The sequence below is a fragment of the Lynx rufus genome, unplaced genomic scaffold, assembly GCF_022079265.1.
Source record: "Lynx rufus isolate CCGP_SWC_20201006 ecotype Redwood Valley unplaced genomic scaffold, mLynRuf1.p SCAF_11, whole genome shotgun sequence".
NCBI lineage: Eukaryota > Metazoa > Chordata > Mammalia > Carnivora > Felidae > Lynx > Lynx rufus.
In genome coordinates this window covers 33,062,905-33,207,083 of record NW_025814825.1, presented here as the reverse complement: position 1 = coordinate 33,207,083, position 144,179 = coordinate 33,062,905, and the positions used below count along the sequence as shown (strand labels likewise).

General features: G+C 40.3%; 1 protein-coding gene across 1 annotated transcript; it reads right to left on the bottom strand.

Annotated features, from left to right (window-relative positions):
* Positions 1-52,795: 52,795 nt before the first annotated feature.
* Positions 52,796-130,725, bottom strand: HECTD2 (HECT domain E3 ubiquitin protein ligase 2). The gene is made up of 21 exons (XM_047072646.1): positions 130,588-130,725; positions 111,045-111,174; positions 94,637-94,775; positions 93,857-93,959; positions 92,402-92,491; positions 90,303-90,367; positions 86,536-86,581; positions 84,729-84,838; positions 82,940-83,088; positions 82,250-82,373; positions 79,874-79,970; positions 75,699-75,806; positions 74,707-74,839; positions 73,691-73,779; positions 69,828-69,986; positions 66,408-66,482; positions 65,227-65,314; positions 65,034-65,140; positions 63,642-63,757; positions 55,677-55,820; positions 52,796-53,911 (listed from the first exon to the last, which is right to left on the bottom strand). The coding sequence occupies exons 1-21, from the start codon at positions 130,723-130,725 to the stop codon at positions 53,791-53,793; spliced, it is 2,331 nt and encodes a 776-aa protein (XP_046928602.1). The 3' UTR covers positions 52,796-53,790.
* Between the last annotated feature and the right edge of the window lie 13,454 nt (positions 130,726-144,179).

Below are 144,179 nucleotides of genomic sequence, written 5' to 3'. Positions count from 1 at the left end.
GAATAGCTCATCTGTGTTTACAAAGCACCTTCTCACCTCCTTTGAGTCACCCAACAAGTACACGAGGAGAGTAGGACACACATAATTACTATCCCCATGTAATTGATGAATTGCTAACAGAAAGGACTGGGCAATTTAAAATTAGCCTGACTCAAGTTAGAATCCCACCTCTGCCATGGAGCGACCTCAGGCAGGTTGCAAAAACTCTTGCAGCCTCATCTATTAGGGATAATGTTAGCACTTTACCCCAAGGGCTTGTGCTGCGGGTTAAATGAGATCCCATACGTGAGGAGCCCTCTCCATGCCTGGTCCCTAGCAGATGCTCCCTTGTTCCCATATTAATGGCCGAAGAGGTTTCCCAACTCCTGTGGGCACTGCTGGGCCTGGGCCCAAGTGTTCTCCCAGCACAGCCCCTTCTGTTGCCGCAGTCAGCCGGGTGCCCACCGGGCCAGTCCGTCCCCACGCAGAGGCTGCACGCTCTGTGAAGCTGCCTGTTCATCCCTGGCTCTGAGATCTTGGCAGATAGCTGAGCGGTCCTTAAATCCAAATGCCTGCCATGCTCTGTGGGAGCAAGCAGCTCTAGAAACTGCATAGCTGGTGAAACTTAAGCTTTGGAACATGAACCCTAGCCCACAATCCGCCTGTTTCCTCTTATAGTCAAGGGCGAGCATCCAAATCCCCTGTCATTTATCATTGTCACTACTGCTCAGAAAGGTCAGTGTGCATTCTCGGTTGCCTCCAGCCCCTGGGCTCGGAGCAGTGATTCCGACTTGGAGGCGCTGAGCCTCACATGCAGGAGGCACTTGTGAATGTTTGCAGAGGAGTCGTCAGGTCATGCCCGTATGCAGACATGCCATCGCAACCTGTGTGAAAGCAGCATTTCCTCATCGGGGCCTGCTCAGTGGCTCCTGTGTTACACACCCGGAGTGTCTCCTCAGCGAATACTCTACAACTTTTGTTAACTATTCCCTCTTCTCAGCACCCTCTTCCCCCATGGCTGGTTCTTCTCATTCAGATCTTTGCCTAAGTGTGGCTTCCTCAGGGGCCTTGTCTGACTATCCCAAAGAAAGGGACTCTCCCCTACCCCACCCAAGGCACTGTCTTTCTCATCACTGTTCATTATTTTTTTCATGGCACTCTTCACTGTCTGAAGTTATTTATTCATTGTCTTTGTGACTAGAATAGAAGGTCCATGAGAGCAGGACATAGTCTGGCTTGGTCTTGTGGTATCCCCAGTGATTGGCAGATAGCAAGAGCCCAGTAGTTATTGAATGGGTAAATGAAGCAAGCTTGAGATTATGGGCTCTAATGTCTTCATTTTGCAGAAGAGAAAACCAAGGCCCAGAAGGGTTAAGATGCTCAATGTCAATTTGCTTGTGTAAGACACCCCTGCTTTTTCTCCAGTAGCTTCTTCCTCAATTCTCAAGGGTCTCTGGAACGAACATATGGTAATGGTCTGCCTTTCTATTTGGGACTCTTTCTTGTCTCTCAAGAGTGACAGAACCAAAAATATCTGATGTGTGCCCTTATGAGCCAAAGGATAGTTTGCTCACTTGGGCTGAAAACGGAAAACACACAGATGTACATACAAATACCCTGAAAAGAAATTAAAATGGGCTAACACGTGGGTAAGGAATGTTCATATAAAATGATGCCATCCTGTTGGGTGTCAGCTAGCCAGGGAAACACCATAACTGGGTCATATTTATTGATGTCAGAGGAGAAATACCCCCTCCAGATTCTGAAGGAAGAATCAGGGGGCACAGGAGGAGTCAGTGTGGAGTAGTGGGATGGATATCCTCCTCATTGAGTAATTTGAAGATTAAGTCTGAAGAGGCATGTAAAGAGTCCAGCATAATACCTGCTCAGTCAGGGGTAGTTCTGACACCATCCCCAAAGATGGATTATTCTAGCTGAGGACTCACTTACTTCCATGTTTCCCGGTCTCCCACTGATTTTCTCATATTTATCCCTCTGGAGATGACGGGAGATGACTCACACCAAGGAGCAAAATGAACCAGTGTTCTATCTCTGGTAAAAGGTTATGCAGAGCGGTAAGGAGCTAATAATAATTATTATAACAGCCACTACCTCACTTATTTTACATGTTCCATGTCCCAGGCCATGTGCTAAGGGCTTATGTGTATTACCTCATTCAATTGTATAAGGTTGGAACTATTTTTGTCCTGCTTAACACATAAGGAAGCAACCACTCAATCCTATGAGAAAGGGACTATTTTTATTCCTATTTTACAAATGAAGAAATGAAATTCGGAGAGGTCGAGTGGCTTGCCCAAGGTTGCTCGCCTGATAAATAAACACAGCCAGAATTCCAGCTGTGGTACATGGTCTGAATGCTAACATGGTATAAAGTAAAGCTCCAAAAGTGATATCGTGATCCAGGAGGCTGGAACTGACGGCTAGAGTAAATTAGAGTTGGTAGGGTTTTGGTGACCGGCAGTTACCCACATTGTCCCTAGCTCTTTGCTTTTGATAACTGCATATACCAAAGACGTACTAATAATTAACAGGGTGCATTGTTATAAATTAAAGGGAGTGGGTTTTAAGAGAAGATACTTGGGACAGTACAAATTACTGTCACAGCTATGATCCAGTGAAGTAAAGTTCCAAGCACGGGGCATTCTGTGCTCTTGGCACACTGCCTTGCATCTAAGAGACGTGCACTGCATTGTTTATCTTTCATCAAATGAAAAAGAATATATAAAAGATCCCAGCTCAGACTATGCCCAATGCCTGGCACAAAGTAGGTACTTAATTACAAAATACTCCCTTCTGTACCTTTACTTCCTGATACCTACCACAGTGCTTGGCATGCAGTAGATGCTAAACACTATTAGCTGTTTGCTATTTTTTGACTAGTAAGCACTTATTACTTAATATAAAGCTAATATTTATTGGGGTTCCATGCTAAGCATTTCCATGCAATATCACTTCTGCCCGTTATACTTATCTAGTGAAGTACACTTAGCATCTCCATTTAACAACAGGATTCCTTTAACTGAAGAGAAAACAGACTTCCAGAGGTTAAATACTTTTCCTAAGGACACTAAGCTATCAAGCAGTTAAGGCGTTTGAATAAATGGGTTCTCAGAATTTCTTCCCCAGGTTCCCATCTAACCAAAGAGGATGGTGTCTGTCATTCTCTAAGTGATTTGTGGGCCATAGCATGAAGCTTGACATTTCCTAGAAATCTTATTTCTTTGGGGAGCTTGGGTGGTTCAGTCAGTTGAGCGTCTGACTTTGGCTCAGGTCATGATCTCATGGTTTGTGAGTTCAAACCCTACACAGGGCTCTCTGCTGTCAGCATAGAGCCCGTTTCAGATCCTCTGTCCCACTCTCTCTCTGCCCTTCCCTTGCTTGCGTGCGCTCCCTCTCTCTCAAAAATAAACATTAAAAAACATCTTTAAAAACCAAAAGTAATATTTCTTTAAAAAAATTCATTCCATCTTTGCTTTCTAATAATTCAATCTAAGAGAATGTTTTAAACCACTGACAAGTTTCATTACCTAACTCACCCTTTTCCCCAATCTCCACGTTATCTGATGCTTCAGAAAGATGCATCATAATTTGTTTTGTGACTTCTCATTCTCCTGGCAGACCACAGACTGAGCAGGAAGCTAGAGGAATCTGGTAAACTCCCTGGGAGAAGTGAGTTGTGAACTAGAATTTAACTGACTGAAAGAGGAAAAACTGGGACCAGGATTTTACAGCTCTTCTTTTATCTGTCCCCAACCGCCTACCCCTAAATCCATTCTTGTTCATCCCCTAATAGGGCAGAGTGGAAATCAGACAGAGTTCAGAATGTAGTAGATCCTCAATGGCAAATAAATGAATGGATGACTAGGTGGTTTGGGTGAGGTCTGGGTAGTGATGGGCATCAACATCTCTTTGTAAAGGCCAATGGCTTGAGAGAGACTAAGGAGGGCTTTTATATTATAAAGGGGCTCCCTAGGGGAGGAGGCTACAGCTAAGGACACTACAGCCTTAACACTCCAATGAGTCCTTTCTAGACCTCCTTACGCTATTATTGACGCTGCTGTGATCCCCACATGCCAGTCAGTTTAGGAGCACCTTCTGCCACTAGCAATCAATACTCATAATCAACTGGGAAATAACTTGGAGGCCCTAGATATATTCTAGTCATTCTTTCCATTTTGCAGATAAGGAAACCGAGACGCAGAGAGGGAAAATCAATGACTCAACGTCACATGATTTGATGGAACTGTTTATTGCATATCCGACATATCCATTTCCTGCTCCTTGTTCCTTCATAGCAAAACTCCAGTTTTGTTTGGTATTGGGCAGCCATGGTTCAGGGAAGACATTATATACCCCTTTCCGTCCTCAGAGAATGAATCTTAATTCGTTTGAACCAATCACAACAATTCTACCCTCTCTGCCAGTGACTGGTTTGGAAATGAACATTGATACAACTCTAACCAAAGAAACATGAAGGGAAACCTGTTGCTAGGAGCTTTTAGGAAAGTTTTCCTTCATCTTAAAGAGCTATGAGAGTGAAGGCTACAATCTTAGTCTCCATGGCTTTGGAGTTTGTTGGATAAGGACAGGATGCTTGGAGTAATTGCAGCCAAGAGTCATGTTGAGGACAAATACCAATACACTGTAGATGGCAAAATGGAATGATGTAAAAAGCCCAAGCCAAAGATGGCATTGCTGAGTCAATGGATTATCCAGCCCTGAAACTCCTCTACCTCTGGACTCCTTGTCAACTGAGGTAACAAGATGTCCTTATTGTTTAAAATAGTTGACTTGGGTTTTCTGTTATCTGTCTCCCAAAGCATCCACATGGCCAGGTAAGATCAGATTCCTAATGCTGTGATTAGGTGGCTTCTTGGAATGGCTGGAGTGATCTTTGTGGTTACCAGGAGGTAATGGGGGGGTGAAGAAGTGTTCAAGATTGTCAACTGAGTAGCAGGTGGACTGAGCTCCTGCAGAAAACTGGGGGCTCCCAGGAAGCTCTCATAGGCAGGCCTGAGAGTTGGACTTGAACCTTTTAATCAGTAGGATTCGGGTTGGCTTCATGTGACAGAAAACACAAAATAATGGTTTCCACTCCCAAGGTGTTATTCTCTCACATAATACTTGTGGCTGTTCCATGAAGTCATCAGAGACTCAAAATTCTTCCACATCTCTGATCCACCATTCCTTATGTCAAAGATGGATGCTAGAGATCCACTATTTCATCTAAACCCAAGACAGCCAAATAGAAAGAGCAGGAAGAAGTGCTGTTCTCATCCCTTTTAAGGACGAAACAGGATTTTATTGTTCTTCGCATTGTTCTTCCTCATCTCTTCTTCCTTCTTTTCTCTCTCTTTCCAAATATCAACACAGAGGCTCAAGTAGATTTTAGGCCTACAATATTTCAAATTTAGTCTTCTGATATATAAATGCTTTAAAAATGTTTGTTTCTGATGATAAATGGAACATATGACCCCCCCTTGCATCTTAGCTTTTAGGGCAAGGGTCACAACCCCCAATGCCCTACAGGGTCAGTGAGGAAATAATGGAAATGGATAAAACAGTTTGGTGTAAAGAAAATGAATGGTGGGGCGCCTGGGTGGCTCAGTCGGTTAAGTGTCCGACTTCAGCTCAGGTCATGATCTCATAGTCCCTGAGTTCGAGCCCCGCGTCGGGCTCTGTGCTGACAGCTCAGAGCCTGGAGCCTGCTTCGGATTCTGTGTCTTCCCCTCTCTCTGACCCTCCCCCATTCATGCTCTGTCTCTCTCTGTCTCAAAAATAAATAAACATTAAAAAATAAATAAAAAAAAAAGAAAATGAATGGTAACAATTGTCATAAAATGGAGAACAAAATCCCCTTGAAAGGAGGCATTGTTACTCAGTTCCAGCAAATTGTTGTCAGGTAGGAATATAAGTTCCATGTTGCCAACTCTTCTATTATTCAATAAAAGCTGAAAAAAATCTGTATTTTAATGTTAAATATGATTTTGTTTAATTTTTATTAAAAATTTTTTTTGGTAATGTTTTATTTATTTTTGAGACAGAGTATGGGCAGGGGAGGGGCAGAGAGCGAGGGAGACACAGAATCTGAAGCAGGCTCCAGGCTCTGAGCTGTCAGCACAGAGCCCAATGTGGGGTTCAAACCCATGAATTGTAAGATCATGACCTGAGCCGAAGTTGGATGATTAACCAACTGAGCTACCCAGGTGTCCCTGGTTAAATATGATTTGAAAATATTAGGTCAATATTGTGTCTTTCTTGGGTTTGAGAGCACCCTGAGGTCAAATTTTATAGATGATTAATTCAGCAGAATATAGAATATATATATGGGAACTCAATATTTGTTGTTGAATGGATAAGTTAAAATTTTTCCAGTTACTTCCTCCTGGAAGGCTGAATGGAACAGCCGGTCAACTGGTTGAAGACAAAGGCATGTATGCTTTTGTAGTGTATATGTTAATTTTTCCAGTGTTTTATTTCTCTCTACCAAAACAGTCTAAGCAACTCTAAGGCAGAGACTATACCCATCACATCATCCTCTTCCTTTTCTTAAATATTTATTTTTTTTTAAGTTTGTTTATTTTTGAGAGACAGAGTGTGAGCACAGGAGGGGCAGAGAGACAGGGAGACATAGAATCCGAAGTAGGCTCCAAGCTGTCGGTACAGAGCCAGATGCGGGGCTGTAACTCATGAGCCATGAGATCATGACCTAAGCTGAAGTCGGACTGAGCCACCCAGGTGCCCCCAGCCTCTTCCTTTTTAAGGAGAATTCCCCAAAGTTCCACATAACACTTTAATTTATATCTCATTGGATAGAACATAGTTAACTTGCTGGGAATGTGGGAGATTAAGTCTTTCAGCTAAGTGAAATTGCTTGCTTAAAAACTGTAATTCTTTTACTAATGAAAAAAGGGGAAAGGATATTGGGAAGTTACTAGAAGTCCCCTCCACTCAACCCTGAAGAGAAAACTAAGGGGTACTGTGGTTAATAGTCACCAAATGCCATGCTATACTATAATAAACATTATTTATTATAGGATTATAGGATGTGTTACTTGTATTACAGGATGTCAGAGCTAGAAGTGGTGATAAAGGCTTCTTGTCCAACTCACTCATTTTACAGGTAGGAAGTTTGAGGACCTGAGTAGGGAAGGAATTTACCCAGGGTCACATGATAAAAGAAGCAGTCCTAATACTGCCTTGTACCCTAAGTCTCTACCAACTCTTATTAATGTCTAAATCCCAATATTCAGCCCTCATTGCTTCTTCCTCACCATGGTGATACACCCAGGCTCTTTCACCTTAACACCACCTTCGAACTGGGTACAACTTCATCCTCTTTCCTAGTCAAGTTTCCACTACTGTTTTTCTCAGTACCTCCAGCCCAGGATGGCTCCTAGTTTTCATCACAGGGAGGGATAATATTGGTTGGTAGAGGCTTCCAGAGGTGGTCTTCCATGGCTAATTTTGAAGGCTCAGTTGAGAAAAATTACTGGGATTGATTAATGAGGTCACTGTGGTTGTTGCTCGATAAATGGAGGCTCTGGGGGCAAAAGTTTGTTATGAGACCTGGCTTCTTTTCCTTTAGGGGTAAGGACAAAAGCCTTCTATCTGGGCATATTAATAAGGTGTCTGGCATTCACATGTGATAGCCCTGTTCCTACAAGCTGGGCGAACCTCCTACCACACTGCAGTCATCTGGGAGGATAGTGGGCAGTGGTGTGACTTCTCACATATCAGAAGCTCAAGGCCATGCATTACCCCATGCCTACTGCAACAGGCTGCCAGGGCAGGCCCATCTGATCCTGTCTTGCATCAGAAAGATAACTCTTATCACCACTCCACAAAGTGAGCTTGTAAAAATAGACAGGATCAGGTTGTGACCAGTGCCCTGGAGTTACCAAGGCAGCGAGGTTCTAGTTACAGTTCTGTCACAGGCCAGACACTAAGTATATCTTCCCCACAGTGACAAGGAGTGTCAGGGAGCACGCCAGCCACATGATCCTTCCCAATCACAAGGGAGAAACCCTGCTCTCAGAGTCTATTCCTGAATCACTCTGCTCCCAGAGTCTATTCCTGAACCAGGCCTTGGCCCAGACTACAAATAGATTGCCTGTGTCCTGGCCAACTGTTCTACTTGTGGTCTCCAGATAGGATGCCACGTGTCAAGCATGGGGGGCAGCCATGGAGCAAGTTGCAGGACTTCTGGGCATGTCTTGGAAGACACATCAGAGAGGGCACAGATCTTCTACCTGCCTCATGGATGGTGGGAAAGGGAGGAAGTCTGGAGCTGGAGGGGAAGGGGGCTGGGAGTGCTCCCTCTACCCCTGCAAATCCACCAAAGGATTCACTGATTCTGATTCACTCCTAAGCAAATCCACGGCTGATATCTTGCATTTGGTCAGATGTGCCCATTCTTTTCCTGACACTTCATTTCTTTGAATAGTATACATCTATTAGCCAAATTAGTAATTTTACTTACACAAATAGTACATTAATACATGTTTTATGAAAAAAAAAACCTCAAACAATACAGAAATTGGTAGGAAAAAAATGAAAATTTCCCTTTTCATTTATCTCTCACCAACTCAACCTCTGTCCCCAGAAGTAACTGTGATCAACGGTTTGATATTTATCTTCCATACTTTTTCTTTCTTTCAAAAAAAGTGTTTATTTCTTTGAGACAGAGAGAGAGAAAAAAAAAAAAAACATGAGTGGGGAGGGGCAGAAAGACAGGGAGAGAGAGAATCCCAAGCAGGCTCCATGCCACCAGCACAGAGCCCGAGGTGGGGCTCAAATCCACAAATGGTGAGATCATGGCCTGAGCCAAAACCAAGAGTCAGAGCTCAGTCGACTGAGCCACTCAGGAGCCCCAATCCCATACTTCTTCCATGCACACAGCACATCACACCAAAACACCTGCAACACATACACACACACACACACACACACACACACACACACACAGAGTATATAGTGTAAGAGGTTACAAGTAATCATTCTAATATTATCTGGGTTCAAATAGCTTTGTGGCCTTGGGACAAATTAATTTGCTTCTTTGTGCCTTGCTTTCTTCCTCTGTAAAATAAGGATAATATTGGACTCTACTTCATAGGGTTTTTGTAAAGATTAAATGTATGTACTTTCAAAACAGTGACTAACACAGTGTAAGGGCTTGAGTCTTATTACATATGTACATAAGGAGGTCATATTAGTTGTCCACTATCGTATAACAACTCACAATTTAGTGAGTATGCCAATTCGTGGCATACAACAGCAAACATGTATTATCTGCGGGTCAGGAATTCAGAAGCAGTTTAGCTGAGTGGTTCTAATTTAGGGTCTCTGATCTGGGTGGATGCTGGCAGGGGCTGCAACCATGTGAAGACTTGACTGGATGTGTAGAACTTTATTCCAAGATGGCTCACTCATACGGCTGTTGGCAGGAGGCTTGATCTCTTGCCCCATGGGTACTGCCACAGGCTGCTTAAGTGTCCTTGCGACATCAGCAACTAACTTTCCCCCCAGGAGTGGCAATCTAAGAGAGAAGGAGGAGGAAGCCCATAGCATTTTTATGACATTTTTTTTGAAATTGCCTACCACTACTTCTGCTTCATTCTTTTCTAGAAGTGAATCACTACAAAAAGCCCACACTCCGGGGGGGAGGGGATTGAAAGCAGTTGTAACAGAATTTATAGACATATTTTACAACTACCACAAAGCTTATCCTAGAGGTACATGGTATCATGCTCTATGTGTTGTCTTGCAATTTGCTTTTTATCGTTTAATAAACACCTTAGAGATCTTTCCATATCAGCACATACAGAATTACATCAATCTCTCTAACTGCCAAATCATATTTCATTGTAAAGATAAACCATACTTTCTTTAACCATTCTCAGTTTAGTGGGCATTTAGGTGTATTTTTCTTTCTTTGCAGGAAGCAAGAGCCTAAGGCAAGGGGCACTTCTTACAGATCCATAGTCTAAGGAAAAGTTTACAAGTATCTAAGAAGTTGGCAGTGGTAGAGGGAGCAGAGACCTGTAGATTCCAAGTGACCAGACAGGTTATAATCTCAGGACACATATCAACAGTTGCTCACGAAAGAACACTAACATACAACATTGTCACCACTGATTCCCGAGCAGCTGTTGCTGCCGCTGGCCCTGGTTCTATGTTCCCTCCTAAGTGAGGCATGACTGGAATCCCGAGGTATGTCTTCAGCTTGATGTGTAGCTCAGATGGCCAAGAGTTCACAGCATTAGACACTAAACTGTGACAGAGTCTCCTCATACTAGTTGGAATCTTATTCTTCATGACAATTTTAGTCAGCTATCTGCCATCCCTCCTTTTTCCCCACATACCATGATTTTGTTTAGCGCTTCTGGTTACCCTGGTTTTGTTTAGGATGGTAATGGCCTAGTTGCAGAGATTGAATCTGATTAGTCAAAGTCATTCACTATAATTTCACTCACCAGATACTTCTATTTCTAGCCTCTCTCACAGTGAGGGCTGGCTCATGTAGCCATTTTGGCCAATGGAATCTAAGTAAAAATCAGTTGGGAAACTTCTTGGAAAGCCTTTGCATTCCAAATGAAATCATCAGATATGACTAGCAACACCCTACCCTTTCTTCACACCTTAAACATAGAAATAATATCTGGAGCTGTGGCTGGCATCTTGAGACACGTTATAGACAAAATTGAAAAGCCATCATGCTTAAGATTTGGGATAGAAAGCCAGAAACAGAGAATTTGATGATATTGTTGAGCTGCTAAAACAACTATGGACCGACTACCCACAGACTTTTTGTTACAGAGAAAAATAATTCTATCTTTTAAAAAGGTACTCCTCGCTGGTTTACCATTACTTGCAGCTGAGAACATTCCCGAGCTATTTCCTGCTTCTCTCTAATCTCTCTAAGTTCAGGGCCTCTGTGTAGTGTACTTTCATTGAATGACCAGTGCTTTTGGGAGACACCTGTTTCCTGATATCCAGACAGTCCCCACATTTCTGGCTTAGCAGAGATGGGGGTCCCCTGAACAGGCAGGTGGGTTCATGATACCTAGGCCACTGCAGAAATGTCTCTGCTGTATAATGTCCTTCAACTCAGTTTCATCACTAGGAAAAATAACACATCTGACCACTCTATAAAAGCTGAGAAATAAAATTTCTTTTAATCTTTTTCTAACTAAATACTCTTGGGTAGGGTCAGAGTGCACCAATCTTGAATTCTGCTCATTAGCAAACAGTTTTCTAGCAGGGGAGAGACCAGGGAAAGTCTCCTACTAGTGATAGCCAAATCAGGGAATGTTGGCTGGCACATTATCCAGACGGAAGAGTAATATCTACTGGAAAGTGAAGTGGTTCTTTAGTAAAGTGGGGAGGAAAATATTTTAAGAGTCTCGTAACTACTGATGTAAGAAAAAAACTGAATTTCAAAAAAAGGCATCTTGAGTTTGTTGAATGTAATTTGACTCTTGTAGACAATTTTAGAACCAACTTCAGGCCATGTACAGGGGTAAAACGAGGACTGAATTAGCTTATCTTCATCAGGCTTTTGATACGTATAACTGGGACCGGTAGCATCTTAATTTTCTGGTGTGTTCCAGGAGAAAGGAAGATTTTTGGACTTCACAAAGCTTATCAGAATCCAGCTTCCAGTTCCTACTATACGACTCTGGGGCAGTTACTTTCTTTGAGCCTTGGGTTCCTCAAAAATCTTTGGTTTCATAAATACTCCCAGTCTCAAAGGGTTTTTTATGAAGATATAAATAAAACCATATAGGCAAATAGCTGGCATGTATTATTGCTACTGCTACTTCCTCTACTATCACTACCAGAATCACCGCTAACTGACATCACCATCACCACCACCATCACTATTATTTACGATAGAAAAGACAACGGGCTTTGTATCACTGCTAGTTCTGTTCTAGAGAGATTTTAAATGAAGAAAACAAATGTTTCAATGAATAAGGAGTGAGGTGGGTCAGAATCAAATGCCTCCACTTGGTTCAAACAAATCACCTTCCTTTGGGTTTTACAAGGACCATGTGGCAGGTGAATTGTCCTCACTGTTTTTGGTCAGAGACGGGAGAAATGCTGTCTGCACACCCCCAGCCAGGCCTCCAAGTAGCACTTTGACACTCTTGCAGGAGGCATGCCGTCTACTTCTGCTGCCTTTTTGTTTGCAGGGCTGTGAGTTTCCATTTCTGTCCTCCAGGAAGAATTTATGATTTCCTCTCTACTCCCCCCTCTCCTCTCGGTCTCTGAAGGCAAAAGACAGCTCCCCTCCCTCTCTGCAGAGCTATTTCTTAAAGTCTGCTCTCCCCCAGCCAGAGGCAGCTTTCTCTACTGATGAATACAACGATGATAAAAATAGTGTTTCTATTTTCTTAGGAATGCTATGCCTTTCTTTCAAAAACCAAACCAAAACAAAAACTTTCTCCCTTAGAAAATTATAATGCTCTTGCACTATGGAAAAGACAGATAAGCAAAACGAAGAACATAAAACTGCCCATAATCAGAGTGTACCAGGACTCACAAGCAACGAACATCTTGCTTTCAGTCTTTTTTCGTGTGCATATTTATACACTTTTATTCAAATTGGAATGTAATCACACTCCATACCATAGTCTTCAGTATATTTTTATTAATCGGTGAGAAGTCACTAACAACTGTCCATATCTTTCGAGACATGTTTTCAACATTGTTTCCATGGAATTCGATTCTGCGGGTGCCATCATTTATTATGTATTATTACTGGTGTATTATTTAACCAGTTCCCTGTTGCCGGGCATTTAGGTTGTTAATAACTTTTCACTGTTCTTCACAATGCTATAGTTACTAACAGCCTTCACACTCATTCATAGTTTTCTCCCTAGGGTCTATGCCTGGCAGATGTGATCACACGTATTTTGGAAGCTGGGAGAACCGAAGAGCAAAGAGGTTACAAAAAGGTAAATGAATGGAGTGAGTTGCCCTAGAGAGCCTCATGTTTGACAAAACAATTAAATGCTGAAGGACAGTTAACAAAACAAAATGACTATGGTAGCTGCTCTGAAGCTCTTTTTTTCGGAATTAGATCTTGGGGACACTTGTCTATTGAGTGCCTGGCAATAAAACCATGTCATCAGCATATAGAAGGGAGCTTACCTTTCTCTTTTCTGTCCTCAGAGCAGGCACTTGGAGAGTCAGGAGTTCAGCTCATCCAAGATTCCAGAATGGTTAAATCACTTGGCAAAGGCCACTGAGCAGGTTAGTGGCTAAGTCAGGACTGGAAGCCAGGTCTCCCCAGTCCTGGATGACTGCTTTTTGTGAAAATGTCCTTCTCCGAGACAGCTGGGCTATCACCATTGACAATGTCACTCAATCTTTTACAGTTTTGTAGACTAGAGCAATGACCTGGGGATCTTGTTGAAAAGGCAGATTTTGAGCCCAGTTGGTCTGGGATAGGGCCCATTTTCTGCATTTGCAGGAAATTTCCAGGTGATATCTAGGGTCCAGACCACTCTGAGTAGCAAGCAGCTAGAGAATGACTCAAATGAAGACAAAGCAAATGACCTAGATAAAGACAGGCTTATTGACAAATAGTACAGCATTTCAATGTCAATGACTGGAAAGGGAGTTCCTGATAGTTATGAGTCTTAAAGTAAAGGTATGTCCTTTTCCCATCAGTAACACTCTGACAGGAGACCAACTCAACAAGTCAAAGGAAGGACTGGGGCTGTGGTGGCCAAGTGATGATCAGACACACCCAACAACAGCACAGTAAGTCCCTTTGTTGTGAGGAAGCAGCAGCAGCAGCAAGAGAGCTAGAATAAAAGCCACTTTATTTAATATTCCAAAGGCGTTCCCAGTGTCTCCCAGAGTCCTCATTAATTACCTGGAGAATTACCAAGGAATTCTCAGACGGGATGAGAGCCTCCTTCCACTGCCTCTCACCACACCTCATGACACCTAGAAGACAGAAGAGCTGCACTTGATGAGAAGAGGAAACGGAGCCTGGGCACAGAAACAGAAGAGCTTTGGCCTGTGAGATTTCTAAATCACAGGCATGGCTTGCCCTCTTGCAAGTAGAGGCAAAAGACGTCAGCCTTATTGGCAGTCCCGGGCACGCAGCTTTGGGATCGGAATAATAACGGTTTTCAAGGCATGGGGAGTAGCCGAGGGTGGCCTTTTGGTGCATGGAGGGGTGAGAGGCCAGGTCCAGGCTGGGCCAAGCACGGTGCCAGGGAAGGAGGGCTGTGAATGCTGGTTGTTTATTTTTTCTTCCATGCAAACTGCTCACTTGTTAGCATCGGTACTGCGACATAACAGTTTCCAGTAAATACACTGAGCTGCACGGAGGTGGCAGAACAAGGGAGGCTCAGATGTACAAGCAGATGGTTCTTATTACTTCCAGTCGTTCTTGTCGTAGTCCCACTGGGCTGGGAAGCCCTGAATCGGGCTGACCTTCACGTCGAGCATCCTCTGAGTCTGCTTGGGCACGCTCTCCCCTTAAAAGGTGTGCAGGAGGGACGCTACAGGCAGCGCTTCTCCTCGAGAAGCGGGACGCCCCTCAAGAACATGGCGGCGCCCACAGCCGCCTCGCGCGCCTGCGCACTCCCGTTCGCGTCCGCAAAGCTCGGGCTGAAATTCATGGGGCCCAGTTCCACATTCTCATCAATGGAGAGGCTGCTCGAGGGGGTCTCCTTTTATTTCAAGGCCTTCTGGCTGGCGGAGAGATCTTGACGTGGGCCGCGTTAGGCAAGGGATAGTGGCCCCGGTGGACATAACCGGGGAGAGCATAGTCTTCACGCTTCACGCTTCCAGGTGCTCGCACACGCACGGAGGTGGGAACAGCTCGCTTGCAGATTAGAATAATTACTCTGGTCGCCAACATTCTTGCCGCTGCCCACTCCCCACCTCCCAACCCCCCAGCCTCCAGCAAAGCCCACCTCCCTTACCCCCTGCGCAGCCCGAAGAGCGTGGTTACTTTAGACCTGGAACCAGGAAGTGCTGGCCTTAAAGCTAGAGTAACAGGATCACAGGGAAGCATCTTAGAGGTACAGAATCCTAGCGTTTAAGTCATGTTCCCTGGAGTTCTCAAGATTCTATGTGAACATGTTTCAAGGACTGCTGTTTTCTGTGATGTATAATGGGATGTGAGGCTTGGTCCTTCATCCCCCCATTTTAGCATCACGTTGTATCTATTTTATACACTGGGATTCTGAATACTATTTCTGTAAAGGATTGTGTACTTAAAAGCCGTTCTTTTTTAGGGGCGCCTGGGTGGTTCAGTCAGTTGAGTATCCGACTCTTGATTTCCGCGGAGGTCATGATCCCAGGGTGGTGGGATCCAGACCTGCATTCAGCTTGGCACTGAGCGTGGAGCCTGCTTAAGATTCCTGCCTCCCCCCACCCTCCGCTCCCGCCCCGTCCCTCTCCAGTGCTCATGCTCTCTCTCTAAAATAAAATGAATGAATGAATGAATGAATGAATGAATACATAAATAAATAAATAAATAAAAATTGCTCTTTTTCAATTTCTTCACTTGACAGGAAAGGAAGGTGAGTTTCTGAGATTTAAAGCCAGCTCATGACATAACACTATGGTGTTCACCACCACCCCCACTCCCTCACATGTGGTTGTACCATGGTTCTGTAAGTCCAACAGGACCCAGAATATCTGGCTGCATTCTTTTCTCTCAGAGAGTTCCCAAAACCCAGACTAGTGCCCAGATTTATAATATTTCATGTACACCGAAGTCTGGAAATAGAACTGACCTAAGTTATGGTGGACAGCATTGTCTATGTGGTATGATACCTGCCCACCTAACTGGAATTCCCACTACGGGGCGCGCCAGCAGTTTTCAAATGAACTCGGGTGTCAGCGCACCTGTGAAACACCATGAATTATTGACTTACTTAATTCCATCATACAAATGAGAAGGCCACTTTGCCAGCAGAAAAGCCAGCTGGTAATACACATAGAATAACACTGTGATCACACACACTGCGTTAGTCATTAAGACCAGTCTCACATATTTTGGTTCTCTTCTGGGCACATGGTGAGCTTGCACTTCTCTACTTTCTTTCGTAGGCATGGCCATATAACATGTTTTGGCCAAATAAATGTGAATGGAAGCTTTTAAAGTCAGTGCATGATGTTCCTCATCCCTTTCCCTGTAGTGTAGTCTTTGTGGAAGTCTACGTTGAGATGAGCGTTTGTTCACCAGAGTCCCAGGGTGACTATGATGAGTAGAGGTCCTTTGCCAACCTACATCAAATGTGGTATGAGCAAAAAATACATCTTTGTCTGTTTAAGCCATTAATAGTTGGGAGTTTTGTTACCCTGGCAAAACCTAGCCAATTCTAACTGATATATTTACCAAAAATAAACCAATAAGCTGTTAAATGGAGCACTGCTGATTTCCTCCTAACTTGTCTGTTAATTCAATAGTTCATCTCCAACTTTGGAGGTCCACGACCTACTAGCCATGTGACTGGAGTATTCATGTTAGAAAGATTTAGAATTGAATGGGAAAGAATTATACTAAATGGACAATAGCTAGATGAGCTGATGAAAGCTTATGAATTATTTTACATTCATTAAAATAGACCACAAAGACAGCACAACAAATAATGAAAATCATGATATATACTTAATGATGTCAAATACCAGAATCAATGATATTTAATGCACCTTAAATTAGTATCAATGGCATCTGAACCATTAATTTCCATTTATCATCCCTTATTTGAGAAGACTTCAGGATTACTCTTCTTAACATGCTAAGAGATTTTTTTTCTGAGTCTGGATCTCTGTTTCAGGCTCCATGTCTTTCTGATTTAATGACAAAAAGTAGCTGACATTCATCTCCCCTTGTCCTGCCATAGTACTAGATAACTGAAATAATTCGGATTTTTGAGACTGAAATCATTTTGTGCAACCCATACTTAATTTTGCTCTCAAACCCTCTTGTAGGTATGTATTCCTAAGCTCTGCTCATGCCAACATCACATCAGCTTTCACGTGGCTTTTGTGTAACTTCGTGTCAATTTCGGTTCCAATTTCATATAACTATATGGCTCTAAATCACTGACTCAGCCTTTCAGTCCTAATTCCTAACTGCTGCAAGAGAGAGGATCTGATTGGCTCACCTTGAGCCAGGTGTGTTTATTCTTGATGAAATCAGTTGTGGGCAGAAGAGGATCGTATGGTATATAGGGCTTCCTTTTCCCAGCTATGAGGAAGATAGAATCTCAAAGAAGAGAATGATGGACATTAAGGGCCTCTTTAGCACAGAGGAACCTGTATACTTAGCAGGAAATGCTTATGGTTACAAAAAAAATTATAGAAGCAAATTGCATATTCTATAATTCCATGTGATGGATTGGAAGAGGTTATTGTTTCATTTATTATTTGTTTATTTTGTTGGCCACCAGCATTTGCTAGTGGGAAGCAACAATGGGTGACAAAAATATAAGAAAAATTTGCTGGAGAACTTTAAGTAAAATTTTTATCCACTTTTTTTTTTGGTATAAATTAGGAAACACTTTTTTTTTTTTAAACGTTTATTTATTTTTGGGACAGAGAGAGACAGAGCATGAACGGGGGAGGGGCAGAGAGAGAGAGGGAGACACAGAATCGGAAGCAGGCTCCAGGCTCTGAGCGGTCAGCACAGAGCCCGACGCGGGGCTCGAACCCACGGACCGCGAGATCGTGACCTGAGCCGAAGTCGGACGCTTAACCGACTGAGCCACCCAGGCGCCCCATGGAAACACTTTTTTTTAAAAAAAGTTATTCTTTTGGCCTAACGCTTTGAGTTGGCTTGTAGGATATTGTAGAAGCATTGCTTTAGACAATAAAAGCAAGAACATTATTTTCATAACCTCAAGTGGTCATACGGGTAGGAATAAAGGAGAGGTTCCTTTTCTGTCCATAGAGTATTAGGGCACCTTAAAAACAATGTAACATCCTCACACACCCACCAGAAAATTGATGATACCAAGTTTGGGTGAAGATGTGGAATAACTGAAACTCTCACGCAGTTCAGGTACGAGGTATAAATTGGTACAGTCACTTTAAGTAATTGTTTCACAGTGTCTACTAAAGCAGAACATAGTGATACCCAAATGACCCAGCAATTCTGCTCCTCAGTAGACACTCAAAAGAAATGCTTACATATGTTCACTAATAGGTATGTGCTGGTATATACACTATTTATAATATCCTTAAACTGGAAACTGCCCAAATGTCCATCAACAGTAGAACGGATCACAACTTGTAGCGTAGTCCTTGCGTGGCAGTTTTAAGTCTGTTCTAAACATCTCTATAATCTTTGAAGTGGAAGGTGGGGACTAGCTGATGGCTGGGGCAGCCATAGACATAGAGTGTGTCTTCCCTGGCATCAGCCTGCTTTCCCACCCCTTACTGCTCTCCTGCCACTGTTCCTCGTCCTGGGCTCTCAGGCTCCGCCCTCTTCCTGCCATATTGTGACTCACCAGTCACTTGCGTTATTGCTGAAGGGCGTTGCTGGGAGATGTCTTTGCTTATTTCTAGAAAATTATAACCACGTCATTAGGTTGAAGTAAAAATATGGTCACATTTCAATCTCTTTTTTTTTCTCTAGTTGGTTCCTCTAGCTCCTCTTCTCTTAGTAGCAGAAAGGCTGATATCCTGCTTTTGAAGCTCATCTCCTTCAGAATTAGCCAAACATCACAAGTGGCTATCAATACTGTTTCTATATCTAGGCAGAGAGCACTAGAATGTTCTATCATTCCAACTGTGTCACTATTTTGGTTGTGGCATTCCATTCCTCCCTGTCTACAGACATGTGTTCAATGATGCAGCGAGCTCTGAGCAATCACAGCAGGGCTATGACCCAGGGTCATGGTTTCCAGTTCTCTCATGTGCCCAGTGGATGCTTCCAAAGCATGATACTGGTCCGTGGCTGGGGTCTGAGGGACCCTGTGTTCTGTGTCATCACCCTGTGCCACACCAATTGCCTTAAATTTGTGTTAAACTCAGGGCACCAGCCCAGGGCTCTTACCTTGGGGCAAGTTCCTTCTGGGCCATTGATGCCCTTTCCTGTGAACTGAGCCATAATCAGGGCTAATTGCTTCCACCCTTCCACTCTGGGAAGCAAGTGTGGTTGTGGTCACTTCCCTTCCAGAAGGGCTCCTTTGCAAATTGCTTCTCATCCTCTCCTGGCTCCACTGCTCCGGGGCTCTACATACAGAGGGGTGAGGAGGGGGCAGCCTTGGCCAGACCACAGGAAAAATTCCCCATTTCCCCCCTTCCCCGGATAAGGAATCACTCAAGTGATTTTTCCCATCAATACAAAAGTCTGCTCCAAGGTGACTAACCATCTCCACCTCTGGACACAGAAAAGGCTGGCATTGCATAATTTCCCTCAGCAGCCACCCCTTTACAAATAATGCATTAGCTCCAGCAGCGACTCAACAGGTCACACCCCAGGGCATTCATATCCTAGTCAGACAATTTGCTTTTTCTTAAACATGCTCAGAGCTTTCCTGTCCTCCGGCCCGTGCTCTACTCCTTCCTCCTTTCTCTTCCAGAAATGCCTTCTCCTCAATTTGTCCACGAATGCTGCCCATCCTTCAGACCCACTCAGAAACCCCCTCTTCTAACTCAGCTTTTCCTGGGTACCTAAACTGAAGGCCACAAAACGACCAACTCTCCTTCTTCCTGCCCGTTGTGTCTGCCTCATTCGCTGCATTTCCACGGCCTCTGCTGGCTTGTGAGCCAGGTGGTGTTTCAGGGTGGAGCTACTTGGTCTGAGTCCTGGCTCGCCATGTTTTGGCCGTGTGGTCTTAGGAAACGTATTTAGCCTTTCTGAATCTCATCTGTAAAATGGGGATGATGATGGTTCTTGCCTCGTGGAGTTATTATGAAGCTTTAGTTGGGTAACCCATGCCTGCCACGTAGAAAGTTATTCATTCAATAAATAATTATTGTGGGGCTCCCCTGTGCTGGGCGCTGAGGACGTCCTGGTGAACAGACCACATCCCTGCTTCGTGGCGCTTACATTTTAGTGGGGAAGAAACACAAGAAACAAACAAATTAATAATAATAGCAATAGTTGTCCTATGTGAAGCAGCTGCTCTATGCCAGTCATCGCTCTAGGTATTTTCATTAATTATTCTCGACTGCCCTCACTGAAATACTCTGTACCACATACAATTGTTGTCGACCAACAGGCAGGAAACTGAAGCTCAGAGAGTTACTAATTTGCCTAAAATCACACAGAAGGTGGTGAAGCCAGGACTGGATCCCAGAGAATAAGGCTTCAAAGCCTGTCCTCAGTGTTAGGAAGAAAATAAAGCCAGGAGGGAGGAAAGGGGGTGAGGGTGTACATAGGGGGCAAGGGAGCTGGGGAAGGTCAGGAGAGGCAGGGGAGAGGGCAAATACAGAAACTCTGAGGCAGGAATGAGCTAGAAGAGTGGGCAAGAAGTCCAGTCTAGCCAGATCCAGTGACTGAGGGTGGAGTGTGCAAGGTGAGGTTGAAGAGCTGTTGATATTGACTGTTTTATCTACTATTAGTTTCCGGACTTTATAATTACAGTTCTCGCGTCTCCTGGTAGACCGTGAGGCAGGGACAGTGTGTCTTGCTCGTATTTGTATCTGCCCACAGGGCCCAGCTCTATGCCTTATTAAATAATAGACATTTAATATTTTGTTGTCGTTGTTGAATTAGATTTCCAGTCTAACTGGGAAAACACAGGCTCTGCTAAAAATGAGAGCTGGCTTTGCACCCTGACCCAGCCACTTCTTAGCATCCCTGGGCAGCTCACTCTCTCTCTCTCTGAATCTGTTTTCTCATTTGTCACATGCAGAAAGGTCACATTTCCTTTATGGAATTTTTTGCAGGATTAAGAGAGAGAATGCAAATAAAGCAGCTGGCGCATGGTAGATATTCAATAATTCTTACTTCTTAACCCTTCCCCTTCTGCTAATACTCTGATCTCTTGCCCTTAGAAGCATCTCCCGATTATCCCCCAAGAATTTTTTTTTTTTTTAGTCCTTGAATGCCTTGGAAAGCTGACCTGTCCTATATCCCAGATGATGTCCATGGGCAAAAATTGCCCCTTCCTATTGTCTGGGCTCCGTGGAAACTTGCGGCATAACCCTGGATCAACATGTCCTGGCCAATCTTTGCTCCAGATGCTCTTTGTGGGGATCACCTTGACAACGAGCTAAGATTTCAGAACCGTGCATTGCCACAAAGCCCACCCAGGTGGGGTCTCTCAGTGCACTGATGTCAGCCAACTGGGGATCACAAGGGCATCTGTGGAACCAATGACTTAGTGGAGAGCCAGGCTGCAGCTGGGACCCTGGCCACATGTGCAGGGTCCTTCTCCTTGCCAATTAGGCCTTTTAAGAGACCTTGTGGTCCCTCCTGTATACAAATGATTCTTAGCTTGTGGTCAGTTCCTGAATGACACCCTCAAATGGGAGGCTAGCTCCCCTTTTCATTGTCGCTTTCAGTGCCTCCAAAGAACTAAAGCCTTTTCCTTCTCTTGCCTGTGACCTAAGACCTAAATCTGGACTCCTTGTTCCTCCTTCCCCCTTAGACTTGTTTGGTGGTGAATCATCCGAAGCATATGACCCTTCCAGAGCTAAATTTGACTCCTCTACAAGGAATTTCAGGGCATATGTGACATGCAGGAAAGCAATTTACAGGTGTGCTCCAAAATCTTGGAGTCCAGGGTGGCCTGGCTATAGGCATTCCAGGGATTGCCTAGTCTGTTCAGTGAGTTTTCTCAGCCCCAGTTCTTAGTGAAATTTACTCTTTTCTGGCTGGACCTCAAGTCCAGCTCTTCTGCAGCCACTGAGTGCTATTGGTTCCTTCCCTTGGATTCCATACTCACTCAGAAACCTGTAATGTTTCCTCCACCTGGGCCCCCGAGCCTGGGGAAAGTTTTATCAATGTCCAGCATCTCAACTTCAAATGGTTATTTTTTTTTTGTAGGCGGGTGGGCACTCAGTCTCAGGTGTTCCTTTTTCTTTTACTTCCCCTTAGCTCAAATAATTTATGTTTACAAAACAACTCTATGTACATTGTTAATCTCAGCAAAGACAGAGACAGTCCAAACTGTTGATTGAAACAGACTACACAGCAGACCATATGGCAGTTGCTGTATAAATATTTGCATATTTGTTTTTGAATATATTCAATTTATTTGAATTGAATTAGTTTTTGTTTTTTTTAAAATTTTTTTTTCAACATTTATTTATTTTTGGGACAGAGAGAGACAGAGCATGAACGGGGGAGGGGCAGAGAGAGAGGGAGACACAGAATCGGAAACAGGCTCCAGGCTCCGAGCCATCAGCCCAGAGCCCGACGCGGGGCTCGAACTCACGGACCGCGAGATCGTGACCTGGCTGAAGTCGGACGCTTAACCGACTGCGCCACCCAGGCGCCCCAGCTTTTGTGTTTTTTTTAATGTTCATTTGTTTATTTTGGGGAAGAGAAAGAGAGAGAGTTGGAGCAGGGCAGACAGAGAGGGAGAGAGACAGAATCTCAAGAAGGCTCCTCACTGCCAGCCCGGAGCCCTACGTGGGGCTCGAACTCATAAACCATGAGATCGTGACCTGAACGGAAATCAAGAGTCATACACTTAACTGACTGAGCCACCCAGGCACCCTTGAATGGAATTAGTTTTTGATGAACGTGCCAGGTTATATGCTTTTCAGAACCCAACCCAGTGCTTACTGTGTATGTCTCAGCTAAGATGCTTTCAGCATTACGACTTACAAATACTTCTGTAGGAGGGTGGGGGATCCTTTTTCACAGTCCTTTCAGATACAGCAGGTGCTGAGGTAACAGTAATGATCATGGGAAGGCAGAAGCCGGGTTGCAATTTGATCAAGGTTGCAACCTTATCTACCATCCACCAGATTAACTGTAACAGAGCGAGTGGGCCTTCTGGCATTACAGCTGTGGGCATACGGCTTTGGCAATTGTCACAGTGACCAACACAGCTCAATATAGAAGCCACTGGCTTAGTAGGCTCTAGAGGAAGAGGCTGTGGTGGCCTGGGAGAAAGGTGTAATGGGGACTTGTTGGCTTCTCCCTCTGGTTTGCAGCACTCCGAAGAAGGTTGGGTCAGTTTGCATACAAAGCCCTTCTGGGGAGGGAAAGGACGGAGCAGAGTGTGGAAGTGAGGGGGATTTGATGGGGGTGGACTGGTGGGTCAGACTTTGACCTGACTGACAGAATATCTCCTCAAAGTCTCCAGCGAGGGACTTGGCATGGGGGAAGGCGGAGTCTGGCTTTGTGGCTTGGGATCCGCAGAGAGCCTAATGATGGCCGTGGAAGTCACTGGAGTAAAGCTCTGAGGGCACAGCTCCGCCGGTAGGTGTGATTATAAGAGCTGTAACTTGAAGCCTGGGTTAGGACCTGGAACAGGGCATAACCACATGGCAGACGAGTATTCTAAGAGGTGCAGGGCAACCCTTCACCAAGAAGTGAATAGATTTTCTTTTCTTTTTTTTTATTTTTGATTAAAAATTTTTTTAATGTTTATTTTTGAGAGAGAGAGACAGAGCGCAAGTGGGGGAGGGGCAGAGAGAGAGGGAGACACAGAACCTGAAGCAGGCTCCAGGCTCTGAGCTGTCAGCACAGAGCCCGATGCGGGGCTCGAACTCAGGAAGCGTGAGATCATGACCTGATCCGAAGTCTGACGCCCAACTGACCGAGCCACCCGGGGGGCCCCAGATTAGATTTTCCAGTTGGTGTTTTATTTGTACTTAAAAAGCCCCTGGTGTGCTTGTACAATAAGTGGGAAATATAATGTGATGCCTGGAATGGCCATCTCAGGATGAGTCTGCCGAACGGAAACTGTAACTGAGACTACCAGAATAGAATCACGTGAGGAAAAATCTCCCACACCTGTTTACCCGGCCGAACGTCTGATTTGTGAAGTATCAACTTCCTTGTCGTCCTAGTTTTGCGTCAGAATTTCTGTCACTTGCAGCTGTGTCCTACCTGTTACCATCATGAAATAAGACTGGGTATTCGTCTTAAACAAAGTTAATGAGGTTTCCCTTATTCTGGGACTTCTCAATGCAACAGCCTTTATTATGTGGATTGGTATTGTAAATATCCAAGGGCAGCATTTCCCAACCAAGCGTGACCATGCAAACGAGCAAAGAGGATCCCGTGAGGCTGATATTGTACCGAAACACAAGTATAGGCGATCAGGAGGCTTGTGAGATTTTAATGCAGGCAGATAGCCATATGTGCTCGGTAAACCCCACCTTTCACTCTCCAGCCGCACCAAAGATTATGTCTCCTATAATCTTAAAACTTAAGGAAACTCAGAAGTAGCTTTTCAGAAAAAGGTCATAAGCCTTAACTTACTTTACTAACTCATTTCTTGGTCTCCTTCGGGTTCTCGAATTCTGTGGGGCTTGTATAATTTGGTACATTTGTCTGTGAGCATTGAACAAAATTTTCCTTCCTTTTTTAGCCGCTCGCCAACATCTGTAAATGAAGTTGAAGTTGTACACACACACACACACATCCACATCCACATCTGCACACTTGTGTCTTCAACACATCTTTTTCTGGAATGAATTATTTTAAAAAATTTTTTAATGTTTATTTATTTTAGCGACAGAACACAAGTGGGGGAGGGGCAGAGAGAGCTGGAGACAGAATCTGAAGCGGGCTCCAGGCTCTGAGCTGTCAGCGCACAGCCCGACGCGGGGCTCGAACCCATGAACCATGAGATCATGACCTGAGCCAAAGTTGGACACTTAACCAGGTGAGCCACCCAGGTGCTCTGGGAGTGAATTCTTTAAACAGGCTAGCTGAATGAATCCTTGCTCAGTGGGTCTCTAATTTTCTCTTCAAATTTTACTCAGGTTCTGACTACATTTTTTATCTCTCTAGGTTTTTTGTTTGTTTGTTTGTTTTTGGTTCAACAACCTCAGGGAAATGTTAGAATGTTTTCTCTGCAGTTAGTGACAGGGTAGACATCATGGCATGAAAAAGAAAAATCTACTCCATCCCAGATGGGAAAACTTACTTCTGTGTCTTTTCCTGACCTATGTGAAATTCATCATGGTATTCAAACTGAAACCACTTTGGCCCCCAAAAGCAAAAGGAAAACAGGAAGAGGAAAAATATATGGCTGATCTCTACATGAAATGATTGGACCTTATAAGATATTGAAAAACCGTGTAGCTTTTGGCAAGCCAATAATCCTCAGTTTCCTTCTCCATGCCATGGAGTGCAGTCAGCGACCTGCGAGGAAAGACATGATGTCAATGTGAACCAAGGCATGTGGCAAATGGCAGAGCTCCTGTGAAGATGAGGTGAACATCGCTGGTGTTTTCTACCTTCATGTTGTGCTGCAGGGTGTCTGTGGTAGGTGGTGAATTATGAACTGGGGGCCGTGGAAAGAGATACTTGCCCTGTCAGTCTCTCCTTTGTTAGAAGAAAGGCTCTGTCCCCACCCAAAAGCCCAAACCTCAAAGACCTCCCTGGGAATTCCTCTTTAATTCTAGGACGACCATGCTGCTCAACTTGGGTCTCTCATTGATCCAGGGTTGCCCAACTCAGAATAAGTCCCTTATTTCTCTGTTGACAGAGACCGAATCAATATGGGAGTTGCTTTAAAAATCCCAGCTAGGGTCAGGAAGGCCAGACGAGTGGACTTTCATTACAGGGAAAGGATTGCGTGTGTCTTCTGACCAGGTAATTATTGGTTATAGGACAAAGAGGAAGCCTGATCACCAACCAACAAAGCGAAATTAAAAATTAACATGCTCCTGTTTGCTCAACCATAATCTTTGAATCAGTCAATACCCAGAGGCTGTGCCAGTTGCCTGATTTGAGGGTGGACACAGACTCTGCTCAGGGACCATCCAAGATACACAGTTAAGGCTGAGACCAGTTGGGCAGGACAGGGATTTATATACATCTGGGAGATGGGTACTCGCTAAGTGCTTAGAGATTTGTTGCAGAGAGATGGCATTTGTGGTGCTGGTGGGCTGGAGAGGACCCAGAGCTCCAGTCTTTCCAGACAGCATTTATTCCAGCTGTCCATTCCAAGGAAGTCCAAGGGCACCAAGCAACACCCTTCCTCTTTTCTCTTTCTTCTGTCCCTTTCTCTCTTCTCAGCCCAATATGGCAGCCAGCCAGATGGAGGTATGTGGGCAGAAGCAGGGAGGGAGCTGGTCAGTACTGGTTGGAGGTTGAGGTGTAACCGTCTGAATCTGGGAATGACTTGCTCCCACTCTCCTTTCATTTGGGGGGTTGAAAATGCCTATGAAGAAGGGGGCAATGGTAGGAAATAGGGCTGTCATTTTGCATTTTAAATATATCTGTGAGCAGAGTTTCCAGCCCATAGCAAGTAAGCACTCAGGAAATATTTGGTGAATGAAGAGGAAAAAAAAAAAAATGAGTGAATAGACTAGGACCACAGAAGACTGGGAATCAGGAATAGGAATTTTAATTTACATTCAACCAGTTGTATGAATTTGTCTACACCTATGCCTACCGACCACTCTCCCTGCTCTCTTGCTCCTGCTTACTTGTCTTCTCTCTCTCCTTTTGTATCTGTACAGAATGGTAGTTCTCATCCAGGGTGATTTGACCCCCTGGGGGTATGTGGCAATGTCTAGAGATATTTTTGGTCATCTCAACTGAGGAGATGTTACTGATCTTCTGGGTAGAGGACAGATAGGCTGCTAATCATCTAAGACAAAGAATTATCTGGCCCTAGCATGAAAGAATGTTCGTTGCCAAGCTGTTAATAATGGGTATTGGTGGGAAGGAAGCTGGAACAGAAGTTTGGAAAAGTTTTCACTTACTAAGTTTAATCATTTACATGTTGCTGGGATTTTTTTTTTTTTTTTTTTAGCAATGTAAGTGATTACATTTGTAATCAGAATCAACTAGACGTAGAAATATTTACTCTACACTTAATATATCTCAGGAATCATCTAGACCCTGGGGATATAGCAATGGGCAAGCAGTAGACGGTGCACTTAAGGAGCCCACAGTTCACCAGGGAAGATCACACGAGAACTTGCTCAGCAAGGTAGAAAGTGCTCAGTGCTTGCTGAAATATTACCTTGTTCTTTGGGCAGATTGAGAAGAAAGTGCTTGGTGTCACCAGGTGTAATCACGGTGCAACGTGGTTTCAAAGCACAGCAAGACCTTCTCCGGCCTGAGGAGGAGGTGGTGAGGCTTTGCCCAGGCCTAGGCCATTCCTGTCTCCACTGGCGTCCAGGACAGCCTCTCTGCCGGGCTCTCTCAGCAGGCACAGCCTCTGCCCTGGCCTCCCCAGCTCCCTCCCGGGAGTCCTTAGCCCTGAGGGTGCGGGAAGCAGAGTCCAAGGGGAGGAAGATGTAAGAGGGAGCTGCCAGCACAGAGGGAGAAGCAAGGCTCACCGACCAAACCCAGTACTTGTGCCGGAAGGGCCTTAGGAACATCAGTGCTAACACCTCATTTCGTGGAAGAGGAAACAGAAGCCCAGAGAGGGTAAAGGCTTGCCTGAGGTCACACGGTGAGTTAATGTCAGGGCTGGGGCTAGAACCCAGTTTCTGATTCCTAGCCAAAGGGGATCTTTTGCTGCTCCGGGACACCCCATAGCTTCTTGCTGGGCCTGCCAGTTTGCTCTCTTCCCTCCCGTCACCATGGCAGCCTCCGAATGTGTTTGCCTGGCCCTGAGCATGGTCCATGTTCCCAGGCTAAAGTTTTTACCTCTAGAAGGTCCTGGCAGGGACTGGGGAGGTGCATGAGCAGCCTGTTCAGAAGCTCAGGCTGGCCAGGTGGCGCGCCTTTAACCACCTTCTAGCGTCAAACCGGTGAGGTCTCGAAAGTGGTTGTGAGGGTGAAACCACGCAGCAGTGACCTCGTGTTTGGCAGACTGGGGGCAGCGCCAGCACGAATAGTCTTGGGGATGGATGTGTGTGGGTGTGCGTAATTATACACACATGTCTATGCAAACATAAGTAGGTGCAGATTGTGTGCGCGCGCAGCTATTATAAAGGGTTAGATCCATACTGAGTTGGAATACCTAAAATACAGTGATAACGATGTAAGTTGCTGAAAAAGAAGTTTAATAATGATCCTGTTTTCAGACCTAGAAATCCCTGATGAATGTGTTTACGTGTTTGTGTCAGTTCCAAGAAAGATACAGGAGCACATATCCCAAACTGCTAACACTGATAACATAGAAGCATTGAGATTATTAAAGTATTATCTTTGCAATACCTTGCCTACTGTAAGTATAAAAATCTTGTAATTATAAAATCTTGAATGAAGCAAAAAAGAGAGTTGTGATCGTGTGTGCGCGGGAATACGTTAATGTGTGTGTATAGCCACATGTGTCTAAGTGTCTACGTGAGTGTGAGTGCACATGTGTCCTTATGGGGGAGGAAGTCTCCAGTGACAGCAGTACTAATGGTACAAATTCCAGACAGTGGTCACATCCCCCGCACTTGGGAAAGAACCCTCGAGGATATGCACCTGACTTGAAACTTGCGGCATAAACATGACCTGCATTGCAGGTATGGGCCGTTCCAGGGATCCCTGCTTACCTGAATGGCCCTGGATAAACTACAAATGGGAGAGGCTGCAGCCTTGCAGCCAAGATACTGGTGGTTTAAAGGCTTCTCTGGGAAATCCACATCCCCTTGCCCAGTGCCTGTGGGGCGCCTCCAGTGTGCAGAGTGCTGTGTGCAGTAGGAAATGGTTTTCTTGGGAGGATGGCTGCACAAAGGAGAGGGGGGCTTAGGAGGCTCAGCCTGCGTAGGTCAGCACGACTTTCCTGGCACCAGGATTTATTAGTTGAGTCGACTATGGCTCCGTGAAGCAGTTGAAGCTGGTTTTCTGCTGGTCTGGGCTTTCAAATTCCCATCTAGAGCTGCAAGAGTCCATTTCTACCAACAAGGGGTTAGAATGACCTTTTCCTAACGTTGGGTGGGTTGTTGTGCCTAAGTGTATGTGTGCACACGTACACGTGTGCTTGTGTGTGCACACATACACTTAAGAAGAGGCAGCCCTGCCCCCTTGAGGACACACACCAAGACTGACATCAGGGTGTGCTAGCCGTACCTGACCACAGACCTCTGAGCACACGTGGTCCCTTGGCAATAGAAGCCAGCCTTTCTAGTGAGCTGAGGTCCTTCCTGCCCCTAAATGCCACTAGTACCCTCTCCCCACAAGCTGGGTGGCAGCAGCTTGGAGAGTTTTGAGAAAAAAGGAGTCTTCCTGTGTCATTGGATCTTATCCTTTGGGCAGGTTTTTGGGGATGAGGCAGCTGGAGTCAGGCCGGTGGGAGTAGTAGGCAGAGGTATTCTGGCATCTTCCCGATCTTCTGGGTCCAGTGAGTGAGGATGTCTGTCCTCCAAGAATGGGGGGCATAGCTGGGAGGAGCTTTTCCCCTAGAAGCCAGAAAGTTTTATGGTCGTGTTTGTTATGGTCAAGCCAGGTCATGTTTATGCCACAAGAGCCAGAAGAGGAGGAGGGAAAGAGGGGGAGGAGTGGAGAAAGGGAAGGAAGAGCAGGGAGGGGAAATGAACAGTTCCTCAGAGGGGATTTCCAAAAAGCCAGGAGGGACCTTGCCAAGCCATTTCCTAACCAACTCAGGGTGTCAGTGTGAGGCTTAATGCAGATGGGGAGCAGCTGTGTGTGTCCTCAACCCCGGACAAGGGGAAATTTTGGTCTCCCTGTCTCTGCATTTATTCTCTGTGCTTCATCCGGGAGCTCTGCCATTTCTGTCTTCATTTGTGCTTCTCCGATCCACCCACCTTCTTAGTTCTGGATGCCTCTCCCCTCTTTAGCTTCCAAAACGTGAGCCTCTGTTTCTGGGGGCCGGGGGTCTCCTAGTGATTCTCCTTGTCTCAAGTTCCCCCTGCATACCTCAGCTGGACCTCCGCCACACCACTGCCCAACAGCCTGTGCCATATAATGAGATAGTAATGAGGCATAAATGGTCAATGAAGATAGGACATCTGGTGACTACAAGTTGAAGGACAAAGGAGAGGACAACTGAGGCCCCCATGGGGAGGTCCTGGAAAAGGAGAAGAGGCAGAGAGAAGAGAAAGACCACGTATATCCCTGCACTAAAGATAAGCCAGATTCCTTTCTGTATCATTAGGTCTTAGACCATAGCAGGTTATGGGCTTTCTCCAGGGTCAAGGGCTCTCAGGGGGCAAACAAGTGGAAGTAGTTATTGCCTTATGGCCTCTGACTTGTTACTAGGGAAGATGGTCAGTTTTGTGTGGGATGTCTAGGACGTGTCCTTCTGGTCAGACTTCATTTGGTCCTACCCGTCTGAGGCCTTTTGAGGATACTGCGTAGCCCAAGATTATTGGCTAAGAGACGAGTGAGTCAGAGTAGCCAGAAACCCACTCAGATTAATTTAAGAAAGAAAAAAAAAAGAGGAATTTATTGCCTTATGTAACTGGAAGGTCCAGAGCTGCAAATAACTTTAGGTACACTGGACTAAAGGGGTCATCAGGGTTGGTTCTTTTTCTCTACCTCTTTGTTCATCTCGTCTCTATAAGGCTTCATTCCTCTGATAGGCTCTCCCTATCAGGAAAGTTGCTGGTACTCCTGCCAAAAGTGAATCCAATTGTGAGGAAACAGTCAGACAAGCCCAAATTCAGGAACATTCTACAAAAACAACTGGCCTACATATTGCTTAAAATGCCAATGTCATGAAAAACAAAGAAAGGCTAAGGAGTTCCTCAAACTAAACAACACTAGAGAGTCTCATTTTCATTCATGAAAACTAAATGCAATGTGCCATCCTAGGTCCTGGATTAGGTCTTGGATGGGGAAAAAAGTTGTTATAAAGGAATTTACTGTATATTAGGTAATAGTAGTGATTCGATGTTAAATTTCCTGGATTTGATCGTTGTATTATGGTTATATAAACGAATATTCTTGTTCTTAAGAGATAAATGTAAAGTATTTAGGGATAAAGGATCATGAGGTTTGTGACTTTCTCTCAGATGGTTCAGCAACAATTACAACCACAATAGTACTATAATATCACAGAAGAAAGTACAATACAATAGAACAAAACAGAATAGAATAGAACAGAAAAGAATATGCAGAGAAGGGAAAAGGAAAGAGAATCATAAAGCAAATACAGCAAAGTGTTAATCTTGGTGAAGGACATACTAGGTTCATTGTACTATTCTTGCTATTTTTGTGTAAGTTTGGATTTTGAAAACAACATATAAATTAAAACAATTCTTTAAAACGCATTGATGGCAGACTTCTATCTCTCAAAGTCTGTGTATAGATCTCATGGAAGAATCTGGTTAGCCTGGATCACATGCTCATTTCATTGAGATGGGAGTAAGACACTGTGATAGATAGCCTCACTGGGGACCTTATGAAATGGGGAGGGATTCCGCAAAGGTTCAAAGGAAAGAACATGGGAGAGAGGGTTGGACACCAAAATAAACCAACACATCCATCCCAACCCTCTCTCAGTCTTCTCTTTTCTCACAGCTCCTGGTCCCGCAGATCTGCTGCTGGTCTCCCAATGTCCACATGCTGCCTCGTTTATCTTCCCAGACCATTCTTCCCTCCGGAATCGCACCAGAGACAGGTTCCTCTCAATAAATAGCTCCACACATGGGACTTCTGGAGATTCGTCTCTCCTTTCATGATACCCCTTTGGATCCCATTCCTCTTGGTCCCACTATTTCCTAGTTTGTGGATGAAGGAATTGGTGTTTCTGTGAACATGTGACCAAAGTTCATCTGTGTGCTCTTACCCTCAGCTTATAGATTCACATTTTGATTGGGCCTTAATCTAGGCAAGAGATGCCAATGGCAGGAATTTCAAGCACAGAAGTAGTCCAAGGAAGTAAGTACTTTTGGGCAGATGGGCCTCTGGTTTCTTTTGCACCCCACCGTGTTGATGGCTTTTTCCTTCATCTTAGGCCAGGGTTTCTGACAGGGGGCAGACAGCTCTTCCTCTTAGTTGGAGGAAGACAGGGCAGCCAAAAGGAGCCAGGCCAACATCACTTCATTTCCGAAAGGCAATTTTGACAATTGATTTGTTCCCAAGCAGGAAAGCAGAGTTAGCAAAGAAGCTGCTGGAATTCAGTCAGTGCAGCCTTGGCATGGATACCTCTGCATTCAGCCTTCTTGAGAACAAGGAAAGATTTAGGGAACCCATCTGCTGAGGGGGAAACTAGTAAGAAGTGAAGAGAATTCCTTCATTTATCATTTATTTATTCTTTCATTTACTCATTTATGAAACACTGAATTGCATAGTAATAAGGGTAGGCCCACATGAGAGGCCCACTCTAGAGGTCATGCTGTGTTCTGCTCAATTCCAGGGGGTGCCATCCACAGGGACCATATGTGGTAGCCCTAGGTTAGGGGCACTTACACTAGGATTTCATCGTCTGGTTTTGACTTTGTCTCCATGACCTCCTAGATTCTTCACATCTCTGTGACTTAGTGACCTTACATGTAAAGTGAGGACACTCTTTGCCCCGTAGGGTCATTAAATGAGAGAATGGGGATCAAATGAGTGAATTCATCTTCAGTTCTCTGAACAGTTTAAATAGCACTGCAATGATATATTCCTAAAGGGTTGGTGGAAGACACTTGGGAAGTTGTCTGGTCTGGGGTGTGTGTTCCTGGACATTTAAAAGGCAAATCTCAGACAGCATATTATTTCACTCATAAATACTCTATGTGCCTGTAACAGAAAAGGACTGAAACAAAATCCAAAACTACAACAACCCACCCATATACAGTGCCACTATCATATAAACATAGTTAATAATTCCTAATACCCAGTTCGCATTAACATTTCTCTATCTCAATCACTTCTTTCTCCTTGTGTCCAAAATGTGTTTATCAGGATGGGTTCCCACTCATCCTGATGCAGGTGCTTTTAGCGCTGCTTCCATCTGAGGGAGCGCCCTTCCTTGCTTCTCTTCTTGCCGCTGGGCAGAGAGGGTAACTCTCTTGTTCATTATTCCCTCTTCAGCTCCTGATGGTTTCTGGCCCAAATACTCAATGAATAGTTACAAATTCAATTGAACATTTAAGAGGATGTTCCTGGTGCCGTGGACATTGATGATAGTGGAAAATTCCCAATAACTCAGAAGTGGAATCATCATTCTTTTAAGAAAATCAATAATGCTGCATTACGCTTATACGCAGATGCCAGAATTTTGCCACTTCAAAGGAGAAAAGGGGGAAAAAAAGTGCATCCAAAGCTACCCAGCTGGTGCTTACAGAAACACTGCTCTGTGATGTTTCTTTCTTCACCCAGGAGAGAATATTTTTAAGCCTCGTTTCTAGAATTGTACAGTTGCATGCGAAATGCCTCGGCTCCTGCTGATGAAGTGATTTCTGTAGAGGACTGGCTGCCTTCCAGGAGGAAGGAAGGGCTCCTGAGATGCTTCTGAAAAAGATGAAAGAATTTCCAAAATAGCAGCTTAATGTTGTACCACATATGGGATTTTCAAATTCACAGCTGGTTGGAAAACCATTTCCGGCTTCAAGCCATTTGACTTACTGTCTCTGTGGCTTCGAGCACCCAGAGCTTTATTTATCTCCTGGTTACCAGGGGGTTTCTTTTTCCTTTTTCCTCCCCCAGTCCCTCCTTCCTGTTGAGTGTTTCCAACTGTGTGAAACCAGCATTTGACCAAGTGTCCACATAAAGTATAAGCCCCGTGGAGATGGTACCACATCTGTGCATTGTCCCTTTGATCCTGCAAATAGCTGTATTTGAATATGTATTGTAGAATAAAGGAGCCCCCAATCAAAAGATTGAATGTCAATCAAAAAGCATACAAGACAGTATCATTTATCAATATAAAAGAGAATATTGATACAAGCTGAATCCTCAATGAAATGTGCTCACCTGTGCCCAAATATCACACACTCCCTGTTCCAGTTACTATTGCTGCATAACAAGCCATCCCAAAACTTGGTGGCTTTAAAACAACAACCATTTTTATTATGTTCGCAGAGTCTTTGGGTCAGGAATTCAGAGAGGGCACAAAGGGGCTGGCTTGTCTTTGCTCCATGACATCTGGGACCTCAGCTGGGGGCCACAGTCACCTGCACGTTCCTCTACTCCCATGTCTGGTGCCTTGGTTGCTATGACTTGAAGACCAGGACTGCTGACCAGAGCACCTACATATGGCTTCTCCATGTGGCCTGGGCTCCCTGATATCATGGCAGCCTTGGGGCAGATGGAATTCTTACATGGCTGGAAGTATTCCAGTGAGCCAAGGTAGAAGCTGCATCAGTTTTTATGACTCAGCCCCCAAAATCAAAGTGTTACTTCCTGCCCTACTCTGGTCAAAGCAGTTCCAAGCCCACTGAGATTTCAGGGGAGGGAAATCTGTTCTGCCTCCTAATGGCAGCTTGGCAAAGTTGCATTGTGGAAGAGAAAGCGGGACAAGAATATTTGTGCAGCCATCTTTGGAAAATACAATCTGGAACACTCCCACCAGCTTCCCCTGCTAGTAGGTAGATAACCAACTTTCAGACACTGGGTGTTGGAGGAATGACAGGCAGTCCACGTAATCTCATGTTCACACTGAACCTTTGTTGGGATTTATTTTTTCATTTCAAGAAGAGGCCCCTGTCTTTATCTTCTTTTTCTAATGTTTATTTTTGAGAGAGAGAGAGAGAGAGAGAGAGAGAGAAAGAGAGAGAGAGACAGAGCATAAGTGGGGAAAGGGCAGAGAGAGAGGGAGACAGAGAATCCAAAGCAGGCTCCAGGCTCTGAGCTGTCAGCACAGAGCCCAACGTGGGACTCCAGCTCACAGACCGTGAGATCATGACCTGAGCTGAAGTCCGACACTCAACCGACTGAGTCACCCAGGCACCCCAAGTCTTTATCTTCTTAATCATGATTGAGTTTTGGATTAGGGAATGATTATTTTTAGATGCAAATAGATAGACAAGATAAGACCTACATTTCCCACCTGTTTTATTTATGAAGATATCAGTAAGTGTTTGTTGGGAAAAAGCACTTAAAGTTTGGAAAAAGTTTTATGAATGACATTTTCTCTTAGAAATTAATCCACATTATTATAATAAAGACTGAGGAGTCCTGCAACAAAAAGAAAACTTTTAAATCACATTCTATTGTATTCAGCCCCAACTAGGGGGCTTAGGCTTTCCCAGGAAATGAAAACATGTCCATTCCCAAATCCACGTAAGGTTCAGTTTTGTGCTTGAACAACCAGGGGGACAGCCAACTGTGTACAGAATCCAGTGTGGTGAGAGGAAGGTCAGTCAGACACAGTAGGAGCTGAGCCCAGAGCCCCAGGCTGGGACATGCACATTCATGTTTAAGGGGTTGGACCAGTGGGGCAGGGGAAGGAGCAAGGATACCCATCCCACTTTGCCACTTCCTGGCTGTGTGACCTGGGGCAAGTCACTTGCCCTTCAGGGGCCCAAGTTTTCCTCAACTTAAAACAGAGCCGGGGCAGAACTCTGATACACAGATGGTATATTAACTCAGTATGAACTGAAGACTCGAACTTAAGACCTGAAACCATAAAACTCATAGAAGAAAACATAGACAGCAAGCTCTGTGACATAGGTTTTAGTGATGATTTTTTTTTTTAATCTGGCACCAAAAAGCAAAAGGAGCAAAAGCAAAAATAAACAAGAGGGTCTACATCAACTAAAAAGTTTCTGCACAACAAAGGAAGCCGTCAATAAAATGAAAAGGCAACCTACTGAATGGGAGAAGATATTTGCAAATCATATATCTGATAAGGGGCCAATATCCAAAATATATAAAGAACTCATACAACTAAAAAAAAAAAAAACCAAAAAACCTAACCTCATAATACAACTCAATAGCAAAAAAACCAATCCAAATAAAAAATGGTCAGAAGATCTGACTAGACATACAATGAAGACATACAAATGCTCAACATTGCTAATCATCAGGGAAATGCAAATCAAAACCACAATGAGATATCACCTCACACTGTCAGAACGGCAAGTATCAAAAAGACAATAGATAATAAGTGCTGATGAGGATGTGGAGAAAAGGGAAACTTGCTGCATTGTTGGTGGGAATGTAAATTGGTGCAGCCACTATAGACAACAGTATGGAGATTCCTCAAAAAGTTGAAACAGTATGCAGATTCCTCAAAAAGTTAAAAATCTACCAATATAGCAACTCCACGTCTGGGTATTTATGTGAAGAAAACAAAAACACTAATTTGAAAAGGTAGCTGTACCATGTTTGTTGCAGCAATATTTATAATGGCCAAGATATGGAAACAACCTAAGTGCCCATGAGGGATGACTGGATAAAGAAACTGTGGTATGTATACACACAATGGAATATTATCCCGCCATGAGAAAGAAGGAAATCCTGTCATTTGTGACAACCTGGATGGACCTTGAGGGCATCATGCTAAGTGAGATAAGTCACACAAATACCGTATGATTCTACTTATATGTGGAATCAAATTAAAAAGCAAAAATAAGCTCAGGTACAGAAAATAGATTGATGGTTTGTAATAGGGTGAAGGGGTTAGAGAAAAGGGTAAACTGTGTTGTTTTTGTGTTTTTAGTTTAAGTAAATTGAATTAAAAGAATTAATTAAATAATTAAATTAATTATTTAAAAATTAAATAAAATTTAAAAGATGGTTTCCCCACTACAATACGTCAAAAATAAAAATTTTTTTTTCTAACAAAAAAGAAATTTACCAAACGAAAATGTGTTGGGCAGTGTGGTGGTATAGTAGAAAAATCACAAAAGTGGGAATTCAGAGCCCAGAATTCTGTTCTTGTATCATGACCTTGAGTAAGTTGCTTCCCTTGTTTGGGCCTCGATTTCCTCCATTTGTAAAATAAGCCCATAACCTAAACTATTATAGCCCTTGGCCTCAGATAGTTTCCTCCTACTTGGAAATAATGTGTAGTGAGCATCCACAGTGGGGCAAGCACCAAGTACAGTCTTCAATAGCCTTCAATAGTCTGGTGGGATGAGTATTACTATCCCCATTGGGCTCAGAGATGTTAACAGGCACAGAGTCACACAGCAGGAAGTGGAAGATTTACATCTGGTCTGCCCAGCCCGAGGCCTTGGTCTTCATCTTTCTACTCTCCTCATCCTTTCTGAGCCGGCCCAGATCTACTCACTTCAAACTGATCACTCCTTGGGATTCCCTGGCTCTTCGAGGATTCTCTCCTACAGCACATGCCACCATGAAATCTATGGGACTAGAATACATAGGTCCTATCTCTCTACCAGGTGGAGAGCTTAGCAAGGGTGGGGCTGGGCTCTTCTATCATTTCTGTGTTTTCCGTGCTCCCCACGCCAACAGAGCAGAGAAGGCAGTCCAGAGCTGCATTATAAAAAAGCTTAGTGTAGAGTCCTTGGGCAGAATTTTGGGGGCTGACACAAGCAGGAAGGATCCTGGGATCTTATGGGCAGAGCCTGGTAAATTGAGACAAAGGTCCTTTGTCAGGAGTTAGGGGGTGGTGTGGAGATCCTAAGGCTTTGAAGATTAAATGCCTGGACAGGATTTAGGGAGGAATTTAGAGACACTCATCATTCCCACATTCTTGTGCGGACTGCTCTTTCAGGGATGCCAGTAAGGTCAACCCATCATCCCTGCGGGCCTCCCCCCCCCCCCCCTCCGTCTGTCCACACAGTGTTTCATCAGTGTCCTGCAGTGGCTTGGTTACAGGCATCAGGCAGTGTGACTGGGAGACAGGAAGGGCAGCCTTCATCCTCACCATGTGCTTCAGTGTTAGGCCACATGGCATGGAGAAGCCTAGATGTAAACACTTAGGGCCAGTAATGATGTGCCCATAGGCCTTGCTGCAAGAGGATATGGCTGTCAGAGCTCCAAGAAACCCTGAAAAGAGGAAGAGTGGCCCAAGGGAGCCAAGGTGGAGCCCAGAGGGCCTGGCCCGGAATGTGTTTGGTGTGGGGCAAGTGGTCCCTTCCTGCCTCCCCCCCCCCACTCCTCTTGAAGTCACTCCCCAAGACACTGGATTGGATGGATGACATTTTCTACCCCGGGCTTTGGAGGGCCTGAGGTTCTTGCAGAGGCCTTGGGGGAATTGCATGACAGAAGCCAAGTAGCCAGAGCCCTGAGTCCCTTGTAGCTCATTTCAAAGGAAGTAGCTCTTCTCTTAGCTAATTTCTGTGCTTGGATCTCTGGGTGCTGTCTTCTCCTCACCACCTTTCTCTGCTCCTACCCTGGGCCCTGGCTTATTTCAGCTCCTTCCACAGTTCCTAGACAGGAAATCATCAGGCCTTGGGAAGGGAAGGAAGGTGTTGTGATGAGTCATTTCACTCCTCAGAGTGGAGGAAGGAGGGAAGACTGCCAAGATGGTCAGGGCATCTCGGGACCATCTGCCTTTTCTTGCTTTCTGGAACACCCTGGATATTGAAACTGAAATCTGATGTGGAAAAGTGGTCGCTCTCTTTTGCAGACTCCTGGAGCTCTGGGGCCTTATGTGCCATAAGATCATCCATTTCCTTTGCAATCGTGTGTATAAAGCCCTTGATGGTATGGCTGCGTTCCTCACTAGGTGGCCTCTGAGTTCTGACCCAGCTTACGAGATTTCTGCTTCTACGGCCACTTGTTCCCTTATAGCCAGGCTATGATACTGTCCACAATGAGGAGGAAAGAAAGAAGCTGGCCTTCAACAAATCAACCTTTAGTAGTACACAATGGCTTCCTCATAATCCCCAGGCATTTGAACATAGGAACCCAGAAGGAACAGAATGCTTCCATTGGAAGGTAGAGCTTCCTGGTGTCTGAGGTCTGGTCTCACATGTGCCCTACACTCCAAAACCTGCCATCCTAGATAGAATTCTAGGTGGAAGACCTGGGGGTAGGACGATCTCCACTTACCAAACACAGGCTTATAAGCAATGGGGGGAAGGATGAGGGGCTCTTTTCCTAAGGACCTTTCTGTGCTCTTGGTTGCATAGAAGGACCAGCCCTCTGGCACACAGATTAGCTGGTTGGCTTTCCACACTGATGAATCCTTGAAAATTGGGACTGATGAGAACAACTCTGGAAGGCTCTGGAGGAGATGCTTCTGAATTCTGAGTTGGAGTAGATGCTTCAGTCCTTGTTCACCCCACACCCATAGAACAAAGCACATGTTTCCAGCTTTCAAGGGAATGTAGCAGTGTAGTAGCTGGATCTATATGGTGTGGCACTGGGATCTCACTTCGTTTGAGAGAAAGCTTGGTGACTTTCTGTAGTCAGGCTTTGCTCATAGGTAGTGACACCCTGGAGGTGTCACACAGAAGCAGCTCGGCCCCATTCACCAATGCTATGTGTCCTCAGCATCTTCCACTGTATGCCTTGTCCTGATAGGAGGAGAGTATGGTGACCACACCAACACTAGCAAAGAGTCTGGTGAGAAAATAGCAAGCAGCATTTCCAGGCTGGCTACCAGCTGGGCCACCATTCTTCATAGATTTCTGCCAAGTGGTGAGCCTTGGAGCAAATGCTACTATATCCTGGGACCTCCTGTCTTGACTCTCTGGGTGAATCTCAGGATTTTCTGCATGTGAATTTTCCAACTCACCTGGTGCTTGGTGGGTGGTGTAAACACCCCCAGTGATTTTCTAAAGCTACTCCAATTTGTCTGCACTGATATTCTCACTGGCCAGAACCATTCTGGGGTCTACGAGCCATAACATATTCAGTTCACTCAAGAGAATGGCTTTGTTGTAAAAGTCTACATTTAAGGGGCCAACGGTTACTTAGGAAATCATCAAGACAGTAGCATTAACACAGATGGTGCTGCTTTGCAGCAGGAGCAGTCCAACCACCCTCCAGCCTCACCCACCCCCCAACCAGCCTTTGACCCATTTGCAACATGTGTATTTCTGGGCTAACTGTTTGGGTGACCAATGCACCCAATTACTCCCCATGGTCACTAGCGTCCCAGCCTAAGGTGAAACAGGGCATGAAAGGAGACATTCCTGCACATCTGGACCCTGCCAGTTCTCTGGAGCCCTAGTTGGAATCCCAGGAAGGGCCGTGTTCAGTATTTGACCAGGGGGCAGTCAAGTGGCAAGAACAAGGCTTCCAGAGTCCCATAGAGCTCACTTGAATCCCGCACTGCTGCTTCCTACCCGGTGACCTAGCTCTGTGTCTCAGGGTACAATGAGGGGCCTGCTTTCAGTGACTTTAGGGTCCCTCTTCTGTCAAAAGCCCTAGGATACTGTCCTGAGGAATGGGAACTGACCTATTTTTCCTGAGTGTACTGAGTGTTTTCCAAAGTATACAAACCCTGGTTACTAATTACCTGACCTACATTCCCTGTGATTGCAATGGTAGGGAACAGATCTCAAATTTCTAATGAGGAATTGGAAAGGAGGTAATAGGAAGTACCTAGAGGTGAGGCCTAAGGTTCTCATTGATTGGGCAGAATCCTGAAGTTTTGGTTCATGCTATTCTCTAGCAAAAACTATATTTTAGGAGAGCCCCTTAGTCTTTAAACATAAGCAAGTACTACCTTATTTTCCCCTGGTTATAAAAAATAATGTTTATTACATATATATTATATTATTGTATTACAGACAATATTTTACACACACACACACACATATACACACTATATATACACATGTATGTATATATATATATACATGTACAATCAAACATTATTGAAGTTGTATATATATGTATATACACATATATATATACGTATATATGTATATATATATATATATATATATATATATATATATATACACATACACACACACACACACACACACAATCAAACCTTATTGAAATTGTAACTCAGAAAGTGAAAATCTGGAATCCTATTGCCTCTTCTTCCCTGGATAACACAGTTAATAGTTTGGTTTATATTCTTGTAGGTATTTGCTCTGTAGAAACAAACACAAATCTGTTATTTTGTGGAACGGGGATCATACCAAACACGCTGCTCTGAAGGTTGCTTTTCATACTTAACCACGAATTTTCGACATCGGTCTATGTTAGCACAAGAAGAGGTCTTCTTAATGCATTGGGGACTTTAGGAAAGGGAGGAAACCATGAAGTATATAAAGCTTACTTTCTTTCATTTTCAATATTATTTGTGCTGTATTTAGGCACAGGATAATATCTAAAATTAGTTTTCAAATACTTCAGATATAGTCAAATAAAAAAAGTCACAAGAATGACACTTGGATCACTGAAGAAAAACAGTGAATGAGAAAGACCTGCTTTACCATTCTGACCATTCTTTATTCTTGTGTCCATTTGGTCTTCAACTGGACTGGTTGAGCAATGGAAAGCTTTCTGTGGTAGGCAGAACAATGACTGCCAAAGATCCATGTCTGAATCCCAGGAATTTGTTAACATGTTGCCTTAGCTGGCCTTTAGGACATTGCCCATATGATTAAGTGAAGGATCTTGAGGTGGGCAGATTATCCTGGATAATTTGGGTGGGCCTGATATAAGCACAGGGGCCTTTATAAATGAAAGACGGAGGCTGGAGGGTCAGAGTGAGAAATTAGAAGATGCTACATTGCTGGCTTTGAAGATGAAGGACGGGGTCACAAGCCAAGGAATGTGGGCAGCCTCCAGAAGCTTGAAAAGGCCAGGAAACCAATTCTCCCCTAGAGCCTCCGGAAGAAATGTAGCCCTTCTGACACCTTGATTTTAGCTTGGAAGACCCATTTCACACTTCTGATCTTGAGAACTAGAAGAAAATAAAGTTGTTGTTTTAAGCCTCTAAGTTTGTGGTAATTTGTCATAGCAGCAATAAGAAACTAATACACCTTCATTCATTTGTCTTACATGTTGAGACGTTGTTTGGTCTCCCCTGGATTCAAACATAAACACTGCCTGAAATCATGACACCTCCAGTACTCAGTACGACATGGCCCTCAGGTAAGCCAGAGTCATCTTGCAGAAATTATTTTAGGTTATCAAAATCAAAAAGAAAAGTGACAAAGGAGAGCTGATTGGCCTCAAGAAGAATGCACAGAGTCTGGAGGTCTACAAACCCAAGGTTTAAAAAGTCACCAGAAAAGATAAATAAAAATAAAAAGCCACCACAGAGGTCGGTGGACTTGATATTCTTCCTCCCCCCCCCCCACCCCCCATTTGATGGCTACAACATGGAGGCTCTGCAAGATCACTTGCCCAAGGTCACAGAGCAGGTGAGGGCCTGAGCAGGGCTGAGATGGTCTTTTCCTCTCAGTTCTGTGATGGTTTCTCATCTTTTTTAAAAAAAATGTTTATTTATTTTTGAGAGTACTAGCAGGATAGTGGCAGAGAGAGAGGGAGACACAGAATCCTAAGCAGGCTCCAGGCTCTGAGCTGTCCGCACAGAGCCCGATGTGGGGCTCAAACTCATGAACCTCAAGATCATGACCTGAGCCGAAGTCAGATGCTTAACCAACTGAGCCACCCAGGTGCCCCTCTCTTTTCTTCAAAGGGAGCACCAGACTTAAGATGCCACTGAGGAGTGGCACTGAGGAGAAAGAATGGTGGGCCCAGATTTGCCCATCCCACCACGCCCTCCTCTGCAACACTCCTGCTCCTCACCCACCTGGACTGGCAGCCTGTCAGATTCCCTGCTCAGGGAGGAGGTAGCTACCCAGAGCTAGTTGCCTGTGGTTCTGGATGACCAGACCTGGGTTAACCCAGGCAGCCTCCCTGGCTAGGACTTGTGTTTGGCTTGAATTTCCCAATGTTCTCATGTGAGGGATCAAAGAGGAGGGCTTGGCAGCGGTGCTCTCAGCTGTGACCTACACAGAAAACTTCCCAACTCTTCCTTTGACCATTGGAACTTCAAAAATGACAGTCAAAAGAGAAAAGTAGTTCACTTGGTATAAAGTGGGGGATTTATTTCTAGGTTTCCAGATTTCTCTCTTGGACCTAGAAAGTGATCATAGGCCCTCAGCAGCTTGGAGGTCAAGGCCGATGGGCCCACACATAAACAAGAGCAGTTGTGTAATTCAGAGGCCATTTTCATCTCCCCCTTTCACTTAATAAATCACTCCCAATGCTGATAAGCAAGGCTCCAGATGGGGCTGTTCATACTCTCAAAGAAGTCCAATGCAGCAGGCAAACCTGGAGACGGAAGCCACATTGATCAGGCACCTTCTGTTCAGGTACTTTCTGGACATTATTGCCAGGGTTAGGTTCCTGTGCCCATCACCCACCCTCCTAAGGGCTGAAGCAGATGGAGTAAACACACGAGGTTAAATGGAAATCAGACTACCTGCTGTGTCGTTTAGCTTCCAAGTACAGGCCCCTCCTGGGTTTGGAGAACATGCTGAGATCTTGCCTGACTGTTGGGTGTCACAGCATTCTGCTTTCCCCTTTTTTTGGGCCTGGAGCTGGATCACATTTTTCAGACTCCCTGGAAGTTAGGTGTGGTCATGTATGGCAGACACGCAGGTGTGCCTCCAGACACCGCTTCCAGGAAGTGTAGTCAGTAGACAGACTTCAGCTGTCAGCTCCTTCAGGTTCAGCTTGAAGTACATGGAGCCACCTCACCCAATGTCACACCCTTCCCAGGGCTGTCCTGACTGCCCAAGGCATGGAAGAAAGGCCTGGCCATTTTGAACGAAAAAGGACAAGTCTGACATGCAATATTCGCTCCAGAGCTCCCCATGGGTTTGGCCATTGCACGGTCAGATTGTGCTATCATGGCCTGGTTTCTCCCTCTGCCTAGTTCTGCTTCCCCCATTTTCCTTCCATAGGCACTGCTTTCTAAAGACTTTCGTGCACCCCTGAACTTCACGTCAGCATCTGCTTCTTGAGAATCCAGCCTGTGGCTCTGTGACTGAGTTCTCTCCCGTGTAGTGTGTGCTATTTTTTGGCCTGGCCCGTGAAAATCTTCTGGGTGGATCTGCCACACTTTCTCCTTCAGCCCACTGGATACGGACATCAGTGATGCACTAGGGGATGGTGGAGCCACAAAATGGAAGTGGCCTGGGCATCATGATGGTGACAGCTGCCTGATGACCTGATTATCCTCCCAGAACTGTTAAGTGAGTTAGAAATTAACTTCTACTGGGCAAAGCCACTGAGTTTAGGGCATCTGTTTTGTTACTCTAGCTTGATCTTCACTGACCTATCTCTCCTCTGCACTTACTTCCCCACAAATGGAGGAGCTTGAGAATGGTGGGTCTCCATGGGCGTGGCCATTGACTGAGGAGTCTGAAAGCTCACATGCCCATGGTGGCTAGGGCACCCAGAGCACTAGAGAGAAGAACAAGGCCTGGGGAAGCTTTTCCGTGCATAGATCCATACTCCAGTGAACCATGGCCCAATGTGCCCAGGCACTCATCAATCAAAAAGCAGCTGCCCCAGTCCCCTGCCCCTAGTCAGAGATTGGAGAGAAGTTCTCATTCTAACACTCCCTGAATGAAGAGGAGAATCAAAGGCCTTTTGTGTGTGTGGGTGTGTGTGGGGGGGTGAGGTGGGTGGGAGGGAGGGGTCAGTGTGGGTATATAGGAAAAGAAGCAGGATTTCCCCAACAATGGAATAATTCAGTTGTTTTATAATTCATGGATAGCTAGGTGACAGGTGACAGACAGAAGTGAGGTGGAGAGGTAGATGATAGATGGTATATAGATAGATTTTAGACAATGAATAGATGCAGTAGATAGATGAAGATAGGTAAGTAAGTAAGTAGACAGGTAGGAAATCGAGGCCCAGAGACGTTGAGGTATGTTTCCATAGTCCCATAACTAGTATAGAGTAGAGGAGGATTTAAATCCAGGTCTAGTTTGACTCAGAGCTGGGACTTAAAACCTGGCTCTATATCCTTCTGTCTGCTGAGGATTGCAATGAACATGTCTTGTTTGCCCCATACACAGGGTTTCACTTGCCCCATCAGACATTATGTTTGCTTTTGTTTTCTTACGTTTAGGATTCATCTACTTGTAGCTTGGATTTGCCATCTAGTAGTTTTTGTTCATCTGGTTAAGACAGGCATTTGAAGGGATGCATTCCCTAAATTCTTGCATACCCAAATATGTTTATTGCTCTTTTGTTTGAGGAACAACTTGGGTGCCTACACAATTTCTTAGTAATACTCTCAGAACTCTTGCCATAGCTTTCCAGCAAGACTGTTTGGGAGGATTATGGCACATTTGAAGGAGAAGTGTAGGCGTTAAGGTTGAGAAAATTGGGTTGAACAATGGAAAGCCTCCAATCTCCTGCCATGTTTTGACCTTGTGTTGTGGGCAACAGAGAGCTGTTGAGGGTTTTTGAGCAAAGTGGTGATGGTAGCTTGTGTGTACACAGATTTGGGAAGAAAGAGGCCACAGAGAGACCAGGTTGGAGTTCCCAACGTGATTAGGTGGTCGAGGCCTGGACCAGTAAACACATACACTGTACAGACAAAATTTTCAGGGCTCAGCAACTGCTTGGACAAGTACAAGGACAAAGGGGAAAGCTGGAGTGACCAAGTAGGTGGTGTCATTTCTAGAACCAGAGAAAAAAGGTGGAGGAGAAGAGAGATGAAGGACGGAGGGGGGATGAGAGGAGGAAGGGAGGATCTGAGATCTGAGAACCAAGTGGCTGCATTTTGAAGGAGCTGTTAGGACCCTGAGGGGAGCACTTGGGCTACTGCTGAAATCTGGGAGTGGAGTTCAGAGAAGAGGTTAGGGCAAAGGACAGAACATAACCGGAAGGAGTCCCCGGGTGTGGTGATTAGGTCCAATGTGGTTTCTTTCTCCTTAGCCATGTTTCTGGAGGGTGTTGTGAGAACAGTCTCTGACATCTGTCCTGTCCAACCTGTTTTTGTCCAGTGACGAAACTGCAGCCTCTGCTGAGCAGGATAAACGTGGGCTCTATGACACACCTCACCACTTGCAACTGCTTCTCCTGTCTAAGCTGGTGTGGTTTTCTGTTTTCCCTTAACGTTGCTAGAAGTTTATTGATTGTATCAGCCTCTTCAAGGGACCTGCTATTGGGTTAATGTCTCACTCATACTGTTTCTATCTTTTCTGATTTAGTTCTTTATTGATGCTTTTCTCCTTTTCTCTTTATTTTTCTTTGTGCCACCCCCCCAACTGAAATTTTAATTTCTTTGTCAAATCAACTAATTTTAATCTTTCGGCAATAAAGATATTTAGAACTATAAATTTCCCCACAAATACTCTTTGCCTATATTCCAGATGATCGGATATATAATGTTTCACTATTGAGGTTTTCCTAGACATTATTACAGACTAAATTTCTTCCTTCACCCAAAGAAAATTATTTTTCAGTACTATATTTTAAAATTCCAAGAATATTTGTAATTTTTTTGAAGACAAAAAAAAAAAAAAAAAGCAAATAAAGGAATCATCTAAGGTTATCCAGCCATTAAGTGTCAGATTTAGGATGAGAACAGAGACTGACTGACTCCTGGGCCAATCAATGAGGAAATATTTTGTCCACATCTAGCAGCATGGTTTGAGCTTAGGCGTTTCTGGAAAGTCTCACTAATTGGGGAAGCATTTGAAATGGAAAATCATAATGTTTTGAGTCAGACAGACATGAGTTCAAATTCTGCCTTGGTTCCTGTGTGACCTCGGGCAAACTTCCAGACTTCTCTGAGTTTCAATTTTTGTCTCAATTTTTATGTCGTTGTTGTAAAGATTGAATGTGAAATGTGTATGTCTCATACATCATAAGTGTCCATAAATATTTATCTTTGTTCCTTCATTTAATATTCTGTAGGCGCTTAGAGTACTGGATAGCTGGTTTAGAAAATTAAAAAAGTTTTTTTCCCCTTATTAGGAAGTATTCATGCAGAGAAATTAAAAACACATGAGCAAAAAGACAAAAGTAAAATTATACATAATCCCAGAGATAACTACTATTAAAAACGTGCAATATAATCTTTCAGAACATAACACACACATACACAGGCACATACATATTCAGACACATACATACACTCATAACCAAAATTTGGATTATACCACAGAACTAATTCGCAGTCATTTTTTTCTTCCCTTTCACAGTGAATGTATGATGACCACCACTGCTCCTTGGTTTTGTTTCATTTGGTAAATGAACCACTTAGTAATTGCAGGCAGGCAGGCTAAGGCTCTGTGTAGTTTGGTGTGGAAAGGTGGGCCTAGGCGGATGGGAACATGGTGGTAGGTGGGGGTTCAAAAGCTGTTTCTCCAAGGCCTACACACGGGAGTCTTGCCAGCCAGAGTGTGAAAGGGTTTGCGTGAATCAGGACAAGAGGCCACGATTAACGATGAAACTACCCAAGCAGGGTAAGTAGTTTTCTGGTTCACTCCACTGATTTGATGACTGTTTCACCTGTCCAGTCAAGTCAACAAGTCAGGTAGGATTTTATCTGAGTTTACTGACCCAGCACTGTGCTAGGTGCTAGGTGGGGATATGAGAAATATCTTCCGTTCTCAAGCTGCTGATATGCACATACTGACCCACACAACAGTTTGAAAACATGAAGCGCCACCTGAGGAATGAAGATAGGTGGGGTGGTGTGAAAAAGAGTGAGATGTGCCTTCAAGCTAGCTTTTTTGTTTGGTGGGGGGAATGATGGTTCAGGGAAAGGTTCAGCCGGGGACAGAAAATTCGAGTCTGGGAGGTTGTGGAGGACAGGAGACTGTGGAGTTGATTTGGGGTAGAGCTGAGGGAGGACTTGGCTGGATAGGATCAGGAAGTGCACTTCAGAAGCACTAGGCTGAGCAGGGATGGGACTGAGTAGGGTGTTCAGTAAAGGAGGATCCTCTTGGAAGCTGGTTTTGGGGAATATGCAAAATAGAAGTGGAATGCATGTTAGACTCTGGAGTTGGAAGGTGGTCAGATAAGCACCAGATATATCTTCGACATTTGATGGCGAGGCACGTTAAAAACAGAATTTTATAAAGATTAACTGTAGGAGCCTTAGGATAAATGGGGAAAGAGTAAGCCTACAGTCAGGGAGGCCGGTTAGATGTCAAGGTTGAGTGTCTAAACCAAGGAGGAGGCTGTAGGACTGGAGTAGAAAGAAGGGTGAAATTGGGAGATAAAACATAAAGGTGAAGCTTGCTGATAGGAGGTTGAAGAGAAAGAAAAGTCAAAATGAGACCAATGTTTACCAGTCAAGTCAATCAGCAGAGTAAGAGAGAAAGAGACGAATAGGGAAGGCAAATTGAGAGGTGGGCTATATACAAGTGGAAACACAGTACAAGACTGTGCTTCTGGAGAAATTCTACTGAAATAATTCTTTTTTTTCTCTTTTGTGATGTGTGTGTGTGTGTGTGTGTGTGTGTGTGTGTGTGTGTTCATACACATAGAAAAAAACAAGTTTTGTTGCTGGAAAACCCAGCAGCTAAACTTGACGGGGACTAATGCTCCTATTGTATGTATACCCATGGGTGCAGTCATAATATCTAAATGGCATGAAAACACTGAGTTGTATAATTGTTATGAAAATCCTGGAGAAGTTTTTTTTTTTTTTGCTATAATACATATTTTAATGCTTCATAAATATTTAAAATTACATCTGCTTTGTATGTTTGTAAAGAATAACCAAGAGATGTATGGAGTGGAAGATCAGCCTCCAGCTGAATATAATAGTAACTCAATAAACAAGTGTTAAATCAACAAATTAATAAGGCTTGTTGCAAATAAGCTACAGAAAACAATGTTTTTAAAAGTTTCATGCATTGGATGGGGTAAAAGAACCAAGGGGCACGCTTATATAGGCTGAGCTGAAATGGAAGAGGCCACTGACTACTGTAAAATTTTATAAATTTTAGAAACATATCTATAAAAATCTTAAAATATAAATGTCCAAGATTGAAAGGAAGGGAAATCATTAGTTATAGGAAATGAGGATGAAATGAAAAGCTGAAAGCAGTAAGCAGGATTAGGTGACTCATGGGGTGATGAGACCTCTCATGGATTTCCATGTGCATGAGTTCAGTAGACATGCCTCAGGCCTATTCAAGGAGAGGAGCCAAAAACTAACCCCACTTTATAAAGCCTAGAATTTAAAAGGGTTGTTATGTGTATGAAAAGGGGATAGAAAAATTCTACTCATAAACCCACCACAGTTGAGGGTATCCACATTTACATGGAAAGAGAACCCTAATCTAAGAAGTTAACATAAATTGGTGTGGGAAATACGTGCGGCCTTGGTTGAGAATAACATGAAACTACTGTGCTAGGGCACTTGCACGATTCAAGACCCAAAATTAAATAGAAAATGCAAAAATACAAAATTACAAATTAGATGAGGAAGCAAATCACTACGAGAGCCAGCAGATGAAGAAATACAAGAATTAAGGGCACCTGGCTGGCTCAGTCGGTGGAGCATGTGACTCTTGATCTCGAGGCTGTGGGCTTTACCCATGTTGATGTAGAGAATCCTTAAAAAGAAAATCCTAAAAAGAAAAAAACAAATATGAGAATTAGTACTTCAAGAACTGAAGAGTAGAACCATCTACAGGAATATCAAACAGGTACGCTGAAAATTGTTAAAGAAATAAAACCATATGAAGGAAAGAACAGTATGAAAAAAGAGTAGGTGAACTTGAAAAGGAACTAAAAAAATTTCTAGAAATAAAAAGTATAGCCATTGAAAAAAAAAAACCAAAATCAAAAACTCAGTGAGTTGGTTAAACAACAGATTAGGCACACAGAGAGATGGAATGGTTGAATGAGATGTTCCATTATACGCTTAATAGGAGATATTAGAGAGAAAAGGGAAGAAATAATATTCAAAGAGGAAATGGCTGAAGAATTTTCTAGAATTGAAAGTTACAAATCCATAGATATAAGAACCATAATGAATTCTAAGTGGGATAAAAAATACACTGCATATATATGTATATATATATATATATATATATATATATATATATAAACATCTCAACATCATTTTAATGCCTCAGAAGCTCTGTGTTTTTATATGTGTGTGTATATATATCTATATATGTCATTGATGTTCAGCAGTGTCATGAGAAAATATTAAAAGTAGAGAAAAAGAGATTATCTACCAAGGAATGGCAATTACACCGACAGCTAACTTCATATCAACAATGAAACCCAAAGATAGTAGATTAATATATTAAAAGTCCTAAGAGAAAAAAACCACAAAAAGCATCAACATAAAAATGCATGCTTAATGAATCTTTCATGAATAAAAGTGATAGAAAGTCGTTTTCAGACAAATGAAAAAAGAATTTACTGCCAACAAACATTAAAGGAGCTTTTAATAATTGTAACTTAGGAGGAAGAAAATTGATCCCGGAGGTAAGTGTGAGGAACAACAGACAAGGGAATGGTGTGCAAGGAGACTGTAAACACGTGGTTAAATCTTAACAAACTATATAATGTTTTATTTTATGGACTACAGTAACAGTTAAAAATTTGCATCATGAAAGTCAGGCCTCATACTAGAAGATCTCTGCGATGCATAATCTATACTAATAATAGTCATCATACAAACACATAAATGATTATGGGATAAATTCTGAAGCTGTTTCTAGAATAAGAAATATTCTCTTAACATCATTTTAATGCCTCAGAAGCTCTTTGTGTTCTTTAATCTGTGGTTGGCCCTCATGTCTGATAGACCAAAACCTCCAGAAGGCTTCAGAAGCAGGGGATTTAAGATGTTACCACATTACCACCATGGTTCCTCTTGCACCACATCATACGGTTTACTATATGCCAGGCACTGTGAGTGCTTTACACACATTAATCCATTTAATCTTCCTACAACTCTATCTACGAGGTAGGTAGGTTTGTTAGCTCCATTTACAAATTATTTTCAAGCAGCAATCGAGGCGTGAGGAGTAAGTAACTGGCCCAAGGAAACAAAAGTAGTACATAGTAAACCCCAACCCAGGCAGTCTGGCTCCAAAGCACGACTGGTAAACCTAAAGGATTAATGGCTGTGTGGCCATCTGGGTGAACTGATCTTGTATTTGCTCCTGTGAAAGACCACCCTGGTCTTTCTCCCACCCAGCTACCTATCTTCTGTTAATCAGTTATCTACCTTCTTCCATTAATCACCCATAATATTCTCCCCTACATTCTCACAATCTCCTCTCTCTTTTCCTTAAGCATAGGAGATGTGGGCAAGGGGGAAATGGCCAAACTAATGGTTTTGGGGAGGAACACATAAGATCTGAAGTTAGCCAATGAAATGCCATACTTAGTTTGTTTCCAGTGGTCTCCATGGCATTTTAACATTCATTTGGCAGAATATCTGTGACCATCCAGACACTGGATATACATTGTTTCATACTGAAAATAATGTGAAAGAAGTTGGTTTTATTTGGTGTCAATATTAACACATAGCTTTTGAAGCTGTATGTGTTGGCAGTTTTCCTAAGCACTAGTTTAAGAGTGTAGTGAAAAGAATAGTTTGCTTTTATAATGTATTTTAAACTAATGGTTTTAAGTAATTGCCAAATGTTAAAAAATTGAGCTGAAGCCTGACTGATTGTATAACTTTAATATTTGAAAAATTTTCTTCCAGAAATGAACAACTTAATACAATACAGATTTGTACAAAAAAGACAGACCATTAAAAACTTTTGATCATACAGACAAAAATATGATTAAGCAAAGATTTAAAAAGGACAGGACATTTTGTAAATACTGATAAATACTGTGCAATGCTTTAATTTACTGTGGCGGATATAAAAATCAAGAATTCCTTAACAGATTATATTTAAAAAAGCAACTACATGAATTTTCTAGCTATTTAAATTAATGAAATAGAACAGTAGTGATTTTTTTTAAAAAAAATGAGGTATTATTACACTGTAAACCAAAAACAGAACATAAATAAATAAAGGCAATGTGTAAGTAAGTGATAAATGGTTACAAATTTCAACTTATTAACAACAGACAACAATAGTTTTCCAGTTATTTATGGACTTTGTCATTTAAAAATTTGGCTTGCTTGTGTACTTATTTAAAAGTGACATAGCTATCGATATACAAGCACATCATTAAACATGCAGACCAAGCCAGCACAATTTTCCCGTCTCTACCAAATAAAAACTGTTTACATTTTATTTAAAACACTTAAGTCTGATTTCTTATACATGATTCTTTTGTGCTTACTAGTAAGCAGTAACCTACATTAAACATCTTACGTTCTATTTCAAGCAGAGTAACCGAGAAGCAGTTTTATTTGCATATGGATAAAAAACAGAGCAAACGAAACAAAACCAACATGCCTTGAACTTTCTTAGGATTTTCCAAGATTTTTAAGAAGAAAAATCCTTGACATAGTATACCCTATGGAAAAGCAGAGTCACTTCCATCTTAAAGAGAATAGTAAACAAAGTAATTAACTCCTTTTCCTTGAAGATTGGCGAATTGGCTTTCGAACTACAGGAGAATGAGTTAATTCGTTCCTCCACCCTAAAAGAATTCTGCTGGTTGGGTGCAGGAAGCAGAGCAATAAGAAAACAGTGTAACTGAGAAAAAATTGGGGGACAGTATTATTTGCCTGTGAACCATATGCTGGTACTAAATGCTGGCTTCATTATTATTGCAAATACATCTTCAGAGTTTTCTGAAGGAAAGCTATCAAAGTATAATAGAGAAGTCTTGATTCGAAAATATTTGTAACATGCTAATAAAACTGCTTCATTTGCTGTAAATAAAAAGAAAACCATTTACTGTCTCACTTAAAATGTAGTTTCTTTTTACATGCTGCTTTTTTAAGAAACTCCAAAAAGGGAACTTTTGAATTTACTACATTCGGAATCCAGTGAAATACAAACATTTTGGCCAAAATGTTGAACTTTATTTTTACACCAAGCTATATCATTTTGACACAGATGTTATTATTGTATTCACTTTTGTCAAATATCTTATCCTAGCCTTTAGCAAAAATTAGTGTTTCAGTACAACTGGTGATCAAAAATACTAGAAATAAGCCTTGTATGTCAAAGTATGTATAAAAACAGTTCTTTTCTTTTGTGCTTGTAATTGACTTAATTTATCAACAATTAGTTAGATCTGATTTCCTTTCTGATATTCTGACCCTTAAGAAGAAATGATCATTATACAAATATTACAGAATACTCTAACTAGTTTACTGCCAACGTGCATGCAGACTAACGTTACTTAAAAGAACATAACCTCGAACCCAATGGTCTGAAAATAGTTAACACTCCTGTACAGTCATCTTTATTGATTTGTAAAAGCTGTATACACATCTAAAACCCTGAATTTACTTTGTAAAAATAAATCTTTTAGCAATAAATGGCACTATCAAAATCCCATTATTCTCAGGCTAGTATGTAGTTATTTACATGCTTTTCAGCAACAGTTGAAAAGAATCTTATAGGACCAAAGCCAGTATATCAAAAAACCCTGTAAACTGCATTTATACTGCTGTTTGTTGTTGCCCTCAGGTGTATGAAAATATGGCTACATGCCTTACATGAATGAGAATGTAGCTATGTGCATTGCTACGTGTGCTGGCAGCACGCAATCTGCCACTGGGCTCCGCGACGGGGTCAACGCGTGCTTCACTGTGCTTTGCTTTCCCAGTGGAACACCTGTGAGAAGCTACTTACAGAGAATCATAAAGTGCTATAAAAAAGAGGGGCCGGACCCACACCTGTCTCTGCCGTCTGGTCTCTTCCTTACTCGAGCGATTTCTGTGTTTTTAGAAAATCGTGCCTCCCCCATTGAACATACTTCATACTCGATTTAAAAAAAAAAAATCAGTATTTTAAAGTTGGTGAGCTTTGTCAAGGTGTTGTGAGACAGAGACATGAAAAGGTTAAAGGCACAATAAGAGGGAAGTGAATGCTACATATAAAATATATTTCAAGTCTTCTAGGTTACTCAAGTCCAAAACCTTCTGAATTTGAAATTCCAATGATCAATTTCTGCTTCAGGTCCTTTTTGCTCTTGTAGGGGGGAAGGCAAAGTTGATTGAAGCAGGTGTGGGCCACAGGCAACCTAGGGGAAAAAATGTATTTTAAAGATACTAAGTCTCAAAATACATACAGGATAGCTGCTAAACTACTTTCAAACAGGGCAATTCAAATCTATTTCACTATGGTAGGAGGCGGCTCATCAATCCCTTCGCTGAACAGATACTTACGGAGTACTACTACCTATCGGCACCAGTCTAGACACTGAGGCAGCCTCTGAAGACAAGGCAGTCAATGTCCCCGTGCTCCTGGGAAACTTTCATCCTAGAGGCATTATGTTTGGAGTCAGACTGAATTTGAATGCTGTCTCCCCGACTACTGGCCGTAGGACCTTGTTCCAGTAGCTTCATGTCTCCAAATCTTAGCGTCCTTGCCACCATGACAGGGTAAGCCATCCAAGTGGGTTGTTTAAAAGATTTAAACAGGCAGGATGGTAGACAATATAACTGTTACTATAATTTCAGTCTTGACCATCAAAAAGTAAAAAAAGATCACTCCTGGATACTTGATATCTGCACTCTCCATGCCGCTGCCCTCAGCGCAGCACCCCCCCCTCCAACCCCCCCCATCCTCTCCTCCATGACACTGTGTATCTATCTTCACCCTAGAGGCTACGGATTTCTTAGGCCCTTCCTTCAGTCTTTATGAACATCACAGCATCACAAAGGTTGTCAGAGAAGTCCGTGAATAAAAATAGGGAATGTACCAGGGAAAAGGAGAACATTTTAAAAGAAGTTTATATTATTAGAAACTAAACTTTGACAGCCCTCTGTACTGAAAGACTTAAAATTGTTATAGTCAGTTTGCATTTACTGAGTGCTTGGTCTATGATAAGCATTGTGCCAAGTGCTTTTATATGCAGTGTTTAAGACTCAAAGCAATCTAAAAAACAGATTTTTGTTATCCTCAATTTACCGATGAGGAAAACTAAACATGGGAATATACGAGTTAAGTAATCTGTTCCAGGTTGTAGAGCCGGTGAAGTCACACACCCGAAAAGCAAATTCAGATCAGTCTGACTTTACACCAATATTGTTACCATGTAAAAATTTAACATTCTTATTTACCAAAAACCTAGTGGGTCTATGACAGTGATGTATACATCTTTGACGGTCACTTATATTTAATCTTTGTGAATGTCTTACTGCAAATCCTAAAGTTGTGGAAGATTCATGCCTAAGCCATGGGAACTCATAAAATAATCCCTGAAATAATAATAGGAAAAATTTAGATGTAATGTCACCTTTGTATTAAATTACATAACTCAGATTACCTTTTTTTTTTTTTTTTAACTTTGAGAGAGAGAGAGAAAGCGAGCTGGGGAGGACAGAGAAAGGGGGAGAAAGAATCCCAAGCAGTCAGCACAGAGCCCAATGCAGGGCTTGAACTCATGAAACATGAGATCATGATCTGAGCTGAAATCAAGAGTTGGACGCTTAACTGACTGAGCCACCCAGGCACCCCTCACCTTAATATTTTTTAATAAAAAAAAACCTTTAAATAAAAATGAACATTACACAATATTCTACTAAAAGCCAGCTAGATTTTAAAAGGGACTACAAAGCAGTTGACTTAGCATTGTAAAAAAGGCAATAGGTTATCAGTCAACATTGGCAAGTCTCAAAAATTAACAGAGAACTTTAAAGCACACTCTCTCATTTCAGGCTTGTTTTTACTCCCAAGATTTTTCTATGAAAATGACTTCAGATTGAAAGACTCCTCTAAGTCCAAGCATATTATTATTAGCAAAACTTACAGATTAAAAATAAAATTACAATCTGGAAAGTTACCAGTTAGTAGAAGTTTCATTCTTTGAGATTTTAAAGTTCAAGTCAGCCATTCCTCCTACAGGCACTCTGTCACTTCCTGTAGTAAAATGTAGCAACTTCTTTTGAAGATCAAGAGGAAATCCAAGCACAACATCCCAAAAATATCTAAAGAACACCAAAGGAAATTTATATAAAATGTCTTGTCAGAAATCCTGCAGGTCAGAGTAAAGTAACATAAAGTAAGCTCTGAGGATAAAAATTCTCTTAAACATACATAATACTCCTTAATGTGAGATTGACAAATGACAAGCCTCTATGTATGACTTATTTCTAACATTATTATAAAAGTAACATTTTTATAAAATTATAAAAGTAGTCCAACAGGGTATAGTACAAAAGCCATTTCTCTATTATATAACTTACAATTCTTACTTCTTCAGTACAGTGCTATTAAAATTCTACTTATAAGTATAGCATCCCTAAAATTCTAGAACCAAAGTCATTTTTTAAAATTTAAAATCTATCCTTTTATTTACTTTTTAATTTTTTTAAATTTTATTTTTTTAATTTACATCCAAATTAGTTAGCATGTAGTGCAACAATGATTTCAGGAGTACATTCCTTAATGCCCTTTACCCATTTAGCCCATCCCCCCTCCCACAACCCCTCCAGTAACCCTCTGTTTGTTCTCCATATTTAAGAGTCTCTTATATTTTGTCCCCCTTCCTGCCTTTATATTATTTTTGCTTCCATTCCCTTAAGTTCATCTTTTTTATATCTTAAATTCCACATATCAATGAAGTCATATGATATTTGTCTTTCTCTAATTTCGCTTAGCGTAATACCCTCCAGTTTCATCCACATAGTTGCAAATGGCAAGATTTCATTCCTTCTGATTGCCGAGTAATACTCCATTGTGTGTGTGTGCGTGTGCGTGTGTGTGTGTGTGTATACTACTTCTTCTTTATCCATTCATCCATGAATGGACATTTGGGCTCTTTCCATACTTTGGATACTGTTGATAGTGCTGCTATAAACATTGGCGTGCAGGTGTCCCTTCGCAACAGCATACCTGTATCCCTTGGATAAATACCTGGTAGTGCAATTGCTGGGTTGTAGGGTAGTTCTGTTTTTAATTTTTTGAGGAACCTCCATACTGTTTTCCAGAGTGGCTGCACCCACTTGCATTCCCACCCACAATGCAAGAGATCCTCTTTCTCCGCATCCTTGCCAACATCTGTTGCTACCTGAGTTGTGAATGTTAGCCATTCTGACAGGTGTAAGGTGGTATCTCCTTGTGGTTTTGATTTATATTTCGCTGATGATGAGTGAGTGATGTTGAGCATTTTTCATGTGTTGGTTGGCCATCTGGATATCTTCTTTGGAGAAGTGTCTATTCATGTCTTTTGCCCATTTCTTCACTGGATTATTTGTTTTTTAGGTGTTGAGTTTGATAAGTTCTTTATAGATTTTGGATACTAACCCTTTGTCTGATATGTCGTTTGCAAATATCTTCTCCCATTCTGTCAGTTGCCTTTTAGTTTTGCTGTTTCCTTCGCTGTGCAGAAGCTTTTTATTTTGATGAGGTCCCAATAGTTCATTTTTACTTTGGTTTCCCTTATCTCCAGAGACATGTTGAGTAAGAAGTTGCTGCAGGCAAGATCAAAGAGGTTTTTGCCTGCTTTCTCCTCGAGGATTTTGATGGCTTCCTGTCTTACATTGAGGTCTTTCATCCATTTTGAGTTTATTTTTCTGAATGGTGTAAGAAAGTGGTCCAAGGTTCATTTTTCTGCATGTCGCTGTCCAGTTTTCCCAGCACCACTTGCTGAAGAGACTCTTTATTCCAGTGGATATTCTTTCCTGCTTTGTCAAAAATTAGTTGGCCGTACGTGTATGGTCCATTTCTGGGTTCTCTATTCTGTTCCATTGATCTGAATGTCTGTTTTTGTGCCAGAACCATACTGTCTTGATGATTACAACTTTGTAATACAGCTTGAAGCCCAGGATTGTGATGCCTCCAGCTTTGGTTTTCTTTCTCAAGATTGGTTTGGCTATTCGGGGTCTTTTCTGGTTCCATACAAATTTTAGGATTGTTTGTTCTAGCTCTGTGAAGAATGCTGCTGGTGTTATTTTGATAGGGATTGCATTGAATATGTAGATTGCTTTGGGTAGCATTGACATTTTAACAATATTTGTTCTTCCTATCCAGGAGCATGGAATATTTTTCCCTTTTTTTTGTGTCTTCTTCAATTTCTTTCATAAGTTTTCTATAGTTTTCACCTCTTTGGTTAGATTTATTCCTAGGTATTTTATGTTTTGTGGTGCAATTGTAAATAGGATCGATTCCTTGATTTCTCTTTCTGTCGCTTCATTGTTGGTGTATAGGAATGCAACCGATTTCTGTGCATTGATTTTATATCCTGCAACTTTGCTGAATTCATGAATCAGTTCTAGCAGTTTTTTGGTAGAATCTTTTGATTGGTAGAGTATCATGTCATCTGTGTAGAGTGAAAGTTTGACCTCCTCCTGGCTGATTTGGATGCCTTTTATTTCTTTGTGTTATCTGATTGCTGAGGCTAAGACTTCCAATACTATGTTGAATAACAGTGGCAAGAATGGACATCCCTGTCTTGTTCCTGACCTTAGGGAGAAAGCTCTCAGTTTTTCCCCATTGAGGATGATATTACTGTTGGGTCTTTCACACATGGCTTTTATGATCTTGAAGTATGATCCTTCTGTCCCTACTTTCTTGAGGGTTTTTAGCAAGAAAGGATGTTGTATTTTGTCAAATGCTTTCTCTGCATCTATTGAGAGGATCAGATGGTTCTTGTCCTTTCTTTTATTGATGTGATGAATCACGTTGATTGTTTTGCAGATATTGAACCAGCCTTGCATCCCAGGTATAAATCCTAGTTGGTCATGGTGAATAATTTTTTAAAATGTATTGTTGGATCCAGTTGGCTAGTATCTTGTTGAGGATTTTTGCATCCATGTTCATCAGGGAAATTGGTCTATAGTTCTCCTTTTTAGTGGGTCTCTGTCTGGTTTTGGAATCAAGGTAATGCTGGCTTTGTAGAAAGAATTTGGAAGTTTTCCTCCCATTTCTATTTTTTAGAACAGCTTCAAGAGAATTGGTGTTAACTCTCTCTTAAATGTTTGGTAGAATTCCCCTGGAAAGCCATCTGGCCCCAGACTCTTATTTTTTGGGAGATTTTGATTACTAATTCGATTTCTTTACTGGTTATGGGTCTGTTCAAATTTTCTATATCTTCCTACTTCAGTTTTGGTAGTGTATATGTTTCTAGGAATTTGTCCATTTCTTCCAGATTGCCAATTTTATTGGTGTATAATTGCTCATAATATTCTCTTATTATTGTTTTTATTTCTGCTGTGTTGGTTGTGATCTCTCTTCTTTCATTCTTGATTTTATTTATTTGGGTCCTTTCCTTTTTCTTTTTGATCAAACTGGCTAGTGGTTTATCAATTTTGTTAATTCTTTCAAAGAACCAGCTTCTGGTTTCATTGATCTGTTCTACTATTTTTTTGGTTTTGATAGCATTAATTTCTGCTCTAATTTTTATTATTTCTTGTTTCCTACTGGTTTTGGGGTTTATTTGCTGTTCTCAGTTCTTTAAGGCATAAGGTTAGGTTCTGTATCTGAGATATTTTTTCCTTCTTTAGGAAGGTCTGGATTGCTATATACTTCCCTCTTATGGTGGCCTTTCCTGCATCCCAGAGGTTTTGGTTTGTGGCGTTACCATTTTCATTGGCGTCCATGAACTTTTTAATTTCCTCTTTAACTTCTTGGTTAGCCCTTTCATTCTTTAGGGGGATGTTCTTTAGTCTCCAAGTATTTGTTACCTTTCCAAATTTTTTCTTGTGGTTGATTTAGAGTTTCATAGCGTTGTGATCTGAAAATATGCATGGCATGATCTCGATCTTTTTGTACTTGTTGACGGCTGTTTTGTGTCCCAGGATGTGGTCTATTCTGGAGAAATTTCCACGTGCACTGGAGAAGAATGTATATTCTGCTGCTTTAGGATAAAATGCTCTGAATATATCTGTTAAGTCCATCTGGTCCAGTGTGTCATTCAAAGCCATTGTTACCTTGTTGATTTTTGATTAGATGATCTGTCTATTGCTGTGAGTGGAGGGTTGAAGTCCCCTACTATTATGGTATTACTACAATGAGTTTCTTTATGTTTGTGATTAATTGATTTATATATTTGGGTGCTTCCACATTTGGCACATAAATATTTACATTGTTAGGTCTTCTTGGTGGATAGACCCCCTTAATTATGATATAATGCCCTTCTTTATCTCTTGATACAGTCTTCACTTTAAAGTCTAGATTGTTGGGGCACCTGGGTGGCTCAGTCGGTTGGGCGTCCGACTTCGGCTCAGGTCATGATCTCACGGTCTGTGGGTTCAAGCCCCGCGTCGGGTTCTGTGCTGACAGCTCAGAGCCTGGAGCCTGTTTCAGATTCTGTGTCTCCCTCTTTCTCTGACCCTCCCCTGTTCATGCTCTGTCTCAAAAATAAATAAATGTTAAAAAAAAAAAGTCTAGATTGTTGGATATAAGTATGGCTTTTCCAGCTTTCTTTTGCTGATCATTAGCATGATAGATGGTTCTCCATCCCCTTACTTTCAATCTGAAGGTGTCTTTAGGTCCAAAGTGGGTCTCTTGTAAACAGCTTATAGATTGATCTTGTTTTCTTATCCATTCTATTACCCTGTGTCTTTTGATTGGAGCATTTAGTCCATTGATGTTTAGAGTTAGTACTGAAAGATATGAATTTATCGCCATTATGTCGCTTGTAGAGCTGGAGTTTCTGGTGGTGTTCTCTGGTCCTTTCCAGTCTTTGTTGCTTTTGGTCTTTATTTATTGTTTTTTATTTTTATTTTTTCATCTTTTCTCCCCTCAGAGAGTCCCCCTTAAAATTTCTTGCAGGGCTGGTTTAGTGGTCACGAACTCCTTTAATTTTTGTTTGTCTGGGAAACCTTTTATCTCTCCTTCTATTTTGAATGACAGCCTTGCTGGATAAAGAATTCTTGGCTGCATATTTTTCTGATTCAGCACATTGAATATATCCTGCCACTCCTTTCTGGCCTGCACATAACCCTTCTACCCCTATTTCTCTCTCTTCCTCTTCTAGGACCCTTATGATTCTGATGTTGTTCCTTTTTAATGAGTCACTGATTTCTCTAATTCTTAAATCGTGCTATTTTGCCTTAATCTCCCTCTTTTTTTCTGCTTCATTATTCTCCATAAGTTTGTCCTCTGTATCACTGATTCTCTGTTCTGCCTCATCCGTCCTTGCCACTGTGGCCTCCATTCGAGATTGCAGCTCAGTTATACCATTTTTTATTTCATCCTGACTAGCTTTTACTTCTTTTATCTCTGCATAAAGGGATTCTAATCTATTTTCGACTCCAGCTAGTATTCTTATTATTGTGATTCTAAATTCTGGTTCAGACACCTTTCTCGTATCTGTGTTGTTTAAGTCCCTGGCTGTTGTTTCTTCCTGCTCTTTCTTTTGGGGTGAATTCCTTCATTTCATCATTTTTAAGGGAGAAAAGGAATTAATGAGGTAGAAAAATTAAAATAAAAAATTGAAATTAAAACAATATTAAAATTAAAAAATTAAAAACAAGCACACACACACACACACACAATCAAATAAATGATGCTAGATCCTAGGTGTGTTTTGGTCTGGGTGTTCAAAGTGGCTTGACAGACTAGAGAAAAAAGGGGGGGAAAAAAGAAAAATTGTTTGAATATTTGAAAAAAATGAATACACTGAAGTAGACTAAAATGAAATGATTGCAGTAAAATAGAATTTGAAAAAATTTACACAAAAGTAAAAAATACAGTAGAAAAAAATTAAAGAAAAATATATTTTTTTTCTTTTCAACGTTTTTATTTATTTTTGGGAGAGAGACAGAGCATGAACGGGGGAGGGGCAGAGAGAGAGGGAGACACAGAATTGGAAACAGGCTCCAGGCTCTGAGCCATCAGCCCAGAGCCCGACGCGGGGCTCGAACTCACGGACCGCGAGATCGTGACCTGGCTGAAGCCGGACGCTTAACCGACTGCGCCACCCAGGCGCCCCTAAAGAAAAATATTTTTAATAAAAATTGAAAATAGAAATGAATTTTCTTTTTCTGTATTCAAGAAAAAGAAGAAAAACAAAAAAGAGAAAAAAAAAACAACAAAGAAAATTGGACAGACTGGCTAACAGACTGAAATACGACTTAAATTACTTCATTTTCCACTAGAAATCAAACTATGAAGTGCTTTATAGTCCATAAACTAAGCAGCAGTGAGACTTGAGTTCTTGAAGAGCGAGGTTGGCCCAGTTGGGTGTGGCTTAGTGTAATGGTTCCGTTCTCCACTAGATGGCGCTGCTTAGCTTACTGGGGTGGATTGTTATGGCGCTTGTAGGTGCGTATAAACCGGAGTGGTGAAAATTGCGTCACCCAGCTACCCAGTCTCTACTATTGGAACTCTGTTCTCCTCAATCAGCAACTGTGCACCTGTCCTTTGTCCTCGGCTTCCGTCCACTCCCTGCTTTTACACAGTCCATGACCAAGCCCCAGGCAGCACCTCCCTCCCGAGTTTTGTCTCAGATGTGGCTGTTTTTCCTGGCCCCTTTCATCTGAGGGACTGTAGCTTTGACCCGTCCAGCACCTATGTGGAGGGTCTCACCGAGCAATGGCCGGGTGCTGGCCGCACCCAGGAGCGCTTGCAGGACCGTGCTGCTGCAGATGCCCAGAGACTGTGACCAGGTGCCAGCCCGCCCGAGAAAAAGTTTGCAAAATAGTGTAGCAGCAGCATTTCAAGGATTATGAGAAATCACAACACACATCTGGCACCAGGCTTCACCCTTAATGACCTTGTTCCAGCACCAGTGAATGTGGCTGTTCTCTGGGGTCTGCTGGGACCAGATGGCCTCACATCCTCTACCAAATGTCCTTCCAGCAGTGGAACTGGTTATCCCCGTGTGGCCTGAGAACCTCCCAGACCCCACTCTGCTCCTGGGGATTCGCCCTTCCCAACAGAGCACCTCCAGGTATCAGCTGTGGAGTTTCAGACTCTGTGCTCCCTGTTTATAGTCTTAATGGAATTTAAACTTTCTCCTTTCTCCCTTTTTAGTTCAGTCCCTGTGGCTGTTTCCAATTTTCCACTTTCTCTCCAGCTGCTTTCAGCGGGGGGTACTTTTCCCATATTCTCTCCCATGGTCTCCGCCCTCTCTCTGCATGCAAAAGCAGCTCCCTGTCCTCTGCGGCTTCTCTTTCCCCAAGTTCATCTCTCCGTGCCATGTACCTGCTGAATTCTGTGGTTCAGGCTGTGCAGATTGTTGTGTTAATCCTCAGATCAGTTTTCTAGGTGTGAAGGATCGTTTAGTGTTGGTCTGGCTGTATTTCATGGATGTGAGACACACAAAAAACCTCCATGCTGTTCTGCCATCTTGGCTCCTCCCCAAAGTCATTTTTTTTTAAAGTAAAGTCTCTAGGGGGTGCCTGGGTGGCTCAGTAGGCTAAGCATCCTACTCTTGATTTCAGCTTAGGTCATGGTCTCATTGTTCGTGAGTTCGAGCCCCAAGTTGGGCTCTGTGCTGACAGCTTGGAGCTTGCTTAGGATTCTTGCTCTCTCTCTCTCTCTCTCTCTCTCTGCCCCTCCCCTGTGCTCATTCATGCTCTCTCTCTCCCTCTCTCTCAAAATAAATAAATAAACTTAAAAAAAGAGTAAATTTTCTATAGTTTTATAGAAACTTCCTTAGATCACTTTCTCCCAAGTGGATTGCTAAGTGATTTCATATTTAATAGTCTCACCTTACTTTCTAAAGATAAAATAAGGTAGGGTGGGACTCTACAATATTTGAGCTAACTTAACTTGATTCAAAGACTGTGAATTTGACAAATAAGTCACATTCTCTTTCATTCCCTCTCTGCAATCTCACTTTCAGAAGGAAATGAGCTCACCGTATAGTTAAGTCTGTTTTCGCGTAGCCATCATACTGAGTGCTTCTCTGCAGAGCGTGCATATCCAGCTCAGGACTTCCACAGACCAGAATTTCAACCTCTTCTGGACGAAGCAGCTGCCGACAGTCATTTCCCCAAGATAATAATAAAAAGTGATGATTAAAAAAGTGAAATTGGAACTATCTTCCCTGAATCAAATTACAAAACATGTCTTCTAGTAAATCAAGCCATTTTTGTTAAGGAAAAATCTCCATTTTTATTTTTCTACCGAGGTTAAGATATTTTTGCTTCTGAAAGTTTATAAATCTTGTCAAACTATTAGGCTCTCCCTTTTGCAAATAGTAATTAGCTGTTTGCCAGAAAAACAAGCAGATGACTAAGCATGAATCCAAATTACAATTCTCCCCCCACAGCCTGCTTGAAACTCTGAGTTACTCCAGCCTCCTCCCGATACCCCACGCACCTTCTAGGTGCATGCAGAATTTGGGTACTTGGGTTACAGTCTGTCTCATGTCGCCTACTTGTTTTTTCACCCATATAAGTTGTCTCCCACCTAAAGAGATTAAAACTTAAGAATAGAGACCATGCTACACCATTTCATTCTTATTTTCCCTCCTTCCACCCCCACAACTACCAGTGCGTCACAGCCAAAATCCACTTAGAACTCAATAAAGTGCTCCATTTTCAAAGGTGTTTTTAACAACAAGTATGTGACAAAGGTTACTCTAAAACAAGCTCTCTTCTATAAAAATAACTCAAATGGAAGACCTTACTCCAAACCCTCATAATAAAACCGAGGGGAGATACAAGTGGCATGATGCAGTGCACCCTACGTAGCTTGGGTGGAGAGCAGTGCTTCTTTAGAAAGCTATGCTTTTATCTTAGGATATTTCCGACACAGTGTTCTATATAGCAGCTGACCCATATTCACATAGCTAAGGCAAGCCAAACCAACGAGAGTTCATCATGATTCTGAAGACAAACTATTTCCTATGGGTAAATGATAACTCCAAGCTGCAGCCAGAAGCAGTTTCAATATGTTCCTTAATCAGAAGAAGTTGTGGCTTTCGCCCGGGAGCTTATGTGTTGACTCCGTTAAGACCTTGAGCCTATGGGATCTCTTCATCTACTCTTGAGGAGAATTCTTAAAGCCCCAAAAGAGACAGTATAAGACACAGCACAAGGAAAGAAAAATAGAGTTGACTGGCCTTTTTTCCTATTAGAGAATTAAGGCTGAAATGAGAAAACTCTTTTTATTTCTAGCTCTACCTTTAAAAAGTAGAAATTATTTTCTATTTTAGAAGCTTATCTATTAAAATACTTAAGGACTTATTTCTCAGTATTATAGTATTACAAAACCTAATTAAAAGCCTAAGTTAGTTTTAAACTCACCATCAGGGCATTTGAAGCACACACACTATGAAATCCATAATAAAATGCAGCAAACTGCTTATAGATGGATTTGTTGAGAAGAAAGTCAACATAAAGCTGTACATATTCTGGAAAGCAATTTTACATCTGTTAAACAGTAAAAGTAAATGGTAAACATTAATGCATTTTAATTAAGAAATGGTGTCTAACTTACCTTTCCTATTTTGATTGGTAACTGGAATTTTATCACCACCTGGCTTTAAATTATAGGACTTAATTATTCCAAATTCTTCTTGAAAAACCTGATGGGAGATTCCAACACACGATATTTATTGCTATGGTTAATTTAACAGTAGGATTCAGTGAACTGGTCTGTGACATTTAAGACCAGTTTTCTTCCTGGTTTTAAATATAGCAACTACAGGGACAAATCCTCTCTGTTGAATACAGTTAAACACCTAACAGCTGTTCATAAACTTGTGTGGCCGTTTAGATAATACACAGGTCTTTGGAGCTTTTGGAGCTATGTGGATTACTCTGATTTCCATCTCCCAATTATTGTTAGGGGAATGGAAATGAGACCATTTTGGTCTGAACCATTAGTTCCTGCTTCTAACTTTTTTCTTGTAAATATTCAGTCATTTTTGAGAGGTGGTGGCGGGGGGGGGAGGAGGGGGAAGGGATGAGAGGGGAAGGGGCAGAGAGAGAGGGACAGAGGATCTCAAGCGGGCTCTGTGCTAACAGCAACAACAGCAAGACTAATGTGGGGCCTGAACTCACAAACCGTGACATCATGACCCAAGACGAAGTTAGATGCTCAACTAACTGAGCCACCCAAGTGCCCCATGCTCCTATCTTCTTGTATGAAGCTAAAATAGAGGCTTATTTTTATTTTTGTTTGAGAGAAAGAGAGAGCATGCGTGCACAAGACAGGGAGGGGCAAAGAGAGAGGGAGAGAGAGAATCCCAAGCAGGCTCTGCACCACCAGCCCAGAGCCCGACCTCATGAACCATGAGGTCATGACCTGACCCGAAACCAAGAGCTGGACGCTTAACTAACAGGGTCACCCAGGCTTCCCGTTTGTTTGTTTTAGTTTTTATTAGGAGAGGCTTATTTTTAGAAGCTGAAAACTGTGAAAAAGTAACTGAGTCAAGGAAATATGACAGTTGCCTAGCAGAGTCATAGGAATTTCTTTAGGTACTCTCTTGACTGCTCATCTACAGGTGTCTACTTCACTGTCTCTGCTTTATCGAGTTAAGATCCTTTATGACAAGGAATGGTGTGTACTGATTAATCCTTGTTCATCTTTTCTAATGATAGGTGTTAAATAACAAATGGCATTTTTTCATATATGAAATACATGGTTAACAGAAAGCTATTTGCCTTTAATAGTACCTGGAATGTTGAATAGAAATCTTCTTCAACATTGCCTTCATATGATAGGAGTTCACTTAACCCATGGGCCAACTCCTGTAAAAAGAAATCTGTTACCTGTGTTTTTAAATGAAATAACATTACCTAAAATAATTAAGCACGTCTACTTCAGTTAACTTACATGTGAGATAGAGTCGATACACTCCAATTTTGAACTAAAGGTAATATTTGGGATATATTCTCCAGGGAATGAAATGTTTGTTAGTGATTTCTACGACATAAAAGGCTTGGAAAAACTCACTAGAAAAAGTCATATAAGAGGAAAACATCCAGTTGAGATGATGGAGGCATGACTCTGGGATCTGTTCTTAGGTAGCAAGAGTGCAGTTTCCATAGTAAATCACTGCTTTCTGCAACATTACTACTTACGAATTTGTAGTATTTAAAAAATCTGCTGTATTAGGATTCATCTTTTAAGCATAAATACACACAGTTCATATATGTTAAGTGGTTCCTACATTTGTTACAGTGCTCTCCTCTCCCCCCCCAAAAGTGAGAACAGTGGAAGAAATAGTTTCCTGTAACTCATGTTATCCATGAACAAATATTTACAAACAGAAAAATTAATGCATTATTAAAAAATGTTTCACGTTTTATGAAAAACATTATAGTTTAATTTATTTTAAATTATTAGAAGAAAAGGTAAACAACAGAATAGTTAGATTTTACATACATAATACATTTTCCATTCCATTAAAGTCAGAAAATTTTATACAAATCTAGGCTGGCACAGATTTGGTATGCTTGTCATCCTTCAATTATTAATAAAAATTATGGATGCTGAAAATTATAATTGGGAGTTTGAAATTTTTAAGAACTCCAGGGACTAGTAGGTGAACCCAAGGGAAAGGACTTCTCATCTTTCAAAGGTGAAACTTTTAATGACAAAGTTAATAGGTCATGAAGTTATATATTCAGATCTGTTTTATTTAGGACTACAGGCCCTTTATTTCCAGACTTTGTAGTTTCAAACCCCTATTTTTGTGGAGAATTTTTTTTTTTACCTGTACTGTCAGTCTTAGACTCTTAACTATAATATACTATTTCTAAAATATTAGTTACCCACATAAACTTTTTATGATTTTGTAAACGTGTAATTAAAGAAAGAGTATGTGAAGATACTGAATACTATTTTTATACACCATTTGAATACCCTGGTCTTGTTTAATACAACATATTTGGGAGTGACTTAAGCAGAAGAGATATTACAGTTGCTGATTCAAGGTTATTCTGGAGTCTCTTCTATTCTCATCTAACCAAGTGTAATTTTCACAAGACTGTGTTGGGAAGATTTCTTATTGTTGCCACTGGACAATTCTAGTGCTTTGTCTAAGGAAACAGTTGAGTATTACTGCACTTATTACTGTATTTATTAACAGCACACACTAGGCTCCATCGTTGAATATTTCACTTACTTTCTGTACTTTTCATCCTGTGTTCACATATACTGTCCTTAAATTAAGAAACCTGTCTACTTCTACATGTTTTTCTTTGCTTGCCTGTTACTCTTCTTAGAAACATACAGTGTACAAATGGGTAAACAAAGATTTGAATAAAAAAGCATTAAAAATTTTTATGGATATATTTACCCCATGTGAAATGGAAATTAGGTAGCAACTTTTAATAGGTGCTATTAATAAATAATCCATTCATAAAAATTAAAAAAAAAATTACCCACATTCCACTACTCTAACACAGCAGTTTTTCTACATCCTTTTAATCTTGATTAATGCATGTATAGAAACTTAATTTCTTCTACAGCTGATCTCCTGGTATACGCAGAATCTTGATTCATTAAAGAGCCAACATAAGAATATGAAATTAGTGCAGTGAAATCTTCAGCTCCATAATATAAAACAATGCTTTGGTACAGTTATTCATAAAATATCCATTATTATTGACAACAACAACAATAAAATTGGACCTAAATGAGCCAAATTTGAATAACTTTAATCATAAAATTAGGCAATTTATTGGCCAAAACCAGTAATAAAATGAGAAGACTGGTAACAAATTTGACAAAAACTGGATATGTGCGACAAAAAAAAAATCACAAAAATCTAAAATGAGACAGTAACTCAGATATCAGTCTACTCCCAACATTTTACAGATAAAAAATTAAGTGAATCATCCAGAGTCATAGCTAGTGTGCTGCAGATACAAGACCGTAAAAGGGAGACCTTCCAGTTTCTTAATCAGATCCTACTCTATTAACTTGGGTAAACTCTCATATCATACTTTTTTTTCTAACTACTAAGTCTAATAAAAATGTGGTTTTATGCTCTTAATTGAAAATATCCCAAACTAATTCCAAAAATGTGCCTGGTATCAACCCACTGAGGAGTATGAAGAGTAGTTTTCTAACCAAACACGTGTTCTGGACGTGTTTCTCAACTTTCACAGGAAGGCGCCAACCCTGCACCAAACTCATCGGGCCATTAAAACACCGGGGTATTTAGATAGGAATACTTAGCAACAGAGATTCTCCACATCTAGGCTATTTGCCAAAGACTTTACTGAGAATTTTCTGCTGACCAATAGTTATGAAAACTCAGCTGTAAAAAACATGATCATAGGGGTTTGTCAGAAGGATATGGATAGTATCCACTCCTCTACTAAATTTTAATCTTGGATTAAATCTGATGATCAGAAATCTAATTTCTGAATTGAGGAATGTTATAAGAGTACCATGAAATTCATTTGTTGTCTTCATTTTAGAGACATTTTTGCAGATACTATTAACGATACTGCACAGTATCATCTTTTTTTTTTTTTTTTTTTTTTCAACGTTTATTTATTTTTGGGACAGAGAGAGACAGAGCATGAACGGGGGAGGGGCAGAGAGAGAGGGAGACACAGAATCGGAAACAGGCTCCAGGCTCTGAGCCATCAGCCCAGAGCCCGACGCGGGGCTCGAACTCACGGACCGCGAGATCGTGACCTGGCTGAAGTCGGACGCTTAACCGACTGCGCCACCCAGGCGCCCCTGCACAGTATCATCTTAATAAGAATCCACAGAAGTAATCAAGTACCAAGAACTTTATTATCCCATGTAATCCTTCATATATAAGTTTTGCTATCCCATTATTCACATAAGGAAACTAGAGTTCAGAAAGATTAAACAACCTATCCAAGTTCACAGGACTATAAGTGGCAGAGCTCACTTCAAAGCCTGTTCCACTATGCTGCAAGAGCTTAGGGGTGCTGCAAAGTGGGTGATGTGTCTCTATGAGGAAGGACAAAGACGAAAAAGGAGATGGGTTCCAAAGGTAGAGAGAAACCACATTTAAAAATAAGAATAGTATTAGAAGGAGAAAGGCTTCAGGTAGAAGAGAGATGATTTAGCATTAAGGAATAAGATGCTAATGACTTTATACTTACAGGCATAATTTGACATAAGTCGTCAGTGGTCACACTGCAGATGCCTACTGGTGTATTCTGATCACTAGGAATGATGGGAGGGCTCAACAGTTTCTTGTAACAGCAGGGGGGGAAACGAATATCCAAGGTAATGCTGTTATAAACAGCTAGTCCCATAAGCTATGCATACTGAATGTTAAGCATTAACATAAAATCCATGACAACAAATGAGTTTTGAATTATGCATCAGTATATTTCTTGCACAGTTTTTTCAGATCTAACACCAACTTTAATTAATCCCACATACTTCCTTTCCTTTATTTTCCATAATATAATTCCTTGATTACCAAAAGTCATGTGAAAAGAGGGAAGGGTTCAGGTGACAGTATTTGATGATTTCCCTAGAAAAATTCATCTAAGATCACAGTAGATAACAACTTCAGACATTTCATAAATTGTTTAACATACAAGGAAACATTTTCTAAATTTAAACAATTTTGGTGATAAGTAGCAGCAATTTATTCAGAACTCGATGCAGAACACACTACTAATTCTGGTGATCATTTTGCTATTTTAAAACTAACTACAGACTATGTAAAGACAGCTGAACTGAATAAACCATATGGATACAAGCACACATATGCTACTGGTAAGCTAATAAGACGATCAGTCTCCTACAGAAATAGTTGAAAGGGCTTTATTACCTGGAGTTTACTCAAAGTGCTGAAGTTAAAAAGCTATAGATGTTATATATCTAAACCCTGCCCCACTATATATTATTTATTACTTATATGGCAGAATTTAACTTATCCATTTGCTGAAAGAGGGTTTAAAAATTTTTTTTGAATGTTTATTCATTTTTGAGAGAAAGAGAGAGAGAGAGAGCGAGCGAGCATGCACACAAGCAGGGGAAGGGCAGAGATAGAGACACAGGATCCGAAGCAGGCTCCAGGCTCTGGACGGTCAGCACAGGGCCCGACTTGGGGTTTGAGCCCACAAAAAGAGGGGTTTTAAATGTCATATTTCAACCGTCAAATAAAGACTACTATATCAAGTTATTAAGGAAATCATTAATTTTATAGGCTCAAAAGGAAATCTAAACATATGGGCTGGCTAAATTACTGAAAATAATTTTTAGAAATTGGAAGGGGCGCCTGGGTGGGTCAGTCGGTTAAGCATCTGACTCTTGATTTCAGCTCAGGTCATGATCTCACAGTTGTGAGATCGAGCCCCAAGTTGGGCTCTGCACTGAGCACGGAGCCTGCTTAAGATTCTCTTCCTCTTGTGCACGTGTGTGTTGTCTCTCTCAAAAAAAAATTTTTTAATCGGAAGACAAGCAGTATTTCAATTTACTAAGGCAGAACAAAAGTTAATAATAATTTAAGGAATTGATAAGTTATTTTATAGGTAGTCATATCGACAGAGACTGAGCAGTGTATTCAAGGGACAGATACTGAAAATGAGCTATAACATACTTCTATAATTGCGATAATAACAATGATAATGACCATAATATAATTATAGTTACCATTTATGATCATCTACCAGAGTGACAAGTTCCAAGCATTTTTGATTAAAAATTAAAAAAAAATCTTAACTCTGAAGGCAGGTTTTTAAGAGTAGGCTCATAAGATTTGCTACAGGGCACTTTCATATGCAGAGTACAGTGTTTCATTGCACAGTAAGACAGCTGCGCTGGTTGAAGCAGGGGCGAGACAAGGATAGGGAGGTTCTGCTGGGCCACTGAGGGAGGCATCATGTAGTGCAAACAGGGTAGGGTTTGAATACCATGCGTCAATGCCCTTTTTGGTAAAAGCCATTCTAATTTTTAAAAACTGGTATACTATGGCTCTTCATGCAATCTTCGAAACATTTCATAATTATTGTTATAGGTTTCCCTATAACATTTCTTGTAAACTCCAAAGCCTTACTGTATATGAAAATGAACTATTTGGAATGCAATGCTGTCAGAACTACTAGCACAACAAATCTTTGGAACTGAAATTTATAAAGTGAAAATACGTTATGGAACCAACTACATCTTCTCAATTGTCATGTGTGTTCTCAATTTTTACTTCTCCTCACCTTTGGTAGATCTCTCACCTATGTACATGATCACAATCCATGTGATCTCACAACCATCTCACATTTTTCCTATATATTATCGTGCTTTTTGGGCATCAATCTCACTTTCCATAGTTTTGTCATGTGTGTGCATGTGAGATAAAGACACATAATAATGAGATAGTAGTGGCTATAATAATCTAATTTAGATTTAATAAATTAACTTGAAATATGCAGCATATGTAAATATGCTTACTGTGCTTGCTCTTTTGGGTAATGATTGGATAGAAACTAATGCCTATTTGCCAAAGAAGCTAATTAGTAAGCTCATGACTTAATGTATAATACCATTCTAAAAATGTGATGGCTAAGTAAGCTCTAATACTTCATTATAAATATTAGAAAGTCAAAATTATCACCCAAATCTAAGCTGTGATAAGAATGTAAAGTATAATAAACATATATATCAGGGAATTCAAATAGCTCATACTCATAGTATAGTGAGAAGCATCTGTGACTCAGGCCTTCAATGAAACTGGAACATGCAACAAATGATTACTGTAGATAATACAAAATAAAACCATAGGTCTAATAACTGGTAAGCGTTCTATTTTGTGGAACTTGGCACTTCAGACCTTTGGACATAACAACATATACAAAATTTCAAACTAAGTTTATTCTCTTAATGTGTGGTTTTCTCCCTACTACCTTTTCTTCCATCTACTCTCTCAGTTTTAATATACAATCCTCAGGATTTATTACAAGTATAAGAGACATTCCAAGCCCTCTCTAAGGTCATTCCTGACTGCTGAAGGTGTCCTCCCTAACTCCCGGGGTGCCCTCTGCTTCAATCAAGGCCCCCAACACTGCTCTGTAACAAGCCCAGCACAACGCAGCCTGTTTTCTAGCCATTATCCCAGTCACTCCAGCCCTGTGCTAATCAGATAGAATGGTTCCATTTTTAAATCTCTATCTTCTCTGGGAAGAATACACTGACCCTTCCTTCTCCAAACTCCTTACCACTTCGTGTCAAATAATCATGTGACTCTGAGAATTGATGACCTTGAATTGGCGGTCATCTGCCCATCTAGAGGGTAACCTTCTTAAAGGTGGATATTCTTCTCTCTTTTAAGCTAGTTATCTCCAGTGCTAGCTCACTTATTTACTCTTCCCTCCTTTCTTCCACCGATGATTATATTTCTTAGAATTAAAAGAGCTAATGCGGTAGGTATCTTTTCCAATCTCCTACCTAATGCAGGAATGCCATCTTCAATACACCGGAGAAGCATCAGAGGATGGCACAGAGGATGTAAATTAATTTACATAATTAAAAAAACACTTTAAATAACAACATATACTTTAAATATTCCCACTCTATTCAATTTAAAATTTTTATGGATGTCTCAGGATTTGGGGGAATATTAAAGACGTAGATTTAATTTCCACAATTTCAATTTATTAAACTCAGTGAAATAAGCACAAGGTAAAAGAACAGAAAAATAGTTCATTATGAATGGGAAAGATACTTTTGTTTTAAAAATATCTTAATTTTCTAATAATTTAAATAATATATGAAACAAGAACTATTTTTATTTTGAGATCATGTTTTCTGAGAAAAACATAAAAAATTCATAATTCGTTTCAATTAAGTCTGACATATAACTGTGATATACTGTGATACTGCAAATGATTAAAAGTCTATTAGCAAATTTGACAAGAATATTTAATCTGCAAGACTTAATCAGAAGTTTTCCAAAATTCTGATAAAATTTAAAATTTCTAGTCTACTAGCACCTCCTAGTGGAAAGTTTAAAGGATACAATTCCAACCAATCGGAATTCAGAATAGTTATCACATTTAAAACTGCTAAACCAATGGCAGTGTGAATCCTTGTGATATGTAAACATGCCTGAAAAAAAAAAAAAGAAACATTTCATTAACATGACTGATTAAAAAAAAATCAAAGTACTAAAAATGTACATGATATCTCAACTATTAGAAGCAAAACATTTCAGCAAGTTATTGTTATAAACCATCTTTCATGGTAAAATATATAAAATATATACACAAAGAGTATGTAAGAATCTTTTACTGTTTATTGGTATCCTGAACCAAGGGTATATATGCATTAAAAAGACAGAAACTAAATTAATCAGTTGATTTTCTTTTATAAAAACAACAATGTATAATTTATAAGTTATGATCAAAATTAATTATGAGGATTATCTGGAGATTTTAATTTATCCATGTCATCTCTATTTTCCATTGCCAGAAAGAGGTTATATCTACATATATACAAAATAAAAAGTAAGAAAAACACTTAAAACTGTTTGAAGAAAAATATTTTATAGATACTAAGGACTGTATAGGTGTTTTCTCTAAATAAAAAATAAAATTTAAATTTCAAGTTTACTTTTGTCTTAAAAATTAATGAATTCTTATTTATGAAAATGGCTCACAATCTAACGAAAAAGCCTTCAGCTATTAGTGTAAAGCAAGCTGCCATCTTGTTTCTAATTCTGAATGTTCTTTATTTCAATGACAAATTTTCATGAGTTTGATTTATTCAGGAAAGAGGTGGATGTTGCCTTGCAAATATATACTTACAGTCTTTATACATTTTGTGTATGATTCTCAGTAAGGTAACAAACATTTTGATCATCAATTTGGTCACTTTTAAAAATGTAAACAAAAATCCTTAAATTATTCAACATTTTTGGTTGACAAAAAAAAAAAACAAACAAACCTATAAAGTCATAGGGTAGGTGAAAAATAAGTCACTACTTGAATCTAACAATTATGAAGAAACACCAGTTCATAAAAATTAAATGCTCACCATAATCTGGATGAAAAATTTGGCGAATTAGAAGAAGGAACCATTCTTTGGTCAAGCCACCCATATCCAAACCAGCTTCCCCTACAAACGTAACTTTCAACTTCTTTTTTAAGTCTGCTCTTTTCCGGGTTAACTATTTGAAGAAATTATATTATAGAGAAGAACAAAGAGCAGTAAAAAGGAAATTAACTTTTTCAATTCTGGAAAATGTGGTAAGCAATCTTTATCTTTCTTTACAATGTCATAAAACTCACTCCATTCATCCATTCATCCAGTAATTTGTCAGATACTACGTGAATTAAGCATTATTATGTCTGTCATATAGATGAAGAGAAAGATTAAGAGAGATCAAGTACTTTGCCCAAAGTTACTGTCTCCTGGGTTCCTACACTGCCTCCAAGATTTTAATTTAACAGGTTATATCATAAAATAATTAATTTCCTTTTCTTTAACTTTCCTTCCTGATTTTAAAAATCACATAATGACATCAGCCATTATCTTATAACAGCCACATGAAGATCTGGCTGAAGCACTGTAAACACATGAAGCTCTGTAATATACACACATACATACAATCAAAGTACCTCTGAGCCTGAGTATACTTAATATACCCTGTAGGTTAGACCTCTATAGATGAGTAATCTCAGGCCTGGAGAAGTTAAAATGACTTGTTACCCACCCAACCAGTAACAAAGGTGGGTCTAGAATCTAAGTTACATATTCAGAAACACGAATTACTCATTTTCAGTGTTCAACACAAAATTCTTTTCTGGGGAGTTAACAACAAACCATTAAGAAACATAAATAATGAACATAAGGCTTAATTGTGAATACACGACTGATTTTAACTATGGTATCAAAATATAAGGATGCACACCTACTGGCATACAGAAATGAAAAACAGATTACTAAGATTTCAGTAATACACCATGTTGTAGAATTTATGTAAAGTTTTAATCAATTAGTTCCATGTTGGAATAAATGATCTATACCTCATCAAGCGAATCACTAACCAGATGTGTCCGTCTTACTTTCATATTTAGAAATAGCATGTTCATATCAGGTCTCTGTCTTCGAGATACTTTATCCACCAGACTTTGCTGATTAAAAAAGAAAAGCAAACATTTTACTTTTTAGTTTTTACTTAGACTATAATTTCATTTAAAACATTTAAGCACTTGACTAAAAATCAGTTGTATCCTTCTCTATGCCCTCTCTCATATAAATATTTTCATAAACTCAATCATACAAATTATTATTATTATATATTTATATATTTTTTTCATTTTGAAATAATGATAACCAAACGGGGTCCAAAAGGGAGGACCAAAAATAATTCACCTTCTATAGTAAAGTATGTTGCATATCAGTTTCCATATGTCTCATCTTTTAAATGGTAAGTCTTTCTGTCCAATAGATACAAAGTGGGAACATTTGAAATGAGGTACATACTACTGATGACAAGCTTGGCTTAAGCTTTTTAAATAGTACTGAATTTACTCTAAAAGCACCATTAGTCTACTTTTAGAAAATAATATGTCAACATTTATCAGAAACATTAATAAGGTCCATACCCTTTGTCCCAATAATTCCAATTCTGGGAATTCTAAACACAAAAACTATTTTATACAGTGAGATGTTCATCACAGCATCACCTATAAAAGTGGAACTTTAGAAATATTTTATATATGTATTTATATAATGGCATCTAATACTATTAAAATGGATGGTTATAATTATATAAATACCATGAAAATATTCAAGAAAGGTACAAGTGAGAAAATAAGGGAACAAAAGTGTGTATACAAAATGGTTTCAACTCTATTGCCTTTTAAAAATAATACAGAGAAGGAATAGCAGAAGAAAATTTACCAAAATATTAACAATTGTTATGTTTGGCTAATGGAAATGTAATTTAAAAAAATCTTTTTTTCATGGTTTTTCAAAATATAAGTAATGAGTATGTAAAAAACATTAAAGATATCTATTAGAAATACATATTTATCATATAGCATCTACAAGCTTGAATAATTTATTTAATTAATTTTATATAATTTATCTAAATAATTTTTATCAGACTACTTCATCTTCTTTGGTAGCAAAGGAAAATTACTCTACAGACTAGAGATGAACATTTCAGACATTTTAAATACATGCAGCAAAGTGCTTTAGTAGATAAAAATTTTTTTTTTTTTTTTCAACGTTTATTTATTTTGGGACAGAGAGAGACAGAGCATGAATGGGGGAGGGGCAGAGAGAGAGGGAGACACAGAATCGGAAACAGGCTCCAGGCTCTGAGCCATCAGCCCAGAGCCTGACGCGGGGCTCGACCTCCCGGACCGCGAGATCGTGACCTGGCTGAAGTCGGACGCTTAACCGGCTGCGCCACCCAGGCGCCCCAGTAGATAAAATTTTAATACCAAAAATCTACATAACACTATACTCACGATTTTATAGATTACTATAATAAAACACTCTAATTTAGAGCACTTCATCTCTGTATTTCCAATTCTAAAGACTTTTACTTTTTATTTTTGTTTCCTATTTTAGAAATTTTATTATTTTTAAAAATTTATTTGTCTAAGTGATATAACATACAGCATAGGGAATATAGTCATGACACTGTAAAAACTTCATATGGTGACAGATGGCAACTAGACTTATCATGGCGATCATTTCATAATGGGTAAAAATATCGAATTACTATGATATACATCTAAAACGAATAGGATACTGTTTGTCAGTTACACTCCAATTAAAAAAATTATTTTTTTTTTTAGTTTCACATTTACAGGGTAAATATTAGTTAACATACAGGGTAATATTAGTTTCAGGTGTAGAATTTAGTGACTCATCACTTATATACAAACCCAGTGCTCATCACAAGTGTCCTCCTTAATGCCCATCATTCATTTAACCCATCTCCTCCAACCTCCCCTCCAGCAACCCTCAGTTTGTTCTCTATTGTTAAGAGTCTGTTTTATGGTTAACAATAAACCATAAAACCACGTTTTATGAACCACGTTCATTTGTTTTGTTTCTTAAATTCCAAGTAGGAGTGAAATCACATGGTATTTGTCTTTCTCTAAAGGTTTTTAATAGTGTTTTTCTTCCTTCTCTGGGTCTTCCCTTTGATACTCAAAAAGATCTATACTCCTGGGGTAGTATCCTACTGTCCTCTTTCCTATGTTCTGTTCCCAGTCTAGCTCCTGGAAAGCCATAGCTCTGGAAATAATCAGCAAACAAATTTATACTAAGATGCTAATGGTAGACAAGGTTTAGTGGCTACTCCTCCCATCAGGAACTAATATTTAATAGAAAATACTTCAAACAAAAGAAGTAACCCCCAAATGGTAGAATTTGGGACACAGTCTGATGAGGAAGTTATTTTTGTTGGGCAATCTCTTTCGCAACTTCAGATAAGCTCTTGTTTACATTAACTACTTGTAAGGCTGTCTGTCCTTGGGTCAAAATGATCACCAGTCATTAATTCCAAGTGGTGTGACAATTTACAAGTTAAAATGTTGGGAAACACCCATAATAACACATAATTCCACTTAAGTCTTCAATCTCTACTCATTTGTGTCCATTCTCTGTGGAAGACGCCTGTGACAGCATCTACAGCTGCCACTCTCCTTTTAATTAGAAAAAAGTTCCACAGAAGATATCTGATGTTTCAAATATGAGTGCCACAGCAGAAAACTGCTCAGAGGAACTAAGGGAAACTTCTAGCTCTTTCAGACTTTTTGTTTTTACAAATGTACAAAATCATAGCCCTAGGTAAAAAAAAAAAAGTACTAAAATTGCATAAAATTTTAACTATTGGCTGCATTTATGTTCTGTTCCCAGTCTACCTCCTGGAAAGCCACCACACTGGAAATATCCAGCAAACCAAGTTATACTAAGATGCTAATGGGAGACAAGGTTTAGTGGCATGAAATTGCATAAATGCAACTAATAGAAACTGCCAAAATGAGTAGCTCTATAGACTAATATTTGAGCCAATATCTACCCGAGATTAAGTAATAATTCTGATGCCAAATATACCTGTTTAAATTTACTTTTCAGGGGGGTACAGTGGCTTTGGAACTCCCTTGGTACACACAGGCAATAATGTTTCTTCTAATATTCTCATAGTCAGTGTAAGCTGACTCTGGGATGTCACCAGTCACTCAACTCTTTTGTCCTGCTCTGTGACAGAAAAAAATACTCACCTTCTGGGAACTGAATTACTTAAGAATAAACATTTCTTATTTTTAAAAGCATTTTGAAGTATTATAATTTATACTTTAGAATTGTTTTTATATTCTTGGACAAGACATGGAAATCATTTCTTTTTATTCTGAGGATCTCTTTTTATCTTTAGAAGACTACAGCCAACCTTTCTTCTAATTTTTAAAGTAGTGTCATGAAAGCAGATACTCCAAATATATGAGCATTTAAATATATAGTCTAGCATTCTAATAAAAGAAAATCTGCTCCTTCAGAGCAGTATCTATTAGATAGATCTGTATCTATTAGATAAAATACGTAGTTTTCCTGCGCTGTGCTGAACCACAGGCGGCAGGGGTGGTAAGGATAGGCCCAGAGATCAACTTCATCTGAACGCACGATCTGCCTACAGCCAGTCTGACTACCATCCCAGTTTCTATGGGTCTCCATGCATTTTGGTTCCCTGAGAATCGATAAAATGTCTTTCACTTTTTTTGGACTTATTTCCCAGTTTCCCAACATTGTACATCTTATAACTTTCGGGTTATTTCTGTTGGATTTTCATAAAACCTAGGGAATATTCCAGTGGTTTGAGAGGTTTGCTCGTAAGGACATGCCTGGCCTTCCTATAGTTCCCACCAGTGCTCTGACGGCTGCCATGGAGCTGGAATATGGTCTCCACAGAATGGCATCCAACAAGTTCCCAGTACTTTGGATCTGTGAGAGGCTTCTAATCTTCCTGCTCTACTCATAATACAGTGAGAATTTGATGAGGGCTATCTCTTTCTTGCATAGTGGATAGGTTTAAGCACTTCTGGGGGGAGTTAGAAAATGAATTTTACTTTGAACATTTCCTGATTATGCTAGAACAATTCACAAGACACTTGATTTATTTATTAAATTATGTACTATATTGATTATAGTCAGCATAAATACGTTTTCGTAGCTGGCTTACCCTTGCGATGCTTATCATCTGTTGCTCTGAGTCTCTTTGAATAATGATTTTTTTTGCAGCTATAGAAATAACGAATGGGTACTGACAGAAGGAAAACCTGCTCAACAAATGAAAACAGAAAAAGCAAAATGGTGTATTTTTAGCAAAATTATACTAAGGGGATCTAAGGTACCCCTCCTAACAATATAAAACATTACTTTTGTATTGTGTTTTACCATTTACAAAATGATTTTATGTGTATCATCTCTTTCAATCCCACAGCCTTGTGAAACATAGATCATTACTAGATGCACTATGCTTTCATCCTCTAGAGCAAGCTACATCGAACGTTCTGAAACGTGCTCATCACTTACATGGTTTATACAGAAAATTTCAGTTTATGAATAGTCACCTGTAGATCATTACCTGTAAAAATACAGCCGACACCAAAACCAGGAGGCAGAAGTGCTAATGAAGGAGGATTAGGACAGAAAATTCATGTGTGGAAATTATTATAAAAATCCATTATTACATGGATATTTCTGATGTGCAAGCTTCATCGTATTTAATGATGTAGTTGAATTGAATGATATGTATTTGTAAAGACACACAACATTATGATCAAAGGTCATGAATATAACTAACTTCCTTCCTGGATCAGAGCTGATCTTATGTTAATAAAAGAGCCACAAACTATCCCAAGAGAAATGCCTTTAGAGAGAACTACTATGGCAACCGTGACACTTCAGGAGCCAGCCTTTCACCAGAAGTGGCTGCAATCACTCCATCAGTTACAGCTGGAATCCACTCAAGTACAGTCAAACCCTGGGTGCAAAGAAGGCATTATGAGGAAAAAGGAGATAGCCCTAGTGTGAACCACAAATAAAGCAGCTTTCTCCAAGAGGCGACTGTCAATTAATAAGAGCTATTCAGTACTAATGTGTAATAGTTTTGAATCACTAACTGCTAACTAAAAATCTGGAAATAAAACAGGTACAATGAGCTTAGCAGGATATATAACGGTCTTATTCTGTACTTTTAAACAGTGTGTCTCAACCTTGTCCTAGTCACACACATAGAAAAATGGTACTAAGCAAATAAACTGATGTGGCTGCTCATGGCCAAAGGTGACTTGCTCTAGGGCTCCAGGTCCCCCTCTAAGTCCAGGCTGGCTTCCCCCAAACTGAAAGGATCATAGGATCAAAACTCCCCTGTAACTCATTCTGGTACACCAATGCTGTAGCCCAGTGGTTAAAAGAGCTCTGTATTAAAAGATGTTACTGAAATATGCACAGTAACTTTTGGAATTGTTCTGTCTACAACATTACAATTATATTAAAGGTGGAGAAAAAAAGTGTCTTTGTAAAATAAGTCAGCATTGCCAAAAGAACATCCATCAGACAGAACAAGGTCCCCAGAAACAGTTCTTATCTGGTTCTGAGTGTTCAGATATGGACTGAGATATGTCCATAAGGCCAGTCTATAGTTTTGGCCAATTCTAGTAGAAAGGGTCCCTGGTGGACTGAACCAATTTATAAAGTAATCTGGGGTTTTGAGGATACTTATATCCACACTATATCTCTTAATCTCCTTTAGAATAAACACACTCTCCAGGATATCACATGGTCTGGGATTAAATTATGTTTGGGACAGTCTCACTGGTTTAATTCAAACTATGAATGTGGATATAGGTGCAGTGTATTAAAGAATTTGGTCAAGTGTTTAAAAAATCTATTATACTATTGTAGTAAGTACTTTGTGGTGAAGCCCCTTTGCTGTAACACCCCTTCTTTTTATATTGTGTATAAAGGATACTTTTTCTGCAGAATAAAGTAGAAAAGGAATGAAACGTATGTGTGTATGTGCACATGTGAGTGATTGCTGTGTTAGATCAGGCACTGGCAAACTCAGGCCCATGGAACAAATATGGCCTACCACCTGTGTTTGTATAGAAAGTTTTCTGGGACACTGATGGATGCATTTATCTATATATTATCTAACACTGTTTTTGTGTTACAGTGGTACACTAGAGTTGGTATAGTCCAAAGAGCCAAAAAAATTTACCATCTAGTTCTGTAGAGAGAAAGTTTGTGACCACTGTACTGGATGATAGCATATAGAAGAAGACGACATAAGAAACTTGCATACTAAGATACACTTTTCCCTTCTTAAAAAGATGTTGTTAATCAAACCGAAGCCAAATTAACATGTATATAAACTCAAAATGTAAGAAAAAGATGCCTTAAGAAATATAATAATGTTTCAGGACTGGATATCCAAAGTTTATATATAAAGTCATATGCAGATTTAAATTTATTTTTACAAATTTAATATCCAGTCATTGTTTTGAACAGTATTTCATTTAGGTAAGTAACCAAAATGAGCTTTGGAGCGTACCTGTGAGAGTTTCCAAAGCTCTGCCAGGTGTGGTATTCTTCCATGAGATCAATGTGATCCAATGTAGAATTATAGAAATCAGTATAAGGAATAAGGGGAGGGTGAACCAAACTGTTTGCAGTATCTGTAAAGATAAATTCTAACAATGATCTTTTCCAAAATACACGTGATTCACTCTAATAAGAACACTTGAATGTCCACCAGATAGACTTTATCTAGAAATTCCTATTTTAAGCAATTGTAGTTCCGAAGTTAAAAGGTAGTTTTAAAACTATGGTCCAAATGCAGCCAATAGTTTCTTGCTTTTATAAAATAACTTGTGGTGGGGACTAGAAGACTATAGTAAAGGGAGTACACAGATGGTCACCTTCTCCCACCACTTCCCTGTCAGTGTGTTCTCTCCTAGGAATTCTCAGGAATCAGTGCAAGTTCCTGTTTCCTTATGGGTCACTACTTAGCAGGTCACGTGCAGCAGATGGCCATAACACAGAACACTGCCCAATAAAATGCATAAAGCTTTTCCATGCTTATAAATTAACTGTGAAATCTGTTATCAAAACAAGTAGATTACAACTCTTCACTTCAAAGGAAAGTTTTAAAATTTAAGAGAATGCCTCTACAGTACTTTGAGATCCTTATAGAAACGTCCTTAATATTTCACAAAATAGAAGATAAAATCATAAAACCTACTGAGTAAAGACAACACTTTAGATGCTGATGGGATCCACCAGGAGCACTTTGTTATAGGTGGAAATTCTTCAGGCTTTGCAGGAAACAGGCGTAAGGAAATAAATTGCAGCAATCTCTCTACCAATTGTTTGAACCTCTTCTGGGATAATCTGGTAAAGATTTTGAAATAATTCCAATAAAATTCACATTTTCTATTTTGGCAATATATTCGTTAGATATCAAAGTATATCCTGTACACATACAATTTTAGAATATCCCCTCAAATTTTATTAAATTGCCAAACATTTGAAAAGATGCAAAATCTTACCTTGAATAGTGTTTCTTGGTTAAATAAGAAATAAACACCAAAATTACTATAAAGTTAGTCTTGAGCATTTCATTTTTACGGCTTTCAATATGCAGTCAATCCTTGTTATTCAGACTCAGTATTTGCAAATTCGCCTACTTGCTAAAATTTAATGGCAACCCCCAAAACCGGTATTGGTGGAGCTTTCATGTGTGGTCATTTGCAGATGTGGAGAAGGGCAAAGAATGTGAGTTGCCAGATGTGCTTTTCCCAGCTGAGGTCGAACAAAGAAACACTCTCCCTTCTTGTTTTAGCTTTCATACTGTAAACAGGTATCCTTTACATAATTTACTCAGTGTCATGTTTTCCACACTTTTGTGCTTTTTGCTGTAATTCTGGTGTTTTAAAAGTTCCCAAAATGCAGTGCTGACGTTCTGTCCAGTGTTCCTAAGTACAAGGGGAATGTGAGGTACCTTATGGAGAATAAACCTGTGTTAGACAAAGTTTGTTCAGACATTATAGTGCTGTTGGTCATAAGTTCAATGTTAATGAATTGACAACTTATATTAAATAAGATATCTTTATAGAGAATGGAGATAAAGCAAGATTATGTATTCATTGGTTGATGGAAATGCTATGACCCACAGCTCACATGAACCTAACCATGTCATGTCTCATGGGAACAATGGTTCAGTATTTGTTAATTCACTGTTAGCAGCAACTTTACAGAACACGAATATCATGAGTAATGAGAATCCACTGTATTTAAAAATAATTTTGAGGGGCGCCTGGGTGGCACAGTCGGTTAAGCGTCCGACTTCAGCCAGGTCACGATCTCGCGGTCCGTGAGTTCGAGCCCCGCGTCGGGCTCTGGGCTGATGGCTCAGAGCCTGGAGCCTGTTTCCGATTCTGTGTCTCCCTCTCTCTCTGCCCCTCCCCCGTTCATGCTCTGTCTCTCTCTGTCGCAAAAATAAAAAACGTTGAAAAAAAAAATTTAAAAATAATTTTGAAAATATTTTGCCTCTAATATTTTCTCAATCACAGAGAAAAGTCACTGTTTATGTGAGTATAGTTCTATGAAAAAACATACTGTATTTTTAAAAAATTGATATTGATGGCTAATCTATATTTTATGATGATGTTATTAGGTAAGGAAAAGACACTATGTGTCTTTACTGACATAAAGATAGGAAATTAAAAAACACACACTGAAATAGTAGTATCTGAGCAAATCCAGTCACCATCTTTGAGATATATGAAAACCAATGACAGGAAGGTGAAAGCAGTGGACAGAAATCTCAACAGCTTGCACCAGCAAGTGGTTACTTGCCCTCTCTGTGGTACTAACATATATGTTTATAACTGGCTTTGAAATACTGTTAATTAGAAGATCATTTCTAAAGACCTGAAAACATTTAAATATATTTTGTTATAAAAGCACTAATACCAAACTTGCAACTGTACGATTATAAGAGTTCTTATTAGTATCATAGAATGATTTACTTTTTAAACCAGTGAACTAGGAAATGATGATCAGCTTCCACTAAGGTAGCTATCTGTCGTAGCAAGTGAGCATAGATGACATACGTAGATGTGTTATTAAATTGAGGATTCTGAAAAAGATATTAAAGATAATTGTGTTAAAATTTTGTTAACATGTAAAAGGAAAGACACTATGCTTAATGAGCTAAGTGGTAAATTAGGAAACTACATTTGAGATTATGAAATACTGGGTGAAATTCTAGAAAACAATAATCTATTTGTTTGATTATTTAATTAACAGATTCTTAGATTTTGGCTATGGTACAGCAGAAAGAGCATGGGCTTTGAAATTAAGACAGATCTGGGTCTGAGGGCTGATTCTACCACTTAGGCATGTTCCTTAAACTTTGATTCTCAATTTCCTCATCTGTAGAACAGGAATGATAATACCTATCTTACTTGTTTTAAGTAGTAAAAAAGAAAATGTATGTAAGGCTCCTAGCTCAGTGGCTGTTATAAGTGATGGCAATCACTGTCATCCAATTTAAAAACCTGGTTCTTCCTTGATTAAAAAAAAAAAAACAATGCTGGAAAAATGAAACAAAAGCTGGTTGTGAAACTTTGGCCATTATGAAATGAGTTAGTTGCATATCTCACAAAGAACAAGGAGAGAACCATATAACAGCTTTCGACAACTTTCAGATGTTAAAGGGACACTGAAGGAGTACCTGAAGGCTAAGGAAAACCTCTAGTTATATTTCCAAAATCTAACACTCTTCTCACGATGTGCATTTCAAAACGTCATGCAAGAAAGGATTATTATTGAAAAATAAACTGAAATTGTGGGAAATAAGAGAGCACCATGTATTTTCAAAATTGACTTACTGGCAAGCACAAATTCAAATTCAGAGAATGCCCTCAGTTGATAGCCTCACCTAATGGTGCTCAAGAGAAGGTATCATGGGCAGAGGGGACTGCTAATTAATATACTCACTTAACAAATCTGAACAAGCTGTCATTTCTCTGGCTTTTACTATCTACATATGTTTCCTCTCTTTCTTCTACCTTTGCCTTTGTCCTCCTACTTCTCTCTTTCCCTTTTTTCATCTCTCAACTACCTCTTTTCCATCTTCCTCTTTTTTTCCATTTTTCCCTTCTCCCCTTTCTTTTATTCCTACCATGCAGGTTTCCTTTTACTGGACATAAAATTGAATTGAACACCATATCTTATTTAACATAATTTTTTCTTACCTTTAAATGAGATAAGTACATACACAAGCACCTTTTGTAAATTGTAAAGACTATACAAAAGCAGTATGCTAGCTATGTAATAACATTTCTTTTTCAAAAAATAATACAAACGAAAAATTGCTTTTCATTTGTATCTCTCACGAGGAAAAAGTTCATCACCTTTGTAGAGCAAATATAAGCAACCACTTTGATTTTTCCATTAGAACTCTAACAAAAGCATTTACTGAAAATACCTAGAGAAGTCAGAAACCTACTAGTTGGGAAATACAATAAAGTTTTGGAGCCCGTTAGAACTAGTGACAAGAAAAGAGGTTGGCTGGAGGAGGAAGAGGTGCTTCCATGCTGCTTGTTACCCAATACCACAGCAGAAAGGCAAGAACTACATTAAAATTTTAATCTCCAAGATAATTTAGCTTCCCATTGTTTGTCTGTTATAACTTTAATGCTCTGGTTATATTATAATCTAAAAAGTATCAATAGTGTTGCCCAAAATACTACTTAGTACTTGATATCATTTCCCTTAACACATGCATAGACCAAGATCTGAGTTAGACAACTTCGATTCTTGCTTTCTTACCTGTAAAAGTATAAAATATGCTCTAAGATCATCTTTTGTTCGTGGACTGTAAAAGAAACAAACATAATTGATTACAGATTCATATTTGATCTTATAGCATCGAACAAAAAATGATCACTACATGTTTCTGCGAGAACTGAGTTGGTAAAAGCCAAAAATGAGACTTAAGTTAATATGTATGATTACTGAGACAGTAACATTCACGATATGCTGGGAATATAGGTTCCTCTGTGCTTACCCTTGGCTGGTTCTGAAGATAACTAAAAAGTGAATTAAGTAGGCTATAACATTTTTGGGAGTAAATATCATGACTAACTCAGTAAGGAATTAAAAATCTATGAACAATCAACAATTTTAGAACACTTATGTTTTTGTTTAATAAAGGATAGCTGATATCTCACTTAAAAATACTGATGCACTGAAGTAAGAAAATATGTTTGTGTTTACAGGTCTATTTCTGAAGAGATAGATCTAGCAATGTCTGCAAATCAAATCACACTTTAAATATATCTAGTATGTTTCAAATTAAATTCTAAATTAAATTCATATTTTAATACCTCTGAAAAATGACTAACTGGTAATTTTCTTCCATGTTAATCTGGACTGTCACATTATCAAATCTGACCAAGAGTTTTTGATATTCCAAAGCTGGTAAGGGTTTCTTTTTCACCCTCTCGGGATCTATTGAATACGTTCTCGCAAATACCCGGAAGTAACTTCTTGAATTAAAAATGGTTCACCTGTATGTTAACCAGATGCAATTCATGATCCTTGACTGGGTCCTTGATTGAAAAACAAAACCCAGATATTAAAGAACACTTTTGAGACAACAGGGGGAAATATAAATGTGGACTGCATTTGAGAGAGTCCTATTAGAAAAATGTTAAATTTGTTTGGTGCGACACAGTGTTATGGTGATGTAGGAGAATGTTATTAGGGAATACACGCTGAAGTAATTAGAGGTGAAGTGTCTTCCACTTGCTAAAAAAATAATTACACATGTGCTCACATACATAGGGCGAGAAGGCAAAAAGCAAATGTGGCATTAAATTAACAACTGGTGAATCTAGGTGAAAGATGTACTGAGTTTTCATCATCTTTAAGTTTTCTGTGGTTTGAAAACTTTCAAAATTAAATGCTGGGGGAAAAATGGTTCCCCTCCCAGTATCTCCTTGAATTTCCTTTAAGAAAATAAAATCACTAAATAATTATTTACTTTTCTGTTATAGTTACAAAATAAATCTAAAAACATAAACCATTACCCCAAATGTCCTAAACGACCTTTACAAAATGTGAAGCTACATAATCTGAAAATAAATATATAACATATGTATTAAAATGTGAAAAATGTATACACATATTTTTATAAAAATGTTTAGTCAATAACATTTCTTTGTAGAAGAACTATCTTGACTGAATGAGGATTTAAACTGTTTACGCTTAAAACAAATCTAAACTATTTCTGTCTATAATATTCTAAATAATTGTCATACTATTTTCTGAATGGGACTATTGTTATGTTTCAGAAATTATATTTGGAAGTATTTTAGGGGCGCCTGGGTGGCTCAGTCGGTTAAGTATCCGACTTCGGCTCAGGTCACGGTCTCGTGGTTCACGAGTTTGAGCCCCACGTCGGGATCTGTGCTGACAGCTCAGAGCCTAGAGGCTGCTTTGGACTCTGTGACTCCCTTTCTTTCTGCCTGTCTCCTGCTCACACTCTGCATCTCTCAAAAAATAAATAAATGTTAAAAAAATTTTTTTTTTAATGCTCAAGGCAATTCATAAATATTAAAATTCCTGGTGACAGGCGAGCACTATTTTTTCCATTTTATAGCAATACCATGCCAATTTCCAATTTCCTGTCCTGGGGACTAGTAATCCAACGCAGTACACAGTTCTGCGCACTCAAGTTGTGGTGGGAGATCACAGCTCTAGGCCAGACTGCTTGGGTTCTAGTCCTGACTCCAGCACTTACTGTGTTAACTTGGGCCATTTATGTAACTTTTCTGTAAATTAGTTTCCTCTACTGTGAAATGAAAATTGTATTACCCACTTCACAGGCTTGTAGTGAAGATTCAATGAGAAACACATGGATGATTATTAGAAAGGTGCCTAGCCCATAATAGTCAGCGAGCTTTAGATCTTGTTGTTATTCTAATAAACCCAAAATAAAACAAGATTTTTGGGTAAAGACCACACGCTCCTTAGATGGATCAATGGAATTATCATTTAATGTGTCTCAGGCACGCTTCGGCAGGGCATGTGCTAGGCTAGAAAGCACGGAGTATGCTGAGCGCGGACTGAGGACGGGGTCAGGCCCCTGGGCTTCCTCATCTCTCCAGAACGCTCCGCATGTGCTAAATCTCTCCATTTTCAGTAAAGCACTACGTGTTTGACCACAACCATACAATTCAAGGAAATGCAAACTTATTACTGGAATGATAACTTAGGAAAAATACTGTTAAGTTAAAAATCACATGAAACTACACAGTGTGATGTCAATTGTTTAAAAAAGGTGACTAGGAAAAAAGATGGCAAAATGTTAACATGTTATACTTTAAAAAAAAATGTTTTAAGCGTTTTATTTTTTTTTATTTTTTGACAGCGTAGAAACAGAGTGTGAGTGGGGGAGGGGCAGAGAGAGAGGGAGACACAGAATTCAAATCAGGCTCCAGGCTCTGAGCTGTCAGCACAGAGCCTGATGTGGGGCTCGAACACACGAACTGTGAGATCATGCCCTGATCTGAAGTCTGACGCTTAACCGATGAGCCACCCAGGCGCCTCAACATTTTTATGCTTTTAAATAATACTAGTAGTGCTTTCTCTAAATTTTCTGTCATAACCATGAATTTCTTTGAAAATCAGAGCAATGTTACTTAAAAATACAGAGCACATTTAACATTTAATAATTTTGATATTATTTTTAGATGGGGCTTAATATAAACATTCAGATTATAATTTAATGGCATTTCTTTGGCTTCAAAAGAAGCTATTATTTACATTATATCCTACTTAAATAATAACATTTTAAATAATATGGACTTTTCAAAGTATATTGTTGTGTTATGCATATCCACAGTTTCAACGTTATCAATCACATGGCCCATCATTCCTTATATAACGATTCAAGATTTAGTTCTAAGAAAAAAATACTTCAGTAGCCAAACTTATATTTCCTTATATTAGAAAGAAGAAAAATTTTGCTCTAGTTACCAGGAAGTCCAAAGCTAAATTTAATGTCCACGTTATTTAATTCTAGATTACAATGTAACTACCCATCCCGTTTTTGTTCCACACACATATCTGTACATAACAAATTTTATATGCAATTTTTTTAATGTTTATTTATTTTTGAGAGAGAGATAGAGTGCAAGTGGGCAAGGGACAGAGAGGGAGACACAGAATCTGAAGCAGGCTCCAGGCTCTGAGCTGTCATCACAGAGCCCAAAGTGGGGCTCGAACTCACGAACCGCAAGATCATGACCTGGGCTGAAGTTGGATGCACAACTGACTGAGCCACCCAGGTGCCCCTATATGCAATTTTAAAGGACTCACAGATCCTCTGAAGCTCACCTATGGACCTTCCTGAGAAGTCACAAATCTCAAGTTAGAAAGCTTTGTCATAAACAGTTTATAATTTCTTTCTGATCTATGTTTTTATAACAACTAAAATTTTTTTCTGAGAGTAAACTACATACATATATATTAAAGACATATGGGATGTAGAAATTATCTGTATCAATTAGCTAAATGTTAGTTACAATTACCCTTTCCATTCTCGTAATAGGCTGTTAATGATTCCCTTTAATACCGTCTTCTGAATGTCTTGAGGCTGTAGGCAAAAGAAAATCATAAAATAATTAGGATTAACTACTTAGGTGACTTTTATATGTTAATTATAGTGACAGATCTGTTTCAATAGTTAAAATCTGACTTGAGGACCCAGAACTGCCACTTATGGTGGTATCACTTTCACATCTGAGAGGGCTAGAGCACCAATGACATAAGATTACAATGAGAATGCTCCCCAGGATAGGTCATGCACCACCAACTGCACAAACACATACGGTGGCCCTTTGATGACCAACATCAGTTTTGTATGACTGAAAAACAATTTCACTCTCCCTGGATTGACAGTATAAAAGCACGAGCACAAGTCCAAGAGTAGCATGTTTAACAGTATAAAATGGCTGCATATATTTAAATATATAAATACCACCAGAACCAAGTTATAATTAGCAGTTAAACCCACAATCCTATTAAGTGCAATGAAATTATGTTCAATAAAAAAATAAGACGTTTTTCAGGGGCACTTGGGTGGCTCAGTCGGTTGAGCGTCCAACTTCGGCTCAGGTCATGATCTCATGGTTTGTGAGTGGGAGCCCCCGATCGGGCTCTGTGCTGACACCTCAGAGCCTGGAGCCTGCTTCAGATTCTGTGTCTCCCTCTCTCTGTGCCCCTCCCCTGCTCATACTCTCTCTCTCTCTCTCTCTCTCTCTCTCAAAAAAATAAAACATTAACAAAAAGACTTTTTTTCATTGTTGGATTTGGAAAAGGCATAAAAAAAATTCCTATATAGTTTAATAATTCAAATACTAAAAAAAATCGTATTTCCATTTTAGAGAGTTTTCCCCTTGTGTTGTAGATTTAATTTTTTAGTGCCTATAAAACATTGACAATATTCCAAGTCAAAAAAGGTCAGACAAATGTCCTAGGAGTGGAACTTTTTGGGTCACAGTATATATGTATATGCTTAAGAGTTAGTGAATAATGCCAAGCAATTTTCCAAAGTGGTTGTTCTAGTTTTTCCGTCCCTCATCAAGGTATGAAAGTTTCATCTGCTCCACAATATTGTCAATTCATGGTAAGGTGCTTAAAAAACTTTTTACTCACTTTGAACAAATATGTAATGTTATTTACATTTCTCTCATGACAAATATTATTATGTACCTTTTTATATATATTAAACAGTAAAGTACTCAGGTATCTATTACTTCTTTTATTTGAAAGTGTACAAGAGGTCCTAGCCAGTGCAAGATAAAAGGACTAAAGAGGTCAAAGTCTCCTTTTTCACAAATGACAGGATTGTCCATACAGAAATCCAAATAAATCTACTGATGCACTATTAGAATTAGTGAGTGAATTTGGCATGGTAAGTAAATAAATATATGAAAGTATTTCTATATACTAGTAAGTAGAATATGAATAGCAAATTACAATAGCATCAGAAAAAAATCAAGTACTAGAAATAAATGTAACAATACACAGGTAAGACCTTTATCCAGAAAACTACAAGGAATCATCAAGAAAAACTAAAGAAGATCCAAGTAATTGGAGGGATATACCATGCTTACGGATTAAAAAAATGTCAGTTCTTCACAAATTCATCTATTGTACTGTGGTTCTCAAAATGTGGTCCCTGGATCAGGAGCATCAATATATCCTGGGAATTTGTTAGAAACACAAATGCCTGGGCTCTACCCAGACCTACTGAAGCTGAAACTTTGTATTCTAAAAAGCCCTTCCTGTGACTGCCATACATAGTAAAGTTTGAGAACCACTATAAATTCAATGCAATGCCAGTACAATCAAATAATTTTTAATCTTTTGCTGACTAAGTGAAGCGTGATTTTATTTCAGCAAGCCTTAGATGAACTGGACACAGAAGTATTTTCTGCTTAATTCTTTTTTAATTAAATAAATCTAATTTTCTGAGAATTCCAACTAAATTTACTGTAAAATTATATCAGAATTTCTAATATAATTATGTTACAAAGTGATTATTACAATATTTCTGTGGCTGCTTTTGAAATACAGAAGAGATAGAGAGTTATGCTATTTGCATCTGTTCACAAACAATACTTACAGTATTAAGTAAGGCATCATATACAGCATTCACAAACTTAGCATTAATCCCAGAGTCTTCAATGGTATTAAATGAGGTGGTGGCATCTTTCTGCAAATTCAATTAGTAAGTTTAGTGTATATATAACATTTAAGGACTGTTCTTAGTAATATCTGAGCCCTAACAACCATTACTTCATAATTTCTTGGTAGGATGTTGAAAAAGAACTTTCAGGGCCAAGTTGCTAAAAATAAAAATGAATGTATGAGAATTATTTTAGTCACTTTCCCTTTTAAAATTTTTTTTTTTTTCAACGTTTATTTATTTTTGGGACAGAGAGAGACAGAGCATGAACGGGGGAGGGGCAGAGAGAGAGGGAGACACAGAATCGGAAACAGGCTCCAGGCTCTGAGCCATCAGCCCAGAGCCCGACGCGGGGCTCGAACTCCCGGACCGCGAGATCGTGACCTGGCTGAAGTCGGACGCTCAACCGACTGCGCCACCCAGGCGCCCCTCACTTTCCCTTTTAAAACTGAAAGAGTGGGGCGCCTGGGTGGCTCAGTCAGTTAAGCGTCTGACTTCAGCTCAGGTCATGATCTCGCGGTCTGTGAGTTCGAGCTCCGCGTCGGGCTCTGGGCTGATAGCTCAGAGCCTGGAGCCTGCTTTCAGTTCTGTGTCTCCCTCTCTCTCTGCCCCTCCCCCGTTCATGCTCTGTCTCCCTCTGTCCCAAAAATAAATAAACGTTGAAAAAAAAAATTAAAAAAAAAAAACTGAAAGAGTGGCGTGAAACATCAGCATTAGTACAAATACAAACAACCTTTTTTTTTTTTTTTTTTTTAATTTTTTTTTCAACGTTTATTTATTTTTGGGACAGAGAGAGACAGAGCATGAACGGGCGAGGGGCAGAGAGAGAGGGAGACACAGAATCGGAAACAGGCTCCAGGCTCTGAGCCATCAGCCCAGAGCCCGACGCGGGGCTCGAACTCAGAGACCACAAGATCGTGACCTGGCTGAAGTCGGACGCTTAACCGACTGCGCCACCCAGGCGCCCCTACAAACAACCTTTAAGATATCAGTTAAGTAATATTTATTTGTGATATGCATAATTTCAGAAATTAATACCTATAAATGTTTGTTTAAACGGCTGCTTAAGTCAATATTGGGTAGGGAAAGAGCTGAATTATCGTATCTTCTTTGGAAAATTGAAAACTAGGGGCACCTGGGTGGCTCAGTTAGTTAAGCATCTGAAGGGCTCAGGTCATGATCTTGCAATTCGTGAGTTCGAGCCCCACCTCAGGCTCTGTGCTGACAGCTCGGAGCCTGGAGCCTGCTTTGCATTCTGTTTCTCCCTCTCTCTCTGCCCCTCCCCTGCTCATGCTCTGTTTCTCTGTCTCTCAAAAATAAATAAAAACATTAAAAAAGTAATAAAAGAAAAAAAAGAAAACAAATTGAAAAATGTGTTTTATGTGTAATTACCTTAAATGCAGCATTTAGTTCTGGGAAAGAATCAAATGTTGTCAGATAAAAATCATGTACTGCTTTCCAATCTCCTGACGACTTAGCTTTTTCTGTATCTTCCCTAAAATGAAAACATACATCAACTATGACAGAAATACTACCCGGATAAAACAGCATTTCTTCTTTACAAATGTCACCAAGCATGTAACTTGAAATACTGAAGCCGTTCAGTATGTTCCAGGTAATGTAAATATAGTTTATGAATCTATAATTCTTAATTAGCTCATGATATCAATTCAGCTTTCCCATCTACATGCTTTTGAAAAAGGTCATTCTTGACATGCTCCTTACAATTAACACTTCCTTTCCTCCACTTCACAGCTAAGCTTCTTGAAAGATTTGTTTACATTCTCTCTCTACTTTCCCATTATCACTCAGCCCTTCAAGAATCCATTTGGACTTTCTTCAGTAGTGACATAGGTTTTAGAGTTTATGTGTTACACAGTAGATGAAATACTATTTTTTTAAAAAGGCAACATTTTATTATTTTATCACCACCTTCATCTCCTTTTTGTCTATTTTAACTCATATTCTGTTATTTAGTGTTGCTGCCACATTGTCTACCCCTTCCCTGTTATTTATACATTTGTTTTCACCTTCAACTTTTGTGTCTTCCCTCTTGACCAATGCCTTACAAACAGCCACGAGTCCAATTTCTCACACAAAAATATTAAAATATGGAAAGTACTAGCACGCAGATATCCATATGTCTACATGTAACAGTGAGCTGAAACTTACTGAAAGTCTTTCATGGTCTTGGGCTGGTTAGGAAGAACAGGTTCTGGAAGAACTGGGGCCTTCATTTCAGATGATGATGCTTCTGTAGAGATACGCTGTTTTTGTCTAACATCAAGGCAAATCGGTGGTAGGTCTCTCACTGTGAAGTATAAAAAAAGCATTCAATGTAATTAATGGTAAAACTTTTCCAAATTATAAAATGCCAGGCTACCTCAACGTGAACAGAAAACAAATGAATTATTTAGTAATACATTTGCCTTGGGATCACATGACAGAAAACCCACCACAGTTAAAGGGTGCCTACTGCAGGCTCTATTGCCACCAGTCCCCTCTAACCCCAACTTCACTCACAACAAATATTAGGCCGTATCTTAATTAAAAGTTATCTACAGATATAATCTACTAAATTTAAAGTTTCTTTCCTTGCTCCTTTCCAGAAAGTTGTGTTTCGGGGAGTATTTCAGTGAGACTCAATGTTTTTAATGTTTATTACCTTCTTGAATATATGCAAACCATTTATTTACATCCTCTGTAATTATTGACTGTAGTTTTAGTTTTTTTTAAAAAAAAACCTATTTGCATGACACTTTTCCATATTTTCCTTTTTCTTTTTGCAAATATTTGCCAGCTCACTGTTTGCTTTTTTTGTTGCATTTCATAATCTTTTAATTGCAAAACAAAACAAATACAGAAGAATCTCACAAAAGGAATGCATGGCTTAATGAATTATTAGAAGACAAATAGCTTTGAAATCATGAATCAGTTGAGTGACAGAGTCTTACCAAGCCCCTCCTTTCTCCAATTACCCAGATGTGAGCCTCTGCCTGTTTCAATTTTAGTTAATTTCTGTCAAATTTTTCATCGATTTCTTCATTTCTTTTTAAATTTTAAACATTTCCTCCTTTTCATCTTCTAGTTCTCTTAGGGCATTATCTGGTATGTATGTTTGCTTTTGTGTTCCCTCTGGTTTATTTTTTTTTTTTAATTTTTTTTTTTTTTCAACGTTTATTTATTTTTTTGGGACAGAGAGAGACACACAGCATGAACGGGGGAGGGGCAGAGAGAGAGGGAGACACAGAATCGGAAACAGGCTCCAGGCTCCGAGCCATCAGCCCAGAGCCCGACGCGGGGCTTGAACTCCCGGACCGCGAGATCGTGACCTGGCTGAAGTCGGACGCTTAACCGACTGCGCCACCCAGGCGCCCCTCCTCTGGTTTATTTCTAAAATTAAAAAAAATATATATTTCTAATTCTTTCCTTATAATTCTGATTTTATCATTATATAATATTTCTCTCTCTCTCCAGGATTTTCTTTGTTCTAGGTCTACTTAGATTATCTGATATTAATACAGCCACTACTGTGTATCTTTTCCCATCCTTTTACGTTTATCCTGCCTGTATTGTTATATTTGAATTGAATTTCTTACAGATGACATACAGTCAGGTCAGATTTTTAATCTACTCTGCCAATCTCTTTTTTCTGATGTATTTTAGACCATTTACAATCAATGTAATTATTGATCCATCAGGGCTTAAGTCTGTTGTTTTATTTTTTGTTTTCTATTTATTTTTTTCCTACCTTCTTGTGGGTTATTTTGAACATTTTTTAGAATTCCATTTTGATTCATCTGTAGTGTTTCTGAAAGGTTGCTCTAGATATTATATACATACAACTTATCATAGTCTACTGGTGTTACCATTTTACCAGTTGGAGTGAAGTATAGAAATGGTACCTTTTACTCCCCTTCACTGTTTTCTGTTTATAGTGATCTTACCCTATAGGTAAGGTGCTGTGTTTGGCTGCTTTTCAGAGGCCTTTAGTTTTCAGAGATGTGATTATCGAATGTCTTGACGTAGATTTCTTTGGGTTTATCCTGTATGTGGTTCACAGTTTCTTGAACCTGTTTATGTCTCTTCCCAAATATAGGAAGCTTTCAGTCATTTCCAAGTACTTTTTCAGCCTACCCTCTTTCTCCTGTCCTTCTAAGACATCAATGACAAGAAAGTATCCTCTTTTGTTACAGTCCCACAGGTCTCTGAGATAATTCATGTTTTCCTTCTAGTCTATTTTCTGCCTATTGCTCGGAGGGGGTAACTTCCATTGTTCTATGTTCCAGCTAATTTATTCCTGTCTTCTCCATTCTGCTTTCGAGCCCATCTACTAAGCATTTTATTTTGGTTATTTTACTTTATGAATTATTAATACTTCCAAGCCAATAGAGTAAATGAATATTTTTCATATCCTAAATTCTACAATAATGAAATGTACACATATAGAATTTAATTCTACTCTTATGTAATCAGGATATATCTTCAACTAAGCAAACAAAGCTGTATCAATCATCACAGTAGTAACATAGCTATAAGGTCTTTCCTTCCTTATCCACTCCCCCAGTGTAGTATCTGTCCTTGCATCTACGACTAACTTCAATAAACTAGGATAAATTTCATTAGTGTCAGGGTGTATTTTAAAGTAAAATATCTTTCATATTAGAGGATACTTCAGACATGCCAATTTCTTATAATTAACAGCAATGATTTTCAAACTTTACTGTGTATCAGAATCACCTGGAGAGCTTGTTAAAACACAGGTTACTAGCTCCTTCCCCAAGGTTTGCGATTGAGTAGGTCTGGGGTGGGGCCCAAGAATCTGTATTTCTAACATGTTACCAGATGATGCTGATGCCGCCGGTCCGAGGATCACACAGAGAAACATTGTTCAGTGGGTACTAGGAAAGACCAGTGATGCTGACAGTACGAGACGATTAAATTTCTTTCATTCAGTTCCAGAACTGATTTTTATACACTTTATTCAATATGGAAATACCCAATTTCTAGCAATTTTTACTTTAGGCATATATTGGACTGAGGTTCAATTTATTAGCAAGTAAAATTAGGTATCTCTACAAATGATATCTTGTTGTGTTTGGAAACCTATAACCATAAGAAAGAAATGGGCATCTCAGCAGCAAAGAAACAGATGATAGTCTCCTCTCTCCAACACCGGTCTTGTTACTGTTGTCTCGAGGCTCCTCTACAGTTTCTCTTCCTCTTCACCAGGCTCACCCTTTCCTATCCCTTCCCACACACCTTTCCCAACCTGGGCTATAAACACCCACTATTAGATACACACAGACTCATTCAAATATAAATTAACTTATTCACTCACAAAGCGTATATATACATTTTTATACCCACTCATTTTTATTAATACCATGCTGAGGTGGAAGAAGAGTGAAAAAGTCTAGTTAGTAAGAGAGCTGGATTTGGCAAAGCCTGAGAGTGGGAAGATTCTTATATAAGAGAAATAGTAATGCTGAGACCGAGAGGATTATAGGGTGAGATTAGATCCAGAGGCCCAGATGGGATTTATTTTTAGGTCAGAAGGTAACTTGGACAGAAGAGTAACACAGAATGTTAACATACTATGTAAATGGAACTTGAGTCAGAAAGAAAGGCAGATCATTTGCTCACATTAGTGAATGAAAGCCAAACTACAGGATGTGACTTTCAACTATTAAGAAAGGAAGAACAACAGCTCACAGCTGCTCTCGTGTCCCTAAATATCAAGGCATTGTTTCCAGAGACAGGCTTTCAGTCTGTTCTCACAGATGGTTATTAAAGTCTAATTCAAGAGAGAAAATCAATAAATGTGGTGATGAGAGATTAATTAAATCTCAAACTGATATTATAAATAGAACAATTCTTTGTTCCATCACATGCAGGCTTTTCTGCAATATAGAATACTGTAATACGCTGAAAAAAGCCAAAATATGTTTATCAGTGAAAACCTGTCATTTTGGTTTCATTCAGCCAATACTTGGGAACAATTTGTGCTAAATTGATAAGCAGTCATCGTCTTCCCTAGCTTTTAATATAGTGCTGCCAATTTTAGTTGGTTGCTTAGAAACATTAAGTGAAACACTTGAAGCCAGTGCAAAAAGATTAAGGGTTCTGGTGGGGGCTGGAAGTATATGGGGGGGGGGGAATGAAGATCATAATACAACTATGTATAAGGGTGGGAGATTATCAGCCAAATTTTGCCAGCTCACTCACTGTTTTCAAGAAGTGATCATAAGCTGACTCTGGTTGGAAACTAGTAACATGTGGTTTTCCACAAGTGGAGCCACCAAAATTAAGACTGACATTTTAAATTGGCCACATGATTAGGACACTGAAGATTGTTCCTGGCCATCCAGCACAGATGGCAATGGCAGCATCAGAGGTAAACACGAGTCTCTGTGGAGGCTGGGCGTTCAGGAGGAGAACCTGGGCCTGTTCCTTATCCCTCTACTGATGGAAAGGAAACACTAGTTTAAAAGGTTTGCTGCTGGTGACACGGTGTTGCAAAATGCCATCCTCTAAGTGTCATCCCAAATAATTTACACTCAAGTAATAATAAAAAAGTAAGGACTTGGTCCCATTGTTGGCTCACTTACTCCTATAATCTTAGACATGTCACTGAAACTCCTTAGACCACACTTTTGACACTATAATATGAAAGAGATGGCGGGGGTGGGGGGACGCCTGGGTTACTCAGTCACTTGAGCATCCAACTTCGGCTCAGGTCGTGATCTCGCAGTCTGTGGGTTCAAGACTCGTGTCGGGCTCTGTGCTGACATCTCAGAGCCTGGAGCCTGCTTCAGATTCTGTGTCTCCTCTCTTTGCTCCTTTCCTGCTCACACTCTGTCTGTCTGTCTCTCTCTCTCTCTCAAAAATAAATAAACCTAAGAAATAATAATGATAATATGAAAGAGATAACCTAAGTTAGTTATTCCCAAGGTTCCAAAGAACTTCAAGGACCACCTCATGGGACTGGTGCTGGTGGATATGTTTGCTCAGAGCAGCTTAGCTTTTCTCTGCTTTTAATATAATGATGCCCCAAGAAAAATTTTAGTTTTCAAAAAAGTGTTTTCTATGAAAATAAAAAATAAAAATAAGTTTGAAAACCACTAGTTTAATAATTTCTAATGTCCATCTCTACAACTACTTAAGAACAAAAGGGATAGAACTTACAAACCAATCAAAAAAGTTGAAAAAAATTCTCTATTAATAGAGTGAACTATACGATGACATTATGACAGAAACTGAAGCAGCATGGAAACGTAACATGCATATGTCTTCTAAACACCTGATTTTAGTTATGATTTCCTGTCCTACAACAGGGTATAAGAAAAAGTTCTAAAACAAGAGTCAAAAGACCTGGCTCCTCTTTGAGGATTTTACACTCACATGGTGTGATCATTTTAAAATACATAGATGAACATAGGGGAAGGGAAGGAAAAATAAGAGAAAAACAGAAAGGGAGACAAAGCATAAGAGAGTCTTAAATACGGCGAACAAGCTGAGGGTTGCTGAAGGGGAGGTGCGTGGGAGGATGGGTTAAATGGGTGATGGGCATTAAGGAGGGCACTTTTGGGGATGAGCACTGGGTGTTACCCGTAAGAGATGAATCACCAGGTTCTACTCCCGAAGCCAAGACTACAATGTATGTTAACTAACTTGAATTTAAATTACAAAAAAATAAAAAAATACATCTATAAATCCTTTTATATTTCCCCCATGAAAAGATGGAGTCTAACTCTTCTCCCTTGGAATACGGGCCAGCTTTAGTTAATCCTTGCTAATGAAAAACTGTGACAGAGTGATGCCGTATGACTAGGTTACGAAAGGCAATAAAACTTCTGCTTGGTTGTCTCTTTTTGGGGTGCTTGACCCTGGGGTCCAGTCACCATGCCGTGAGGAAGCCAAGCAGTCCACGAAAAGGCCAGGTGCAGGTGTTCCATCTAGAACCTATTTAAAGTCCAAGACTACAGCCAGCATCAGTCACCAGCATAGGAGTGAACAAGCCTTCGAGGGATTCCAATATTGTAGAAACCAAAACAAATAAACAAAAGCAACCTGGAAGAGTCAGAAATCATGCAGGGAGGGGAAAAATTAAAAAACCTATCACCAGCCTTTCGGCTGGAACCGCCATCTTCTAGTGATTCGCTAAAATGACCAACTCAAAGGGAACGGGGAGAGGCACCTGCCATATGTTCTCTAGGCCTTTTAGAAAACATGGAGTTGTTCCTTTGGCCACATACATGTGAATCTACAAGAAAGGTGATGTTGTTGACATCAAGGGAATGGACATTACTCAAAAAGGAATGCCCCACAAATGTTACCAGGGCAAAACTGGAAGTCTACAGTGTTACCCATCTTGCTGTTGGCACTGTCGTAAACAAACAAGCTAAAGGCAAGATTCTTGCCAAGAGAATGAATCTAAGTATTGAGCATATTAAGCACTCAAAGAGCCAAGACAGCTTCCTGAAACCCGTGAAGGAAAATGAGCAGAAAAAGAAGGAAGCCAAAGAGAAAGGTACTTAGGTCCAGATGAAATTTCTTGCTGTGGTATCTGAATCAGCTGAGGGCACTCAGTTCACCTCACTGCTTTAACCTGGGGAACTGCTGACAGCTGGAGAGACCATATTTCTGCCAGACATTTACTACATAGTCCAAATCACAGCTCTCTCAGATATGCCAATGGTTCTTTTGTTTCCCAGGGCTCACTCATGACCTGGAAGCCCACTGACTTCCCCAGAAAGGACTCATAAATTCTTGGGGAAGTTGGAGCCAGATTTGATTCAGAGACTCTGTTCAGACTATCGTCTCCTGGGAATCTTCACCTAATAGTGGCAATATTGTCCCTTAAACATCCGAGGTTTATGCTTGCTATTCAGTTTTTCAGAACTAAGCAGAGTGTGTGTGTGTGTGTGTGTGTGTGTCTGTATAATTATATAATTTAGGCAGTATATTGTTTACAGGAATGTATAAAAACAAAACTATTTTTTTTTTAATCAAGGGAGGGTGCCTGGGTTTGTGAGTTCGAGCCCCACGTCAGGCTCTGTGCTGACAGCTCAGAGCCTGGACCCTGCTTCAGATTCTGTCTCTCTCTCTCTCAGTGTCCCTCTTCTACTCATGCTGTCTCTCTCTCTCTCTCTCTCTCTCTCTCAAAAATAAAAATAAACATTAAGAAAAATAAATAAAAATTTAAAAAATCAAGGGAATAGTAGTTACCTCTGGACAGAAAGGCAGGGCAATGCAACTGGGGTGGGCTCAATGGGGCTTTTAAGAGGCCTGTAATGTTCTTTTTCTTGATTTGAGTGCTAAGTTCGCATGCTTTCCTTTTATTATTATCAAAACCATACACAAATGTTGATGACATTTTTCTATATGTGTGATGTTTCAAATTTTAAAAAATTTGTGCAGTTACTCATGAAATAAGTAATGGAAACTCCTGCCCATTGTAATCCCTTCCCTCCAACGTAACTGCTTGTCGTATTATCACTCACACTTACTGAATTTCATAAGGCACAGAAGTGAATGCTTTAAAAAAAATTTTTTTAACATTTATTCATTTTTGAGAGACAGAGACAGAGCGTGAGTCGGGGAGGGGCAGAGAGAGAGGGAGACACAGAATTCGAAGCAGGCTCCAAGCTCTGAGCTGTCAGCACAGAGCCTGATGTGGGGCTCAAACCCATGAACTGTGAGATCATGACCTGAGCCAAAACTGGACACTTGACCAACTGAGCTGCCTAGGCACCCCATAACTGAATGCTTTTAAATGCTTTTTTTCCTTAATCCTTACAAATTTATATGAGGTTATTTCTTTATTACGCTATTTTATAGATGGAAAAACAAGCACAGAGAGGTTAAATAACTTTTCCAGGATCATACAGCTGGTAAGTTACAGAGCCAGGATTCAAACACACCCTGATAAGTCATAACATCCATGTTTCTTCCACTGTCCAATAATGCCAAACCTTCTACCATGCAGGAAAACAAGTAGCAAAACTAAAGCCTAAAGTGCATGGAAGTAGGGGCTGGTAAACTATGAAATGTCAAACAAAACTCAGCAAGGATCGAACAAAATCAATAGGTTAGAAAATTAACCCTTTAAATCATAAAACTTTGAGGTAGAAGATATTTTCAACACATAACGCCCCATTTCCTCATTCTATAAATGAGTAAAAGAAGGCTCATGAGCGCTATGTGTAATGTCTAAGGTCGCAATGACAATTACTGGTAGTAGTAAACTCAAAAATTCAATTCTTATTTAATATCATAATTTACAATGTGTGGATACCAGGCAGTGATAAATGAGCTACAATTTGAAGGATCCCTCTCTCAATTCAGTACTTTTATTGCTTTTGATTACTTTAGTAGTAGCAGGCAACTGAAACAGAAAGAGACAAGAGTGGATTAGTCATAACAGGTGGTGTTTACATCATTGTCTATAGGGTGACTTTTCTGAACATTTGGCAAAAAATAAAATGGAAGGTGGGAGAGAGAAAGGAAGAGAGAGGGGGAAAAAAATCCTCTGACTCATAGGACTTTAGCCACCAGAACCAAATATACTGCAATATATCCATTAGTTTTTGGAGATGTACTTTTTACTAAGTTCAATGATGTTTATGTTTGTAAAACTGCAACAAAAGCATAGGCGAAATGTTCTCTTGTGGGTCTACTTATAAAAATATTAAAAAGTCCTTTTGATGTGCTACTGGACATATCTTTGAAAATTTATTATAGGGATGAGTCTGACATTCCAACAGGGAAAACTGACCAGAAACCCAGAAAAAAACGGTCTCCCGTGTATTTCCGCACTGAGTAAAGACACCATGTACCGTGGAGGCTGGATCCTGATGCACAGATGTATTAAAAACTCAAGGAGATTGTAGATGCATTTGCTCTCAGACCCAACAATCCCACTTCTAGGAATATCCTAGAAACACTGGCATATGAACAAAAAGACACGTACAAATTCATTCAGTGTGACATTGTTTACACTAAAAGAATGGACATAACTCATTAAATTTCTTTTAATATCATCTTATTAAATAAGCTATAGTATGTCCAATACAGGGGAAGAAAACTATAAAAAAGAATAAGGGTGCTCTTTATGTACTGATACAGAAAAACACACAGGATACACGAACTAAAAAAAAATAAGGTGCAAGACAATGCACATGCAGTTACTTTTTCTTTAAGAAAAGGTAGGAAGTGAAAATGTGTATTTGTATTTGATTTCATTTCCATAAAGAAGCACAGGAAAGAATACAACAGACAGCAGGGAAGAATGTAAAACTGAGACGTCCAAAACATAACTTATTTTTTATAGTACTGATTTTTGAAACACACAAATGTGCTTGCTACCTATTCAAAAAATTACCTTCAGTATAAAAAATAGAAAGGATAGATAGCCCTTTCCCTCTCCAAAATAGAGGCTTAAGGAGCCTACAGACTAGTAAAGAGACAGATGAATAAACAAATAAATGCAGCAAGGCACTCTGAGTTCACGATAGATGTACTTCTCCCCTAGGTAGAGTTAGGAAAAGTCAAGTCCAAGGTACGCACTCTGACCTAGGGAAAGATTTTGGAGATTTAGTCCAAAATCAGTTCATTCTCCCCAGAAACCTGGAAATGGGGTCATCTGAGGCTTTGGAGATACTTCTAGGGTAAGATTCCGAAAGCAGCTATTTCAGATCCTTTTCTCTCTCCCAGATGGCAAGTCCTGCGCTGGATTTCTCCTAACAGCTTGTGGCTCAGTCGGCCTCTGAAGCCGCTGTTGGAGAAACCGTGCAAACTCTGTGGTGCTTCACCTGTTCACCTGTGTAGAGGTTGCAGGACCCCGCCACACACGGCTCCACCCACCATTTGAGCTGAGGACCACCCTGTGTTTCCCAGAGCTATTTCAGAGGGGCAAAGCTCACAGGACGCCTTTCTCCGGAGTTACGCCTAAAACTGCAGAGCTCACGGTGTCACCTCAGGGCTCTTCCAGATTAAACTCACCAAATGCACTGAGCCGGAGAGGGACAGTGACCCTGAGGGAAATGTCAGGGTTCCTGTCTACTCTTTTCTGAATTACCGGAAGTGCAAAGACATTTTAAAAGATACGGGGAGGATACTGCTTCATTTCTTTTAAATCTTTCTATGCTGTTTAAATATGTTTTAAGTAAATCTGAAAGGGGACATAACCACTTTAGAAAGGAAGATACAAAAGAATAAGAGACAAGGTAGTGCTAATCCCCCTCCACCATTACTTACCACTTATATTGTTTCTCTGAAGATGTATCATCCCCAGCAGCTGTTGTAGTAGGTAAAACTCCTACACTTCCCTGATCTCCAAAAGGACAGCCAACTCGACACACATACCTAGTCATGTGATCTCCAGGGAGGAAAGGCATCCCTCAGCTGTTAGGTAAACCCACGCTGGGCTTTTGCAGCTTCTCTAATACCACTTGAAGATCAGATGGGGAGACAAGCTGTTAGAGAATACCCAGCATAGGTCCTGCTACCAGAGGGAGGAAATTGTAATAACTGCCAAGAATGATGCATCTTTGAGGAAACCATCTTACTGGCAAGTAAAAGAGGCTTCCCAAAAGATCAAGGAATTATAAACATGCTTACATTTGTCAGACTTAGTCTAACTTCCCATTCAAGAAAGTAATTCTGTCTACACATCCCTGACATATGAACTCCAGGTCATACCTGAATCCAGCCGGCATCCAGACAGAACAGCTAGGAGAAGTCAGCACTAGGAATTCCAAGAGGGTAAAAGAAGTCTGCTAAGAGGTCTTTTCCTCTAGAGTGGTGCATACAAATACTCCAAGTTCAGGTTGGGGCTGAGCCCAGATTCCACACGACTGGCACAGATGAGAGGGCCTCAGACAAGCAGTGGGGGCTCAAACACATGGACCATATTCAGAGTCAACGCACCCACCCAAGGAGGAGGCAGGTAGGTTGTGGGCAAATAAGTTGGTTCAGACATCAGGATTTTAGTATGGACAGAATGGAATACAGGAATCAGTGTGGAAGCAAAGGCTAATGAATTTGAACAAACAGTCCAAACAAAGAAGGTCACAGCTAATCATGACTTTCTTTTTGACTGTCATTCTCCACAGCAGACATTTCAATGTTCTTAAGGTTCTTGACACTGTTGTGGACTGAACTGTGTCTTTCAAATAGATAGGTTTGAAGATATACTGAAGTCCTAAACTCTAGGACCTGTGAATGTAACCTTGATTGGAAAAAGGGTCTCTGTAGATGTAATCAAATTAAGATGAGGTCATACTGGATTGGGGTGGGCCCTAATTCAATGACTGGCATCCGTACAAGAAGAGGGAAATGTGAACACAGAAAGGCATACACGAGATAATGCCATGTGAAGACAGAGGCAGAGATTGGAGACAGGCATCTCCAAGCCAAGGGACACCAACGATTGCTGGTAACCACCAGGGGCCGGGACAGAGGCATGGAACACATTCTCTCAGAACCTTCAAAAGGAATCAATTCCCCCCAATGCCTGGATTTTAGACTTCTAGCCTCCAGGACCTTGAGAGAATAAAGTTCTGTTGTTTTAAGCTATCACGTTTATGTTCTATGTTACAGCAGCAGGAAGAAACTAATATACCCTCCACAGAGAGAAGTGAATTCAAGGCGAGAAGTGAGTTTCCTACTTCCATTTCCTCTTCCTACTTCCTCTCTTCCTTCTAATTCCACAGTGTGAGTAAGAGGTGCTCTTCTCTCCTCACTGGAGCTGACGTCTCAACCCCTACGCTTTGCGTTTTTCCTTGATCCCATCCTCATACCACTCACTTCTCTAGTCTACTAGTTCATTTTATTATTCTATGTTCCTACTGAAACTTTAGTCTCCCTCTGTATTAGATCCTTGCCCTTGACAACACTACCCTGCAAGATCCTGCTTTTCTTTCAGTTCAAGCTACTCTAAAGGCAGTCTACGTTGCCCTTACATCCTCGCCACTAGTCCACCCCTTAACTTTTACAATTTGAACTGTCCTCACACCATCCTACTGAAACTGTTCTGTTAAGTCACCCATGCACACCTTAACCAACAAATCTTTGGCTTTGTCTCAGTGCTTACTAATCTTATCCTCACTCAGCAATGACACTATAGACTATATCCTCTCCTTTAATTTTTTTCCCCCTTGATTTCTAAGTCACAGCGCAACATGATTTTTTCCCTCTTTCAGGACTCACTTCCTTTTCTTTCACCAACTCTTCTTTCCATGAAGGCATTACAAAAAACTACTTTTGGCCTTCTTTTCCCTTTTCTATTTCTGCCATTCATTAGCTATGTACATTCAAGCAGGGCAAGTCACGTAAAAGTCTCTGTGGCTTAAGTTTCCTTAGCCTTGAAATGGGAAAAGAATTCCAACATCAGACTGCTGTAAGGACTAAAGGAATTCATACATATGTACAGTGCTTAGAACTGTGAGTGGCACACAGTAAGCTCTACGTGAAGTTGCTGCTGTGGCTGCTGCTGTTACTGCTTGGGGACATCCACTCCGACAGCCATTTCCTCTGTTCTGAATTCTCTTTTGTTTTACTCTATGTAGTATATACAGGTGACCACTTAACAATGTGGGGGTTAGGGGCAACCAACCCCTCATTCGGTTGAAAATCCATATATAACTTTTGACTCCCCCAAAACTTAACTACTAATAGTGTACTGTCGACTGGAAGCCTTACTGATAACATAAACAGTTGGTTAACACATATTTTGTATGTCAGATGTATTATATACTGTATTCTTACAATAAGATAGAGAAAATAAAATGTTAAAAAAATCATAAGGAAAATATATTCACTGTACTGTATTTATTTTAAAAATCTGCATATAAGTGGATCTATACGGTTCAAACCTGTGTTGTTTAAGAGTCAACTCTACTTGCTAAGAACCTCTAATGGACAAGGTAACTGACTAAGGCCTGTGGGGATTACAAAGGTATTTATTCCCTCATGGAACATACAGTCTAAGAGATTATAGTATACAAGTGATATTTCATAAGACTGGGAGACTAATAAGAGGTAATAACAAAAGAAAACCTAAATGGAACATCAAAGAAGGGAAGAACTGTATCTGGTTGGAGAGAATCAGCAAAGGTTTGGTAAAGAAGTAGCTTGGAAGGACAGGATCTCTGTCAGGTGGAGATGAGGGGAGAGTGCATTCCAGGCAGTGGGATCAAACTGGCAAAAAAAACCCTCTGAGGTAAGGTGTGAGGAGGCATCCAGGAGAAGAGTTGAAATGTAAGTTATATGTAGGGGAAAAGTGGGACATAATGACGAAAAGCTGTCATATTTTGAACATCCTTGAGTGTCATGGTAAAAAATTTTTTTAATTTAATTTTGGAAGCGTTAGGGAATATGAAGATGATGTAATAAGAGTTGTATGATTAATGTGATATGATTAATCAGGCAAGAGAAACAGGTCAATCAGGAGTTTCCTCTATCTGTCAGAGGAACAAGAGTTTTGTTGTCAGAAATTGTGGACTGAATTTTGGTTCTGACACTTAGCGGTGACCTCGGCCTAGTCATTTACCCTCTCTGAGCCTGTTTCCTTACTTATAAAATGGTGTTATAAACAGAAACTAAGATGGCTCCCATGAGTCTCAGCTTTCTAATATTCCATCGGGATTACATGACAAAAGGGACTGCAGGGAAATAAGTACTTAAGGTTACTAATTGGTTGACCTTAAAATAGGGAGATTATCCAGGCAGGCAAACCTAATGACTGAGACCTTTAGAGACAGAGAGTTTCCTCCCACTGGTTGCAAAAGATAAAGTCAGAGAGACTGGAAGCAGGAAGAGGATTCAACACAAGGGCACCGGCTGCCAGCCTTAAAACAGGAAGCTGTGATACTCCAGGGTCTATGAGCGGAGGTGGAGGGTGCAAGTGGTCTCTAGAAGCTGAGAGCATCCCTGGCTTATGGCCAGCACGGAGGCGGGACGTTGAACTTACAACTGCAAACAACGAATTCTGCCAGCAGCCTGAAGGTGCCTGAAGGATTCTTCCCCAGGGTCTAGCCCAGCCAACAACACCTTGTGAGGCTCTGAGTAGAAAACCCTGCTCACCCACCAAGACCTCTGACTTAAAGAGCCATCAGCTAATAAATAGGTGTTGTTTAAAACAATTAGGTTTATAGTAATTTGTTATACAGCAATAGATAACTAATACAACAAGGATTCTAATATCTATTCTATTTTATGTGACTGTTGTGAGGCTCAAATAAAATAATGTATACACAAATAATACACAAATAAAATTTATAGCTGGTATGCAGTTAACATGTCTCATATACATATCATTTCTCTCAACTCCACTCCCTCATCAAATAGGCTCATTTTCTTTGTTTAATGGTACCAAACTACAGGTTTATTTTATTTTGTTGTGGGCTAGGGGACTGTGACATAAAGGGCACAAGTGCCTCCTTGGAGTAAGCCTGAGATGACAGAATATGAATTTATGTATGTGTCCACACTGTTGAGTATATAAATAAAGGAAAAAAGAAGTTATCAAAGGCAAAGGTTGATAAATCAGATAATGTAAATACTAACCTGCAAAAGTGTAAATTATTGTGTAAATTAAGTAAAAGTAAATTAAGTAAAAGTGTAAATCAATAGGTCGAGCACTCGTGTGGAATGTCACCTAAAAATCTGTGTAAGAATAATTTATGCCAGGGGTGCCTGGATGGCTCAGTCGGTTAAGTGTCCAACTTTGGCTCAGGTCATGATCTCATGGTTCATGAGTTCGAGCCCCACGTCGGGCTCTGTGCTGACAGCTCAGAGCCTGGAGCCTGTTTTGGATTCTGTGTTTCCCTCTCTCTCTCTCTGCCCCTCCCTGGCTTGCTCTCTCTCTCTCTCTCTCTCTCTCTCTCTCAAAAATAAATAATCATTTTAAAAAATGTAAAAAAAAGAATAATTTATGCCACATGCACCTGATGGACACAATAATTTACCAAAAACTGTGTCCTTAAACATTTCTAGGTTTGTTTTCTTTTGTTTGGATGCAAGGGACATTTAAACCTTTGCAGATTTCTTTTGTTATAGGCCAGGGGAACTCAAAATTATGCAAGTAATGGATGTTTCCTGTGACAAAACAATACAGAGTTGTATAAAGAAATAAAGCATATTTATAATATACACCCAATTCTACTTTTCCGAGAAAACCATTAACTGATTGGTGGGCATCCTTCCATGCCTCTTCATATGCTCAAAGAAGTAAAAAAGGTTTCCCTATTCTTAGAAAATTGGAGTCATATTATGTGTAACTTGGGTTCTTCATTTTACAGTGTATTGTGTGGCTCTTTCTCCTAGACACTTTATATACATATCACATTTTTCTTAATAGAGGCATAGTATTCCAAGCCATCCATTCATAAAAGTGCCAATTTTCACACTCCCTAGACAACATCACAGATATAAATCCTTTCACTCTTTGCAACTGAAGAGGAAAATGTTAACTTCTTGTTATAATTTGTACTTCTTTAAATACAAGTGAGACTGAGCATCCTTTCACATGCGTGTTAACTGCTCATATCTCCTCTTTTGACTGGTCTGCTCATACCCCTCACCTTTTTTTTATTGGAATATTCCTTTTATCGATTTATTCATAATCTTTATGATTAAGGATATGTTTTTCACCAACTGTGACATTTATAGACATTTATATTTTAACTTTATGACTTTTAAAAATTCCTACGGAAGTTTTAAATTTTCTTATGTACTCAAACTTGTCAATTTTTTTGTTTTATGGCTCTTGGCATTGTTGTCATGCCAGGAGACCGTATAGAAACAACCTCCTGCCTTTTCTTCTAGTATTTTTTAGTTTTAAAAATCTCAAGTTATTATTTTTGATAGGTTAACCAGTCATCCTGATTCCATTTTTTGAACAGCTGAATACCACTTATACACTGCACTTTTACTGTCCATTTGGCTACTTTTGATGCAAGTAGAATAGCTTTATAATATGTGTCCTCTGGAGGAACGGGCTTCCTCAGTGTTTTTGCTTGCATTTTCTTGGACAATGACTCTTCTAGATCACATAGGGTACCATTTTCTTAAGTTCCCCCCTAAAGAACTGCCCAAAATTTGATTAAATGTAGAGAGTAAACCAGGTATACCTGACATCTTTACGATATTCATGACATTTTTCCATCCCACGACCTTTTAGTCTTTTGATAAAGTATTACACTTTTCTTCACATAGGTTTTGCTTGTTTCCTTTTAGGTTTATTTCTAAGTATTTCATTGTTTTCCATCAAGTCTTCTAATTGATTATTCCTCAAATAAAGGAAATCTAGTGAATTTTTGTATATTTGTTTTGTGTCCGGCTGTCTAGCCAAACGTTATTATTCATGAGATTTATATGTCATTCATACCTTACCCTATGTAACCATCACCTACAAATAACAATTTTGCTTCTTTCTGTAAATATGTATACAGCTTATTTCTTTTTCATACTGTATTAATTAACTTCACCTACCAGATGACTCTTTAATAGTTTGATAATATACTTTCAACCAAAATATACAGACTATGTGTACTTTTAATTATTATTAATTTACCATTCTTGATGTTAGGGAAAACAAGATGTGTAGGTGAACTTCTGTTTTCAGCAGCTTCTTTCTTCTGGTTAACAGTTGAAACAAAACTGCTAAAAGTGGAAATTTGGCCTTTGGATCCTCTGTCCAAACCCTAAAAACAGAAAAGTTAACATTGCAGCACAATTCCCACTGGCTATATTTAAATTATTTTATTGCAGAAATCATAAACACTTATAACAGAGATTTTAATTTGATGATAGATGTATGATAATAGACAAAATATATAACACTGACTTACCTTTTCTAGGACCAAATTGTTTTAAATATACAATGAAAATAGTCATATCATGCTATAAACTGACAGAGTTTGGAAACAGGGGTATTAACAGTATCTTCCTCACAGAGTTACTGTGAGGTTTCACTGAGATAATGCACAGAAAGTAACCGGCATAGCTCCTCGCACAACACGCTCCATTCATGTTAACTGCTCTTTTCATTTTGTATTTAGATAACTCTATTTTTATGAGCTCCACAAATACTATTTCCAATAGGTAACATGCATCTGATACTTCACACATCAATTCATTGAAGGTTTTGTTGTCTTTTGATGCAGCAACTTGAAAAGTTCAGGCAAAAAGATAAACCTTTTATTAGAGTTCATTTCTTTTCAAGCACTGTGACTATACCTTGGGTGTGCCAGAATTTAAAAAGATAATGCTAACATAATAAAGGTCACATGTGAAAAACTCACAGCTAATATCATCCCAAATGGGGAAAAACTGAGAGCTTTTCCTCTACGGTCAGGAACAAGACAGGGATGTGCGCTCTTACCACTTTTATTCAACATAGTACTGGAAGTCCTAGCCTCAGCAATCACGCAACAGAAAGAAACAAAAGACATCCAAATCAGCAGGGAAGAAGTAAAACCTTCACTATTTGCAAAAGACATGATACTATATATAAAAAACCTGAAAGACTCCACCAAAAAAACTGCTAGAACTGAAAAATGAATTCAGAAGTTGCAGGACACAAAATCAACATACAGAAATCTGTTGCATTTCTACACACCAATAATGAAGCAATAGAAAGAGAAATTAAGGGATCGATCCCATTTACAATTGCACCAAAAATAAGAAGATACCTACGAATAAGCCTAATCAAAGAAGTGAAAGCCTCTACTCTGAAAACTACAAAACACTGCTGAAAGAAATTGAAGATGACACAAGGGAATGGAAAGACATTCCATGCTTGTGGACAGGAAGAACAAATATTGTTAAAATGTCTGTACTACCCAAAGCAATCTACATATTTATGCAATCCCTATCAAAACACCAACAGCATTCTTCACAGAGCTAGAACAAACGATCCTAAATTTTGTATGGAACCACAAAAGACCCCAAATAGCCAAAGCAATCTTGAAAAACAAAGCAAAGCTGAAGGAGACACAATTCCAGACTTCAAGAAAACCCAGAAATGAACCCACAACCATATGGTCAATTAATCTTCAACAAAGCAAGAAAGAATATCCAATGGGAAAAAGACTGTCCCTTCAACAAATGGTGCTGGGAAAACTGGACAGCGACATGCAAAAGAATGAAACTGGACCACCTTCTTACACCATATACAAAAATAAATTCAAAATGGATTAAAGACCTAAATGTGAGACAGGAAACCATTAAAATCCTAGATGAGAACACAGGCAGTAACTTCTTTGACATCAGCTGCAGCAACTTCTTTCTAGATATGTCTCCGGAAGGGACGCAAAAGCAAAAATAAGCTATTGGGACTGTATCAAAATAAAAAAGTTTATGCACAGGGAAGAAAATAAACAACAAAACTAAAAGGCAAGCTACAAAATGGGAGAAAATATTTTCAAACAACATATCTGATAAAGGGTTAGTATCTAAAATATATAAAGAATTTCTAAAACTCAGCACCCAAAAAATGAATAATCCAATTTAAAAATGGGCAGAAGACATGAAGAGGCATTTTTCCAAAGAAGACATACTGATGGCCAACAGACACATGAAAAGATGCTCAACAGCACTCAAGATGAAGGAAATGCAGACCAAAACTACAATGAGATACCACCTCACACCTGTTAGAATGGCTACAATTAACAACACAAGAAACAATAGGTGCTGGTGAGATGTGGAGAAAGGGGAACTCTCTTGTACTGTTGCAAACTGGTGCAGCCACTCTGGAAAAGAGTATGGAGGTTCCTCAAAAAGTTAAGGGGCTCCTGGGTGGCTCAGTCAGTTAAGCGTCTGACTTCAGCTCAGGTCATGATCTCACGGGTTGTGGGCTCAAGCCCCGCGTGGGGCTCTGTGCTGACAGCTCAGAGCCTGGAGCCTGCTTCAGATTCTGTGTCTCCCTCTCTCTGCCCCTCCCCCATTTGCATTCTGTCTTTCCTTCAAAAATAAACATTAAAAAAATTTTTTTAAGTTAAAAATAGAACTACCCTACGATCCAGCAACTGCACTATGTATTTACCCAGAGAATACAAAAATACTAATTCAAAGGGGTACCTACACCTTGATGTTTATGGCACATTATCTACAATAGTCAAATTATGGAAAAAGCCCACGTGTCCGTTGATTGATGAATGGATAAAGAAGATGTGGTGTATATATACTAAGGAATATTGCTCCTTTAATTTGTCTTTCAGTTTCTTTTTTTCTTCTCCTCCTTCCTCATTCACCAAACTGACCTCCATTTGCCTTTTCAGAATCAGCTCATATAACATGTAGCAGAAATATTTACAATTACCATGGATTCACGCTCCCACTTTCCCTACTCTTTTACAGACAAGTGGGGCCATCTGACTCATTCTAATGGGGACAAGTAGAAATTTTACTTCCTCATTGCCTAGACTTAGGCTCAGTGAAGACTAATTAGTATTTCTGAGTTAGGATTAGTCTATATAATCCAGCCCATTAAACATATTGCCTAACTAAAGTAGTCTTCTTTTTTTATGTTTATTTATTTATCTTGAGAGAGAGAGAAAGAGAGAGCACATGAGCAGGAAAGGGGCAGAGACAGAGAGAGGGAGAGACAGAATCCCAAGTAGGCTCTGCACAGAGCCTGACACGGGGCTCGATCCCACGAACCATGGGACTATGAACTGGGCTGAAATCAAGAGTCGGATGCTTAACTGACTGAGCCCCCCAGGCACCTCTGTAAAGTAGTTTTCTAATGGATGTAGGATATGAATCTGTTTTCAGAATCATAAACAGGATCATGTAGGGTCTTGTACAAAACCTATGATGTGATGAGTGGCTCAAGAAATGACTATTCCTGTGATAACATAGTAAAATAAGTCATTTATTGAGTACTTGCTATAGGCTTGGTGCTGTATTAAGTACCTTAATATAACATTCCTATGAGGTATGTATTTACACCCCACTTTGTGAATGAGGAAACTGAAGTGCCAAGCCCACAGCCACAAAGCTGGTAAGTGGGGATTCAAACTCTGAATGACTCTGAACTCTCTACCCTTAAATCACCTTATATCAAAGTCTCTCGGTATAGTAGCTATCACTTATTAAGAATCTATCCTGTGACAGTAAGTGTGTTATACCTAACACAGGCTGTTTTCACAACAACCTTTTGTGGCTGACATTATCTTCTTGACTTTTACAGATATATGCTGAATAAAATTCAATAGCTTTAGGAGCAACTCACCTAAGCAGAGGAAATTAACGTTAAAGAGAAAAACTAAGTGTACTTTAAGGAAATATTTGATGTCCCAGCAATCCAGGAAAGACTCAATATTTTATTTTCCTCTTGCTTCCTCTACCCCTTCTCAATAAAAGAAGGTCCCAAAGAACATTGCTCAGTTCATATGTGGAATCTCCAAATAATAAAAAATAACAACTAACTGATCCTATCAATAAAGCCATTTAACAGTTATCAATTCTAATCTCTAGTAGAATTAGAATACAGATTCCCAAGGAGAGAGAAAATTGGATAAAGAGATAAGACAATGATATCCAGGGGCGCCTGGGTGGCTCAGTCGGTTAAGCGGTTAAGCATCCGACTTCGGCTCAGGTCATGATCTCACAGTCTGTGAGTTCGAGCCCCGCGTCAGGCTCTGTGCTGACAGCTCAGAGCCTGGAGCTGCTTCAGATTCTGTGTCCCCCTCTCTCTCTGCCCCTCCCCTGCTCATGCTCTGTCTCTCTCTGTCTCAAAAATAAATAAAAACATTAAAAAAAAAAAGACAGTGATACCCAATATTTTTCTATAAAACAGTCTTAGTAAATTACATAATTTGCATAATCAAATTCACAAAACTAGTATGTTGATTAGGAAAATAAAATAAAAATAAGCTATATATTTAAAAAGTAAATCATTCCTTACTATAAATATTAGGATACTTAAATAAGAATTGTATTAACTACTAGGGCCAAGTTTGCTTATTTGTATGTTTTGTTCTATAGAATATCTTAAAGGATAGTGGGAGCAAATGCCAAATTTGATGCACTATATATTTCATTTACACATAGTAAGCAATATAAGTAACCAATTTGTAAAATGAGATCAATGAATGGCCTCTCAATAATGGAGCTTTGTTAACTTAGCTTTAAATATCTCTAATAAGTTAATATGCAAAGGAAGGTTTTTGTTTTTTCCACTGATAACTGTCAAAGATAGCCGTTATTTTAAGACTTAGCAATAGTAGGATTTAGGGAGCAGTGTGGTTGAAATAGAGAATCAGGAGGGGAGAATGGCCCAGTAAGATGAGACTGGAAAAGCAGGCAGAACCATATCATGAAGGCTTCAGGCTATGGAGTAGAGATGATGTGCTGGAAGGAGAAAGGGAAAAATCACTGAGGACTTCTAAGCAGGGAGTGACAGGATCATATCTGTATCTTAGAAAAATCACTCTTGTCGGCAGTGTAGGCAAGAGGCTGAAGGGAATAATACTAGAAGCTAAACCAGGCCTATCGGAGGAAATCTGAAGTCTGAACCAAGGAAGTCTGAACCAGGACAACAGGAACAGGGAAAGAAGAGGCATGGAGGGCTGGGCCAAAACAATGGCAAAACGTAACAGCTATTTCAGTTCCAAATGTGAAGCATAATGAGAATCACAGAACTCTTCCATAAATTACAAAATAAATAAGGAATGTAAAATGCTCTATTTCAAATTTCAGGAGAACAGGCATACTTTGACAACTCACCAAAAACTTGAAAATTCTAGACTGGGTTTTATAAGACTATGATTCATGAGTGACCGGAAAAGGAATCAATGCTCGCTGCTAGGCAAAAGCATGTTTCTCATGTCAAGATAATGGATATTTTACTAATTGACAGGGTTATCATTATGCCACTGTGTGTAGCCATTGTTATGCACAACTAATATAAGGGCAGAACTGTGGGAAATACAGGCACACCTTTTGTTATGCTTTACTTTATCCTTTTTCACAGATACTGCATTTTTACAAATTGAAGGTTTGTGGCAACTGCATCAAGGAAGTCTATCAGCACCATTTTTCCAATAACATTTGCTTACTTTGTGTCTCTGTGCCACATTTTGATAAGTCTTGCAATATTTCAAACTTTCTCATTATTATTATGGTGATCTGTAATCAGTGATCTTTGGTATAATTGTTTTGATCTATTGTAATTGTTTTGGGGCACCACAAACCATGCCCATATAAGATGGGAAATTTAATTGATAAATGTGTGTGTTCTGATTGTTTCATGGATTGGCCTATCTCCCATCTCCCTCCCTCTCTTTGGGCCTCCCGGTCTCCTGAGAAACAACAATATTGAAATTAGGCCAACTAATAACCCTACAATGGCTTCTAAGTGCTCAAGTGAAGGCAAGACTTGCATATCTCACTTTAAATCAAAAGCCAGAAGTGATTCTGCTTAGTGAAGAAGGTATTTTGATGCATGAAATAAGCTGAAAATTAGGCCTGTTGCACCAAACAGCCAGGTTGAAAATGCAAAGGAAAAGTTCTTGAAGGAAATTAAAAGTGCTACTCCCATGAACACATGAATGATAAAAAAGCAAAACAGCTTTGCAGTTGATATGAAAAAAGGTCTAGTGATCTGGACGGAAGATCAGAGCAGCCACAACATTCCCTTCAACTAAAGCCTAATCCAGAGCAAGGCCCTAACTCTCTACAATTCCATGAAGACTGAGAGAGGTGAGGAAGCTGCAGGAGAAAAGGTAAAAGCTAGCAGAGGTTGGTTCATGAGGTTTAAAGAAAGAAGCTGTCTCCATAACATAAAAGTGCAACGTAAAACAGCAAGTGCTGATGTAGAAGCTGCAGCAGGCTATCCAGAAGATCTAGCTAAGATAATTCATGAAGGTGGCTGCACTAAACAACAGATTTTTCAGTGTAGACGTAACAGCCTCCTATTGGAAGAAGATTCATCTAAAACTTTCACAGAAAGGAGAAGTTAATGCCTGGTTTCAAAAGACAGGCTCTCTTCTAGGAGCTAATGCAGCCGGTGATTCTAACTTGAAGCCAATGCTCATTGACCATTCTGGAAATTCTAGGGCCCTTAAGAATTATGCTAAGTCTACTCTCCCGGTGCTCTATAAATGGAATAACAAAGCCTGAGTGACAGCACATCTGTTTACAATATGGTTTACTGAGTATTTTAAGCCCACTGCTGAGACCTACTATTCAGAATAAAAAAGATGCATTTCAAAATATTACTGCTCATTGACAAGGCACCTGGTCACTCAGGAACTCTGATGAAGATGTACAAGGCATCGAATATTGTTTCCACACCTACTAACACAACATTCTACAGCTCATATATCAAGGAGTCATTTTGACTTCTAAGTCATATTTAAAAAATACATTTCATGAAACTATAGCTGCCATAGACAGGATTACCTCTGATAGGCCTGGGCAAAGTCAACCGAAAACCTTCTGGAAAGGATTTACCATTCCAGATGATATTAAGAACATTTGTGACTAATGGGAAGAGGTCAAAATATCAGTATTCACAGGAGTTTGGAAGAAGTTGACTCCAACCCTCATGGGAGGACTTTGAGGGGCCCAGGACTTCACTGGAGGGAGATGTGGTGGAAAGAGCAAGAGAACTGGAATCAGAAGTGGAGCCCAAAGGTGGGACTGAACGGCTGCAATCTCACGATAAAACTTGAACAGGTGAGGAGTTGCTTCTTATGGATGAGTAAAGAAAGTGGTTTCTTTTTTTTTTTTAATTTTTTTTCAACGTTTTTTTATTTATTTTTGGGACAGAGAGAGACAGAGCATGAACGGGCGAGGGGCAGAGAGAGAGGGAGACACAGAATCGGAAACAGGCTCCAGGCTCCGAGCCATCAGCCCGGAGCCCGACGCGGGGCTCGAACTCACGGACCGCGAGATCGTGACCTGGCTGAAGTCGGACGCTTAACCGACTGCGCCACCCAGGCGCCCCAAGAAAGTGGTTTCTTGATGGAATCAACTCCTGGTGAAGATTGTTGAAATGTCAAGAAAGGATTTAGATTATTACGAAAACTTAGTTGATAAAGCAGCAGCAGGGTTTGAGACAAATGACTCTCATTTTGAAAGAAATTCTACTGTGGGTAAATGCTATCGACCAGCATCAGAGGCCGCAGAGAAATCATTTGTGAAAGAAAAGCCAATCGATGCAGCAAACTTCACTGTTGTCTTAAGAAACTGCCACAGACACCCCAACCTCAAGGCAAGACTTGGGTTCTTGGGTGGCTCAGTTGGTTGAGTGTCTGACTCTTCATTCTGGCTCATGGGATTGAGCCCCATGTTGGGCTCCACACTGAGTGTGGGATTCTCACTCTTCCTCTGCCCTTCTCCCCATCCTTTAAAGAAAATAAGTAAAAAGGCTTTTCTTAAAAAAAAAACAAGGCAAGACCCTCCACCACGAAAAAGATTACAACTCACTGAAAGCTCCAATGATGGTTAGCATTTTTTAGCAATAAAGTATTTTTAATTAAGGTATGTGTATTGATTTTTAGATATTATGCTTTTATACACTTAATAAGCTATAGTATAGTGTCAACATAATTTTATAGGCACCGGGAAACCAAAAAATTCATTTGACTCACTTTATTGCAATATTTGCTTTATCGCAGTGCCCTAGAACTCAACCTACAGTATCTCTGAGGCATGTATGATTAAGCTGACAAAGAAGAGAAGGAGTCAACAGCCAAAGAGATACGAAATCCAAGAAAAGGTGATGTGTTAAAAACTAAGGGAGGATAAAGTTTCAAGAAAAAAGTGATCAACGATGTTAAATGATGGAGAGTGGTTAGGTCTGAAATGAGCCTACTAGAATGAGCAAGTGTGAAATCTAGGGGACACTGGAGACAACAAATTCAGGGAAGGCAGTGGCAGAAACTATATGAAATGGACTGGTGAATGAATGGGAAATTTGGGATGTAGGCAATGAGCAGGGATTGCTCTGTCCAGAAGCTTCATAGCAGGGGAGAAAGGCCAGTGGCTGGAAAGGTACAAAGGTTTGAGGGAAGATACACCGAGCATGTTTCATGGCTGCCAAATCCAATGTTTGCTTCTGTTGACCCCATAACATTACTGCTATTCTTTGTGCAGGAATGGCCAAGGATGGGAGCGGAGACAGGCACTCAACCAAAAGGCAGCCATCTGTAGCCTACGTGGCTACACATTAGGTTACCTGACATAAAGGGCATCGATGCTTCCTAGCATTTCATCAGAAGGTCTTTCCAGATTTCAGATAAAGGAATATGGAAAAGAGAGCCCAGCCAAGAGTAAGAGAACAGCAGAGGCACAGAAAGTTGCCAGTCTCTCTTCCACTTTGCTTTCTGGTTCTGATATGCATGCATGTATCATTGCAATAAACCCCCTTTTTCTTTTCTTTTTTAAAAACTTTTTAATGTTTATTTTTGAGAGAGAGAGACAGAGCGTGAGTGGGGGAGAGGCAGAGAGAAAGGGAGACACTGAATCCGAAGCAGGCTCCAGGCTCCAAACTGGAGCCCAATGTGGCACTCAAATCCATGAACTGCGAGATCATGACCTGAACCGAAGTCGGATGCTTAACTGACTGAGCCACCCAGGCGTCCCCCACCTTTTTCAAAAAGGAGGCATATTTGGCCTTACTTTCTGCTCCTTCTAATCAAAAAACCTTAAATGAAATGAAAAAAAAAATCCTTGGTCTCGTAAGTCTCTCATTTGTAAGACAGCTGTGTTCTTGATACCTTATACTTAGATGACATGGGATAAATCGTGGACCGTTTTACAGGTTGACAGTACACTACAGATTAACAACAGCCAACTCTCAAAACAGCCGCTGCCCCACACTCTTGTCCAAGACATAAGAGAACTCTTACACGAAACCAATACTTTCATGAGAAGAAACAGGGCAGCATATTGTGCCATGTAAACTAAAAATCAGAGAATCAACTCAACAAGCTATTGGGTATTAACTGACATCAAACATCAGACTAAATTAAAGGTTAGAGATCATTACTTTTTGAGTCATCTAAGAATTGGATCTACCACAATTATTACATCTGGTTTCGTGAGGAGTTTCGGAAATGCGATCTGTGAGTCCTACAGAAGGAGAACATTAAGGATGAAGTCCTGGAATGTGGCCAGCCTGCAAACAGTGGGCTGGATGTGTTGAAGAACACAGAGTAGCAGGATACCCAACCAGCTGTTACAGATTGAAGATAAGCACAAATGGGGGGGGGGGGCAGGGAACAGCAAGAATTCATTGAGGAAAAAACTCAAAATATTTAAACCTGGTATAGCAAATAATAGATTTGACTCTCTAGGCAGAGGCAACTGTGAGTTCAACGAACAGCAGAAAAATTTTTACGCAGTAATTATATAACTAATCAAAGATTACATTTCACAAGTACCTAACATTGACCTCAGTGGTCTCTATAATCACAAGCAATTTCAAAAAATGGAAATAAAAAATACTTAGACAAATAGACAAAAACTGCTCTGCTCCTGTTAACATATAATACTGTCAACTTTATTTTAAATTTTATTTTAATACAAATTCCTATTTTCAACTTTTACTGAGGAACAAAATACCCGAGTTAAATTTCTGTTTTCTTTACCATATTTCTCATCAGATACTAATAAAAAGGACATTCATAGTTTTCCATAATAGCTTTTGTGCTGAATACCAAGTTCCACCATATTCAAGATTGTGATAAAATTTACCTTGCTCATCCTCTAATCCCCAAAAGCTGCTGTACAATATAAAACATTTTTGTTCACATTCTAAACCAATCATTGATAAAATAATCCTTGCTGGCTCTGTTTCACCATGAAACATTTTTAAGCCATAGCATCTCACCACTATGTTAGACTGAATTAAAATTGAATTTCTCTATCTACAAAACTCATTATTCATTCATAACATGATTCAACCTACTAGTTTTGTGAACAAGCTGGAAATGCTTGCATTTTAAACTGTATCAAGTGAAAATTAATGTTACATTCTAGCTATTTAGATGGGTCAACTGGCCGAAATTTTACTCACCGAAGAGACCAACACTGCAAATGTACAGCTAGATGAACTTGACACAGAGCTCCGCGGATACGTAAGCTCTGGATGTAGAGCTGTCGCAGGGGTCCAGTCAACAGGACATGCTAGATTACATTCAGTATCGTCTATCTGACATGTACATGATGTATTTTAGAAAATGCTCCATACAATAAACAACATCTGGACATTCTAAAATGTGCAATAACACTTCGTTAGTTAGAAAACACACTTATGTAGAATACCTGTCATCAATAATGCCAAATAAAGAACCAAGGGAATTCAACCTGTGTCTCCAACTTTCTGGTCTCAGAATCCCTTTACCCTCTTAAAAATTATTGCATGTATTAATTCCTTTTAAGAGAACAATAAACCCGTTTGTGGAAAATATTATTTTCCCAAACAAACAAACCTCTTAGTGAGAAGAGTGCCATTGTTTTGCATTTTGCAAATCTATTTTTTAACATCTGATTTCACAGAAGACAGCTGGATTCTTCTACCTGCTTCTGTGTTCAATTTGTTGCGATATCAAGTGTCATGTATCCTCTAGAAAACTACGCTCTACACTCCGATGCTACACTTAGTATCACCATAGAAGTAGTTTCCACCTCATGTATCTCTATAAGGAGGAGGAGGAGGACACTCTGAGGATTGCAACAATAGGCATTCAAACTAAGAATGAATTTAAGGAATCTTGGGAGGACAAGAAGATATTCTCTAGATCTGCACTGTTTAATATGCCCATTTGCTGGAGCATATACTACATTTGCTAGAGGGAGCTACTGAGTACTTGAAATGTGCTAGTCCAAACAGATATCTATGAAGTATAAAATACACAATTTTCAAAGACTTAGTACAAAAGAGAGGCAAAGTCTCTCAGGAAGTGTCTATATTGGTTAAATACCGAAGTGTAAGTTTCTGGATATGTTGAGCTAAATAAAATATATTATTAAAAGTAACTTTTCCTCTTTATTTTTACTCTTTTTAATGTAGCTATTAGAAAGTTTTTAATTACATGTGTGGTTCACATTATATTTCTATTCGACAGAGCTGATCCAGACAGATGAAAACATACTTTCCTAAACTAGACTCAATACAACATACAACCTTAGGAAAAAGAAAAGAACTATTATTCTGATTCAGAATATCCCTGCATCACTTTTGGATGAAGGGCTTTGCTGGAAAAGTGGTAAATATAAATGCAGTATAAAATAGACTATAGAAAAAGAACGAAAGATTATCTAAATGGATAAAAACTGAGTTTCTTGCATTGGTGATTTCTGATATGCATGTAGGAATAATAGCAATCTATACTTTGGGCCATGCCTCACTGAAATTTATTTTTCAAATCCAAGGATAAATATTTCAGCAACAGTTTAAGTGCTCCTAAGGTAATGCATGTATCATTCAGTATTAAGGAGTCCGGGGACTACCTATCATGCATAGAAAAACTTTACAAAAGATTAAGTGACTTTCTATGATACTGAGCAAAGGTCACTGTATCAAAAGGCAGGTGAACATATGTACATTTATATGTTTTAAGTTAATGGGGCGCCTGGGTGGTTCAGTCGATTAAGGGTCTGACCCTTGATTTTGGTTCAGGCCATGATCTCATGGTTTGTGAGTTCAAGCCCCATGTCAGGCTCTGTGCTGACAGCTCAGAGCCTGGAGCCTGCTTCGGATTCTGTGTTTCCCTCTCTCTCTGCCCCTCCCCTGTTCTTTCCCTCTCTCAAAAATAAACATTAAATTTTTTTATATGTTTAAGTTAAAATAAAAAGCATTTAAGATTCTCTGCTTTATCATTTTTTTTTTTTTTTAATAGAAACTGACCTAAACCACCAGTTAGGGACACATCAGATGAGAGGCCTCAATTGTATTTAGTCTACAAAGGAGACTATTTTAAGCCCTGTTACTGGATAAAGACATTTTGTTTTTCTTTTTTTGTTTTTTTTTTTTCACAGTTCCCTATTAGGATGCTGCGTTATAAAATCAAAAGTGCTAACTTTGCTCTATAGCCTTCTATTAAGATGTGAAAAGTTAGCTACTTGCAAGGTGTGAACTTCCCTCCCAAACTAAGTAGCACCAGTCCAAGTGGAATTGCTTTTCTTAAGTGACATAAACCAATTCTTTCAAAGGAGACTAGGAATAAGGATGTGGATTCTGAAACAAAATCTTGACACCAGAAAAGTCACAATGCAATTAATTAATCTTATAAATAACTGAAAAGTAATCCGACTTAATATAAAAGAAAGGTTAGTCCTGAAGCTCAGAAAATTCAGTATTCACTTATCAGGAAAGCAAGGTGGCATGGGAAATTTTATTCACATATCTTACAACATAGGAATAGAAAAAAATTTTTTCATCAACAGATTATCTTTATACAGTAAAATACTACTTTTAAAATGTCTGATTTGATGCAATCGCAATTCCTCAACCAATTTGCTATTCTTTAATAAAAACATGTGGATCAAAAGCAAGGTAATTTGAAAGAGAGCTCTTTTTAATGACTAGGCTCAGACTTCAGACAGACTTTTCAATTCAGTTGAATTAGTAAAATTTCAATAATTTCTAATTTTAAAATTTTTAAAAAATGTTTTATTTATTTTTGAGAGAGAGAGACAGAGTACGAGCAGGGGAGAGGCAGAGAGAGCAAGAGACAGAATCCACAAAGCAGGCTCCAGGCTCCCAGCTGTCAGCACAGAGCCCTACATGGGGCTCCGACCCATGAACCACAGGATCATGAGACCTGAGCCGAAGTCGGACACTTAACTGACGGAGCCACCCAGGCACCCCAATAATTTCTATTTTTTTTTTTTAATTTTTTTTTTCAACGTTTATTTATTTTTGGGACAGAGAGAGACAGAGCATGAACAGGGGAGGGGCAGAGAGAGAGGGAGACACAGAATCGGAAACAGGCTCCAGGCTCTGAGCCATGAGCCCAGAGCCTGACGCGGGGCTCGAACTCACGGACCGCGAGATCGTGACCTGGCTGAAGTCGGACGCTTAACCGACTGCGCCACCCAGGCGCCCCAATAATTTCTATTTTTAAGAGGCATATTCATTTACTACAATCATTCCCCCAAAGATGTTTTTCGATTGCATACCAAAATGTCACTAAGTTACAAATATCAACTTAGGAACAACTTGTTATGCATATAAGGCGTAGCAGTCTAACATTTTTGCAAGGCAAGACCAGAGAAAAAGTAGGGAAATCAAAGCTTCCCAGAGCCTTCTCAGCTCCACCTACTTCCTCACTTGTCTTCTGTTGATCCTTCTCTACTCTCTCTTCCTCAACTCAAACTCAAAATAAGTTAATTTCCAAACACTCTGCCAAAACAAGCTGCTGCTCTGGCAACACTAGCTGTATCCCTTTGTGAAGCTATTTCTTTTCCTCTCCAAAAAGAAATTCACGTGAACCCAGGCATACACCAGCCCTGAAGAGTTCAGAGGACGCGTGAGGTCCTTTAATTCAGTGTGTGTGAGTGTCTGTGTGTGTCTGTGTGTGTGTGGTGTCTACGCACAGAAGGAAAGGAGAAAGAAGACAGGGTGGTACGGGGCTGGAGGCTTGATACACAAAGTTGTGAAGGAGAGTACCAAAGCCACAGGATGGACTTAGAAAGGGCTGGCTGGCTTACAAACAGCTTTCCAGCGACAGATGTTGGTTTGCAAATAATAATATTAATAATAATATCATCCAACATTTATTCAGCTCACTTTGTCAAGCCTCTTTCCTAAATGCTTTTTGTGTATTAATTTAGTCTTCTCATTTCCCCTGTGAAGAAGATTCAGAATCATATAAGGCACTTTTGGAGGTTCCCTGGTTCACAACGCACAACGACCACTTTTCTCCATATTTTCTCTTGTTAAATATAGTCAAATTACTCACGTCCTAACATTCTGAATTAGGTATGAATGAGAGAATAAGCAGGCAACTACATAATGGCTGTGCAGTTAAAAAAATTGACAAACAGACTTTACAACCCACTCAAAATTAGAGACACCCTGGATATGTGTTTATATAGCTATAGCCCTTCCTTTTTACATCGCAAGACTCTCAGATTATTTTTCTCTAATTAGACTGCTTTATTTTACATAGAAGTTAATGATATATTCACACCATCACGAAAACTGACACTATCAGATATCCTTGAACACATCTTTCTCTTCCATAATAGTTCTATCTCCAGTAACAAAATTTTGAACAAACCTGTCACTGGACCATAACCTCTTTTCAAAAATAACAAATACTGCTGAAGGTGCAGGTTTTTTGAACCACACTGCCCCTCACCAGCAATATAGTATGTGGAAAGAGCATACTATAGAGTTTTTGAGTCAGAAACATCTCAATTTTAAAACCAACTCTGCTCCTAATCGGCCATTTTACCCTCCAGCAAGGAACAGGTAACCTCTCTGACTCTCAGATTCCTTTTCTGTGAAATAAGAAGATTATCTTCCTCACCATCACAGTGGTTGTGGTGACTGTTTTTGGTTGCAATCTGACTAAACAAGAGACACAGGGAAAATGCTTAGTGTAGAGTAGGTACTCAAATACTAGCTATTATTTATATGACTTATGTGTATTAAGCATACACATATATGATGTATTTTTGTATTATCTGTTGTTTATTCAATTGCTTAAAACACCTTCGGCACCACAGCCTTCACTCTTTCCTGTCTCACCTCTTGTTTAGAACAAGATGGACAAAGGGCACAAGGTTCTCCATATGTTAGATTGTTCCGAACACTAGATGGGACAGAGTTTATGTGAGTTTATACACATCATTTGGAATGATGTTGGCTGGATTACCTTTTTATGTAAACATGTTTCTCTGAGAGAACCTGTCTGGAAACTGCAGAATCCTTTTATGTATCAATCTTCCTTCTTTTTCATTCTGTTGTCTAATAAGGTTCCACATCACGCGGGTTCCTCCATCCCTTACCCTTATCACATGGCCACCACCTGAGTGGATGCACCTGTCATCTTGGGTACCGACTACAAAGCTCCTTCCTTTACACTCTTCCTCCTCCTGTCCATGCTATTGCTAATCACCACCATGGATTTCATTATGTCATTCATTCTCTATTTAAGCAACTCCAGTGGCTTCCCACTAACCATGGACCAAAAAAAAAAAAAAAAAAAAAGTCCATACTTCTGTGCCTAGTGATCTGGCTCCAGCCCCCATGCAATCTTACTTACCTCCCACAAGTTCCCAGCACGCTTCCATTGGACTCGCTGTATGGCTCCCTAATGCTTCTCTGTAAGCCTTGTTCATGTTGTTTTCCCCACTGGAGTACTTTTCCCACTTTCTTTTGCCCATCCAAATCCTATCATCCTTCAATGGCCAGCCAGCTTAAATAATTACCTTTACTTCCAGGCCTTTCTTCACAGTTCTGCACACATTGATTTCCTTACTCTGGTCTCCTATGGGGCAAATTGTTTCTATGGCTCACTGTGACTTCTACACATTGCTTTGCTTTGTTATGTTTCTATGTGTTAGCCCTGCCTACCCCAAGGCAGGAATGTTTTTAAACCTTGTTTTTATGTTTTCTTAGCATCTAGCCCAAAGCTAAACATAATAGGTGTTTAATAACTGGTAGTTACATTTTGGCTAGTGGTTCCACTAAGCCCATTTATACACACCTCATACAATGTGTACAAACTTCTCATTCCTGCTACTGATTTCCTATCAAATCTTCTCCACAAACTTTGTGCTTTCCCTCAAAACCTTCCCTCACCTTCCACCTACTTGACAAGTCTCCTGGCCCTCACTGTGGGCAAACTTCTCTTTGAAATCCTAAACTGATTTCCCCATTTCCCTTCACCTTCTTGACGTGATTAAAGCTAACTCTTGCTAGAATCCATTCCACTCCTTGCCACCCTATCCTGTGGAGAACCTCCTCCCTTTTCCTGTTCATCTGATTTAAATGTTGAAGTAGACAGTCAAACTCATCCTCACCACCACTCATTTCTGCTCTTCCTTTGACCACTTTCTTCTCCCCCATTCACCATATTTTTCTAACTTCCGTTAGCAACTATAGTAGCAACTAATTTGCAATACTCTCCTCCACTCTAATCCATCAGTCTCAGCAGATTCAGTGTTCACACCACCAGCCTTTCGTATCCACGCACTATTTCCAATTCCTTGGGCTCCTCACCTCTGCAGATCTGCACGACCTCGCCACACAAACCACGCACCTTGATGGTTCTCTCAGGGCTCTATCCTGAGCCTCTCGAGCATCCTAGAGCCACTTTAACCACCTTTTCTCTCAGTTCTCCCACCACCCCTGATTTCTGCTGCGCCTCATTCATTTAATCCCTACCTTTCACCAGTCCATTTCAAATACTGCTCTACAAACTAAGTAGACTTGAAGCAATGCAGTTAAAACACAGATTCCATGGAGCCCTTAATTCAGTACATAAAGCATCAATTTTTCAATCTTAGCTACATGTGAGAAGTAAAAAGAAGCCCGAGATTGATTTCACTGGCTTGGATTTGAAACCGGGCAATGATGGCTCTAACAGCTCCCCAGGCAATTCTACGGTGCAACAAACGTTGAAAACCCGTGCTGTGGAGGGAGACCTGGGAATTAGGATTTTGACGTGCTACCAGGGTAACTCTGGTCAGTCAGGTTTGAGACCACTGTGTTAGGCACTTCCTGGCTAGAATGGGCTTCCTTCACACTTCAGGGGTCTTAGGATCAATCACTTTAGGGCTCTCTTTCCAGCACCCTGAAGCCCACTCCTGCACATTTCTTTAAACTTCCAGGATATAGTCCCAACTCTTCAGGCTTCATTAGGGTCATCATAATCTGACCTTCTACTTATTCTAGGGAGCTGTCACTCTGAATTATTTCCAAACTCTCACAAAAACGTGATAGAATGATTTTTGGAAAAAGCCAATAATGGTGGGTTATATTAATTGACTCATGAACTCAGTCTACACAGACAGAACTGATCACCTGGGGCAAAAAAGAATCACGAAAGTAGCCCAGAGAAAAAAGTTACTGATGGCAATCAGGTTCCTAAGCAAACTTCCAGAAGCTCCATCTAATCCACAATGGAGGCTGAAAAAGAACCAAACAGGCCACAAACTGTCTTTCCCTGCCCCTCCACACCAAGGCCTTCCCCACTTGCTGGTGAACTGAGACATCATCCCAGCTCTCTTGCCCTCTGGAGAACCAAACACATATTTTCTTCAATTTTCTTTAATTTCTGTAATTCAAGGTTAAAAAAAAAAAAAAGCTTACTGAACTCTATTCTTCTGTTTGACTAGTGGTAAAAGTCCATAATCCTTTATTCACACTTCCGAAACCCCATAAGCTATTAAAACGGAAAGGCTTTTGTAACTCAATATGGTGATGAAACATGTACCTGACCTGAACTCTTTGACAATCCAACCTGATCTGAACTGATCTGACGCTATTTATACTCAAGTCTGACTTCACCTCACTTAGTGGGAACATACATTACACTGCAGAACTACTGACATGTTGATTATAGGGAACTGGCCAGGACCCCACTTGTGGATATTATACATGACCTATATACCAAATTACCTTCCTAAAAATCTGAAAATTTCTGAATTCCAAGGGTTTCAGGAAACAGTCTGTAGTCCTGGGTCCGTACTATCAATTTCTCCAAGTTTTTATCACAAGCCTTCAATTTTTCAGCCACACTGAGATAAATATGTTGTGGGGAGGACACTCACTTGAGGACCCACATTCATGTAACTATTTCTCATAAGCATATGCATTCATTGTTTTAAACAACCGATTTAGAAATGAACTTTTAAAACTCTGCCTTTTTGCAAGTTCAGAAAGTCCTGGATAAGCTCTGAAAGTCCAGGGTACCAACACAGGAACCCCAATGGGTCTGCAAGCAGTTGGATGACGAATTCCTTCAAAGCATTTCCCAAAGTGATTCCTAACCGCAACTCCAATTTACCACTCAACTGTAGCTATATTTTACCATATGTGTTCTTTTATTACTGTCCACACTTAGCCACAATGATTTAATGAAGAGAGCCTGTTCTAACAATTTCCAGTTATCACAGTCCTTAGACATTTTTGAAAAACCTACAGAATCAAAACATTATTCCTAACGCTTTAAAGAGTGAGCTATTTTAGTAACTTCTTAGTCATTTAAGAGGGAGGTTTTAAGAAATGAATTGCAAGTAGGAATAAAGAAAATGTATCATGTTCTTTAAACTTTTACTATTTTGTCAAGCACAGATGCATGACAAGTCATGGTCTTTAAATGTACCAAAGCAAACTTTCAGAAAGTACATGTTATGTCAAATAAAAATCCCAGAAGTTAAAGATTAATTTGTGTGTGTGTGCTCCAAAGTACCAGAGTCATAACCATCAGTAAAAACAGGGAAGGGGGGGGGGGGTTGTCCCATTACATCATCTGGCAATATGTAGTTTGAAGCCGCTGAGCGCTCTCCAAATAATCCTTAAGAAAATCCAGCTGGGAAATCATCCCTGTCAAGCTTAGATAACTTGAGTTTAAATAAAAGGTTAAAAAAGCCTCCCCACCTTACGTCACATGTCTGTACCATATGAAAACTAAAACCATCACCGAGGCATCTACCTCCCACTACCCTGACAGCCACGGAAAGGTCACAATTAAGTGGAAACTCGCCGCCCAGCCTGTGCAATCCGAAGGGGGGAAGGGAAAGAAAAGCGAAGCCAGGGGGGAAATCTCGGCGCCCCTAAGGCAGGCAGGCAGGCAGGCACCTCCATGGAAAACCCACTCCTCCCTGCCTGACACCTTATCCTCATCCAACAGATGATAACGTCGCCTCCGAGATGCTGGCCATTTCCTTAGACAAAGTGGGCCCCTCAAAGCAGACAATAACCGCGAACAGCCAGCGGACGCGGCCACCCCAACATTTCCCGAGGGTGAAAGGTGCAGCTTTAGAGGTGTTCGCGGCTGTCCACCAGGCACACTCTACTGAAGCCCGGGGAAGGGTGGCCCGGGCGCATCTCCGCGGGGGGCCCCGAGGGTCTCCGAGCGCCCCCCGCCCTCCCTCCAGACGCCCGCCGTCGGGGCGCCCGGCTGCCCCCGCCCGTCACCTACCGCAGTCGCGCCGGCGCCCGCCGACACGATGGGCGGCAGCTTCTCGCGCTCCGGCTCCTTCCCTTTCCTCTCGTCCGGAGCGGCCGCCGCCACCTCCGGCGGCGCGGCAGGCGAGGGCACCCGACCCGCCTCACTCATGTCGGGCCGGGCGGCGGGAGCGCGAGGCGGCGGCGGCGGCGGCGGCGGCGGCGGCCGGGCTGCTGCTGGGGCTGGCGCTGCTGCCGCCGCGGCCGCGAGAGGGCTCTGGGCCGCCGCTTCCAACCGCCGCCGCCGCCTCCGCCCGCGCCCGCGCTCCCCGCGCCCGCGCTCCCCGCGCCCGCGCTCCCCGCGCCCGCGCTCCCCGCGCCCGCGCTCCCCGCGCCCGCGCTCCCCGCGCCCGCGCTCCCCGCGCCCGCGCTCCCCGCCACCCGGCCGGGTGTGCGAGCCCGGATGCCCCGCCCTGCCACCACCCCCGCGCGCGCCCGGGCCTGCGGCCGCCACTCGCCGCTCGCCGCGGCCGCCCCCGCCCCGCCCGGGGCTCGCGGGTTGCTGGTCGGGGCGCCCGCCGCTGCCGGCCGGGCCGTTCTCGGGGTTGGGAGAGGAGGTGCCGCGGCCGACGCCGGCCGCCATGTTGTTTGCCGACTGTCGCCAGGCACGGCGAGGAGGGGTCTGCCCTTAAGGGTCTGGGCTCGGGGGGACAAGCGGAGGTCTGCAGAGGGTCGGGCCGGGATAGAGAGCGCCCGAGTTGGCGCTGGTTAGGGCGGGGCGGGCGCGGCCACATGCTTTACATGGACAGCCCTGACCTTGGGCGTCCGGGACCCGCGGGACCTGGCTGGTGGCCTTTCCCCTCCCCTCCCCCGCCCAGTGCCCACAAAGCCTTGGGGTCACTGCTTGTCCCTGCCTGCCCGCCTGCTCCAGGAGAGGCGGTCTCGAGCCTGCGCATCCTCAGGCGACAGCCTTTCCTTTCTTAGCCCACCGATCCTTTCCAGATGCCCTGAGAGCCCCCACCTACAAAGGAAAAACCTGGGGGTGGGGGGGAAGTGAGACGCCGTGGGTTCCACCTTCTCCACCACAGCGCTGGACGGCCAGGCCACACTTTCCATTCCTGTTCGTTTCGTCCCCCCTTTGACTGCCAAATCCGCCTCTCCCTTCCCGTCCCCACGCGCCTACATCTCGCTCTCTCCCTGCATCCCTTTCCTGCCTCCTATCCCTGCTTTGTTCCTTTCCTTTTATAAGTTACAGATGGACAGGCTCAAACTCCGCTCCTGCGTAGACTCATATTCCTTAATGTCAGATCATTAATATGGGAAAGAACTTTCAAACAGAAAAGGAAAGCTTCTTAATCATGATATTACAATCTCTCCCCCACCCCCAACCACAAAGACAATTTCCTTTTCTTTCTTGTCGCCCCCTCTTTTTTCTTTTCTCAGTCTACTGGAGCAGCGGGGACACCTGCAGATCTAAGAGAAGGGAGAGAGTAAGAATGCGCTGTTTTGCCTATTAAATGTAGGCAATTTCTTGGCATTCAGGTCTTCAGATTTTTAGGTTGTGGCTTTGTTGCCTTGAGGTTGAGTGAATTGTCAGATAAAGGGATACCCAGATCCAAGAACCAAAAATATATCTGAAACAAAGCCAAAGATGATGTTTGGGTTTTCTGTTGTTTTACATAATTCAGAATTAGTAGCATAACTAAGTACTAGTTAAAGTGCAGAAGTTGCATGTTTTTCAAACCCCGAATTTGTAGCAAACAGATCTGAAGCAACCAAGGTAATGAGTATAACAATTAGTATTCAATTAATTTCTGAATTACAAATTATGACTCATTTATAGAAAGGCTTTCTAGTTATCGTTGCCATTATCAGCAATTTAAGTGTTAATTAGTAAAAGGTATGGGGCAAGTGTAATAGGAAAAAGTATTTCTGTGCTAATTAGCCTTGGGGGAAAATAATGTATACAGACATCACTTTGAAGCATTCTCCCTATTTTTCTTGAATTCTTTCTCAGGATTTTCTTTCCTTGTTAAACCTCTGAAATACCTTCTAGGGAGGAACATATAATCACATCCGACTTTTAGCAGGCCAGCTTGCTGATCTTTTGATATGGCAACAGCTTAGCTGTTGTTTTGTAAAGGGAGGCCTTTAACTACAATTCAAGATGTTCTGAGCTGCCAAGCTAGGTTGGTAGAACACATACTAGAGGGGGAAAAGTATCCTTTCTTACTGTTTTCAACTAGATTTAGTAATTTGTGATAAAAATGCTTAGATGAGAAATCACTTGAGTTACATGCCTTATGCTTTCTCTTTTCATGTGTGAGACTAAATAAAAGTGTGTCTGTACATGCAGTCCCATTCAATAGAACAAAATGCCTAAATATTGGCAAAACCAGGCAAGTCAGAAATTTTCATTTCTGCTACTGCACCAACATAGATAATCCATTTCTAAACAAGTCCACTGATTAACTCACCTGTGAGTTACATACCCCAAACCATAATTCATCGATGTTTTCTTTTACATCCTATTAAGTACATTGCTCTCCAGGCAAAACTCCTTCCCTTCTTGATGCACATGAACTCTAGGATGGGGGTTGGAGGCAGGGAAGGGGATGCTGGACAGCTTCAGAGGGATGGCTCCCAGGGAACTAGTGGGCTTGAGGGGCTCATTCCCAATCACCACGAACATGCCTCTGGGGCCCAGGTGGGAGAGAGAGGGTTGTGGAGCAGGACGTGCTTTGGCAGTTCCATACAAAAGTATGAAGATGCTTTTTGGCTATGCAAGGGTCAGCCAGAAGTGCAACAGTGATGGCATCTAAGTGTAAACTCATTAGCCTTGGAAAAACTGGGAGTGAGGCAGGAGAGACATTTCACCTTCCTAAATCCAGATAGAAAACCAAGCCCATTAATTATACCTATGGGGAATAGGAGTTTGAAGAGTGGAAAGGTTAGAGAACTGGTTATTTCCATGGAAGAAAAGGAAGGACCAAATTACAAGGCAATGGAAGGTCTAATTATAGATAACATTCTATTATAATTACACAGAACAATAGTAATCTAGTGAACAATAGAAAAGTAAATTCTGACGGGTCTTTCAAGAGTGATTCATAACTAATACCTTAATTATAGAAAGTATAGCTGTGAAATAGTAAACTTGTTTTATTTTTGTAAGGTGTTTTTTTTTAAAGAAAACATCCTTTTCACATTTCAACTGTTGTCCTAAAGTAGTAGTAAACTTGGTGAAAGAAACTATTTTAGCCATGTTGACGTCGTTAAAAACATTGTTAGAACTCTTCCCTAGGTTTAATGACTGTGGCTTTTAAAATTATTATGTAAAGGGGCGCCTGGGTGGCTCAGTCAGTTAAGCGTCCGACTTCAGCTCAGGTCACGATCTTGCAGTCTGTGAGTTCGAGCCCCGCGTTGGGCTCTGGGCTGATGGCTCAGAGCCTGGAGCCTGCTTCCGATTCTGTGTCTCCCTCTCTCTCTGCCCCTCCCCCGTTCATGCTCTGTCTCTCTCTGTCTCAAAAATAAATAAAAACGTTTAAAAAAATTAAAAAAAATAAAATTATTATGTAAAAAATAGCTTTTCTTTATTACATAACACATTGTCATTATAGAAAAAGAAAGTACAGGTTAGCAAAATGAAGAAAATAAACTCTGGATCCTACCCAACTACAGATAATTGCTAAGACCTTGGTCTGTATCTTTAGAAAATTTCTCCATCCATACACACGCACACACACACACACACACACACACACACACACACAGTTTCTTGATTTGTTTTTGTAACAGAACATACTGAAATATGTTTGAATCTGTGCAACTTATTCTTTAGAATACCCCCAAGATGGCTTTTTTTTAAGAATTGCACAGGTTTATGTAGAGGCAAAACTGAAGCTTTGAATTTTGAATCGGACCTCTGTTGAATGTGTTCTTTCTCTCTAGATACCATTGGCCATTGACCTAGTAAGGGCCCTCAACAACCTCTAACCCAAATTATTTCCATAGCTTGCCACTTGGTCTTGCCTTCAGTGTTTACTTGCTCCAATTCCTACTGGAATGACCTTTTCAAAATACGTAACTTCTTGTCAGCGCTTTGTTTCAAAATTTCAAAGCAAAACTTTGAAACCCCTCGCTTGTGTAGCATTTACTTGAATTCTTTACAAAGAAGGCATTTTCTTAATGTCCTAATTAGAATCGATTGTCTCTCTCTCTCTGCTCCAAGAGCATATTGTACATACTTACATTTATACACCTATTACGTTACATCTTAGTTATTTATTCCCCCCAGTAGGTCCTGGCACAGAGCAGAAGGGGCATGCCTAATTACTCCTTGCATCCCTATTCAAGGAGCGCTATCTGGAGTGTGCTGTAAAGGAGGCTCTTGATATGCTCAGAATAAATGAAATAAGATGTTTTCTTAGTGTGGTTTGTAAGAGCTTTGAAGACAGTTTTCGAAGAGGAATTAGAAAAATGCTCTGAGTGATGGGCTGTACTCCTTCAGACAATTTGGTCTTGAATGTTTCTTGAAAGTCCAATACTGTCCAATGGAACTTCCTGCAATGGTGAGAGTGTTCTATATCTGTACTGCCCTGTACGATAGCCGCTAGCTACATGTGGGTATTGTGACTGAGGAACTGAATTGTAAATTTTAGTTAATTTATATTTGAGCAGCCACATGTGACTAATGGTCACCCTATTGCACAGCATAGCTCTGGAGTCACATCTCAACTTTTTAAAGGTTTGGCATCTTTATTAATGGGCTTTACTGCCTCTCAACTTCACTCTTTAGAATGTCTGCAGGCAAACCTTCCCCGATAATGAGGGCAGATCTTAAAGAGTCCTGATAACAAGCCTAACACTCTCAATAATTTCTTCCTTTTTTAAGTTTTTTTTTTTACTTGGTTTTCATGGGAGTCGGCACTTGTGGATGAAACAAACATCTTGTCTTAGCCCAGTGCTACGTAGAAGAAAATGTTAATGGCAGTAAAATGGAGTGTTTCAAGTTGGTTTTGGATTCCATCTTTCGATATTTCCAAAGGAATAGCAGTATGTCAACACACACATACACACACATAGACATCCCTAGATACCTCAGTATAGGTAGTTAAATACTTCTTTTAAATCTTTAACCCCAATTTTAGATTTGTTTTCTACTCGTGAGACAAAAAACAACAATAAAACAATGGCACAACAAAAACATCCCATGCATGATGCACCTATTTCAAATTTTCATGAATCTAAGTTAAACTATATGGAGGCACTTGGCTGGCTCAGAAGAGTGTGTGACTCTTGATCTCAGAGTCAAGTTTGAGCCCCACATGGGGTGTAGAGACTGCTTAAATAAATAAAACTTAAAAAAATTGGGGCACCTGTGTGGCTCAGTGGGTTAAGCGTCCGACGTCAACTCAGGGCATGATCTCACAGTTCATGGGTTCGAGCCCCGCATCGGGCTCTCTGCTGTCAACACAGAGGCTGCTTCAGATCCTCTGTCCCCCGCTCTCTCTCTGCCCCTCCCCCACTCCCTCACATTCTTTCTCAAAAATAAACATTTAAAAAATAAAAGAAACTACATGTTCTAAGGTTGCTGACGACATCAAAATAAGTCAAAGTGACAGACGCTGCTATTCATTCTTCCCCTTTGTCTTGCTAATGGAACCCTGATTCAATTTGAGATGACAGTATGCCCAATCAAAAGAGGCTTTTTTTCTGGACTTCCTTGTAGCTACGTGTGGCCATATGACAATTTAGGCCAATGAAGTGTAAGCTGAGTGTTTTAGGCAAAGTTTTGCTACCTTTTTCCCGCCTGAAATTAGTGTATGATGTGTGGATTTGGTGCTACAATCTTGTAACCATGAGGATGCAAGTATGAGGATGAATGCCAAAACACTGACAGTGTAGTGGCAAGATGGAAGACATCTGGAACATTCCTGACGTTGTGGAACTGATGCATCAGCTTGGACTACCTGTATCTAAATTTCTTGTTTTATGAGACAAGTCCCTATCTTGCCTAAATTAGTATTAATTGCTTATTCTGTCATTTGCAGCTGAACACATTCCTGTCACACACTGTGTGTGTGTATATGCACTTGCACACGCGTGCACACACACACACACACACACGGCTTGGTTTGTTTTGTTTTCGTCTTAGTTGATCCCCAAACTAGTAAACTGTTTGAATTTCTACCAGTTTAACCTTTCTTTCAGTTATGAAAACACAATCCTCATCAAGTAAAATGTGTCGTCTTAATTCTAAGATGAATAGTTCGGAAATTGCAATCACGTCTGTACAAGTCTGAACATTTCCCTTCAGAGTTAGAAAAGGTGCCTCTATATTTCAATGCAAGGTATTGGAAAGAGTAAAATTAGAAGTTTTGAACAGTGGATTTTCTGTTTCTTCCAATTTTTAACTAATTATGTGGCCTCGGCAAAATCACTCTGTCTTTGAGTTAGTTTCCTTATCCTTGTGTGGGTGTTGTGAGGCAAAATGAGAAAACATACAAAGTGCTTTGTGAATTGTGATGCATTTTAATAAATCTAACAATGAGCACGTACTGGGTACCCGAGGCTGTGCTAAGCACTTTCCAAGGATTGGCTCATGTATTCTTCTCAGGAACCTACTTTTAATATTGCTGTAGAGTAGGGACTATTGAGTTTAAAAGTAAAACAACCAGTTTACTTGGGAATAGCAGAGGAATTGCAATCCAGGACATGCAAGCTGTAGCAAAACATAGGCAAGTCTGGAGTTCAAAAGAGAGGAACTTCATAGAGAGAAGGAAGTTGGGAGCAGCTGCTTTGAACTAAAGTCCATTGGAGGAAATGGAGAGTTCAGGCTAATGACAGTTTCTCATTGGCCGAATTGTGGTATTTTCTTATTGGCTGAGCTAGTTGCTGGGCAAGGAGAAATTCTTTCTACCTCCTCCCATGGGAGTAGTAAAGTAGGATTCTTCCAAGTTTGCATCCGTGATTGACTAAGTGGTAGAGTATGAGTGCTCCCCCCTTTGGCCTCCAGATTCAATTTTAAAGTTTATTTATTTTGAGAGAGACCAAGACAGTGTGAGGGGAGGAGCAGAGAGAGAGAGAAGAGGAGAGAATGCCAAGCAGGTTCTACAGTGTCAGTGCAGAACCTGACACGGGGCTCAAACTCAGGAAACCATGAGATCACGACCTGAGCCTGGATCATGACCTGAGCTGAAACTAAGAGTTGGAGGCTTAACCAACTGAGCCACCCAGGTGCGTCCAGACTCTATTTTAAATAAGGTTTCCTTTATTCTGTTTCGTAGAACTCAAACCCATTGTACAGATGGGGAAATTAAACAATCATATCTAGTAAATTGTGCAGATTCATCTCTTTACTCTCCAAAAAGTGCAGAATAGTTGCTCAAAAAATGTTCGTGGCAGGAATAGAGGTGCACTTTATTCCTTTTGAGGAATTGCATACCATTTAGGATGTTGTAAACTCAGATTTGGCCACAATGAAACACTGCTACTGAAGGCCTATCCAGCCCCTCCTTGTTGCCTAACATCTTAATAGAACATTTTCTACTAGAGATATTGAAATAATCAGCTCTTATTGAGGTGGTGATTCAAGTTAAGCATCTTTGGCTAATAATTTCTATTGCCTCTGGAAGTTTTTTGGAACAGACACAGAGAATCCCTTTTGCAACCTTCTGGCCCAGAGGCTCAACAAATATTATTAAACAGAAGAATGTTAAATGCTTCACAGAGACTCTGCCTTTGTGGGCTTTGCCAACGTACTATGTTATAATCAGATTTTGATCAAGAAAGCAACAGAGGACATTTTGGAAAGATTCTTAGTAAATCCTGTGTTATTGAAACACATCAGGTATTAGAGTTCATTATTAAAGGGCAGACAGATAAGGAATTGGGGCTCCCAGTATCACTATTTAGGCAGAGTCATTAGCACTCACCTGGTAAATTTCCTCTAAAAACAAAGAGGGTGCATTAAACCTTCCTAGGTCCACTCTATTTCTACTGTATTTTTTTCATAGGGAGCTGAAGTACTGACTCATTTCATCACCTACAAGGTAACAGTATCCTGTGACTTGAGGATGGCTAACATGAGGACATCTTCCAGAATTTCAAGGGGTTCCTGGCTTCAGGATCTGTACTAATGCATTCTGATGCATTGTTTCTTTCTTTTGACCCTTCTTTTCACCATGCAGGAGCTTTGCTTAGTGACAAAATACTAAATGGCACTAGAACATCTTCTTGGGGGGGGGGAGTGCTATCAACATAGAAGTAGTAATAAATTGGTAAAGAAGCTCATGGTGAAAGTCAAGAAGTCCCATGACTACCTTGATACTCATACACTTTTATCATCATGATTACAAACCTCTTTTGGAAAGCCATTTCTAAGGAGGAAGCTGCATTCTTAGTGATGGCCTTATTATGATTTTAGGCTCTTTTGTCCATTGTTGCTGATGATACTCTAGTTTTATAAGGCCAGGAAAGCCAGGTTCGCTGCGGTCACAATGACAACAATTGTTATGCCTCTTACAGGGTGAAGCGGAGAAAATGAGTTTTATGTAGTGTTTAGTGTAGAGTTTACTTAGTGGAAAGTGACCTGTCACCTGTCAACCAGTCAACAGTCAGATCAGAACACTTAAACAAAACTAACAGTTCCTTTACTCTTCCAACTCCACAAAAGTAAAAAATGTTCTAGAACAGGGATCTGCACATTTATCGTCATCTTCCTCTCTCGGGTGCCAGCTCATCACATCTGTACTCTGCCGATAAAAATAGCCCAATGCTAAAATTTAATGAGTGGCAGATGAAAATAGCCAAAAGAGAACTGTATTGTTTATTAACCCCTATCTTAGACGATTAGGCATAAAAAGACTTCTGTAAATGACACCTCATGAATATGAATATTCTTTTTACTTGAAGCTGCTTATCGTATCTGTGATTAACCTATTATCTCCCTAAAAAGGTAATGTTTTCTGAGGAAATGACATGAAGGAAAAGGGACCAGAACAATCTTAGAAAGGATTCTATAAAATTCCAACAGGCACTTTTAAAAGACGTCCATTTCATTAAATAAAAGAATCTTGTATGATTCTGAAAACCTTGTCTCTGGCGTGGGTGAAATCTTCCTGTCTGGCAGCAAAGGTGTCCCCGTGACTGACCGCTTGAGGTGGAAATTCCATTGGTCAGTATGGAAGGCAGAATTTCTGAAATGATCCTCCAAGAGGATGTGCTGATATCCAGCCCCCATGAATGTGATGAGATGCCACACTTGTGATTGTGCTATGTGGCACAGCTGACCTTAAATAGGGCGATTATGCAGCTGGCTCTCATCTAATCCCACGGGTCCTGAAAAGTGGCGCGCTTCCTCTGGCTGGTGGCGGAAGTCAGAAAGATTCAAGTACGGGAAGGATTTCACATGCCATCGTGGCCTTCCCCCACAAGAAGGAGTTTTAAGTGGCCTTCAGGAGCTGAGCAAGAGGACTCAGTGACTGCCAGCCAGGAAACAGAGACCTCAGCCCTACAACTGCAACTAACTGCATTCTAGCAACAGCTTGAATGAGCTCCTAAGGGGGTTCTTCCCAGGGCCTCCACGGGAGGGCCAGCTGGCCGACACCTTGACGTCAGCCTTGTGAGACCCCAAGCGGAGAACTCACCCAAGCCTGCCTAGACTTCTGACCTACAAAACTGTAAGATCAAAATGGGTATTGTCTTAAGCAGCTAAGTTTGTGGTAATTTTTTGCCTTGTCATAGAATTGATACGGTCGAGAAAAATGCCAGCATATTTAAGGTAGAAGGGACCACAGAATGCCTCTAGTCCACTGGTTACCTAGACAAAGAGGGTCTCTAGACACAGGAAGCATTTTGAAAGCCTATATTAAGCTGTAAGCTATTTCCAAATTTTAAAGCCTATATTAAGTCACGCATTTATTATTAAGTACTGCTACACAGGTTTACTTAATCTTGATAACCATCAAGTTTCTCCGTTTTCAGCCCCCCTAGAAGTTATTCCCGTTAGGCCCAATATTAAGAACAGAACCTGAAACCAATAAATGACTTGAGCTAGAATTATATCAAGTCTGTACTATAACCACAGTTATTCAACGGTTTGCCAATTATCTATGTTTTGAATACATTAGACAATAATAATTCGAAATGCAGTTAGATTGGCTAAATCATTCAAAGCACAGCTTTAATGGGCAGGAGACAGTAAGAAAAGGGACATTAGTTATTAACTTGTTTGTTTTTTTTAAAAAAAAAAGCTATTGGGGCGCCTGGGTGGCGCAGTCGGTTAAGCGTCCGACTTCAGCCAGGTCACGATCTCGCGGTCCGTGAGTTCGAGCCTCGCGTCAGGCTCTGGGCTGATGGCTCAGAGCCTGGAGCCTGTTTCCGATTCTGTGTCTCCCTCTCTCTCTGCCCCTCCCCCCGTTCATGCTCTGTCTCTCTCTGTCCCAAAAATAAATAAACGTTGAAAAAAAAATTTTTTTTTTAAAAAATAAAAAAAAAAGCTATTACTTTTGTCCACACCTCACCATTAAATATACAGACGAGGGAACTAGTTAGGCCAAATAAGTATGTAACTGTTAATTAAATCTTGGACCGGTTTTAAATGTTTGTGATAAAAAATTTTTTAATCAAACAAGCATCTATCCAAATTTAAAATTGACAGGTGCTGCTGCTAAGTCAGCTGTGTGAAAAGAAAGTGGAAATAGACTTAAAAAAAAATCAGGCTTTAAAAAAAATTAAATAATTTAAAAAAATAGGTTCAGATTCATGGTTAGTGGAACACAAACTCATTTCCGTTTGGTTTAATGAAACAAAATGTACTGAACGCCTACTATATGTAAGGTATTAACAGACACTCTTTGGACTATGAGGATGAAGAAACCCGCCTTGGGCCTACAGGAGTAACAGTCTAGGAGGGGGGCAGACGCAGGTACCCGCCTAAATACAGTACAAGGTGGAGTGTGACGGGGGCTCTCACGGGGAGCAAACACTATGGGAGCTGAAAGGGTGGAGAGCTTCCCTGTGGTGGAAGAGACCTGGAAAGGGTTCCTGGAGGTATCTTCTGACACCACGGCAATGGTCACTGAGTGGAGTTTCCTCCAAAGCATATTACATTTGACAGAGGAGATGTCTCATGAGAAATTTGCCCCTCGAATTCTTGTCCTGCCAAGGGCCTGAAATGAGAACAGGAGGAAAACCAGCTGTGGAATTGCTATGCCTCAGAAGGGACATGTAGAAACTACTTAGACTGAAAGTTGCGCTCAATTTGTATCCCCTCAGCGCGCACCCCATAAATGTAATTCCCTTATCCCTCAGATTTCCCTTAAACGCAGTGATGCTTAACTTCACCCTGGGGTTAATGTGGAGGATCAAGCATGTAAAAATGTGAAAAGATGTAGCAGCAGTGTTTCAGATCGCCGCTTCACGTCTGAGAGGGCTAAGGAGCATCTCTAATCCCATTTGTAGTCGGTGGTTTCTTCTTGCCAGGCCAGGGACTTAATCCCTAGACTCCTCGGCACTCCGGCACTTAGCCTCTATTTCAAGTGTTCTTTTTACACTTGTGAAATGTTTGCTCACCCTGAAGTACAGAATTCATTAAAAGGCATGGCCAAAACAAAACAAAAACAAGAAACAAATCTATTCATCTGGAACTACAACAGTGGTGTTCAGTAATCTTGATTACATTGCCCTCTAGTGGTGTAAGAGGGTATAAAGTGCAATAAACATTTCCTTTTAGGTCGTCTTTCTTAACATTTATTGAGCATCTACTGCATAGCACTCAGAGATCACCTCTGAGAACAGAGAGATGCTAAGACCTAGCCCTTACTCTTGTTGATTTCTTGGCCCAGCAGTAAGGACATTAACCATAGCACAGTGTGAAACAGAACTACAGCCGAAGTATGTACAAAGATGCATGAGCACGCAGAGGAGACAGTAGTAACTAATTCTCCCTAAGTATGTCTGGAAGGGCTTTTCAGACACATAACACTGGAGCAGCACCTCCAAAAATGCATAGGAGTTTTTGAGGTGTGTGTGTGTGTGTGTGTGTGTGTGTGTGTGTTCCTTCATGGCTGAAGGCGCAGCCTGAGTAAAGGAAGCTGGTCCTTTATTAGTTATTAGAATACACAGGATGTTCTGGTGATGGCTAGGTGCCTTCCATGTGAGGTTCAAACGTGCTTCAGCCTGATGTTAAAATAATCCTACCTCCCCATGTAATACCCACAAAACATTTCCCAAACTTACTGCAGATTTTCTACTGGAAATGTTAGGACACACTAATTAAATAGGCCTATATATCATAGTCAAGATTTTGTTCTACCCTGATTATATCTATCATGATTATAATAATATATATAACATTATATATAATATAATACAATTAACATAATAATATGTAAGTGACTGTGTTCTTAATAATAATCCAGACTATTGTTATAACACGTGCTATGGTTCTCATCCTCCCCTTCTTGGATATATAATACTGACTTTGTTTTACCATCCCCCCCCTTTTTTTTAATATATGAAATTTTTTGTCAGATTGATTTCCATACAACACCCAGTGCTCATCCCAAAAGATGCCCTCTTCAATGCCCATCACCCACCCTCCCCTCCCTCCCACCCCCCATCAACCCTCAGTTTGTTCCCAGTTTTTAAGAGTCTCTTATGCTTTGGCTCTCTCCCACTCTAACCTCTTTTTTTTTTTTTCCTTCCCCTCCCCCATGGGTTTCTGTTAAGTTTCTCAGGATCCACATAAGAGTGAAAACATATACCATCCCCTTTTCAAAAAACATTTTTTAAATGCTTATTTTTAAGATGGGGGGGAGCAGATAGAGGATCTGAAGGATGCTCTGCACTGACAGCCCAGACCCCAGGGCTTGAACTCACAAACCTTGAGATCATGACCTGAAGTCGAATGTTTAACCAACTGAGCCACCCAGGCACACCTGTTTACCGTCCCTTTTAGAATTTCTAAATTCTAAACCCTGGAGCGCCTGGCTGACTCAGCCGGTAGAGCATGTGATTCTTAACTTCAGGGTCTTAAATTCTAGCCCCATGTTGGGCTGGAGGCTACCTGAAAAATAAACAAACAAAAATTCCTATGTTCCTTAATTTGTGGGATAAAAACAGAGCTTGAAAAATACACTTATTTGACTATCAGACTCCAGTGGTTTGTGGATTTGCTGATTTACCCTATGGGTGAATACCTTTTCTTTTTGCTGTGCAAAAGATGCAGTACCTTCCTGGCATCTGGGCATCAACACTTGTGCAGATTCCTGGGCCATCCCCATCTCAGACACCACTGGGTTGCATGCCTTAGGCAATTTCGCCCTTGGGTAATTTCTCCCCCCCCCCCCCCAACACACACACACCCGCCTCCCACCACCTCCCCCCCTCCTTTTTTTCCAGATCTGTGGAATGGGGGATGGGTAGCATAGGAAAGAGCAAGGTAATTATGAATGGCCCAAGATGCTTTTCTCTGCAACCGCATCAACCCACAGCAAATGTGGGTTCTGAAGGCAGACAGGTGGGGATCAAATCCTGGTTCTGCCACTTATTAGCTGTGTGATGTTGGCAAGTGTCTTAGTCTTTATGAGCTCCAATTTCCTCCTCTATAAAATGGGGATA

What these genes read in the sequence shown, in the direction of transcription:
- HECTD2 (XM_047072646.1), bottom strand. Translation starts at nt 130,725, where the DNA reads ATGAGTGAGGCGGGTCGGGTGCCCTCGCCTGCCGCGCCGCCGGAGGTG. An exon ending in AAGACCATGAAAGACTTTCA is followed by an intron (nt 93,960 to 94,636) that starts GTAAGTTTCAGC and finishes TTTTCATTTTAG; the next exon opens with GGAAGATACAGAAAAAGCTA. An exon ending in AACTAAATGCTGCATTTAAG is followed by an intron (nt 92,492 to 93,856) that starts GTAATTACACAT and finishes TTGAATTTGCAG; the next exon opens with AAAGATGCCACCACCTCATT.